Below are 144,179 nucleotides of genomic sequence, written 5' to 3'. Positions count from 1 at the left end.
TTCTGAAGAAAATGTGAGCGGTGCTTGCCGTGGCGAAACTCGGCACTAGGCACTAATACTAAACCCTATTCGTCTTAGCATCATGTTAACCACATGTTAACAACATGCTAATTGTGTTAGCATTATGCTAGCAACATTTTGACACAATTAACATGTTCTTAACATGAAATTAGCATGATTAGCATGTTGCTATCATGATGCTAACATGTCTTTAGCACATCCAGAGTGGCGGGCTGAGCAGAACGAGCCCGCACCCATGTCTCTATGACACTGTGATGCAGAGTTATGTGCAATTCAAAATCCCTATGTTATCTCTATGGGACAACTGTGGGGCCCTGTTGCCCCAGGGGTATGACATGTACCCCACTGCGGGGCATGTTCTCACACAGGCTGCCAGCCTCTTCGAATGTGGCGAGTCTCATGTGTCTATGACTTTGTGATGCAGAGTTTTGTTCACTGCAATGTCCCCATGTTATCTCTATGGGCCAAATCCACATGTTATCTCTATGGGGCAAATTTAGGGCGAATAATAATAACAATAATAATAAAAATATAATAAGTATGCGAGATTATAATAGTGAGCTTGCTTCGCAAGCACCACTAATTAGAAGTATGCAGTGTGGCAAGTCACCGGGGCCGGATGGCTTTCCATCTGAGTTATTTAAAAAAAAATTTCAGATACATTGGTCCCTTTGCTCCTTACTGTATTTAAAGAATCACTGTCTTCAAATTCTCTCCCTCCAACTATGCGTGAAGCGACCATTTCTCTGTCTCTGAAGAAAGATAAGTGTCCCTCTCAGTGCAGCTCGTATCGACCGATCTCCCTTCTAAACGCAGATGTTAAAATCTTTGCAAAACTGCTAGCCCGGCGTCTTGAAGTGCTCGCCCCCTCCATAATTTCTTCAGATCAGCCTGGTTTTATAAAAATAAATATTTTGTATGGTCCCTCTCCACCCGACATACCAGAGATTATAATATCGCTCGATGCTGAAAAAGCCTTTGATCGGGTGGAGTGGGACTGTCTTTTCCACACACTAGAAAAATTTGGATTTGGGCCCAATTTTATATCATGGATTAAAATCCTTTATTCCTCCCCAATGGCAGCGGTTCGCACCAATAATAATCGGTCTGCCTTGTTTGGTTTGCAAAGAGGCATCAGACGGGGCTGCCGGCTGTCTCTGATTCTGTTTGCCATTGCAATCGAGCCACTAGCCATAGCTATACGGCAAGATAGTACTATTAAAGGAATTCGTAGAGGGGATATAGAGTGTAGAATTTCACTTTATGCTGACGATTTGCTGTTGTATTTGTCAGAACCATTGCGGGGTCTCCCTAAATTATTGAACATATTAGAAAGATTTAGTAAGATATCTGGCTACAAAATAAATCTTCAAAAAAGCGAGTTAATGCCAATTAATGAAGCTGCTACACGTATTCCTTTCAATTCTATTCCTTTCAGAGTTACTAGGAAAAAAATTAAATATTTGGCAATCTGGACTACACATAATTATAAGGACCTTTACAAAGCTAACTTCTTGCCCTTAATAGATGCTTTGAAACAAGATATTAAACGCTGGGGTTTGCTGCCTCTCTCTCTGAGCGGAAGAATTAATACCATCAAGATGAATGTATTGCCTAAGTACCTATATTTGTTTCAAAATCTTGCTATTTTTTTGACTAAATATTTCTTCAACTCCATAGATAAAATTATATCATCATTTATTTGGAATAATAAAAACCCTCGGATTCGGAAAAGTATTTTACAACAGCCTCGTACCCTAGGCGGCATGGCACTTCCCAATTTTATATTTTACTACTGGGCAGCAAATATCAGAGGACTGACTTAGTGGATGAGGGACAGTAATAGCCCTGATGAGCCTAAATGGCGTAGTTTGGAGAAATTCTCCTTTAAACCCTATTCCCTATTTTCTTTATTGTGTTCTGAACTTCCAATGCATGAACCTGCTTCTCACTACTCCTCTAATCCTGTGGTGACACAATCTCTAAGAATATGGAATCAATTTAGAAAATCGTTTTCCCTTTGCAGCCTCTCCTTATGCGCTCCATTAAGTACACTGCAAAAAATAACTGTCTAAATATAAGAAACAAATTCATGATTTAAGAAGATAATTACACTTGGTAAGATTTCTTGAAATAAGAAAACATATCTAGGCATTAGAAAAGAACAAAATGTCTTAAAATAAGCATTAAAACACTTATTCCAAGCAGTGTATCTAGTTTAATTAACTTAAAACTAGCTTTTTAATTAATTTTTAAACAGTTTGCTTATCTTAATTTGTGTGAAAATATCTTAAAACTAGAGCTACTAAATAAGATAATTCCTCTTAATTCAAGAATTATTATTATATATTCTGACTTAAAATGAGAAAGCATTTAAACTTAAAACAAGGTTATTAAAATCAAGATCACACATACATATTGTCAACAATTATTTATTCAGTTGAAGACGCTTGTAACACACAGTAGTTGCCGTGCAAAACCAAAGCAAAATCATTACTTGCTGCTTCTCAAAATACCAGGCAACAGAGTTTATAGATGCTGAAAAGCTCCTCGATCCGAAGTCATATTATCCAGTCAGTTTCAAAAACAGTGTGTATGTATTGACAAAATATAATCTGGAAGATGTCATTGCACTTAAAACTGGAAATTAAAAACCCTACTGGATAAATGGAAAGAATGTGGTGACTTAATACTGCAGAGTCTTATAATTTGTTGTTAGGTTGTAAATAAATGTGTTGGCGTTGACATAAAGCAAGCATTTGGAATAAATAATACTAATGAACAAGTCCTAAGTGTGATTATTGAGCATTTTTTACTGGGCAACCTTAAAACCAGTTATTACAGCTAAAACAAAGTCTTAAAAGATACAAGGCCTCAAATGATGCCTGTGATGGTAAATAAGCTTAATTTGCAGGTAAAATAACTAACTTTAAGCTTTGCTAACTAAGTAAGAAAAAAAAGTTAAATAATCTTAAAACAATCATAATAATCTTACATGATCTGCTCTTGCATAGTATTTTATTCTTAAAATAAAATCAATAAGATTTTATGGCTAGAAATAAGATTGTAAGTCTTGACTAGATGAGGAGTTTTTGCAGTGTAAAAACCACATGTTTACTCCTTCAATAATAGATAAAGCCTTTGATATCTGCGTAAAGAATGGGATACATACATTACAAAATCTCTTTATAAGTAACAATTCTGCATCCTTTGAGGAGCTCGTTAATAGATTTAAGATTCCCGGGTCCCATTTTTTTTTTAGATGTCTGCAAGTGCGAAAGTTTTTGGTTTCATTTTTTGGTTGTTTTCCTTTATATCCCCCTACATCTTTATTAGATTCTATTTTTAAGCTAAGAAAGGACCTAAAACAAATTATAGGTCAAATTTATAACCTCCTGAATCAGCATAGCCTGACCAATTTAGATCATTTAAAGAGTGAATGGGAGAAAGATTTGAATGAACAAATTTCTGATGTAACTTGGCAAAAAATTATTAAACGGATTTACTCATCATCTATACATCAGCGCCATGTGGTACAATTTAAGGTTGTACGTCGGCTTCACTGGTCAAAGGTTAGGTTATCTAAATTTAGACCAGAGCTAGATCCCATGTGCCATAGGTGCAGGCAAGCACCTGCAAGCCTTTTACATATGTTCTGGACATGCCCAAGATTGTATAAATTTTGGAAGTGAATTTTTGATGCATTTTCAGAAATAATAGGAATGCCAATAGCTCCATCTCCTTTTATAGCTCTATTTGGTGTCACTGCACAAAACATGCACCTAAGCAGTTAGAACAGTAAATTGCTGGCCTTTTGTACACTACTTGCCAGAAGATTAATACTGTTTAAATGGAAAGACCCCCTTCCTCTGACTTTCTTTCATTGGATTAGAGAGATCATGCAATATCTTAAACTAGAAAAAATAAGATACTCTCTCCAGGGGTCTACCCAGAGACCAATCTAGCAACCCTTCTTGTCATTTGTTGAAAAAATATGAAATAGAGAATACAATCCCAAAAAAAAGTATAGTTCTTTTTTTTTTTTTTTTTTTTTTTTTTTTTTTTTTTTTTTTTGTGCTTAATTATCTGCATTCTTGTTGTACATATTAATGTTGATTATTATTATTGGAATTACTCCTTCTGTTTATTTGTTTTTATTTATTTATTTGTTTGTTTGTTTGTTTATTTCTCTTTGCTTCTTGTCTTTGTTTAATGTAATTCATATGTATGTCTGATGGGTAGAGGGATGGGTCATGTTGGGGTTCTGACTGTGTATATTGTACTGTTCTGGTCTCTTTTGACTTTTTTTTTTTGCTTATTATAAAATTTTAAATAAACAGACCTTTAAAAAAACAAATAAATAAATCAAGCCACTATGAAAAGGGTTGCCAGATCTGCTTTACAGAAGCAGCCCAGTGGACTTGACTGTAAATTTATCAGTCTCATACTTCCTTTTTTCCCTCTGGGGAACAGAGGCCACTGACGACCTTCTGCCATCTTTCACAGTTGTTTTCTAACCACTCCAGTTGTTTTCCTATCGATGCCCAAAGTATTATTTTAATGCCTTTGATTGTGATTTATCGATCTTTTAGTACAGCAGTGTGTAAGTGTTTGTGTGAGCCAAACCGAACTCCAATTTTCTGCTGGATTTCCAAAAGTCCTGAAAGTCTGATTTTCTTTGTACTCACTTGAATGATTAGTTTTATTTGTTTTAATTTATGGGTTTGGATTGGCATGCTTTTTAATATTTTTGTTACACTCAGGAGCAAGAGTAGAATATGAATTAACAGGATTTACGTGAATACAAAATTTCTTGTGTAAACACTCATACAAACAATTTACGCACAGACCTGTTCATATCCAGCTTGATAAAGAGGTGCATTGTTAATTAGAATAAACAGATGATATTAAATCCTCATGACTTTCTAAATAATAAAATCCCACACACATCATCTTTAAAGTAAGTTTTAAACCAAAAGGAAACTGTGTTGATGAAGTGTGTGTCATTGCGTTTCTGTAGGTTGCATAGTTGTGGTGTCTCAGATGAAGGCTGTGCTGCTCTGGCTTCAGCTCTGAAATCAAACCCCTCACACCTGAGAGAACTGTATCTGTGTCAGAATAAACTAGGAGAATCATGTGGGAAGTGTCTCTCTGCTCTACTGGAGAATCCTCACTGTAAACTGGTGAAACTGAGGTAAGATCATCTCTCTGAGAGTCACATGACCTGCTCCTCAGTAAGACACATTCTCTAATAGTGAGAGTGAAGCAGAGGTTTTAGGTTCATCATCAATGTCCTGAGGAGGAAGATTGTTTCTTTTCACTGCACACTGATGATTTGTCCCAGAGTCTTTGGGTCAGATGTACGTATGTGAGAAGCTGCAGCACAAACGTGACTTGATGCGACTTCAATGTCAATTACTGTAAAATTTACTAAAACATTGTAACTAATCACACAAAGTGCACCTGGGACACAAACTACATCCACTGTGTGGCAGCTGCAGGTTTAATAGCAGAAGGGAAATGGTGGAAATGATCTCAAATATAGAATTTGTAAATTAAAATGAGAAGTTAATGTCATAGACGTTAGAAGGTCAAAAATGAAATAAATCAAACATTTGGTTTTTAACTAAAAATCAAGCTGCTATGAAAAGGGTTGCCAGATCTGCTTTACAGAAGCAGCCCAGTGGACTTGACTGTAAATTTATCAGTCTCATACTTCCTTTTTTCCCTCTGGGGAACAGAGGCCACTGACGACTTTCTGTCATCTTTCACACTTGTTTGCTAACCACTCCAGTTGTTTTCACTCCTATCGATGCCCAAAGTATTATTTTAATGACTTTGTGATTTATCGATCTTTTAGTACAGCAGTGTGTAAGTGTTTGTGTGAGCCAAACCGAACTCCAATTTTCTGCTGGATTTACAAAAGTCTCTGACAGTCTGATTTTCTTTGTACTTGAATGAGTAGTTTTATGTTTTAATTCATTGGTTTGGATTGGCATGCTTTTTTATATATTTTTTATAAATGCCAATAATATAAAACCACTGGTTTTGACAAATGTTGTCAATAGTTCTCTTGGTTCCTGACCTAGTGAACCAGCATGAGGATGTGTTTTTGCTAGAAACTCCTAAGCACTTCTATAAGTCACTCTGGATAAAGGGTTCTGCTAAACGCTGTAAACACGTTAAAGATAAGCAATTTAAACTCAGCAGTATATTCCAGATATAAAATTGCAGTAATCCATGTAAATGATCTGATTTGAAGTTGATCAAGTCAAGGTTTTCATTAGTTAGTTTGGGTGAGTGTTGGTGCAACAGTTAAATCTATGGGTTACTGATCAGAAGATTGGGCTCTTTAGCAAGGCCCTTAACCCTCTGTGCTCCAGGGGCGCTGTATCATGGCTGACCCTGCGCTCTGACCCCAACTTCCTAACAAGCTGGGCAATGCAAAGAAAATGTAGATGTGACAAATAAAGGCATCGTCTTATGCACAAATGTACACACACTCAGGAGCAAGAGTAGAATACGAATTAACAGGATTTTCATGAATACAAAATTTCTTATGTAAACACTCATACAAACAATTTACACAGAAACCTGTTCATATCCAGCTTGATAAACGAGGCACATTGTTAATTAAAATAAACAGATGATTTTAAATCTTCATGTCATTCTGAATAATAAAATCCCACACACAACATCTTTAAAGTAAGTTTTAAACTAAAATGAAACTGTGTTGATGAAGTGTGTGTCATTGTGTCTCTCCAGCTTGCGTGGTTGTGGTGTCTCAGATGAAGGCTGTGCTGCTCTGGCTTCAGCTCTGAGATCAAACCCCTCACACCTGAGACATCTGGAGCTGGGTGAAAATAATCTAGGAGACTCAGGAGTGAAGTGTCTCTCTGCTGTACTGGAGAATCCTGACTGTAAACTGGAGATACTGTGGTAAAATCATCTCTCTGAGAGTCACATGACCTGCTCCTCAGTAAGACACATTCTCTAATAGTGAGAGTGAAGCAGAGGTTTTAGGTTCATCATCAATGTCCTGAGGAGGAAGATTGTTTCTTTTCACTGCACACTGATGATTTGTCACTGATGAGTCTTTGGGTCAGATGTACGTATGTGAGAAGCTGCAGCACAAAACGTGACTTGACGCAACTGCAGTGTGTCTAAAATTACTGTAAAATTGACTAAAACATTGTAAGTAATCACACAAAGTGCACCTGGGACACAAACTACATCCACTGTGTGGCAGCTGCAGGTTTAATAGCAGAAGGGAAATGGTGGAAATGATCTCAGATATAGAATTTGTAAATTGAAATGAGAAGTTAATGTCATAGACGTTAAAAGGTCAAAAATTAAATAAATCTCACCAGCTTGAGGATGTGTTTTTGATAGAAACTCCAAAGCACTTCTATAAGTCGCTCTGGATAAAGGATTCTGCTAAACGCTGTAAACACGTTAAAGATAAGCAATTTAATCTCAACAGTATATTCCAGATATAAACTTGCAGTAATCCATGCAAATGATATGATATGAAGTTGATCAAGTCAAGGTTTTCATTAGTTAGTTTGGGTGAGTGTTGGTGCAACAGTTAAATCTATGGGTTACTGATCAGAAGGTTGGGCTCTTTAGCAAGGCCCTTAACCCTCTGTGCTCCAGGGGCGCTGTATCATGACTGACCCTGAGCTCTGACCCCAACTTCCTAACAAGCTGGGCAACGCAAAGAAAATGTAGATGTGACAAATACAGGCATCGTCTTATGCACAAATGTTCACACACTCAGGAGCAAGAGTAGAATACGAATTAACAGGACTTTCGTGAATACAAAAATTCTTGTGTAAACACTCATACAAACAATTTACGCACAAACCTGTTCATATCCAGCTTGATAAACGAGACGCATTGTTAATTAGAATAAACAGATGATATTAAATCCTCATGTCATTCTGAATAATAAAATCCCACACACATCATCTTTAAAGTAAGTTTTAAACCAAAAGGAAACTGTGTTGATGAAGTGTGTGTCATTATGTCTCTGCAGGTTGCGTGGTTGTGGTGTCTCAGATGAAGGCTGTGCTGCTCTGGCTTCAGCTCTGAGATCAAACCCCTCACACCTGAGAGACCTGGAGCTGTCTGAGAATAAACTAGGAGCCTCAGGAGTGAAGTGTCTCTCTGCTGTACTGGAGAATCCTCACTGTAAACTGGAGATACTGAGGTAAGATCATCTCTCTGAGAGTCACGTGACCTGCTGCTCAGTAAGACACATTCTGTAATAGTGAGAGTGAAGCAGAGGTTTTAGGTTCATCATCAATGTCCTGAGGAGGAAGATTGTTTCTTTTCACTGCACACTGATGATTTGTCACAGAGTCTTTGGGTCAGATGTACGTATGTGAGAAGCTGCAGCACAAAACGTGACTTGATGCGACTGCAGTGTGTCTACTTACAATGTTTTAGTCAATTTTACAGTAATTTTAATCACACAAAGTGCACCTGGGACACAAACTACATCCACTGTGTGGCAGCTGCAGGTTTAATAGCAGAAGGGAAATGGTGGAAATGATCTCGAATATAGAATTTGTAAATTAAAATGAGAAGTTAATGTCATAGACGTTAAAAGGTCAAAAATTAAATAAATCAAACATTTGGTTTTTAACTAAAAATCAAGCCGCTATGAAAAGGGTTGCCAGATCTGCTTTACAGAAGCAGCCCAGTGGACTTCACTGTAAATTTATGAGTCTCATACTTCCTTTCTTCCCTCTGGGGAACAGAGGCCACTGACGACCTTCTGCCATCTTTCAGTTGTTCACTAACCACTCCAGTTGTTTTCACTCCTGTCGATGCCCAAAGTATTATCTTAATGACTTTGGGTGTGATTTATCGATCTTTTAGTAAAGCAGTGTGTAAGTGTTTGTGTGAGCCAAACCGAACTCCAATTTTCTGCCGTATTTACAAAAGTCTCTGAAAGTCTGATTTTCTTCGTACTCACTTGAATGATTAGTTTTATTTGTCTTAATTTATGGGTTTATATTGGCTCACTTTTTAATATTTTTTAATAAATTCCAATAATATAAACCACTGGTTTTCACAAATGTTGTCAATAGTGCTCTTGGTTCCTGACCTAGTGAACCAGCATGAGGATGTGTTTTTGATAGAAACTCCAAAGCACTTCTATAAGTCGCTCTGGATAAAGGGTTCTGCTAAACGCTGTAAACACGTTAAAGATAAGCAATTTAAACTCAAGAGTATATTCCAGATATAAACTTGCAGTAATCCATGCAAATGATCTGATTTGAAGTTGATCAAGTCAAGGTTTTCATTAGTTAGTTTGGGTGAGTGTTGGTGCAACAGTTAAATCTATGGGTTACTGATCAGAAGGTTGTGCTCTTTAGCAAGGCCCTTAACCCTCTGTGCTCCAGGGCCGCTGTATCATGACTGACCCTGCGCTCTGACCCCAACTTCCTAACAAGCTGGGCAACGCAAAGAAAATGTAGATGTCACAAATAAAGGCGTCGTATTACGCACAAATGTACACACACTCAGGAGCAAGAGTAGAATACGAATTAACAGGATTTTCGTGAATACAAAATTTCTTGTGTAAACACTCATACAAACAATTTACACATAAACCTGTTCATATCCAGCTTGATAAACGATGCACATTGTTAATTAGAATAAACAGATGATATTAAATCCTCATGTCATTCTGAATAATAAAATCCCACACACATCATCTTTAAAGTAAGTTTTAAACCAAAAGGAAACTGTGTTGATGAAGTGTGTGTCATTGTGTCTCTGCAGGTTGCGTAGTTGTGGTGTCTCAGATGAAGGCTGTGCTGCTCTGGCTTCAGCTCTGAGATCAAACCCCTCACACCTGAGAGACCTGGAGCTGTCTGGGAATAGAATAGGATACACAGGAGTGAAGTGTCTCTCTACTCTGAAGAATGATGAACATTACAAACTACAGACACTGGGGTGAGTGATGATCATTTTTAGATAAACTCTGAAACAAATTAAAAGACTGATTAGCATTATTTTGTGCATTAGCATTAGCTTTTTAGTTGCTTTAAATATCAGATTACCGGTTTATATTTCACTATTTTCTGTGTAATCAAACTTTTTCTGACAGTTAGCTTTAATGTTGTTTGGTGTTGATTCGAAATTCACATGAAAGCAGCAGACGAAGTCTACAGAATGTCACAACTGAGTGTATGAGAGTGACTGTAAATGAACACCTCGTCATCTTGTGACACCCTGCTGTCTCTGAATTCATACTGCTGCTTTTGTAAGCAGCTACTTTACTCACTCTGACACTCCTTCCAGCACTCCACCTCCACACACTGTCTTCTGTCATTCCTGTAAAATTCTCCTCAGCTTTTTCCAAAAGTCTGCACTTAAATACACATGTAGACCGAGAGATCAAACACACAGCAGTGATCATTATTTAAAAAAGCAGTCTATGATTGTATAAGAGCATTGATGTGATGGTAAATATCTGCTCACTTTCCTGTTAGATCTTGTGAAAGTTCTCATTTGTTCTAGCTGAATGTTCTAACAAAGATATTATATAAGAATGAAGAAATGTTGAACGACGAATTATAAACAGGAGATAATAATGTTTTCCTTGCAGCAGTGATGATTACATGCTGTTGATCATGAAGTACCACAGTCTAGTTTTTGGTTATTAATTCAGATATTTGTCTTTTAGATTTTGATTAGACTACACACAATTCTACAATAATTTCCTCAATCCCAGAGAAAACCTGAGGGAATAATTTGGAACAGCAGGTGAAAAACCACACGAATTGGAACTGAACCCAGTCAGTGGAAGATGGAGCTGAAATGGACAGGAGCAGTTTCAAGACATTGGTGGGATTCTCACAGGACTTGGCATCTGAGGAGTTTATGTGAGGAAGCTCCTAGGAGACTCGCTACAAGTCACGTTTATCACTTTGTCCTTTGGTTTAATATAATTGAGATCTTTTGTTACAGGATCAGACCTATGTTCTTTATTTTCTCTGATAGCTGATCCCTGTTTTTTTGATGGTATCAAATACGGTACATTTTGAAGAAATGAATATATAAATACAATATAATTTACATCATACAGTATTATTATTTTTGCTGTATAAAATTAGTTTATGTATTTACCATGAATTTTGTAGCAATAAAACTCATTTCTCAACAGTTATTCAAAATAAATGTGTCTAACAACAAAATATATATTATCTGTTACACACACAGTGAAGGATCTGGAGAAACGAGACAGTTTTTGCAAAACCAGTAACAAAAGCTTTTTTTTAATTAAACTGTCAAAACATTTCATTCATTTAGTTTTATATACAGTGCAGTGAGATAACGTGAGGGCTTTGTGTGAATTAATGAACCTGGAGTGTGTGAGAGTGTGTGTGTGTTTAGGCCTCGACTGTTCCCTCCTTCACGATGGCCATCGCCAGGTTACGCACCAGAGCCAATCGCAGCAGCTCCAGCTTTGTGGACTCGACATCATCATCCTGAAAAACAGAAACACACAAAATTGCATATACAGTATACCATGGAGCTTCTTCACTTCTGGATTGTGATTGGTCAGAAGGTGTGATTAATTTTCTAGAACAGCAGCTCTGACAGTAGTGCAGCTGCAAATCACAGGATTATATTAATGCCTTCGTTCTAATACATTATCGTTTCTATAGTAACGGCTCATTCACAGGAACGTGTACAGCAGACGCTCCACATAAACAGATGAAATAAATGTGTGTAATTGTTGATATGGTGAAGTTTTCTGTAAGGAGATGTTTATTTAACATTTAAGGAAGGAGTCTCCAGTGTCAGCGCTTTGTAACAGTCAGAGGTAAAGCTGTAACTCACTTTTACTTAGCTTGTATTTTTACAATAAACAGATAAAGTATCTATAATGGTTCTTTTTTAATTAATAAAATTTCTAAACCTTGTTAAATTGCTGTGGTGTAAGAGGAATAAAACACTTAGCAACGTGCCTCTTCCTTTGTTAAATTATTTCTTTGTGAAGAGTTTTAAATGCGCTGTTGTTAAATAACCTGACACACATCATCCACCGTGAAAATGACTTCAATCATAAAAGTATATTTTCTTCATATTGCTCCATTATTTACATTTCAGTTTGTGCTGATAATGAAATTAAGAAGGAAATAAATGATTTATGACAGAATCAAAACCTCGAGAGAAAAAAACCAAAAACGAATGTTGTGATTTTAAGTGTGTGTGTGTGTGTTATACCTGTGCTAGACGCTCTGGTTCGAGCTTGCTGTTGTCAGAGGTCAGCTCTTCCAGACAGAACATGAGTTCATGGGTCTGATCCACTGAAAAGATCACCTACGCACACACACACACACACCTGGGATTACTAAAAAACAATTCCATACAAACATCATGCCAACCTCACGCTTTAAATAAAGCGTGAACACAGGAAATATCCCATTTAAGTCTATATTTAACTTCTGTGACTGAAATCTTCACACAGTTTATGTACATGAGGATCTCACACACACAGAAGCATGTTTCACTCAGTCACACTGCACCAGAGCCATCAACTGAACCACATTAGCTAGTTTTTTATTTATTACATTTAAAGTGTACAATTTTTTTATTGGGTAGAAAAAATCCTCAAACACTTGAGCTGCTGTTATTCACCCTCACAATGAGAGCTGCTCGGTGTTCAATTCCTGTCACACGCAATCATGGATACATGATACGCTATTGTGTGTGTGTGTGTGTGTGTGTGTGTGTGTGTGTGTGTGTGTGTATATACCTCTTTTTGCTCCAGTAAGGGCAGGGCGTCTATGAGCAGAGTCATCCAGAAGCTGTGAGGAGCGATCTTTGCTGTCATGAGGGAGAGCAGGAGCTTCGCTGCCTCTGTGAACTTCTTCTCTCCGTACAGCCGGTGGAACTCACGGTACTTCCCTACACACACACACACACACACACACACACACACATATATATATGTATATGAGACTCAAATAATGAGACCCAAAAAAGCGATTTTCAGGTGCAATGCTAAAGTTTTTTAAAACAAGGAGAGAACTGAGGAACGTTACACACACACACACACACACACAGCAGATACCGAGGAATGTGAGTCTGTCGCTGAGGAGCATGGCAGGTCCGAGGTTATCGATCAGATCCAGATCAGAGAACGAGCCGCGTGTGCAGTAATCCTGCAGAAACCTGCACAGCACATGCAGCAGCTCAGAAATATTAAATACTAATAAAAAGAGCATTGAATTATTATACTGTTGAGCAGCATTATATATCAGTGTTCTCTGAGAAAGTGTTTCTGTTGCGATCAGAAATAAAATATACAGCAGTGGAAATGAATTCTAGCACAAAGACGCCTTTGTTTGTGCAGATTTTGGCTCAGCAGGTAAAAATCCCACAGAGTCCTGAGGATATATTTATCTACTCATTGATATATGAATTTTTTTTTTTTTTTTTGGAATAATATATAAAAATGATCTGTAACATTACACTTTTAAGTTCATTCAAGTTCACTGTTTTTGTACTGAAACAATATTGCACAAGATATAAAATAAGTGTATAAGACTTTTATGAAGCAGGGATTCTCAAATATATTGCAGTTCAGGGACTGTTTAACTGTAAATCAAAATAAAATCATTTTTAAAAAGTGTTTTATAAACATACTACAACTATTTAAATATAAGGCTCATTATTTAAAATATATACAGTAATATTTTGGCTAATTATTGGAGCCACAGAGCTTTTCTGCTTGAACTTTCGGGGAAGTGATGACATCAGTTAAAAAAAATAAAAAGACATTTTGAAAACTTAGTAAGTTTCTTCGAAACAAACACACACACACACGCGCGCGCACACGCGCGCACACACAGACCTCTCAGAGATGAGTGTGGCGAAGGCTGCGTCTTTAGCTCTGATACTCCAGGAGAGAGCAGAACCCAGTCTGTTATTACTGAGAGCCCTTTTAGCCATGATCTTACAGATACTGCGCACTGCAACACACACACACACACACACACACACACACACACACACAGTTACAATTCCATAAGCATAACTGATAATTACAGATTACAGCAGTCACACAATCTCTCTCTGTGGTTGTGTGTGTGTGTGTGTGTACCTTGCTCGTTCATCTGTCTCTGTTCACAGATCCTGAGCACCTTCAGCGCTTTGCGCTCCGTCTCCAGCGGCACTCTCTCCATCTGCAGCTCCAGATAAACACGGCCGAACTCGGGGCAGTGATCGAAATAATCCACCGCTAGCTGCCACAGACTGACACACACACACACACACACACACACACACACACACACAGAGCAGAGCCAGGTGTACACATCACGTAGGTGTTTAAGTCATAAATAGGATATATTTTTAATACAATAGTGTGACACACGTATAAATATTATTTTAATACAATAGTAATAAACGTGTATAAATATTAATCAATTGTTTCTAAAAACTGCATACAAAAGTTGAATTCTTCAAACTTTCAGTATTCTCAGAGTCTTTAACACACACAGAGAGTCACAGAGAGTGAAAATGAGAAAAATAAGCACAAATCATCATTTTATTAGATACAGTAATGATTCAGATGCATTATATCCTTCTGAGTCTGGTTCCTCTCCAGGTTTCCACAAAAGAAACTTTTTAACACACACACACTTTGTTCAGTTGTGGAATCAGGTGATGCAGCTGTAAGGACGCTTGTGCTGTATGTTGTAGATGGAGGTAAAGCACAGTGTCGAGTGTGTAATGTGAAGATGGATGTCTCACCTGTGATGAGAGAAGAGTCCAGAGGCGTACTCCAGCACCAGGAACTCCCTCAGGTTAGAGCCAAAACTACACACACACACACACACACACACACACACAAACACTTTGAGCCAAATGTATTATCAACATTTCAGAAATAAATGCTGCAAACAGCACTAATAATTAGATCATCAATATTATTCCTTTTATTTTCATCTTTTTCTATCTGATACTATGATGATGATTATTATTATTATTATTATTATTATTATCTAACAGTTAAACAAATACTAACTAATACTTTCCTACTTTTTTGTATCTGAATTATTTGGCACATTGTTCACAGGTGCTTGGGGTTTACATTATGACACCTGAAGCGTGTGATGGTCGACAGGAGTTTGTTGTTATTTACTGTGACTGCAGGTTTGTGATCTCTGCTGCTGAGCTCATCTACATTCCACCATTTTAGGTAAAATGCTTTCTTTAAAGAGTAGAAATGGACAACTATCAGACCCTGAAGGTGTGTGCCAACTTCTAAATTATACAAGCATTTTTAAATTGTTTAAAGATTGTTATTTTGCAGGATCTATGAATTACTCAGCATGTATGATTCAACTCCTTTAGATCAACTCAAAAATAATTGGGAGACAGATTTAGGTGAACTAATTTCATTGGAAGTCTGGCACAAAATAACACAGGGTATTTTCTCATCATCCATTTGCCTCAGACATGCTATAATACAATTTAAAATTGTACACCGTTCACATTGGTCTAAAGTCAGACTTTTTAAGATTAAAGCTGACATAGATCCCACATGTGATAGATGCAGGCAGGCTCCTGCAACTCTGCTGCATATATTTTGGACATGTCCAAGACTTTACATGTTCTGGACCAATATCTTTGAGACCTTCTCTGAGCTATTTGGAGAGGTAGTAGAGCTATCCCCATTTATTGCATTGCTTGGTGTGGCCCCATTAAACATTAGTTTTACTAAAAGGAAAATTAAAATATTGGCCTTCTGTTCCCTTCTAGCTTGGAGACTGATACTGATTAAATGGAAAGACTCTATTCCACCGACATTCAACCACTCGATAAGGGAAGTCATGTACCATCTTAAGCTGGAGAAAATTAGGTATACATTTAGAGGGTCTACTGGGGCATTTTATAAAATCTGGCAACCTTTCTTAACTTTTGTTGAGGAAATGAAAGCAGGCAATATGGTATTGTAAAATAAAGGGGGAGGGGAATATTATTTATATTTACTTCATATTGTTTATTTATTTATTATTATTATTATTATTATTTTCTTTGTTTCAGGACATCTGATCATGTATAGTATCCTTATGCTATGTCTGGTGTTTGGGGGATGGGGGAGTTCAGTTTTGTATACCTTTGTTCTTTCTGTATAATTTGAAAACAAATAAAAAAACCTTGATCAAATATTGTTATTTTGATGTTATAAATATTTCAGTCATCACTATATATTTCTCCTAATATATGTGTGTGTGTGTGTGTGTGTGTGTGTGTGTGTACAGAGCTCAGCTCTTACTGGAGGTTGTGCGACTGCAGGAGTTTGCAGTGATCCAGCAGGTCAGTCAGGTGAGCCACAAACCACCAGTTATTCAGGGCAATGCTGCAGATCGATAAACACAATAAACACACACACACACACACACACACTTCAAATACAAAGCTTAACATACTGTACAAATATGAATTAGTTTCTACATTTCCCATAAGACTAACAATGAAGATTGAAGAGATAAACATCACAATAAACAAGCACAAAGATGTGTTTTGACAGAATGTGAAATAAATGAGCCCCGCCAACAGTACAAGCAGATACCATGAGCAACTCCTAACCTTCACTGTAAAATACATGAGACAGAGAGAGAGAGAGAGAGAGAGAATGAGAGAGAAATGAAAGAGAGATGAGAGAGTGATGAGAGATTAGAGAGAGAGAGAGAGAGAGAGAGAGAGAGAGGGAGAGATGGGACAGAGATAGGTGAGAGAGAGAATGAGAGAGAAATGAAAGAGAGAGGTGAGAGAGATGAGAGAGGTGAGTGTGTTTAGTTCGGTGTGTATAATATATATATATATAGCTCTCACCTGCAGTCTTTAATAACTTGGTGAAGGTCGAACTCAAACGCAGCCAGTAAGATGCTGTCCAGAGGCTCCGGAGCGCTGTGAGACTCCAGGAACATGTCCATACTCGACTAGAAACACACACACACACACATATGAAAAAACATACAACACAGATTTAAAGAAACAAGTGAAAAAGAAGTGTTTTTGTTGTATCAGTTATTAGAACCTAATGCAGCGTTTTTATTCAGCTAACCTCTAATATTCAAAACATTTTATAACAAAAACTGGGGAAAAAATTATAATAATAAATCGCTGGTGTGTGTTTGGCCCGATTTTTCTACATCACTGTGATCATATAGTTAGATATCCATATTAATCCACATAACAATATTAAATCATGTGTGTGTTTATATATGTGTGTGTGTGTGTGTGTGTGTGTGTGTGTGTGTGTGTGTGTGTGTGTGTGTATACCTGAGCGTAGTAGTGCAGCTCGGCGGGTTTCACAGTAGGATGAGAGAACAGCAGACGGCTGATCAGTAAATGGTACCAGGTTCCCAGCAGCTCTTTCTGCTCCAACAGAGCGTCTTCATCACCAACCAGGACCTGAACACACGCAATGAAATACATCAGGACTTTATTAAAATTACACAAAAATGCACAATCAGTTCTCCAGCCCTATCACTGCTATTAAAGACAAGAAATCCTGTCACTGTAAACATTAAAGATGACAGAACTACGGTATAACATTGAAGTGTCAGGTCTTTGTAACAGTCAGAGGTAAAGCTGTAACTGTAATTTAAAAAAATGCTGTCTTATTAACTTCAAGAGAGAGAACAAAGAGAAGCTGGTGAGGGAACGACTGCTTATAGCTGCTATAACATAAGTGAGAACAGGAACGAACTTGATTAACTGTAGCTATAAATGGATAAAAAGTATGATGTGTCATTCTTTATTTCTTTAAAAAAAATCCTTATTGGCAAGCAACCTGCTGTGGTATAAGAGGAATAAGACACTAAGTGTCATGCTGTTATAGGAAAATAATCAACTTCTGGGTGCGCAGTGCTGTATACATATATATATATATATATATATATATATATATATATATATATATAAATTCTGCATTTTCTCTGAAATGCCAGAGACAGTCTGTAAGACTAGACATGCTGAAACTGAAATTATTATGATTATTATTATTATTATTACTAGGGAAAGACGAGGCCTCACCTTGCAGATGGTCTCCAGGTGACGGTTGCTAGCGAAGGAGTTGTCTTGGAGACAGCGGTCACACTCCTCGTGCCAGTGCCTCCACTTCACATCAAACTCTGTGAGGGTCTGAGTGCCGCCGGGCTACACACACACACACACACACACACACACACACACACACACACACACACACAGAGTATAAGTAAAAGCCTCAATGCTCACATTTCATGTTACACATCTTTTTGAACTAAATACAGATCATTTCCTGTACCTGTTTATCCAGTCTAACCATATAGCCAGGAGTGTAAGTGTGGACGGTACAATTAAAATAGTCAGCATTGCATCAAACTCAGCAGTAAGATCGGCTTTACACTCTACTATTTGATGTACAATCCCTGCATTCATGAAAACCTGATCTATAAAGTGCTGAAGTTACTGAATGTTCAGGTTTGATTTCGGGTTCCACTTTAGAGCCTCTTAAGCTAAAACATCCTGACTGCTAAGATTGGACTGTGGTTCGTTTGGAGGAAAGCGTCTACCAGATATATGAATGTAAACGTAACTTATACGGATCGATATAAATGCAGTCCTCACATTAAACACAGGCATTTTGTGCAGCAGGTTGTCCATGAGCTGATACGCGGTTCTGGACGCTGGCTGTAGAGACGCCTGTTTCTGCAGAACCTGCCGAGCCTCGTCCATACGGCCCTGCAGGACGAAACTCATCACCTACACAGAGAACGAGGGAGAGGGAGAGAGAGAGAGAGAGAGAGAGAGAGGGAGAGAGAAAGTGAGTTAGAGGGTTAATACTGTGTAACAGGTTTTTGTTGAACAGGATGATGGAGGATGAGAGGACACAGTACCACGTCCCAGTAAGCGTGATGACGTGTGGGGCTTTCGCTCTGCAGGACCTCGCGCGCTTTTTCATCCACATCAGCTTTGTGTAAACGCACCCAGTCCAGCAGGTGCAGCAGCAGAGAGCCGGCTAAACACAACACACCACATAACTCATTTACATTTTAAGAAACTTCTCAGTTAACATTCAAACCTACCAAAAAGTATAATCCAAAACAGATAATCTAAGGCACACTTCCTAATTAGATTGTTAAAATAGCCTTTATTTACATGACTATTGCATAGTAGAAGTATTTATTTAAAAAAAAAAAAATAAAAAAAGTGAACCCGACAAACACAAAACTGCCTCAAATGGACTCTGACCTAAAGCAGCTAAATCCGACACACCTGCTGAAATGAAAGGACAGAGAAACAAACAGATGGAGAAACAGAGAGAGACAGACAGAGAGAGAGAAACAGAGAGAGAGAGAGAGAGAGAGAGAGAGAGAGAGAAGCTAAATCAGACGCACCTGGTGAAATGAAAGGACAGAGAGAGGTGGCTAGCGTCAAAATGCCACTAGGTGGAGTAAATCTAGAGCTCGTCTAAAAGGACACCACTAGATGGTGCCACAGTGAGAGACGACAAATAAATATAAACAGAAACATGTACACAAAAGGTCAGAAATATTGCACTTATTCAGTACCACACTTTGGAAAAGTGAATGAATGATTTCAGAGAAAAGAGCAAAAATCTACTTCTTCATTTAAACCAGGAAAGTCCATCGCCTTCCTGTGATAATTAAAACGTTTCCCTTTGTAATAATTTCAAGCGATCTCCACCTCGTACGTTTTTACCTACTGAACCACGCAGCCCATTACTCCATCCTTTTTTTTTTTATTTTTAATATCTCTACTAGGAAATAGCTATTTAAATAAAGGGTTTTTAAACAATCTAATTTGGAAGTATACCTTGGATTACAATTTTTTTCCCCGCCAAAGAGCACCTTCGAACACACTCCATAGAACATCTGAGCATACCTGATTTTTTTTTTTTTTTTTTTAATTGAAAAGTATATTTTACTTGCTGATCTTACAGATCTTCTAGAGCAATAAATGTAAATGATGACTGTGGAAAGTCGGCAGGGAGACGAATACGTTTTCCAGAATAATTATGACATGGATTGTATATACCGTATTTGACTAACTGATTTGCTCGCTCTCTGTTACAAAACTTTAACACTGAGAAACGAGTAAGTTACTGTGATTTAAGCACTATAACACAGATCGCAGCATGACAGACTCCCAAGCACTATTTTACTGAAACATATTAAAGTTAAAACATGTATTCATTTATTTATAACATCATCATTAGGTAAACGTCATCATGTGCACATATCACATGTCTGTTAGATGCAATAGGACGTTGGCGCTGCTGTAAAACCTCAGTGAGGCGAGCTGCTCTTATTAAAGTGTGTGTAAAGCGTGTGTAAAGTGTGTGTAAAGTGTGTGTAAAGTGTGTTATATGAATAATCTGAGGTGACTCTACCTGGTGCTGCGTCGATGAAAAGCACCTCACACAGATTCCAGATGAGCTCAATTGCTAAGAGAATGGACACCTTAAAACCCACACACACACACACACACACACACACACACAATAATTAATTTCAGTTTGTGCCTTTTATTTACTTTTATTTTTAAAAGGAGTACTCTATTTAGTGATATGTAATTTTAATATTTAATTATTATTATTATTAGTAGTAGTAGTATTTTAGTGTTGTGATTTGAGGGAGGATTTAATATTAGTATTATTATATTACAATTATATTACAATACATTAATATTATTATATTATAATTACTGTGTGCGAGTGTGAATCAGTACCTGGTTGCTGTACTGCGTGTCTTTAGTTGATACTGGAGAGAGAGAGGGAGAGAGAGAGGGAGAGAGGGAGAGAGAGAGTGAGGGAGAGGGAGAGAGAGAGAGAGAGGGAGAGAGAGGGAGAGAGAGTGAGGGAGAGGGAGAGAGAGAGAGAGAGAGGGAGAGAGAGAGGGAGAGAGGGAGAGAGAGAGTGAGGGAGAGGGAGAGAGAGAGAGAGAGGGAGAGAGAGGGAGAGAGAGTGAGGGAGAGGGAGAGAGAGAGAGAGAGAGGGAGAGAGAGAGGGAGAGAGGGAGAGAGAGAGTGAGGGAGAGGGAGAGAGAGAGAGAGAGAGGGAGAGAGAGGGAGAGAGAGAGAGGGAGGGAGAGCAACACAACCGTTAACATTGGTCAACATTATCAAAAAAAAATCAAAGTCATGGGCACAATTTTGTTTGCTTTACATGTACCATCAAACTCAAACACTCAAACACACACACACCTGCGACCTGCTGCAGTTCCTCCATACAGGCTCGTATTACAGACCTGTAGTTCTTACTGATGCTCACAAACCTGCGGAGACACAAACACAGTGAGAGTGACCACATGAAGAAACGAACAGCAGCACAGAGACCATTGGGTTGGGTGTGTGTGTGTTTGTGTGTGTGGAGTATATTTATACATGCCGTTATAAATGAAACACTCGTAGTTAAACAGCACCTCACTGATCTCACTGTCAAACAGGACATTTATAGATAAACTCTCAGAACGCTGAGCTTTTACACTGGAGCTGAAGTGACGTATGCTGTGTGTGTTCTGCTTTAAAAGCGCCGCATTCACACAGTTTTTCTGCAGAACATGTACGACTACACATCATGACCTTGTAATCTTTCATCTGGATTAAAACTGAATGAGAGATATAAGTGTATAAAACGCAAAATGTCTGGAGCGTTAATGCCAGCTAAATGATATAACAGTCCTTATTTCATACAGCCTCGTGTCCCAGTCATCAGATAGATAGACAGATAGATAGATAGATAGATAGATAGATAGATAGATAGATAGATCATTTTATTCATCACAGAGAGAAATTCACCCATTACAGCAGCACAGAGAGTTAGAAGTATACTAAATGTAAAAAAAAAAAAGTTTTAATTTTATTGTCATAGCATTTACGCTTTACACATCTGGCCATGTCACTCACACACTAATGTCTGAGGTCACTGTATAACGTGTTTTTAATGTACATAAGTGGTTTTGGAATTAAGGTTAAAAAAAAAAAAAGTCCACACTGATTTTTTTTTGGTCTGGTCATGATTATGATCTAATGAAACTAACATCAGAGTAGCGACTATATCAGGAATAAATCACTCCATGTCACGCTGTTATAGTATAATAATCGATAATAGGGTGTTGTGATGAAGCGGAGTTTCTCTTACCATCCCAAGGTTGATTATTTTCCTATAGCAGCACATCTCCAAGTGTTTTATTCCTCTTATACCGCAGCAAATTTTCAACGACTACAATGACAAATGGCATGCCATTGTTTTTTTTATCCGTTATATGTGGAAAGTCCATGAAACCCGTTAGTTCCTGTTCTCACTTACGTTATAGCAGCTATAAACAGTCGTTCCCTCACCAGCCTCTCTTTTTTCTCGCTCTTGAAGTTAATAAGACTAAAAAAATGCAGCCATAAAAGAAACCACAAAGCGTAAACTCCTCTGTCCTGAGAAGTTAAAGCTACAGTTTTACCTCTGACTGTTACAAAACACTGACACTGGAGACTCCTTCCATACAACTTTACATAAACATCTCCTTACAGAAAAACTTCATCATGGCAACAATTACACACGTTTTTTTTTTAATTCGTTTATTCGGAGCATCCACCTAAACGAGTCCATGTGAACGAGCTGTTACCATAGAAACCATAATGTATTAGAAAGAGTGCATTAATATAAGCCTGTGCTACTGTCAGAGCTGCTGTTCTAGAAAATTAATCAACATCAGTCAGAATCCAGAATTCAACATGGCTGAGGTGAATGAAAAGAAAGAGAAAAAGAACAAAAGGAAAACATCCCACGAGTGTCGTAAAAGCAGCCACGTTATATACAAAGATCTAAATGATTAATAAACTGCAGTTTAAGTGACAACATAAACTGATAAACATTTGAAGTAAGAACCATTCTTTCTGCCAAAAAAATAAATACATTTCACTAAAATACAGATTCTACCTTAATCAAAGACTTTAATCACTCAGAAATTTTAATGAAATAATCAGTTAGACATAAGAGTCAGGCGTGAGACGGTCAGGACTCGGTATTGTGCAGCTGTATCGTATCGTATCGTATCGTATCGTAGCGTGTTGTGTTTCCTGCTGGTCCTACAGGAGGAGTATTTCCTCATGCTGTACACTCGTGTAAGGATGTGTGATGATTAGACTGAACGTAAGTATAAGTATATATCTGTTGTTCTTACTGTGGTTTCTTGTTCTTGCTCGGAACGTCATCTTTAATGTTCTGCAGCCCGACGAAGATGTGATGAGACTCGTTGAAGAGCTTGCGCAGGATGGGCGAGTAGATGTCCTCATCTCTGCGCACCACATGGACAAAGGGACAACCGGAGCCTCCAGACCCAGGACCTGTGTATGTGTGTGTGTGTGTGTGAGGGAGAAAGGGACAGTTATGGGTCAATGACACACAAACATACCATGATTTCCATACACACACTCTTCTCCAGTTTGTTACCTTGTAATTTAAAGTTGGTCTCGTACACCAGCAGGTCTCCTGGACCCCACTCAAAGCCCAGGTGCTTCTGTTTAAGGCCTGCGCCTGGGATCAGCTGTGTGAGTGCACACACACACACACACACACACACACACACACATGACATTAACTGTAAATTACTGTAAGTGTGAGTAGATTTACTGCAAGAGTCTGTTACATGCTATCTTTAACCACAAGTATATATATATATATATATATATATATATATATATATTGTGAAGTGAGTGCTATTTCATTTAATTCTGCTTTAATGCTATATCCATTTTATCACAGAATAAACAATCCAAATAAATAACGCTATATACACTATAAGCCCAAAAGTATGTGCACCCCTGACCATCACAGCCATATGTGGTTCTTACCCAAACTGGTGCCACAAAGTCTGAAGCACACAATTGTATAGAAAGTCTCTGTATGCTGTAGCTTTACAGTTTCCCTTCACTGGAACTAAGAGACCCGAACCTGTTCCAGCATGACAATGCCCCTGTGCACAAAGCGAGCTCCATGAAGACATGGTGTGTGAAGGTTGGAGTGGAAGAACTCGAGTGTCCTGCACAGAGCCCTGACCTCAACCCCACTGAACACCTTTGGGATGAACTGGAACACCGACTGAACCCCAGACCTCCTCACCAACACCAGCGCCTGATCTCATTAATGCTCTTGTAGCTGAATGAACACAAATCCCCACAGCCACGCTCCAAAATCTAGTGGAAAGCTTCCCAGAAGAGTGGAGCTTATTATAACAGCAAACACGGGGGAATAAATCTGGAATGAGATGCTCAACAAGCACATATGGGTGTGATGGTGCACAAACTTTTGGCCTTTTATATATATATATATATATATATATATATATATATATATATATATATATATATATATAGAGAGAGAGAGAGAGAGAGAGATCAAGCAAATGACTGTAACAATACACACAAAACATATAAAATGAAAATAATGGAATTTTTCTTTTATAAATTACTTAATTACTTTATTACACATTATTACTCTGCTCTATGTAATACAATAACGCTATATCAATCTTATTGTAGAAAAAATAAACAATATGTATAGCTATTATTATCGTTATTATTATTATACAGTAAGACTAACACTGTCAGTATCTGATCCAGATCATGGATTTTATCTTTAGCTCTGTTTACCGTGGTTGTCGGCTCCACATCTAATTCCTCCATTTACAAAAAAAGAAAATAAAATCCCAAATAAATCCAAATAATTTATTAATTAATTGTTTTGAACAGCATTAGCTAGCTAACTTCACACCACAAGCTTCAAGATTTTAGCGCGTCGGTCAGGCTGCTCGCTGGTAGGACCCCGGAAGTGACGCAGGTAAGACGGGCTGTCAGAACGCCTGAGTAAAAATAAACAAATAAATAAATAAATAAATAAAATGTCAAACGCATCGTGAGAGAAATGAGAGCTGGGGTTTAGCTTCAGGATTAGTGCTCGTCTGTTTGGCGATTTCAGTATAAAGATCATAAATGTGGAATTGCAGCACTTGGTTATTAGGCTGTATTCATGATTGTTTCATTACAGATGTGTTTGTGCTTATTCTGTGTATTTGTTCACATAAATATCATTTCAAGCTAAAAATGAAACGAGTCTAAACTTCATTCATGATTTCGATGTTAATTGAAAGCTATACAATTATTTATATGAGCTATATTTATGTGTTTATGGAGGAAATCCGTGCTAATGACTGAGATGTGTATTGTGATCCCTGAACAAAGATGGCGCCCGTCCATGACAGTGTGTGACGGAAGGGACCCAGTCTCTGTTGTCATGGTTACCACTCAAAATGTCCCCCTTTTCACTACGTTAACGAATATTTAAATAAGAAAACTAATATTTGCTACGCTTTTACTGTAATTTCTTTGATTTACTGAGTTATTCGATGCGCAATTTGTGAACGAAAAGACGTTAGATTTCAGGCGCGCGCGTGCACGCACGCAGGGCACGGGGCTGCCGACGAGAGCGCCCGCGCGGGTCCGCGCGCGACGTCACTCCGACGTCCTGCGCGCCCGCGTCTCCTCTCGGCCAATCAGCGACGCTCTCTGAGCACGAGCGCCGGGGTCGTGGCCGCGCACGTCGCGGCCGGTTTTTCAAGGCGGGGGCGCGGACGTGCGCGTCCCCGCGGAGTCTTTTGTGTGGCGGCGTAAGGGCAGCGCAAATACAATAACCATGGCAGACGAGAAACCCAAGGTGAGCGTTATTAATAAATAATAAAAAATTATATATATATAATATCGGCGCACGGATTGTTTTTAATGGAAAAAAAATGTAAGAATAAAAAATAATCCAGGAACAAAATGCATACGCTGTTATAGGATAGAGAATATTCCGCTTAGTGGATAAATACTGTAACTGCTGCTGTAGAAACACCGGAAGAGCTGTGCACGCGCTTTGGCTAGGCGGGTAGCCGCCATAATTACACAGCTAGCAAAACTATCTCGGCTAGTTTGCTTATTATCTTTTGAAGCGAATGAGGATGTTAATGAGCGATTAATTTAATCAACATTGGGTTCAAACAACGTTTATTAGTGCTGGCTATTAATGAAACCGTCACAGTGACACATTTAAAACTGTAAAATGGAAAATTATTCGCATAAATTTGGTTAATACTGATCCTTTTTAGCATCATTAGCATAAACTAGATGTTTGTTTGTTAGCTAATATCTTACAGATGATGTATCAACACCATATGTGGTCAGACTGTATAAAAATTATTACGAGATGTTACTTTTTTAAATAAAAAAAAACACTTTTTTTTTTTTCCTTTTTCTGTTTGTATATCAGATAGTTAGTGAGTTAGCTGTAACTGATGATCTCTTCAACAAAGCAGGTCTCTTAATATTCAGTGTGCTGAGGTCCTGACAGGTTTCTTAGTTAAATTAGAGTTATAGACAAGTTCATACATTATTTTGCTGTGCTACATATACACTATATGGCCAAACGTTTGTGCACCCCTGACCATCACATCCATATGTGCTTGTTGAGCATCTCATTCCAGATTTATTCTCCCTGTGTTTGCTGTTATAATAAGCTCCACTCTTCTGGGAAGCTTTCCACTAGATTTTGGAGCATGGCTGTGGGGATTTGTGTTCATTCAGCTACAAGAGCATTAGTGAGATCAGGCGCTGATGTTGGGATGTCGAGGAGGTCTGGGGTTCAGTCGGTGTTCCAGTTCATCCCAAAGGTGTTCAGTGGGGTTGAGGTCAGGGCTCTGTGCAGGACACTCGAGTTCTTCCACTCCAACCTTCACACACCATGTCTTCATGGAGCTCGCTTTGTGCACAGGGGCATTGTCATGGGGAACAGGTTTGTGTCTCTTAGTTCCAGTGAAGGGAAATTGTAACACTACAGCATACAGAGACATTCTATACAATTGTGTTCTTCCAACTTTGTGGCAACAGGTTGTTGAAGAAGCACATATGGGTGTGATGGTCAGGGGTGCACATACTTTTGGGCTTATAGTGTATATCGCACATATTTGTGGTGCACTTTTTTCTTCTTCATTAAATGGCTTTTTTTATTGTGTAAAAAAAGATCAAGCTCATGCTAGTAGCTATAGTTATATTTTTATTCACTGTGCAAATGATAAATATCAGATAACCATAAATCAAGTTGCACTTATATTTATTTGCCATCCAGATAAAAGAATGGTTATTCTTGCTAATAATTCAAGTTGATTTTATTTAAATAGTGATTTTGACGATTGTCACAAAGCAGCTTTACAGAAATCCAGAGGTAGATTTAGATCCGTAATGCACAAGCCAGAGGTGACGGTGGTGAGGAAAAACTCCCTGAGACCCCATGAGGAAGAAACCGTGAGAGGAACCAGACTCAAAATGGAAAACTCGTCGTCTTCTTGGTAACACCGGATAGTGGGATTACAAATTATTACAGTATAAAGTCATATAGGAAGTAAAAGAAGTATTATAAGTTGATTTTAAGTCACAAAACCAAAGTGTTTGATTTACTTAAAATAGGATTGCGCTGGTGTTTACACTGTAAATAGACAGCAGGGATCACAAAAAGTACAAATCAGATTTTGTAACACAGATGTAATCCAGAGTAAACACTAGTTTTGCAATCTGGACTTTTAGCTGTTACTATTTTTGTCACTAAACATGGTCAAGCCCCGCCCACTTTCACAGGAAATGGCAATCCACAGACCTTTCCCATAACCATGTGAGAGTCATAACATGGCACTAAACAATACTTTAGAATTTAATTTAAATGTTCAGTTTTGCTGTGAAAATCGGGATATTCAGAAGTTTGCACACCCGTCTGCAGCTGGTGCATGTATACGAGTACACACAGAAGTGTAGGTTGTACGATTCTGAAGCTCGTGGTCAGAAAAGTGTACAAAACATTTCAGACACGTTGTAGGCAACACGTCTGAAGCTGAGGCGATGAGAGTGAGGACATGTTCGTTCCAGTTTCAGACACGGGATTCAGGATCTTGAAGGCTGCAGTTCGATTAGCTGTTTGGTCAGAGGAGAGTAAAATAAACTTTTGAACATGACGCAGTTAGTAGTTTGTAGTGAGGTAAAGTCAGCGGGTTGAAAAAAATACAGAGCATCACGTCTTTAAAGGTGATTAGAGAGTTGTTTTTGTTGGTCGGAGTGTAGTGTCAATCAAATTAAACAGCATCTTCCTCTGAAAGTAGGCAGGGCTAAAGTCTGAAATCAAAGACTAACTCAGATCAAGAGACATTGATCAGATTCTCACGTGTGTGTGTGTGTGTGTGTGTGTTTGTGTAGGAGGGAGTGAAAACTGAGAACAATGACCACATCAACCTGAAGGTGGCGGGACAGGACGGCTCAGTGGTGCAGTTTAAGATTAAAAGGCACACGCCGCTCAGCAAACTCATGAAGGCTTACTGCGAGAGACAGGTGAGTGACAGCGCACACACTCGTCTCTTTCTATTTACATAAACTGAATAAATGCATTAGCATGCAGGTATCCAGGATGCAGTGTTGTTTGCATGACGCGATGGCGTGATAACAGTTGCACAGTAATTGTATTTTAATCACGATAACGGATCCAAAATGACTGAATCGTATCATATCTGATATTGTGAGATGCGATTACATTAATTAATTATCTAATATTACATATTGGTTTTTATTTAGAGGTGCACAATCATAAACTCATCAGCTAGCAACTGATGATCTTGTGTTTTGTTAACTTATGTAGATCGCTAACATGATTTAACCCCAACTAGTTTAGGGGGAAGGAACAATGAAGTGTTAATTTCATCCTGGTTATGTCTCTGAGCTGGGATTTTCTCACCTCTGTGTCTGAATCCATTTATTCAATTAGTAAAATAGTTGCTGCTGATGGTCAGAATGTGTCTTAGGTTGATGTGTGTAGTTTAGCAAGTAGTGGGACTCATGAAAGTGATACAGTGAAACAATATAATATAATATCGATATCAGGATAAACAATGTCACTATACACTTTTTGGAGGTATTCTGGATATTGTGATATCTTTTCATAACATTTTTTGTGTGTGCTTTTTTAAATAACAATTAAAAACTCAGATCAGAAGCAGTTTACGTTAAAATGTTGTACCAGAATTTTATTTTTCCTCCTTTTTAGTAATAAAAAAACATATTTTGTAGATATTAAAAAAAAGTTTCTTTATTATTATAAGTATTGTGATATGATATTTCTGTCGTGAGTCGCTAGCACCAGTTGGAATGTGTTACTTTTAAACGCACACGTGAAATAAAATTGTAGAGGGAAAAAACCCGCCACTAGCCGCCCTATCAATATGTAGTTGTCATGTTAACCCTTTTTTTTTTTTTTTTTTTTTTTTGGATTGCTTCAACGGTGGCTTAGTTCCTCGCGCTTCCAGGGTTGGGGGTTTAAATCCTGCCTTTTGCATGTTCTCCTCGTTCTTCAGGGGTTTCCTCTGGGTACTCCGGTTTCCTCCCCTAGTCCAAAGACATGCGCTGTTGGCTGATTGGCATTTCCAAATTGTCCATAGTGTGTGTGAGTGTGTGTGAGAGTGTGTGTGATTGTGCCCTGCGATGGCTTGACACCTCGTCCAGGGTGTCCACTGCCTTGTGTCCCGAGTCCCCTGGGATAGACTCCAGGCTCCCTGTGACCCTGTGTAGGATAAGCGGTACAGAAGATGGATGGATGGATGGAATGCTTTGCGTGAAGCATAAAGTGTAACTAGTGTATTGTATGATGCTCCAACTCCTATAGACACAAATAAAAGTAACACTGCACTGTCAAATCTCAGAGTGGCCAAACAATGTTTTTGAAGTCTTTCCAACCTGCGACTTTATTGATTTCAAGAACATCCAATAAATCTCCGGTAGCTGAGGAGAACCAGGCGCTCGTCCCAAAGCTGGAGCTCTCTGAATAAATGAAACCATAAACTATGTTCAAACTTGTGTCACTGTTCTCACACCGAGTGCCCGATTGATGGTGGTGGTGATTAAATCGAGGGAAAGTTGACAAGAGCATACTTGTGTAAGATGGCACTTGAGGTTTTTTTTTTTTTTTGGCCAGGCTACAGCTCTTAATCTTATAAATGAATTGTGCCATTGTGAGGATGGACATGGCGATAGAAAGATGACTCTGCACGTTTGTTGTCTAGCCAGAGAGAAATTGACCCAGGCTGTAGCCCTGCTGTGGATCTGGAACAAAAACAAAAGTGTGTGTGTGTAATTTAATATGAACGCACGTATTGGGATCCATTCCGCCTTTATACCAACCATGAATAATAATAATAAGAAGAAGAAGAAGGTGGAATGTCTGTTTTTTTTTTTTTTACATTATGGTGCGTTTGAATGACAGTAGAAAATCTGTGATTTGGACAAAAGAAGTTGAATACGCAAAACACCACTGAAGTGATTAAAGTCGAGAACTAAAGTCAGTGAGAACGCTGTTGCTAGGCAACCAGGAAATTATGGACCCTGAGGCTTACAGTTTAGCTACTGTAGCTAATGTGTATCAAAATGGATGCTTGATTGATTTAAAGCAGAACAAACTAAATGATCTGACGCTCTTTCATAAATGATCTGATTGATCAGCACTTAATTGGTTGACACCTGTAACTTGCATAAATTAAAATTAAATTAAAAAAAAAGTTTTTCTGTAAGTACCTTTTTCTGTAAGAAATGATTTAAATTTCATTCACACCAGGAGAGATTATCAATTCATTTGGAAAGAAACATGCAAAAAAACATCATGATTGTTCAGTGGTAGGATTTTTTTTTAAGCATACAAAAATAAATGATTGAACAGTTAACAATTTAAATCTTTAAAATTGTAAAATGGAAAAAAAAAACCTATTCCCTCCTTCTTTTCAGAGGTTGTATTTGTTATTTTAAAAACAAATCCAGAAAATTAAATTAAAAAAGAAATCTCAATAACATTATCATGTCAGGAAATTGTACTGTGGTGTATATCGTGGTATCTCGCAGCACTACCATGACCTCGTGATCTTTATCTTGCCAAACCGTAACCCCCGTAATCGTGAAGATATCTTTGAGTGTCGTGGTGATACCTCTAACAGGACTGGGGTAAAGACGGAGAGACGAGGGTCAGAATGATGTGTTTGGATTGAGAAGGTAAATAGCGCATCTGTGGATCATCTGGAAATGTGCAGAATAAATGTAATATTGATTCTTCCTCAGCTTTAGCTAATCAGCAGTGGGGGAGTGCTGACCTCCCTTGGGACTGTGTGTGTGTGTGTGTGTGTGTGTGTGTGTGTGTGTGTGTGTGTGTGTGTGTGGGAGTGTGTGTGTGAGAAAGAGAGAAGTGCTGAACTGATCTTTTTTTTTTCCCCTATCTCGTTTTGTTTTTAGGGACTGACGATGAGGCAAATCCGATTCCGGTTCGATGGGCAGCCCATTAATGAGACAGACACACCTGCACAGGTATCTATGTATCTACATCACATGACCTGCTTTATAAACATTTTTTAAATTAATTAATTAATTTATTTATTTATACCCATGTTTATCCTCAAATGTTAAAGTGCTGATCTACAATCAGTTTTTAAAACTGCAGGAATACAGTTACAGTCCGATCTGAAGGTCTGATTTCACTCCACAATTTAAAATGTTGTATTTCCTAAAATGGATAACCTGAAAGTGTTTACTTCAGATGTGCACGAATAATCTGATTATTATCTGATTTAGTCAGCTACTGGGATTAGGCCTTAATGTAACGTCATGTAAACAGCACACTGTATTATCTTACACTGAATTAAAACTGCTAACAGATTTGAACCCAGTAATCAGATTATTAGGCACATGTACTGTATACTGTTACATCTTTAATTTTTTTTTTTTTACATTATGCATAAACATCATCAGAAAGAGGAGATCTGCAGTGGATATGGGAAATACCAATAATTCAACACAACACAAGAAACTACATTTAAGAAATAAATATTGACCAGTACAGTGACTCATTATTAGGAAAAAAAAAAAAACAGGAAGTTTGGATTTTACACCACATACAACTTCTCCACTAGAGTTCATTTAGAGGGAAATCTGATTATTGATGAACCCATGTGTATTCAAAACGTCCCGTTATCACATTTCTGAAGTGAGTATTGATTGTTTCATTGCCAAAACCTGATTATTTTCAAGTTATATATGTGTAAATGTGCTGATTATTCCTCATAATTAAATTTCCTTCCTGGTCGAATCACCATGTATATATTTGAAAATATGATTACTGATATTGACCTTTTGATATTGACGTAGTCTAAGTGCATCTTTTGGTGGATGTGTTTTAGATCGGACCATCGACGACCGTCAGTCAGGGCTTAGAAGTCTTAAGTACGCTACTTAGGACTGTTAAGAAAAAAATTAACACAGATCAATAATAACGGGGAAAAAAAAGAGAGAGTCAAATAATATTTAAATAATAATAATAATATCTTAACTGTTAGTCATTAAGATACAACAATACTGTGTTAGGAGATGTATTTAAAAATAGTAATAAAGAAAAAGTCACTTTTCTGAGATAACTATAATAAATTAATAGTTAATATTGTTTTGGAAACACAAGAATTGTCATTAATGTTTTCTTCTTTTTAATTCATTGGTTTGATGCATTTATTTTTCCACCTTTTAACTGTTAATTTAATTGTTTAGTCATAATAACATAAAAGTTTCATCTAACTTTATTTTTATTTTAAAATTATTTTGGGACACCCTGGTGGATAGGAGGGATTTGCAACTTTTCAGCAAATTAACAAAGAATTATTAAAACTTTAAGAACTCCTGGAAGCTACACACACACACACACACACACACACACACACAGAGAGAGAGAGAGAGAGAGAGCTCAGCAGGATGTTGTCTGGCTGTCTCGCTCTGCTCTGCAACACCACGTCTCTCTTCTTGGGCATTTAAAAGCTCATTGTGAGAAACACAGAATAAATAAAGCTCTGTTAATCATGAACAACTGGCAGCACTCTTTCATTCCTCACCACTCGTTCTCCCGGACTCCGCCTTCCATTCACAAACCGGTGATCCACCACGCCTCCTTCAACACTGATTTATATGTAGAACTTAATCGCTATATTTCATTTTTACAATCACGTCACTCCTGTTTGGATGACAGTTAGCAAACTCTACATAATGTGTATATTGTAGAAATGTCCTGTATCGTGATGTGATATGTTTGTCATATCATTTAACCCTTTCTCGGCCCTGTCGAAAGACTGACCCATCAAGTTCAGTATCAAAATGAGGTACAAGTGTTTGATAACTGGGTTTTAAATAACAAACGTCTTGGTGACACACTCTGACATTTGGACCCTGCATATGGCAGCTTTGTTCAAACCCTCAATCGGTCCCTCGGGACTCCTGCCGAACGTGTGTGTGCTTAACAAAAAGCATGGGTCAGCTGCACACGCACAGATGTAAATGCATATTTCATGCTGAGGGGGAGGTATTTAGTAGAGGCCTCTCATTTCCTTTCATTTTAACAACACAAAGGAGACTTTGCCATTGTGTCGTGATCGATAAACGTGATCAATAGATCATTAAAGCTGGAACGCTCGCCACAGCCATTACGGCCGTTACAGCCGGCCATCACGCTGGATCTTTATTGAGTTGGAACGTTAAAGGAAAATTATGAGGGATGGGGAAAATGAGCTGAATGTAAATTTTAGAGTAGTTCAGGAATGATATAATATTCACCAGACGCAATATGATGGTTTTACTGCATCATAACGCCTGATTAGAGGACCTCATTAAACGGCATAAATGGCTTCTGTTAGTCATCTAGGATAGCAGTGTAGAAACACCAGGTTTAGATTTGTTTTTCTTATTAAAAAAACAGCCCTGTTATAAACACCTTATACCCCAGTGCTGGTGAATTCTCCACTCTGATTGGTCAGAAGGCGTTGACTAATCTTCTATAACAGCAGTCATGCAGCTGCGTCCTGAAATCTTTTATTCCTCTTATACCACAGCAATTTGCCATGATTACATTTTTTTTATTAACTAAAGAATGGCGCATCATACTTTTTATCCATTTATAGTTACATTTATTGCTGTGGAACTTCCACAAAACAAGTTCTCACTTACATTACAGCAGCTATGAACAGTCATTCTTTCTTGAAGAAATGCAGTTTGTCATGTTACTGAGAAACCACGAAGCGTAAACTCCTCTGTCCTGAAGATGTCGTACAACATAAAGTTACAGCTTTACTTCTGATTGTTACAAAGCGCTGACACTGGAGACTCCTTCCACAAATGTTAAACGAACATCTCCTTACAGAAAACTTCACCATCTCAACAGTTACACACGGTTTACATCAGTTTATGTGGAGCATCTGTTGTAAAAGTCCGAGTGAATGAGCTGTTGCTATAGAAATGATAAAGCATAAGAACAAGTGCAGTAATATAAACCTGCGCTACTATCAGAGCTGCTGTTCTAAGAAAATGAATCAACACCTTCTGACCAATCAGAATCCAGAATGCAACAGTGCTGTGGTATGATAAAATATATTCTCTTCCCCCTTCCTCCCACCCTAAAAGATTTACACTGATGGCTCTCGCACACACTCCCGTCCCCCCGATAATGTTTCAGTCATGAGGTTTTTTCTTCACCTTAATCCCAGCAGTATATTGTCAAAGCGCCGTTTTGGATAACGACATTCAGTTTGCGTCATTAAGCCCGAGGAAGCCTGTGTGAAGCTTTCAGGTGTGACAGGCCAGATTTCACAGACCTAGTGGAAATATTTCACACACAGAGCATTCAGAAAGTCGCCCACAGCCGCATACGATGCTCACTCATGTTTCTCTTGCTCTCTCTCTCTCTCTCTCTCTCTTTCCTTCTCACAGTTGGAAATGGAGGACGAAGACACAATTGACGTTTTCCAGCAACAGACAGGAGGCTTCGTCTAAACGCAGAACCTTCACTGCCTTCTTCCTCTCTCTCTCTCTCTCTCTCTCTCTCTCTTTCTTTCTCTCTCTTCCCTCTTTTCCCTCACAGTTACTCCTGACTGCTGTTGTATAGCGTGTTGATGCTCTTCCACCTTTGCAGTTCCTGCTTTTTGTATATAAGTGATTTTTTCATTCACACGTTAAAGTGGCAGTGTGAACGCCGTGAGATCAGAAGCCCAGATTTTTTTTTTTTTCTTTGGCAAGAAGTGACCACAAAAGCTCCCACAAACAGCAGCCCGTGGTCCAGACCTTTCTGCTAAACCGTCATTTGAGTAGAGCGATTTTACTTTAAAGACATTTTGACACCGAAATTAAGGCGAGACGGTTTTCGTCTCATGTCCTCAAAAGACATAAAAAAAAAATCACTTTGTATGAAATGAACACTTGATGAAGTTATACTCTGTAATACAGGACAAGTCTGTAATTTTTATTATTTTAGCTGCTTTTATTTCTGTTATCTTCTTTCAGACAAATTGTTTTTTTTTTATTGTTATTAATTGGCAGTAGACGTGTAAAGTGAAACAAGCCCCGGATTCAGTAGGTGAATTGTGAATAATAATAATAATAAGTCCTGATATTTCTGTCAAGTTAAGCATCTGTATTGTCTAATAAATCATTTGTTAAAATAAAGAAAAACTCTTTTTACCTCATATTTGCCTCATTTGATCCTGCAGAAAATCCTTAACAGGTAGTTGCTTTAAAAGAATACAAATTGGACAAATAATTTAATTTTTAAATTAAACCTTCTGTACAAAATAGCTGAAATAACTCATATTTTTTTTTAATTAATTAATTTAATTAATTTTTAAATTATTAAAACATGCTTTACTTCAAAAAGTGCAGATGGGAAGGATCATTAAATAATTTCTCAGTGTTAATGTCTGTACAAAATAGGAAATAACTTCTAATTTTTTTTTTTTTATTAATATGCCAGTTTTTTTTTTATTAAAGCAGTTGCTTTCATTCAAAAAGTGCAAATTTAACAGAACTTTAAATGTATTTTTTTTAAAGAGTTAACGTCTGTACAAAAGCTGAAATAACTCTCTTGTAATTTTTTTTTATTAATATGTCAAATTTACTTTTTTTTATGAAGTGCAGATGGGACAGAACTTTTTTAGTGTTAACTTCTGTACAAAATAGCTGAAATAATACTCATAAATTTTTTTTATTAATATGCCAGATTTATTTATTTATTTTTATTAAAGCAGTTGCTTTATTTCAAAAAGTGCATATTGGACAGAAATGTAAGTTTAAACAATTTTTTTTTTAGAGTTAACTTCTGTACAAAAAGCTGAAATTATTATTATTATTATTATTATTATTATTATTATTATTATTATTATTAAAGCAGTTGCTTTGTTTCAAAAAAGTGCAGACTGGACAGAGCTTTAAATTTAAATTATTTTTTTAAGAGAGAACTTCTGTACAAAAAGCTGAAATAACACATAATTTTTTTTATTATTAATATGCCAGATTTTTATTTTTTTTTTATTAGTAAGACATGCTTTAATTCAAAAAGTGCAGAAGGGAAAGATCATTAAATAATTTCTCAGTGTTAATGTCTGTACAGAATAGCTGAAATAACACTTCTGTCATTTTTTAAAAGTCAGGTTTAAATCTTTTTTTTTTTTTCTTTTCCTTTTTTTTCCCTCCTCCCAGACAGCACCATAATGGACGCTGCATCACCGCCTGTCATTTCGGTGGAATGAGGGCAAAAAAAAAAAAAAAACCCAGAGTGACTTTAAGCGACGTGAAAATCCTCCAATCAAATCCCGAATTCTCTGTCTCGTGACCAATCAGAAGGCGCGTTTCTGCAGTGGGCGGGTCTATGTGGGCTGGCGTTAGAACTCGAGCAAAACGGCTGCCCAGATTCCCTATTCATCCCGAGTCGGGCGGAGTCCATGCGGAGGGGAGCTACAGCACATTTTAGACGTTTTAGTGGCTAGATTTAGCTTTAAACGCTTTGAAGAGCAGGTTTATTCACTCCGTTTAATCCTGCCCGAGATGACAACGACGACCACTTTTCAAGGGATGGACCCTAGCGCGAAAAATAGCTCCAGGTAAATAAAAAAAACGAAGCAAACAAAAGAAAAATGAAGGATTGTGGTCAGATTGGAGACTGGACTCATGCAGATGATTTATTAGAGAAAGATGTTTTTAATCCATCATCTGATTAGATTTGATGCAAATACAGGATGTGTTTCAGTTTATCGAAATGACAAACGGAAAAACGGCTCTTTTAAGAAGGTAACTGTGACCAAAACGCGGATATTTTTTTTATTTTAATCCTACTAGATTCAGGATTCAACCTTTCTTTCTTTCTATCCTTCTTTCTTTCTTTATTTCTTTATTTACACACACGGTAATACAGATGCACGCAAAATGTTGGACTATTAGACATTTATCTCATCAGTGACTGGAGATCTGCTCAGTATCCACCCTGTTAGCACACGGAGACGGATTTTTTTTGCAAATATAATTAAAATATTGAGTTTAAATTCAATAAACAAATAGTTTTTTTGGTTTTTTACGCCGTGCGCGAGCTCAGTTCAGCTGGCTAACGTTAGCTAAAGAAATCTCCCTGGCAACCGGCCACTTCTCGTTTCATCTCGCCTCACTCAGGCTAGCTAATGTTGGTTTCTTTTAATCATTTTGTCCAAAAAAAACGACGAAAAATGCCCTAATTGTGATCTAATCTACATTATTTTCACATTTCAGACGAAGAAAATATCACACGCCACATTTTCTGATGTTTTTACTTCTAAATAACTCCATCTTTGAGGCCTTCGTGTTCTCCTTTTATGGGTTTCTCTAACGTTCATGCTAATTTTTTTTCTTTTTTTACATTTTTTTTCCACTTATGACAAATTATTCGACTTATTCAAGAAATAAGGTCGTTTTACAAACTGAATTTGATATCTAATATCTAGCATAACTTTCTTCATATAACTCAGGAGCTTTTCTATTAGAAATAATGCCTTGGAAATGTCTAATCTTTATCTCTAGCTTATATAATTATCTATTTAGTTATTTATTTTGTGTTTTATACATTTATATTCATATAGGATCTGAGTTTAAAGCTTTAAACTTTCATTTTGGTCTTCTTCGAGCTAGCAGACTTGAAGAATCACCTCAGCATCTTTGATGCAACATGTTGATTTACAGATCTGACTTGTGTCATCAAAAAAATATACATTTGTGATCCATTTAATCTTTAAATTAATCTTTTGTAACTTAAAACTAATACAGTGCGATGGTCGTACACAGGAATGTGGTGAGGTTGTAACCCAAAAACAAAGTTAGATGTATTTTTTTTGTCTATGGATTAAATATTCCACCCTCAATCCGAGTTAAATCCGGGTTCAATCCGGTTTCGATCCGGTTTATGACTGGAGTATAACACAGTAAAACATGTTTTATTAGTGTCTCCACTTCTGTCGCTGGAAAATATTCTCTGCTCGCAGTTGGGTGGGGTCTCATGGGGAAAAAATTAACCTCTTCTGCTGAAAGTTAAAGCTTCATCTGAGCAGGAAGGTGAAGCCGAGCGAGTTCACGTGACGGTTAAGACGCTGTACGACACGTTAAACAGTTCAAACTGTAAATCTGCGCACGTGAATGGACTTTGTTGTATTTCCCAAATAAGGGAGGCTGTGAAATGCTTTAGATCAGAACAGCTGTGTGTGTGTGTGTGTGTGTGTGTGTGTGTCAGCTGGCGAGGACTTTATAAAGCAGTCCACTAAAGCGTCAGCTATTTCTATTATTGCTGGACTAGTTAGCTGGTTATACTCGATACACGAATACACTGCAGTACAATGATGCATACCATCATTGGTATGTCGGAATGCTGGATTCCGATTGGTCGGATTGATTAATTTTCTATAACAGCATCTCTTAGAGTAGTGCAGCTGCAAATCACAGGTTTATATTAATGCGCTCGTTTGAATATACATTATCGTTTCTATACTAGCATTAACTGATTTTTAATAAATGTGTAATTGTTGATAGGGTGACGTTTTCTGTAAGGAGATGTTTATTTAACGTTTACGGAAAGAGTCTCCAGTGTCAGCACTTTGTAACAGTCAGAAGTAAAGCTGTAACGTTACGTTTTCCGACATCTTCAGGACAGAGGAGTTTACGCTTTGTGGTTTCTCGGTAACGTTACGAGCTTCGTTTTTTTGTTTTTGTTTTTTTATCTTAACTTCAAGAGAGAGAAAAAAGACACACTGTTGAGAGAACGACTGTTTATAGCTGCTATAACGTAAGTGAGGATCTGACTTGTTTCACAGATATTCCACAGCGTTAAATGTAACTATAAAGAGATTAAAAAAAAAAGTACAATGTGTAATTCTTTAATAAATTAATAGTGTTTGCTGTAGTATAAGAAGGAATAAAACACTTCAGGATCTGGTGATGTAGGAAAGTAATAACTCAGAGGTGGTATCAGTAACTTCACTTCATCACACCACACCATCGTGTTTTATTCTTTGCATAAAACCGGACATTTTATTGTTTTCTTGAAAAACCAGCGTTATGATACACTTTTCTGAGCATCGTATTGTTGTAAGTATTGCTTTTTATACCTGCTTTGTTATTCAGCTGTAACACGCAACTTGTATGTTTTTATAATAACACTGTGCGCAAAATTTAAATAGCTATCAGTAGCTATCTGTTAGCTATGTATGTGTGTTTACAGTTGTTTAAATAAGAACATTTTGTTATCCAACACTCTGTGCTCGTAAATATAGATGGATTGTAATCATAAATTTTTTATTGCGTAATTTCTAAGTAGCGGATCATCGCCTTTTTGTTTGCTGTGTTCAAATGAGGTTGCTTTTACGGAAAAAAAACTATATGAACGAAAGTCTAAATTTTAAAGTGTTGTAATGTTGAAGTCCCTTTAATATAACGTAACTCATGGAATTACAGTTAGCGGACGATGCTTAATGGTTAATATTCGCCAACACGTCTGAGGGAAATGCTGATATTTCGGTCAGTTTTATTAGATACGAAACAATGTTGAAATGATCAAAATGAGCTAGCTAGCTGTCTAAGCTATGTAAGTCATTTAGTAGTTTTTCTACTTACAGTAACATCTCTCAGTGCAACTCTAACTTATTTTATTTGATGTTTAATTTTATAAAGTGATGTCAGCTAACCACCAAGCTAGCTATTTAGCTACGTATGTTTACCAGTGACAACCCCGTGGTGTCACGCTAACCAGCTAGCTACATTTAAGACCACGTTTTATGAAGCTTTCTCTTTTGGTTCTGCAAATGAACTCCTATGACGACATTGTTACTTATTAGCTAGCTGTTGTTTTATCGAATAAATAATTTAGATGTAGTACATACTGGAAAAAATAAACATTGGATCAAAGTTTTTAACAGTTAGGTCTAATTCCTTGAGTTTACTCTTTTAGTTCAGTTCAGAAAAAAAATTTTCTTCTGAATAAGATGACGCAATTTTTTTTTTTTTACTTTGTTCCAAGGTTTCAAGAAATTTTTTAACGCAATCATCATGTGAGTTTTTCGAAGAATGGATTAAAGCATTTTGAGATTCGTGTTTAAAATTGAACAGATTTCTAATTATAATGTAAATATTTTTAAAGTTTGTGATTTGAGACACACGGGTCTCCAACGGGTACTCCGTTCCACTCCCACAGAGAACGCAAATCAATCGAGGCGTCATGCACTTGATTCGGATTTCGACATATAATCGATTAGAGGTTCTGCGCAAACTAAACACTTCAATCAGAAGCCGAGTGTGTGGATTGAGACACGGCCCCGACTTCCTCCTTCTCTCATCGCTGAGGTGAATCGAACGTTCGATTGGTCGTCAAGGCTGCAGCGATCCCCGAGGGTGCTGTTCGGATAGATGAAAATCATCTGACACAGGAATCTCCATTTGGTGTGGCTCGGGTCAGCTGTAGGGTGTGTGTGTGTGTGTGTGTGTGTGTGTGTGTGTGTGTGAGAGAGAGAGAGAGAGAAAGACAGACAGACAGAAGGGCTCGGGTAGTAGAGGCCCTCCCAGCTTATGTTAACTGTCCCCTGCAGTGGTCAGTCTGGTAACTGTTGGGTGTGTGTGTATGTGTGTGTGTGCGTGTGTGTGTATGTGTGTGTGTGTGTGTGTGTGTGTGTGTAGACACCCTCCCTTGAGTCCAGTATTAACTCCGTTAAATCTTTTTTGATGATGCTCGCCGGCGTCCCCTGCAGCTGTTTCATTCCCGTAATGTCAGCACGACCACAAATGTGAGACGGCGCCCCGTTTTCTCCATTTGCGTGTGTGTGTGTGTGTGTGTGTGTGTGTGTGTGTGTGTGTGTGTACGCGTGCACTGATTTTAAAGGAACAGGCCAAGAAATGAAACGATTTTTCCCTTTACAAATGTAGCTCCTCAGCCAATACACTGACTATCTGAAGTTTCCTTTTAAGGGACGGACTTTAACTCTCGTGAGCACGTAAATGTATAGACACATAGATGGAGGTACAAACACTTGGCTACCACATACACACAGATTTCTTTCACACAGGTGCGACTGTAACTGCACAGAATCAATTTATGACAATATCATCACTCTTCAGCCCTTTGTAATAATTACTGTAATAAGGTAAAAATTCACAGTTAGAGGATATTTACAGTTACGTTTATGGCATTTGGCAGACGCCTTTAACCAGAGCGACTTACAATTATCATGTTAATACAGCAGTTTAGGGTTCAGGGTCTTGCTTAAAGGCCCAGCAATGGCGGCTTGGCGGATTTGAACTTATGACCTATAGATATAAGATAGTTGTGAGTGGTGTGTACAGTCCCATTATAAATCCATGCGTTATTTGCCAGAGATAGATAGAGATGTGTTGATAATTAGCAGAATATTACAGCTCAGTATCCTGGTTTGGTTGCCCGGATACTTAATTGTCGAGGCTGAAAAGCTAGGTAAGGATGTAATAATGGATGTCCAGCTTGTTACCTAGTTTCAAAGGAATTGAACGAGTTATGATCATTGCCTTGTCCACAGGAAGCTCAGCTACAAGCTGTAGTGTTTTCTGTTCACATCACACATAACAGATATTATTCGTGTTTAACTAGCATCGTTAATTTTCTCTCAATATGTGACCATGTGCAGTAAGCAGGAGAGTTATATAACGGTTTTGTGTTGCACTTTATTTTGATTGCTGTCATGAATTTCCTTCATATATTTTGTTCCTGGTTCACCTGTCTCTGCCCCCGTCATGTCATTGGTCTGTTACCTTATTGTGTTCACCTGTGTATATTAGCCCCTGGTTAGTTTGTCTATTTATAACCTCTTGTGTCTTTGTTCAGGTTCAATTCATTTCAATTTTGTTTGTATAGTGCTTTTAACAATGGACACTGTCACAAAGCAGCTTTACAGAAATATATAAATATATAAATTTATCTCCAATGAGCAAGACAGAGGCGACGGTGGCAAGGAAAAACTCCCTGAGACTTCATGAGGAAGAAACCTCAAGAGGAACCAGACTCAGAAGGGAGCCCATCTTCATCTGTGCGATTATAAATAATTCCCTTCTGTAACTGTGTACTACATGGACAAATAGTGCAGTTGTGTTCATTGCTTTCGTTGTGTTTCTGCACCTTGTGTTTTCATGTTTCTCTTTGTTTTTGAACCCTGCATGTTTATTTAACTTACGATTTTTGGATTTGGCGTAAGAAATATTACACCCAGCGTCCTCACTTGCGTCCTGACTCCCATGTCCACACATCCCCCTCAGTTTCATTAGCGTTTCCACGTACCTGCGAGTTCCTGATTCTGAAAAGATCGTCATCCATTCACGCTATTTAGTCTACCGAGTAAAAATTGTTCTGCCATCAACCCGATCGCCTCAGCCGATGTGTGTAGTGCAGCGGGCTGTGAGATTCAAGCATCGATGTGCACCACACCAGCATGAAGCATGTTTAAACATATCTACATACCAAATGAAAACATCTGCTTTGCAAAAGTCAGTAAGGAGTAGAGTTTATTTTCTTTTTCTGGTTGTTGAACCTACAAACTACGAATAAAGAATAATTGAATAATAATAATAGCCCAGACCCAAAATCGGTCCGTCCAGAGTTCCTGGGCAATTTGGAATGCAAGATAAGACTGCTGCAGTGAAGAGTAACTGCATTAGTAACATATAAACGTATAATTCTGACTCAAACTCATCGTGTTTATTTTCCCTCCGCAGGGTTCTGCGGCCTCCCGGCGGAAACTCCAACATTTGCTTCGGCACAGATGAGGAAAGGCCGGCGCGCAAGAACAGAATGGCCTCCAACATCTTCGCTGAGCCCGAGGACCCCCATGCCCATCGGAGGAACAACCCACCTGGTATACACACACACACACTCACACACACTCAGCCACTCTGTCTCCTAGACATGTTATCAACCCATCTTTGTTTGTTTTCTCCTCTTTTACCAGAGATCATGTGATACTGTGACGTAGACCCCCGCTTATTAGAAACCTCTTTCTCTTTTTAATCAGTCGTAGTGTGTAAAGTTCATTTCTACGCCGTCAAATCCACTCAGTCCATTCAGAGCAGGAAACTACTTAGAAAGAGCTTTCTCTTTTCAACCGTTTCCTTGTTTTCTCTGTGAAACACTTCGCTCAGGAATGTGAAGGTCATGTGACGGTGGTGTCACATGGCTTCGTGTGTGTGTGTGTGTGTGTGTGTGTGTGTGTGTGTGTCATGGAGCTTGTAAACAGCTTCCTTGAAATTGAGTTGCAGCTGCTGTTATTTAACAAAGTAAAACACGTGTAATCGTTGATGGCGTGAAATTTTTCTGTAAGAGAAGACGTTTATTAACATTAACATTTGTGGAAGGAGTCTCCAGTGTCAGCGCTTTGTAACAGTCAGAGGTAAAGCTTTGACTTTAAGTTTTCCGACATCTGTAGGATTGTGATAACTGGTTTCACGGATATTCCACAACAATAAACCGATAAAACGTACAATGTGTTGTGATTTAATAAATAGAGAAATGTATTTGTTGCCAAATTGCTGTGGTATAAGAGGAATAAAACACTGCAGAACGTGTTTTGCTTTTCCGACTACTACACTCTGTTTATAAACGATTTTTTTTCCTCATCAGAATGGGATTTGAACTTCAACCCCTGAGCTAGTTCCCAGGGTAATAAATGTGGTAATAAATGGGACATCTGATGAAGTGCAAACACCAGTGAAATGAAACCCTTCTCAGGTGTTAAGACAGGAAAACAACACCACGCTAAACCACAGCTTCCTGTTGCCCTGCACTGTAAAACACACAGGGATTAAGGGATTCATCTGCACTTCCTGTCTGCGTCGTCAACCGATTCAGCCACTAGGGTGTGTGTGTGTGTGTGTGTGTGTTGGGGGGACGGGTCGTCATTTCCAGTAGAGATGACCTCATGGTCTGGTCACTCAGCTCCACTTCCTGGTGTGTAAGAGCGCAGAGGTGGATGATGGGAAACACAACACCGTGTGACATCACCTGCAAATTATTCCACACACCATGACTGGGTGCTAACATCAGGTCTGGCACAGATCTGTGTGTGTAATAGATGTTTAATAAGCACTCAGCTGTTTACGTGTGTGTGTGTGTGTGTGTTAGAACTGATGGTGTGATTTTCCAGAGATGTACTTGTCCCTCCTCTCTCTCTCTCTCTCTCTCTCTCTCTCTTTCTCTCTCTCTCTCCTTTGTGTTTAGGTTAAATGTGTTTACGCTGAGTGATCTGTGTGTGTGTGTGTGTGTGTGTGTTTGTGTGGTTAGACAGAGCTGGCACTAATCTGCGGTTCCTCATGAGCCTCGGTTTGGCAGGTGGAGGCAGAGCAGGAAACCTCAGCAGCTTCCAGACACACAGCACACACAGCGGGGGGAAATGAGCAGAGGAAATGATCTGTGTGTGTGTGTGTGTGTGTGTGTGTGTGTGTGTGTGTGTGGACAGAGGACAAAGGCAAACACAGGGTCAGACAGAAAGACAGCAAAAACGATTAGCGTACAAAGAAAGGTATAAATGAAAGCAAGACTGAGAGACAGAAAGAGAGGGAGAGAGACTAGTAGGGATAAAGAGAGAGAAGGATGGAAACAGAAGAAGAAGAAGAGGGCAAGATGGACAGACAATCGGAAAGAGAGAAGTAAGGAAGGAAAAGAGAGAGAGAGAGAAAAAATAAACAGAAAGACAAAAAGAAATATCGAAGCAGGCAGACACAAAGAGAGAGAGAGAGGCAGACAGATATCTATAAAAGTATGAGAGACAGAAAAGCAGATGTAATAACGGAGGGAGGGACATGCAGAAAAAGAGAAAGACATGCAGGCAAAGCTATAAACAGAAACAGTGAGAAAGCAGACAGAAAGAGAGAGAGAGAGAGGGAGACAGAAACACTAACAGGAAGAAGAGGAAAAGAAAAAAGGAGGAAGACAGACAGTAAGAAAGATAGAGACAGACAGGGAATCAAACAAACAGACAGAAAGAATGGAGCAAGATGATAGACAGACCAACAGAAAGAGAGAGAGAAGGTTGAGGCTGAAAGAAAGACAGAATGAAGAAGAAGGAGAAAGAGTGGAGAGAGTGACAGACAGGCAACAGGCAGAAAGAGAGACAGAAAAAAGAGACAGACTAAAAAGGAGAGAAAAGGTTGAGGCTGAAAGACAGACAGGTAGAAAGAAAGACAGAAAGAAGAGAGACAGACTTTACAGTAAATAGAGTAATTTACTTTTTTTATTTTATTTTATTCCATTTTATAGTGTATGTGTAACCCTTATACTTTTGTCCTACACTGTGCATTTTGTCACTTTATTTATTTTTATTTTTATTTTTATTTATTTATTTATTTAAATTCTCCTTTCTTTTCTAGATTGAATACTGTATGTAAACAATCATGCCAATAAAGTACTTTAAATTGAATTTGAATTGAAAACTGACAGACAGGTAGAAAGAGAGACAGAAAGAAAGGAGAGACAGACAGACAGACAGACGTTCAGACAGATAAATAGAAAAAGAGACAGACTAGAAAAGAGAGACGAGGGAGAGAGACAGACTGAAAAAGGGAGAGAAAGGAAGAGAGAGCGACAGAATGGAGAGGCTGCCAGACAGACAGACTGATAAACAGACAGACAGACAGACAGAGAGTGAGACAGATGTGTGACTGATGACACTGGAGCTGATGAAGCTCATGATAATCCTCATGTATGTTTTCACATGCTAATGCAAAACAGGCATAGGCCCTGTGTGTGTGTGTGTGTGTGTGTGTGTGTGTGTTAGCATTATCAGCACACACTCATCTGTGAAGAGTGAGACACAATGGCGTCTCTCAGTGGAACTCCAGTTGAAGTTCATTATCCAGCGGCGCTGCTGTCGTGTGTCAGAGAGCTCTTTGTGGCTTAATCACTGCTTTTCGTGGAAGACGTTCAGCGTGTGTGTGTGTGTGTGTGTGTGTGTGTGTTTGTGTGTGTGTGTGTGTGTGTGTGTGTGTGTGTGTAAAACGCTACGGCTCAGAGCTCAAACACAGATGTCAGGGTGTGTTTTTGGGGGAGGTGTGCACTTGTAGTGCAGCGTTGTCCTCATAAGTGTGGTAGTGTTAGCTGGGTTTAAATAAATACATGCACTTTTATTTATCTCAGAGAGAACAAAAAACAGCTCATCCTTTCATTACATCACATTATTTAACGTATCTGCAACAGTTTGAGCAGCAGTTACTCCCAGAAGTCATCGGTTCATAATTACACACACTATTATCACTGTATTATTCAATAACTCGTCGTTACTATGGTAACGGACAATGGACTTTAAGATCAATCTGAGAGTTTAAGGAGTTAAAGTGTATTTTTGTAAAGAATAAAACACACTGTGTCATGCTGTTATAGGAAAATAATCAATAATGAAGTGGAGTTACTGTTACCACCCTGAAGTTGATTAGTTTCTTATAACAGCATGTGTTACGTTTCTCTTATAACCATAGTGATTTGGCAACATTTACAATTTTTACATTTATTCACAAACAACACATCATACTTTGTATCCGTTTATAGTTACATTTAACATCTGCGAAACAAGTTAGTTCCTGTTATCACTTACACTATAGCAGCTATAAACCAGCCTCTGCCTCCATACAGAAAACGTCACCATCTCAAAGATTATATGCGTTTTTAATCCGTTTATGTGGAGCGTCTGCTGCGAGTGATCTGTTACTATAGAAACCATATCGTATTAGACCGAGCGCATTAATATAAAGCTGTGATTTGCAGCTGCGTTATTGTCAAAGCTGCTGTTAGAAAATGAATCAACACCTTCTGACCAATCACAGTCCAGAATTCAACAGAGCCGTGGTGTAATTGTAAGGTAAAGTTTATAACAAACCCGTGAGCAGGTCCACGGCATTCCACGGTGCAGAGCGATCTCACATAGCGAGTATCGTTTAGTCAGGACAGATTCTGATGACTTAAACACGACTCGCAGCGTCATGAAACCGCACTAAATCTTACCGAGTTAAAACAGTGGAAAATGTGTCTCATTCTTTCCTCACAGAGAGACAGAGAGGAGGGACTGCTAAAGCTCTCTTCATAATGACAGTGCAGAGACAGTGCACTCTCAACGCTCTGGACTCGCTCGGTTGTGTGTAATGCCGTTAAAATCCTCCTTATTAGCCGTCTGAGCTTCCCTCATGCTTTTACAGTCATTATGTACTTTTTAATGATTTGTAGGTTTGACCTGCAATAAAATGCTCATATCTAAGAATAAGAAACCTTTTGGTGTGGGTCACGATGCTGTGATGTGAATTTGTCCAGAATCCTGCTGGGCTGGAACACAGGGCAAGGAGTGATAGTTTAAAATGACCATCATAACACTACTGTACATGTCGTAAAATACAATATCACAGTATATCACATAACTCGGGGACATGTTCAGTTGATTCAACATCAATTTTGCGATACTTTTGGGAATATTCAAGCAGTTAATAATGAAAAGGTTCCAATTTTAATGCCATTTTTAGGCAAAAAGTTTTAAAAAGTACAGTGATAAATGTTTAAAATGTATAATGTTGTTGTTTATACTTCGTCTATCTTTTTGATTGTAGACTTTGAACTGTCTTTGAACCAGTTTGTCATTTGAACCAATTTAATTGTTTTATAAACTGTACAGTTGGTTCATCAAACAGTTGATTAGTTCATAACCCGTATAACAGGTTCATAACTTCTACATCTGGTTAATAACGCAGATGATTGTTTCGTAACCTGTGCAATTAGTTAATAACCTATATGATTAGTTTATAACCCATACATTTGGTTATAACCTCTATGGTTATTTTATAGCTCATGCAGTTATTTCATAATCCAATCAATTAGATCATAATCCAGTCATTTAGTTCATAACCTGTACAGTTTGTTCATTACATCTGTACTTGGTTAATAAACCAGATGATTGCTTCATAATCCATTCGACTGGTTCATAACGTGTACGTTTATTTCAGAAACCCATATGATTGAATCATAAACCATATAATTGTTTCATAATTAGTACAGTTGGTTCATAACCTTTACGACTGGTTCATAACCCCTAAAATTAATACATGAGTTACTGGATTGGTTCATAACTCATCCAGCTGGTCTAGTTACCTGCCCAGTTGGTTCATAACCTCTACATAAAACTGATTAATTTATAATACGACTAATAATTTAATAACCCACCCATTTGGACTGCAACCCACCTGACCCGTTCATCTCTTCACATACCTTAGGTCATAGCTTGCTGAACTTCACTGAAGTTCTTAAGTTCATGTACAATCCAAAAATTAACCATATCTTGCGACTAGTGTATACTCGACTACCTGCACGTCAATTAATGTCACTTTTTAAAAAACTACTAAAATGACTAAATAATGTTACAGTACTGCAGCAATACTGATGTCCTCCAAAACCTCCTGTCCACCTCATCATGACCTCAAAGACAGAAATGTGCCTGTGTGAATATTAATGATGCTAATGCAGTCCTCTCCTGTGCTTTTAAGATTTAATTATTAATGTCAGCTTTCATCATGCCCGCCTTGACTCATGCCGCAGTTAGGAGTCTATCATTTGTAAGTCTGCTTTGGGTCCAAACTGTGTTTAGGTTGTATTTCTATGACAAAACGGATTTTTGATGAGTGTGTCATTGTGTTATTGTGGAAAATATATATATATATATATATATATATATATATATATGTAAGAACTTTCATACACTGATGTTTTGTAAAATAGCCATATGAGAAGTTTGTCCAGTAGAGTCAGGTTTACTTCTAACCAGAGATCTTGGTCAAAGGTAAAAGGAGTAGTCGTACACCAGCACTCGTGACTCGTGACTCCACTCCTGACCCACATGGGAGCCCTTCAGCCTGGAAGTGGAAATGAGCTGCAGGAATATTAACCCTGCTAATGCAGTCCTCTTAGACATTTCATTTATTTATTTCCGTTTGAAGGACAGGCGTTAACGCAGCTCTTCTAAACTTTGCATACTGATGATGTCATCGATGTTATTGTTGCAGGTGGTGAAGCGAGCGGAGTGCTGTGTGGCGAACACTCCGCCCCACTGAGGCGGTGCCACCAGCCGCCAATCTACCTAAACAACTCTGAACACCCGGGCAAACCCACGGTGAGTACAGAATGGACAGAGAGAGAGAGAGAGAGAGAGAGAGAGAGGGAGAGACATGCAGACAGAGAAAGGCATAAATAGATAGTCCTACGATTGGTTCATAATCTGTACGATTGATTCATAACCCCTATGATTGACTCATAAGTTGTATAATAACCCAAACTTTTGGTTCATAACCTGTGTGTGGTTGGTTGATAATTTGTACAACTGGTTCATAAGTCGTACTATTGATTCATAACCTGTACGACTGGTTTATAACTTGTGATTTCAGTACCCCTACAGTTGGTTCATAATCCGACTGGTTGTCTTATAATCCTAAAGGTCATTGCTGTGGTGTTTTAGAGAGCAGTTATGATACCTGCTGTAGCTGCTCCTCTCTGGAGTTCCTCTCCAAGCTTTCGTCACAGACAGTAACAGTGCATAACTCATGAAGACATGTTTTAACGTGTGCGTACGCAGCTCTTCTCATGTTTAGTCTGTGTGGTGAACTGTAAAACACAAAGTAAGCTTCTATAAGACGAGGGCTAAGAAAGAGCCGGCTTTAATGTTCTGAAGTAGTTTGGCCAGGCCAGTGTTTCTGCCAGGTGGAGGGTTAACAGTGAAAAATTTAGCCTGCAAATTGTGTCGCTTGTCATACAGGACTTAACCAGCTGAGTGAAAACACCCCAGTGATGAGTTGTGCTTATTTCTAAATCCTCTCTTGTTTTTCTCCAGGAGGAAAACCACGAGCAAGTAAATCATGGTGAGTGTTTTTGCCTCATCAAGTTTGTAATCAGTCTTAAATAGCGTTCCCCTCCCTTCCTCTCTCTCACTCTCTCCCTCTCTCTTATTCGCTCCCTTTCTCTCTCTTCCTCTCTCTCTCTTCCTTTCTCTCCCTTCCTCTCTCTCTCTCTCTCCCCCCTTGCTTCCTCTCTCTCTGTCTCTCTCTTCCTCCCTTCCTCTCTCTCTCTCCCTTCCTCCCTCCCTTCCTCTCTCTCTCTCCCTCCCCCTCCCTCTCTCTCTCTCTCTCCCTCCCCCTCCCTCTCTCTCTCTCTTTCACTCCTATTCTCTCTCTCTCTCTCTCTCTTTCTCTGTGTTACGCAGCACATGACGCACATTAAGGGAAATAGTGGCTCTGTTACATGCCCTGTGGAAAACACTGGCTCTTATTCATCAAATCTTTGTATAGTCAAATGTGATTGAGTATAATCTAACCTAGCGAGAATAATCTTACCTAGCGTGAATAATCTAACCTATTGAGTATAATCTAACCTAGCGAGAATAATCTAACCTAGCGTGAATAATCTAACCTAGCGAGAATAATCTAACCTAGCGTGAATAATCTAACCTAGCGTGAATAATCTAACCTATTGAGTATAATCTAACCTAGCGAGAATAATCTAACGTAGCGAGTATAATCTAACCTAGCCAGTATAATCTAAACTAGCGAGTATAATCTATCCTAGTGTGAATAATCTAACCTATCGAGAATAATCTAACCTAGCGTGAATAATCTAACCTAGTGAGTAATTTAAACTAGAGTGAAAAAGCTAAACTAGGGAGAGACAGTTAACATATCGAGAGAAAGCTAACTTAGGGAGCGTGGCCTACTGTAGTAACTCTATAATCAAGTGGTTGGTCATTTACAATCACAGCTATTCATCATGGTGTGAATATTGGTAATGAGAACAAAGGAACATTAATAGGAATAATAAAGGGATGTACTTATTGTGTCCATTTTGCAGAATAAATTGCACACAACTAGCAAGCCTCATTTCTGTGTGAAAAAATAAACTTTTATGATGACACCCTCCAAAAAGAGCCCAGAATCCATCCTGGGTGCAGACCACATGTGAAATTGAAAAGATCACATGTGAAATTGAAAAAAAATGAAAAGAAATGTGTGAATATTTCGAGATGGAGGTGGAGGTGGTGTGTATGTGCAAATTGAGGGCCGTGCTATCATTCAGGCTTCAGTGTACTCACAGGTGCATGTCTGGGGTTCAGAGTTTATCATAGTAGTGGGATTAGAGCCACTAAATTACAGTGTGTGTGTGTGTGTGTGTGTGTGTGTGTGTGTGTGTGTATGTAGATCAGTCAGAGGAAATGGAAGCCCCTGAGGAAGAGCCTCAGCAGCAGCAACAGCAGAAGGAGGAGGAGCAGAAACAGCCCTCTGGTGCCTCCTCTGGCCGAAGAAACCCTCCTGGTGGAAAATCCAGCCTCATTCTGGGCTGAGCGCGCTCACTGAACACTCTCTCTCTCTCTCTCTCTCTCTCTCTCTTTCTTTCTTTTTTTAAAGATTCACTCTCTCTTCACTCTCTCACTCTCATCATGTGAGCCATGGGATGATTTTTTTTTTCTTTTTGTCCACTACCACATGTCTGTATTATTGTTTTTCTATCGCAAAAAAAAGAAAAGAAAATGAAAGAAAAGCTGGTTGGCAGAAGCACTTTATGTAAAAGCTCCATTTCAGCCCATCATGAAGAGCGCAGGCCGTGCAGGGGGGAAGCATGGAAGGCAAAGCAAGGAAAAGATTCGTCGCGCTAAATTTCTAAATACAAATAAAGATTGATATGAATTTCACTGCCTCTGCTGGTGTTTGTGTACTAAAAGAAACCATATCAACATTAAAAAACCTCAACGTTAGTGTATTACATAATCGCCTAATTGCAGTTACACTATATGGCCAAAAGTATGTGCACCCCTGACCAGCACACCCATATGTGCTTGTTGAACATCTCGTTCCAGATATATTCCCCCTGTGTTTGCTGTTATAATAAGCTCCACTCTTCTGGGAAGCTTTCCATCAGATGTTGGAGCGTGGCTGTGGGGATTTGTGTTCATTCAGATACAAGAGCATTAGTGAGATCAGGCGCTGATGTTGGGATGTCGAGGAGGTCTGGGGTTCAGTCGGTGTTCCAGTTCATCCCAAAGGTGTTCAGTGGGGTTGAGGTCAGGGCTCTGTGCAGGACACTCGAGTTCTTCCACTCCAACCTTCACACACCATGTCTTCATGGAGCTCACTTTGTGCACAGGGGCATTGTCATGCTGGAACAGGTTTGGGCCTCTTAGTTCCAGTGAAGGGGAAATTGTAACACTACAGCACACAGAGACATTGTGGCAAGAGTTTGGGGAAGAACCACACATGGGTGTGATGGTCAGGTGTCCACAAACTTTTGGCCATATAGTGTATGTGAGCTGATCATGAATATTTAAATCTGCATCCGCTATAAACAGCCGCTTCCTCAAAAGTCTCCCTTTTTTCTTTCTTGAAAACAAAAAAAAACAAACAAACAAACAAAAAAAAACCACACAGCTTGTCATGTTACCAAGAAACCACAAAGCGTAAATTCCTCTCCTGAAGATTTGCCAGTGTCAGAAACTTAAAGCTTTAAGTCTGAGTGTTACAAACTGCTGACACTAGAGACTCCTTCCATAAATGCTCCAGAAATTATGTTCCTCAGCACACAGTTTGGTGTCACTTCACATCAGGGATGCAGCGATTAACCGATTTCAAGTTTAACCGCGCTTTAAAACGTCACGGTTAATTAATCGTAAAGGCTCCACTACACCGAGTGTTGCATGGAACGGAACTGTTGCAACTTGCACAAAACGAAAAGAAAGTTACACCAGCGGTGCACCAGCTTAAAGTGACGTGCTTATCAGAGACATGGAGGCTACTACATACACTAGAACTTTGGCAGAGGGACCAAACAGCGAAGCTTTATTTCCACCAAAGAAACGCCTGAAGTCGGCAGTTTGGGAGCATTTTGGGTACACCAAGAATGACCAGGGCGTCACTGAAGATGACAGATCACCTGTTTGCAAAACTTGCCATAAAACAGTTGCTGCTAAAGGAGCAAATACATCAAATTTGATGCAGCACCTGCGGGATCACCACCCAGCTTTGCACGCCCAAGTAAAGGTAATACATAATAACTGAGTTAAATTACGTGCCAAGTTACTTAATGAAACATTGAGTTGCTAGGGAATTAAATATAGACGTGTCACTTACAGTCAGTGTCGTAGCGGTGAGAGTTGGGCTTTCAGTGCAACGTAAACAAAGCGGCATGTAACGTTAGTCTATGGAAGACAATGTAGTCCTCTCAAGACCTTCAGCCAGTGAACATTCACCGTCACATACTGTTGCTTCCTACCATCTGTGCTGAGTAAATGTTAGGCTTTATAAGTTAATATGCCAGGTGTAAAACACTAACATAACATCAGGAGCTTGTAGACTTCCAGGACTATACTAATTAAATGCATTTCAGTTATTAATAACACTGCATGAGAGATCTTCTGACTTTCTTTCTATTTTTTTTTACTAAAACTTTAAACAAACAAACCAAAATAATAGAAATGTTTTTTTCAGGCCACATGTAAAATTAGATGAATTATCAAAAAGATTATTAAAATGAATAGGTATGAATGACAGTTGATGACAAACAGTTTAGTTTATTCCCTCATTAGTAACAATTTCCCCTGGGGGATAAATAAAGTTAATATTAGTCTTATATTAATAATAATAATACTTAAATGTTATAGAAACATAATTGTTAATGTAATTAAATATTGACAATCAACTTAAGTCATTACTGCAAGTCCAGTCAAAGTTCATCTTGGTATGAATGATTTATTTTAATTTTTCTTATTCACTTTTAGCTTAAGACTGGTGGTGCTGTAGCTGCAGTTCAACAACCAACTGTTGCAGCATCCTTTGCAAAGTATGTGACCTATGCTCCCGCTTCAAAACAAGCCCAGGATTTGAATAAAGCAGTGGCCTATTTCATCTCCAAATTAATGAATGCATAATAATCGTGAAACCGTGATTTTTCCTCAGACAATATTCGTACCAACAGAATCTATAATTGTTGCATCCCTACTTCACACCAGCATCAGTCAGACATTCATGGTCTAAAGTGTGAAGGTGGAATTGTATATTAGAAGTAATTAAAATGGCCCAATGGCTCGAATTCCACCTCCGTTTGCATGTTCTCCCTGTGCTTTGGGGGTTTCCTCTGGGTACTCTGGTTTCCTCCCTGAGTCCAAAGGCATGTGTTATAGGCTGAATGGCATTTCCAAATTGTCTGTTGTGTGTGTGTGTGTGTGTCTGTGTGTGTGTGCAGTTATGCCCTGTGATGAGTTGGCACCCCATCCAAGGTGTCCCCTGTCGTGTGCCCCGAGTCTCCTGGGATATTCTCCAGGCTGCCCTGCGACCCTTTGTAGGATAAGCGGTATGGAAAATGGATGGATGGAAGTAGTTAGAGAAATTCCAGCTCTTTTCAGTGAGTCACTATATTTGACTCGAGTCGACTCCCAAAAGTCTCATTTCCATTTTTTTCAGCAAACCTGATAAACTCTGTGATCTTCTGACCAGTGTTTATTTTGATTTACCTAAATATGACCATATATAGCTTCTAATTAATGAAATAAAGTTTGTTGCATTGTATTAATGAAATCTATTTAAATATTGGATTATTGATTGGAAAATCAACACACTACAAATATGTATTAGGAAAAGAAAGTATCCCTGCGTTAATGTTACTGTGCCTGCTGTGGTTAAAAAAAAAACTCTCAAAATGGTTCCCATATATGAGCTGATTCACTTTCACCTAAAAGAGCCGATTCAAAGATCCGACTCCTTTGCAAACGACTCATCACCAGTAGAAGTGCTTTAGGCAATGATACAGTTTCACTTCAGTGTGTATATTTTAAATGAATGCAGGCTTTTTACTGCTATTTTATGAAGCTCTTTATGTATAAGTGGCATTATTGAGCCAAATGATTGACTGTGACTATGAGTGACTATGTGAGGAATTAAACATGAAGTTTTCACAGTAAACTGCAATCAGTTAAGCCTTAGCTACATTACATGTACATTTTTTACCTTGTAGCAACACTAAAGAAACATGATGAAAAAAAAGGTGTACCTTTCATGTGGAGTCCTTCCCACTGACATTTCTGCTTGTTTTATCTGTAAGTGAACCTGATTTATTCGTAATTCCACCTCATTTCTGTGATTCAGATCACTCAACTCAGCTCACTAATGAGAACTGACTCTTTAGGCTCCTAACCACCTAAATGCATTTTTTTTTTTTTTTTTTTTTTGGAAACAGCTGGAACTCCATGTCCATCGCTCATTTAAAAATACACTTAATGTCCACTTTATTAGAAACACCTGTACACCTGCACATTTATGCAGTTATCTAATCAGCTAATCATGTGGCAGCAACACAATGAATAAAATCATACAGATACAGGTCAAGAGCTTCGGTTAATCTTCCCATCAAACATCAGAATGAAGAAAAAGTGTGATCTCTGTGACTTTAACCGTGGCATGGTTGTTGGTGCCAGATGGGCTGGTTTGAGTATTTCAGAAACTGCTGATCTCCTGGGATTTTCACACACAACAGTCTCTAGTGTTTACGCAGAATGGTGTGAAAAACAGAAACATCCTATTTGTGGAGGGTCTGCAGGCTGAAACACGTTGCTGATGAGAGAGATCAGAGGAGAATGACCAGACTGGTTTGAGCTGAACAGGAAGTCTACAGTAATAAAATAATAAATAAGCACTCTTTACAAGCGTGGTGAGCAGAAAAGCATCTCAGAACGCACAACACATCAAACTTGAGGTGGATGTTGTTTTTGAAACAGGTTTAATCTTAATGATATATAATTCAACTTGTGTTAATTAGATAACTTTATCTAGTCCTCAGGTTAATTAAACTGAAGCATAAATACATAATGAACATTTTATACATAAATGAAATGTATCAATAGAAATAATGTTTGAATAGTGTTCAAGAAGAGAGTTACTTATATAGGTTTTGCAGTGTGCCCAGTTTTTCTCAGATATCAACTCATCATCTGATCATTAAGGGTTTTATCCATAGAAACAGATGTGTGTGAACTGTAAACCAGAAGAAATGCAGTTAGATAAATTCTCCACCAGGTGGCGCACCATCCCTGAGATACAGTAATGTACAGTAATGTAGACATGAATGTTCCACTCAGTGCAAAGTGGCTTTATTGCCTCGAGTATAAACAGGTTCAGTATCAAACCTTCACCAAAGCTGTGTATTATGTATATTCTCTCTCTCGCTCTCTCTCTCTTTATATTTATATATATATATATATATAAAAAAAAAAAATATATATATATATATATATATATATATATATATATATATATATATATATATATATATATATATATGTATGTATGTATGTATGTATTTATATTTTATATTCATTACATTATCATCCCAAACCCTAGACTGGGGCGTAACACTTTCCTCCATTTCAAGAGACTTTTCAAAATAGCAGCAAAGCCAAAAAAAATAAAGAAAGAAAGAAAGAAAGAAAGAAAGAAACTGTCCAATTAAACAATTATACTTTAAGTCAGATGAGGGCCTGTGTTTACAGAAGGAAGGGAATTGGTTGAGTGTGAATAATCATAACCCTATAGTGTAACGTAATGTCTTCTTTCTGCCCCCAAAATAGCAAACTTTAACTTTAACTCATGAGCAGAAGGAGTGAAAAGTAAAAGTGCACGTGTCTCAGTGCTTCTGATCTTTTTTTTTTCTGTTCACTTGATTCAGTTCTCCACTCTCACTAATATATTTGTGTGTGTGTGTGTGAGATTCACCTAAGATCTGAGACACAAGTCAGCGTGAAAATCACGTTGTGCCTTCTGTCCCATATTTCTCATACCCTCTTAAAGGTTTCCACTAAACACTCTTTCAGCTCCCAGAATAAAAGCAGTCCTTCGAGCCGGATTCGAACCAGCGACCTAAGGATGACCATCTTACACACCTACAGTCCTCCGCTCTACCAACTGAGCTATCGAAGGAGTTTATGTTTATATTCGGGATGATTGAGTCTGCAGGTTCATACAGAATATTACACAATTACATTACTTCAGTTAATGAAGTTAATGTAGCCTACTGAAGAATCCTGAAGTACGTGTATATGAAGTTTTACGTAACTATCAGGCACCTGGTGTAAAAAAAGCTTCACTCTTAATTAATTAATTAACTATTAATTAATTTCTCATAACGTATTTCATCTAGTTATTGTAAGTTAAATAATTATTATTAAAAAAATAATAATAATTATTGTAATTTTTGTATCAGCATTTTGAAAATTATTTACATAAAAATTGATTGTTCTAGTTGAACAAGTTGTGCAAACCGAAAACTATATTCTAGTAAAAAGATGTTGAGTACAGTAATTAATGATGAAGTGGGTATTTTTTGGTGTCTATGATGTAATTAAATAGTCAGGCGTTAGTTTGTTTACCGTAAAATTACATATAGATGCGCGCACCGCTTTCTACTGTGGTAAACTTATTTCTCAGTGTTCCAGACATTAAAGCTATTTCTACATACTCACCTTTTTCGATTATGTAAACTTCTAGAAAAAATTGAGAAAAAGAAGTGCGGATCTGGTTTTATAAGATAAAATATTGCATCATTATTAGCATTTAGCGTTTGAATGGTTTTCAGAGGAATTGCCATAGAAGCAGGCTATACAGTGTGGCTTTAACTGGACTGCTGCATCTTAAGAGTTGAAACTTTTTAACAAGAAAACATAAGTAAACTTTTTATACACTTTCATCAGACAGTAATTAACAACTGTACTGTAGCTGATTATCACTTAGGTTCAGCTTAAACAACTTAAATAAATACAACCTCCTGTCACCATCATCAGTTCATTTATTCACTGAGTTCTTTATCTTCAGGAACTGCTTTATTCTGTCCAGAGGCGCATATAGATATATTCAGAAATAAGAAATAAGATTTTTCTGGTGTAACTGGAAGTCTTCCTGTGGAAAATGATCCGACAGGGGTGTGACTGAGTCCTGAGTCTTGAGTCTGATCTGTGATTGGACAGGATTAGACAGCATGATGTCTCGCGTTATATGAGGGGACTCGAGAAGAAACCAATCCCCAGCTGGAGCCACCCTTTTCATCTGATTGCAGGTGAGAACTTTTGGTAAAATCAAAAACAAACAAACAATCAGCAACAACAAAAACGTGAGTACAGCCTTTTATATACATACGGAAAATAGTAGTAATTAGGAATTTTAGTGGATTTTTTTTTATTATAATCACATCAGTTTTATGAACATATTAGGTTTTAACACTGGTAGCCTAAACATGTGAGTCACTTTAAACATTTTACGTGAATGTCTAATTTTTTTGTGTAAAAATGTAAAAATGTAATCCACATTATGTGTCAGGTGTGTGTAGTTTTCCTCTGTGTTTCTGTCAGTTCTTCACTTTACATTCCCTATCTGTACAGCTCACACATGCACATCATTTATATTTATTATTATTATTTATTTAGGTCTAATTATTTCCATCCGCATTTCTACAGAATCGACCTCCGCAAAAATGCGTTTTTCTGAACATTCCTGATGAACAGTGCTTGCTAGGATAAACTGTAGGAAGCCTCATGCAGAAACACTCTGGAGGTTTATACTGTATATAGGTTCTTTGAGCTCCTCTATGCTCACAATAAAGATCAATTAATTCTACTGTATAGAGAATAAGAGTTTGAAGAAGAATTACTTGAAAATTCTACAGTAGAATTAATTCATCGTTATTCTGAGCATAGAGGAGCTCACCCTGAACTGATATCAGTTGGTTTTGTCATCTACCAATTTGAAATGTCCATTTTATAATGAATCAAAATAGTCTCCTGGTTCAATTACATTGATAGATTAACTGATTTTGGAGAGTAAACTAAACTTTGATTCAGGAAGACACAGGAGGATAATCTGTCCTCAAGGTAATGAACTATTTTATGTTAAAAATGTCAGACTTACTCTTCCTGAAACATCTAGAAAGTAATATATTGCGTTTTGAGATGTGTAAGAAAGGTTGGTGCTAGTAAACTCTGGTCCTCCTAAACTTACTTACTTACTTACTTTCTTTCTTTCTTTCTTTCTTTCTTTCTTTCTGAGCTGTTGGTTGGTGTGAATTGTGGGGTGTGTCTGTGAGACAGTATAATGACGTAGGAGCCGAAAGAGTCGACTCCCGTGAGGCAAAGAACTTTGAAAACTCACTTTGTCTGAGTGCATATTACCACAGGAAGTGGCTTCATGTCATTGGAGACACGGTTCTTTTAATAGTATTTCTGAGAATGTGCTTTACTTTAATTTTGAGTACAAATTTAAAACTGTGGAGTACAGAGGCAAATAAAAAAAAATAATGCAAACAATGTACATAAATTAAGGACAACATAAAGGCACTATATACAGAATAATTGAGAAAGAAGGAAAAAATGATTAAAATTACAGAATAAAAGGGAATTTACTACTACTACTAATAATAATAAAGCAGAGCAATCAGATGAGTTAGAAGAGACCCGAGCCCGAGGCAGGTCACTGTGGCAGGCCGAGACATTTGTGCTGCTAATATACAGCAGTCTTTATCTTCTCCTCGTAGGAGGGGAAGCTTTTCACTGTCTGACTGATGGTCAAATGTTTGGTTTTGGGCTAGAATTTCTCTCAGATGTCTGTGTATTTTGTGCGTTCTGTTAGGAAGTTGTGTTTTGGGTGCAGTGTAGGCACAACCTTTCTTCCTGTCAGAGCCATGTTTTCCTGCATCTGCTTGTTTCTAGCGCTCGCTCGTGTCCACTGAGTCTGTACCTTATCAAAGTGCTTCTGAGTGTTTTATCTGTCACTGTGTATAGATAGTCTGCATGGTGTTCTGGCTTTTTAGGGCCAAACAGCATTGCATTTTACTCTGTTGTTGTGTTTGGGTTTCCAAATAAGTGATTGTAGTGTTTGTTTCATTGATACTGTAATTTGGTCTGATCTGATTAGTGTGACGTTGTTGTTCTGGTGTAAAGTGTCAGTGTGATGGGGGTTAGTAGGTGTTGGTGATCCTTCAGGGCTAAAGCCTCGGACCAGCTGAGAGAGGGGACTGTTTTCCCTGATGGACTCTTGCTATTGCAGGGCTTTGTAATGGTGTGATTGGGGGTCACTGAGTTTGAGATGTTTCCAGAATTCAATTGCCCGTTTCTGTATTTTTATAATTAGTGGATATTTGCCTAATTCTGTCCTGCATGCGTTGTTTGTTGTGTGCCGATGTACTTGTAGGATATTTTTTACAGAATTCTCTCTCTAACGCATTCTCTCTCTCCCCTCACTCTCTCTGTCTGTCTCTCTCTCAAAGTGCTCTGTACTTTAAAGCGTGGGGGTCACAGTGGTTGAGCTGGAGCCAGAATTTTACTGCTCATTTTTTTATTTTTAAATGGAGGGGGAAAATCCTGAGCAGGTTTTGTTGGGTGAGTTGCGGTGAGTTTTCAGCAGAATTATACAGAAGGAGGAATTTTTCAGCAGGATTGTTGTCCCAGTTTTTGTCTTTGATTATTGAGCCCCATATTTCACTTCCATATAGAAGTATTGGTGTGATTACTGAATGGTACAGCTTTAGCCAGATTTGAATGGGTGTTGGTGTTTGGTTGAATTTGGATTTTATTGCGTAGGAGGCTCTGTATGCTTTAGCTACGAGCATCTGTACGGCTGGATGCTGGATTAGTAAAGTGTCCTGTTTTTAATAATAAATTGAATAAATTGACAATGGCATCTCTCAGTTTGGGACTGCTATGTTTCAGCATCTCATTGTTTATTCCATATGAGCCACAAGACGTTTGAGTGATTGGATCTTTACAATCAATTCATTTAAAAATCGTGGGGAGTCCAAATGGTGTAATCCTTTATAGTATATAACGGGTTTTGTAGTTTGGAGGTCAAATGTATTCGGCTCTGGTTTGGCTCATTCCAGATGTTTGGGTCATGAATGGGAATATGGTTTTCTTTTTGGAGTTAATTAAAATGTCCCCTAATTCCCAGATTGAATTCTGACTGACTGTTTCTTCGATCTTATTGAGCTTTCCTGTCATGTGCTCAGCTCTGTTCCTTCTTAGTAAGGACTTGTATTTTTTTAAGAGTCTACTGGTAAATGGATTTGTTTGTTGATTTGAGGAACTCCATGTTTTTTTATTTGATAGTAATCATAGTTCTTGAACTTTGGCATTCTTTGTCAAACCAGTCAGTTTTAGTGAGCTGCAGGATTAGTTTTCCTTTTTTGTTTACTGTATTGTCATAGTCCTGACATGGTTTAGGGAATTTTTTTTTATGTACGTGTACTGTTAATATATTTATCTCCAGCTGAACTCCAGTTCCTTCCCCAATCTTGCATTCAGATTGTCCATTAACAGTACTGAGCCTAGAGACTGAAACTGAATGATCTCTGACTGTAGTGTTGGGGATATGTTCTCATTATAGTAGGGTGACTCGTCTGGAGGGGTATAGATGGCACACGGGTAAGTATCGTCATCAAAACAAATGAACAAATCCTTAAGTTCTATCCAAATATGTGTCCTGCCCTTTTTTTTTTTTTACTGGCAGAATGTAATGCCAAAGGTCATAATTTAAACCAAACAATAATTCCTCCTGAATCCCTGCCACTTTTGACATGAGGGTTTTTTATGGATGGTATATATATAATTCTCTGTAGTTTGATTCCAGTCATATGATCATATCTAAACTATATACAATATTTGCAAAGTCGGGGTTAGTGCTTTTTTCTCCAGAAGAAGAAGAGAACATTTCCCGGATGTTGTAGCATGTGATTTTTAATGATGATATTGTGAATTTTCAACCCAACTGTGTTACGAGAAATACCATTTACGTTAAATGGGAGGGGAAAAAACATTGATGAAAAATACATTAGAATATTAATTGCAGAACAGAACGAGGGAAGATATGTACAGATGCTCATGGGTGATCCACTGATGGTTTGCACATTTGACATTGGTGCACAGATTCGTATTGTCTCTGAATTAATTATATTAAGTGTTTTGAGGTATTACTGTGAGCCGAAAGAGCAGAAAAGATATCTAGCCAAAAAAAAAAAAAAAAATCCAGGGAATGTTCTCTTCATTTTTAATAAGTTAATCAGTATCTCGGCAGGTTCACAGGAGAGCGTGAGGTGGGACACCAGAGCTTCTTCACCACCCTCCCTGTAAACAACCTTCTCTGGTCGAGGTGTTTTCCTTTTGCGTCACAAAGAATGACTGTGCTGTTCTTTCTCCTCTGCTCTCAGTTGCTTCTTGTTGGTGGTGTTATGGTAGGTGGATAAGGTGTATTTAATAGGTATCTCTCTCTCTCTCTCTCTCTCTCTCTCTCTCTGCCATGGAATTAATATAAGTGCACACTCGTACATATGGACACTTCTTAAAGCCATTATTGGATAAATCAGAGTAAATTCTTTTATAATTTATGGTTCTTCTATAAATTTTATTTTCAGACTATTGTCATGGAGAAGAACATCACCTTGTCCTGCAAAAACATTTCTGCAGGAGATGGTTACACCTACCGAGTGTCACCTGATATATTGTCTGCCTTACTCCATGACGAGGACTGTGAGCAGGCATGGTACAATGAGGTGAGGCCAAATTAAAAGCTTCTTCAAATTCCTGATCAATTGTTATGTTTTAAAATATAACAGTTCCAAATACTATAAAAAATCTGGAAGCAGATTTAATAAAAATCTCCAGTGAATGATTTAAATAGAAAAATGATACATTCTATCTGCAAAAATTCAATTTCTTTTAGTAGACATTAAATAAAAACATCACTGAACTATTTTTAAAAGCAGCACTACTGTATTGTACTGTATTGGGGTTTGAGATCAAAAGATGAATATGAGATGATGGATGACAATTTCAGCTTTCATTTCCTGATATTTACATCTAGATATGTTCAGCAACTTAGGCAGCATTTGTTTGAAACCACCCATTTTCAAGTTAATAAAAAATATTGGAACATGTGACTGACCGGTGTTTATTGCTGCCCAGGTGTGTTGTGTTAGAATGATAGTTTAAAGAATTAATAGCTCTGAATATCTGCTCTTGGTTTGAGCCCTGAGTTTTGTCTGTGAAGACTGCATTTGTTGTTAAAAAAGATAAACCAACATGAAGACCAGATTTTATTGGCTATGCCGACTATCATTTCATACTCATCTTCTGAATTCAAACCCAATATTTCTTCATTGTGTAGCAAAAACAAAAGAAAAAGCCTTGCCATTGCCTTTCGGAGGGGACTGTATATTGTGATACGGTTCTGTGCCGAAAACCATCAAATTGGGTTATATGGTTATCTCTTCTTTTTTAGACTGGGGAATTTGTATCAGATGGACAACTTCATGCAAATCAGTCTAAGCACCATCTGGTTGTTGATGCAAACAGAGAAAATATTACAGTCTCTGAGTGCATCAAGCTTCAGCATCATGTGACCTGTCATGGATCGAGTAAAGAGGTTCTTATTTTTATTTATGTCTTTATATGCATTAAAATTCTATTTCTTTTGACACTGATTTAATCATGACAATCTTTCTTTTGCAGTGGAAACACTTTTACCAAGGTAGGTACTATCTGTGTGTGTGTGTGTGTGTGTGTGTGTGTGTTTTGTCAGTCTGTTAGCATCTCTGTGCTGCTCAGTTTAATCTCTAAAGCTCCATGTTCTCTAAAGGAGCCAAATAAAGTTACACATCAGCCGTATATTTCTAATTACATTTAATGTTGTTGAAAGTGAAGTTAGTTCCTGTTCTCACTTGCGTTATAGCAGCTATAAACAGACGTTCCCTCACCAGCCTCTCTTTTTTCTTTCTCTTGAAGTTAATAAGAAAAAAAAAATGCTACTGACAAACCGCAAAGCGTAAACTCCTCTGTCCTGACGATGTTGGGAAACTTAGTTACAGCTTTACCTCTGACTGTTACAAAGCGCTGACACTGGAGACTCCTTCCATGAATATGAATAAACAAACATAAATCAGTCCTTACAGAAAACTTCCATGTCAGCGATTACACATGTTTTTAAAGTATTTTATGTAGAGTGACCATCTTACAAGTCCTTGTCAACTAGCTGTTTCTATAGTAACGATAACATTTTAGAAAGCGTGCATTAATATAAACCTGTGATTTACACTGTTGTTAGCTTCCTCCATGTGCTGCTAATCGAGTGCAGGTCTATGGAGAGATGAAGGTCTTAAACTCCATTTACGTTCAACAGATTTTCACAAGGTTTGCTTTGTTACAGATGTCACACATTTCTGCATAATGTCAAGAGACATTGTGTTTAAATTTTAAGTGGATTTATGCACTCGAAGTATATTAAAAACAAAAATGCTTGAAAAACATATTTTCCATAACCGTATAAAGGCTTCATGCTTTGTGAGCAGAACTCTTTGACATGCTCACAGATACAAGCTCAGAGAAGTATAAATCAGAGCTTTGACGTTATCAGAAAACAGCTGGCTGATGATATTCTCATAGTGATGCTTGTGCAGAGAAAAGTCTTTGCTCCATTAATTAGCTCCATTAATTATGGAGAAACTTGCATGTTTATGTGTGATTGGCACCAAAGACCAAACATTAACAGTGTTTTGCTTCCTTCCTGAAGTGAATAATGACACCAGCTCACCAGCTCCCATTACTGCACAGCAATGTGAGTACTTTCTGTAATGTTTCTTTTTGGTATTTGAGATGAAATATTAACTAGGATTTACTGGAGATTTATTTCATTTTTTTCTTTTGGTTTTAAAAGCTCATCATCTTCTCCGTCGTCATTCCCGTCATTCTGCTTGGACTCCTGGTCTGGTGCTGCAAACAGCCAAGGTAAATCTGCATCACCCTCGAAGACGCAGCTAAATGAGGGAAGCTGAAATGCTTTAATCTGCTGTCTGATGATGTTAACATTAGACGGATGGGTTTAGTTGGTGATGAATAAATAATTCTGCTCTTCATTGTGATAATGGGTGGATAGGCGGAGAGATGGAGTCAGAGATTGGTGCGTGGAGACCGGAGGAGATCTGAGCATGGCCGCAGGCAACGAGCAGATGAGGAGAGCCGGTGAGTGAAACTCTAACTGCAGAATATTTACACACTACAGCTGCTTTCACACGTGCTGCTTTATTTCTTTATTTAAAAAAAAAAACTTTAACTCCTCAACCCCATTGCAATGCTGTAGCAGGATCTTGAGAGCTGTGCATAAACAAATCCCTCAAACATCAGTGAACAGCTAAAAACACAATTTATTTACAGTAACACTGTAACTACAATAATGTATAAATATAATAGAAATGAGTGTATATTAATTATATAATGAATGAATATTTCATGAAGAATTAATCATAATTGCATATCATGATGAAGATGGTTATAATTTATTTCACCTTGTAACAAGTACATCAGTTTATTATGCTAAATGCTAAGATAAATTGGAGCTAACTGGAAAATGTTTGTTTATTAGCATGAACCCTGGTGATGTGAGAGCTAACGGCTGTGTGAACGGTGAAGAAGCTCAAGCACTCAAAGACAACGTCACTACAGAGTATGAGTTACCCTTAACTTCTGCACGTAGATAAACAGGATTGAGGGAAATGAACAGTGCTAGATGGATGGGTAGATGTTGTTTTGGATAAATAAATAATTCTATAATCAGAAGGATAAATGTATAGATTGTAGATATTCTTTAATTAATTCTTATTTCTTTACTGTGTTTTGTCCATCAGTGATGAGTGAGGAGTCTCCGAGAGCGAGTGAGGATTACAGTGTCTACTTCTGCCGTTTCAAATCTGCACTTTATCTGTTTCTGCACTTCAGCATTTCTAAATCCTAAGACCTTGCAATTATAGAGCTGTAATTTTTCTGTAGGCCAAATTTTTTAATCATGTCAAATCAGAGAAAATCATTTTTTACGTCACTTACATTTTTGCTACAAAAGTATAAATATATTTTCCTATGTATTACTTGTTATTGATATGCCATCAATGTATTTTTGCCAAAGAAAGTTAAAGATAAAACATCACAAGCCAAAGAACCCCAAGCCAAAGATTTTTTTAAAAACACTTTTTAGTTTCTTTTCTGAATTTTAAAGCACTATATATTCTTCTGCACTTTTGTAATGCTTTGCCCTTTGTGTGTGTCTGTGTCTGTATGTGTGTATTCCATTATAGTCCCCTAAGCTAGACTGTGAAATCACCTTGTGCGGCATATTTCCCTTAAAGGTTTCCACTAAACACTCTTTCAGCTCCCAGAATAAAAGCAGTCCTTCGAGCCGGATTCGAACCAGCGACCTAAGGATGACCATCTTACACACCTACAGTCCTCCGCTCTACCAACTGAGCTATCGAAGGAGTTCATGTTTAAAGGTCAGGATGATTGAGTCTGCAGGTTCATACAGAATATTACACAAGGCTCATGAACACCATCTTCAGTTAGTGTAGCCTACTGAAGAATCCTGACGTACGTGTATATGAGGTTTTACGGTAACCATCAGGCACCTGGTGGGGAAAAAAGCTTCACTCTTAATTAATTAACCAACTATTAATTACTTTCTTATTAAATTACAATAACTAGATGAAACAGACTTAGCATTAATATATAATGTATTTCATCTAGTTATTGTAAATTAAATAATCATTATCAAAAAATAAATAATTATTGTAATTTTTGTAACAGCATTTTGAAAATAATTTACATAAAAATTGATTGTTTTAGTTGAACAAATTGTGCAAACCGAAAACTACAGTCTAGTAAAAAGATGTTGAGTACAGTAATTAATGATGAAGTGGGCATTTTTTGGTGTCCATGATGTAATTAAATGGACAGGCGTTAGTTTGTTTACCGTAAAATCTCATATAGATGCGCACACCACTTTCTACTGTGGTAAATTTAATTCTCAGTGTTCCAGACATTAAAGCTATTTCTACCTATTCTTCGTTTTTCGATTATGTAACCTTCTAGAAATAAAATGAGAAAAAGAAGTGCAAATCTGGTTTTATAAGATAAAATATCGCATCATTATTAGCATTTAGCATCTGAATGATTTTCAGTGGAATTGCCATAGAGGTAGGATATACTGTATCATGGAAACGATAGGTTGATGGTACACTTTAAATCATTAAAATAACAAATGTGGGTCATCACCGCTTCTGCTGTCGCATTTATCAGTTTAACTGTACAGATGAAACTAATTTTATTTATTCTTTCCCTGAAATTAATTCCTGGCTACACTACTGGCTATTGGTACTGGTGTATTTTTCCATTCCTCATTAAAAACTGAAATCTTATGATGTTTTACTGACATCTTGTGGTGAAACACTGCATCTATAGTTCATCTCACAGGAGTGAATATTGATTTATTCTCATTCTTCTGCTAAAGTTACCTGAAGTTAAAGTGCTGACCTTTTTACACCACCAAGTTTTGGAGTTTGTTGTTAGGCTTTGCTCACAATTCTGACTTTTTAATCTATTAAATAATGCTATTAATTTAAATGCATTCACATGATCTCCTTCGATTATGTTCACATCAGTCTTATTTCTACATCAATGTATAAATTTACTTTTATAGTATAATGCCTTAAATTTACATTTAAATCGCTTCAAAGTGACCTAAAGGCTGTGAGAGTGTTGTACAGGATATCAGCTACAGGTTGTTAGTGTTACAGAGCACTTGGTCCTCGCTGCACTTCTTCTCATTTGCATAGAGGGCGTGGTCACCACTAAGGGGGTTGGTCACCCGTGTGGAGATGTAGTTCTTTCCCTTAAACTTGTAAAACAGCCTGGGCTGTGACTTGTGTCTGTTTAGCTCCACCTTTCTCGGATCTGAGTCAGTCCCCTGAAACCGGAATAACTTTCCTCCAACTGGAGTAAAGCGCGCATCAGCTCTCAGTCACCTCCATAAACTCCTGCTCAGCTGTCTGCTTTGCTTTGGAGTACTTTCGAAGGAAAAAAATCCGGTGAGTACTTTTTATATACACACATATGGAAGACAGGGATTAGTGATTATTAGATTAGATGAGTTTTAGTTTACATTCTACCACATTTATTCGGGTGATGCTTTTCTCTAAAGCAAGTCACATTTGAGACAATATACAACTGAGTATGGGGTTAAGGGTCTTGGGTGAGGACCAAATGTTTTTGTGGTGCTGGGATTCAAACTCACAACCTTCCATATCATTAGTACACTACCTTAACCACTGCAACACCACTGACCTGGGCCAGAGTTACAGCATGTAGTATATTTGTTTAATGAAATTTGTAGCTTTTTCAACTTGCAGCATGTGTTTTTTTAATACCTTTAACCTATTCATGAAGAAAACTATTATTAATTTTATATACGTATTCACGCGGTCTACTTTGATCATATTCACACCAGGCTTATTTCTACGTCAATCTGAACTTAACCACAGGGAGGCGATTTCCGCTTTATGAAGGGGCGGAAAACTGCAAAGGGGCGTGGTTGCTCAATGAGTGGGCGTGGTTGCTCAGTAAGGAGGCGTGGCTATCAGTGTCAAGCGAACCCGTGAATGTTGAATCTGACCTGTAGTTGGACATGAACTCGTTCTTGTAGGCGGGGCTTTCCAGCTTGTTAAGAGAGAGGAAAGTGTCCGTTTCTGACGCCATTATTTTGTTGTTGAAAATCTGTCGCTGTAAAACTCCGACAAAATGGCAGCAGTGTGTGGTGTTACATTGTGGATTATGAAGCTGAAGAGGAAAACTGTATCAGATGTAGGAATGAAGAGCAAAAACAAACTGCGCAGTTTGATTCAGGAAGACACAGGAGGATAATCTGTCCTCAAGGTAATGAACTATTTAATGTTAAAAATGTCTGAGTTAGTCTTTCTGAAACATCTAGAAAGTAATATATAGCGGTTTGAGATGAGTAAGAAAGGAGCTTGGCTTTCTTTTGATTATATTGTAGATCCAGTTGAAACAGGAGCTTACAGGCCTGAATACTGGAGCTGTGTAACATTTCATTTCCTGATCTCGGGGAGGGTTTTGGTGCTAGTAAACTCTGTCTGCTGTTTAAATTATGTCCCAGACATTATGAAGGGCTCTGTAAAACAGAAAGGGAGAAATTAAAATGTAGTCTGAGAGAAACAGGAATCGAGCAGCTTAACCTAAAGAGACTGTTACAGAGACAATCACACAGGATTAGCACAACAGTATTCACAGTTTAAGGGATACTGGATTAGTAAAGAGAATATAAATAAGAAAAATTGAAGATAAAATAACAGTATGATGTAAATCCTGATGAGCGAAGTTATACTCCAGTCCAGTAGGTGGCGGTAAAACCGACCAGCCGCCTCAAGTCACGAAGTAGGAGAAGGGGACAAAAACAGGAAGACACGCCGGCACACAATATCTATGAAATACATTTTTTTGTGCACGTAAGAAAAGCTTCAGCTGTAAGTTTATTTCGCTTAAATGTTACTCCTTTTGTCTGTAGTAGTGTTTAAGTCTTGCGGTGTGTGAAATGGTTTTAGTGTCATGTTTGATAAACGCTAGCATAACTTGATATATAGCTTGCTAGCGTTAATGTATTAAAGTTTAAAGTATAATGTATGTTTACAGAGCGCATGTAGTGCTTTCTGTATTCTGAAGTTTATATTTTCATATTGTCTCAACAATAGAGCTAGAAGTCATGACTTTATTGATTTCGGCGGAATTTCTAACTGTGTACAGCTTCAGTGCCATTTAACATGCAGCGCATTAAATATCCTCTCTCTCTCTCTCTCTCTCTCTCTCATTCTGTCTCTCTCTCTCATTCTGTCTCTCTCTCTCTCACTCATTATGTCTGTCTATCTATCTATCTATCTATTAGATTAAATAAAATTTTTAAAAAAATTATGCAACCAATGTACATAAATTAAGGACAACATAAAGGCACTATACACAGAATAATTGAGATAGAAAGGAAAAAATGATTAATATTACAGAATAAAAGGGAATTTACTACTATTACTACTACTACTAATAATAAAGAAGAGCGATCAGATGAGTTAGAAGAGACCCGAGCCCGAGGCAGGTCACTGTGGCAGGCCGAGACGTTTGTGCTGCTGATATACAGTAGGAGTTTCACTGTCTGACTGATGGTCAGATGTTTGGTTTTGGGGTAGAATTTCTCTCGGATGTCTGTGTATTTTGTGCATTCTGTTAGGAAGTTGTGTTTTGGGACTGTTTTCCCTGATGGACTCTTGCTATTGCAGGGCTTTGTAATGGTGTGATTGGGGGTCACTGAGTTTGAGATGTTTCCAGAATTCGATTGCCCGTTTCTGTATTTTTATAATTAGTGGATTTTTTCCTAATTCTGTCCTGCATGCGTTGTTTGTTGTGTGCCGATGTACTTGTAGGATATTTTTTTACAGAATTCTCTCTCTAACGCATTCTCTCTCTCCCCTCACTCTCTCTGTCTGTCTCTCTCTCTCTCAAAGTGCTCTGTACTTTAGAGCGTGGGGGTCACAGTGGTTGAGCTGGAGCCAGAATTTTGCTGCTTATTTTTTTATTTTTAAATGGAGGGGGAAAATCCTGAGCAGGTTTTGTTGGGTGAGTTGCGGTGAGTTTTCAGCAGAATTATACAGAAGTAGGAATTTTTCAGCAGGATTGTTGTCCCAGTTTTTGTCTTTGATTAATGGGGCCATATTTCACTTCCATATAGAAGTATTGGTGTGATTACTGAATGGTACAGCTTTAGCCAGATTTGAATGGGTGTTGGTGTTTGGTTGAATTTGGATTTTATTGCGTAGGAGGCTCTGTGTGCTTTAGCTATGAGCATCTGTACGGCTGGATGCTGGATTAGTAAAGTGTCCTGTTTTTAATAATAAATTGAATAAATTGACAATGGCATCTCTCAGTTTGGGACTGCTATGTTTCAGCATCTCATTGTTTATTCCATATGAGCCACAAGACGTTTGAGTGATTGGATCTTTTCAATCAATTCATTTAAAAATCGTGGGGAGTCCAAATGGTGTAATCCTTTATAGTATATAACGGGTTTTGTAGTTTGGAGGTCAAATGTATTCGGCTCTGGTTTGGCTCATTCCAGATGTTTGGGTCATGAATGGGAATATGGTTTTCTTTTTGGAGTTAATTAAAATGTCCCCTAATTCCCAGATTGAATTCTGACTGACTGTTTCTTCGATCTTATTGAGCTTTCCTGTCATGAGCTCTGTTCCTTCTTTGTAAGGACTTGTATTTCATAAGGCTCTGTTGGTAAGTGGTTTGTGTCTGTTGATTTGAGAAACTCTGTTTTTTTTTTGTTTGATAGTAATCATAGTTCTTTTCTTGAAATTTGGCATTCTTTGTCAATCCAGCCATTTCTCTTTTGAATCTGTAAGGTTTTTTTTTTTTCTCTTTTCTCTTCTCCATATTTAGTGCATAGAAATGTGTCTAACATGTTCTGGCCACGAGTGCAGTGGAGCTCAGCTTCATATTGGGCAGGACTGTCTTTTCTCCAAAAAAAAAAAAAAAATTTGGTATGGAGGGAATACAGTTTGGACTTCAGATCTGAACATGGTAGCAGACTGGCTGATTTATTTAAATTAATAACTATGTGACTGTGGTCTGAAAGAGGCAGTTGTGGCATCACCATGAAATAGTTGATCTTATTTTGCTCTATATTTGTTAGTAAAAATGAAGATAACATTCCCATAAGTTAATCAGAACTTTAGCAACAGGTTGTTTGTTCCTGTGTGCAGGGTGATGTTTGAGGGCGGGCTCAACACAACCTCTCTTGGCAGGTTCACAGGAGAGCGTGAGGTGGGACACCAGAGCTTCTTCACCACCATCACTGGAAACAGCCTTCTCTGGTCGAGGTGTTTTCCTTTCACCTCACAGAGAATGACAATGTTGTTCTTTCTCCTCTGCTCTCAGTTGCTTCTTGTGGGTGGTGTTGTGGTAGGTGGATAAGGTGTATTTAATAGGGGTCTCTCTCTCTCTCTCTCTCTGACATGGAATTAATATAAGCGCACACTCTTACATATGGACACTTCTTAATGTTAAAGCCATTATTGGATAAATCTGAGTAAATTCTTATATAATTTATAGTGTTTCTATAAATTTTATTTTCGGACTCCTGCCATGGAGAAGAACATCACCTTGTCCTGCAAAAACATTTCTACTGGAGATGGTTACACCTACCAAGTGTCAGCTGATATACCATCTGCCTTACTCCATGACGAGGACTGTGAGCAGGCATGGTACAATGAGGTGAGGCCAAATTAAAAGCTTCTTCAAATTCCTGATCAATCGTCATGTTTTAAAATATAACAGTTCCAAACGCTGCAAAAAATCTGGAAGCAGATTTAACAAACGTCTTCAAAATCATCAAGTTTTTTAATGATTTAAATAGAAAAATGATAGATTTTTTTTTTAATTAATTCTTAAAATTTTTATTTCTTTTAGTAGACATTAAAGGAAAACATTGAACTATTTTTAAAAGCAGCACTACTGTATTGTACTGTATTGGGGTTTGAGATCAAAAGATGAATATGAGATGATGGATCACAATTTCAGCTTTCATTTCCTGATATTTACATCTAGATATGTTCAGCAACTTAGGCAGCATTTGTTTGAAACCACCCATTTTCAAGTTAATAAAAAATATTGGAACATGTGACTGACAGGTGTGTCGTGTTAGATTGATAGTTTAAAGAATTAATAGCTCTGAATATCTGCTCTTGGTTTGAGCCCTGGGTTTTGCCTGTGAAAACTGCATTTGTTGTTAAAAAAGATAAACCAACATGAAGACCAGAGAGCTGTCTATGGGAGAAAAGCAAGCTATTTTGAAGCTGGCTGTAGCAGAGCCATTGCACAAGCAGTGGGCATAGCCAATAAAATCTATCATTTCATATTCATCTTTTGAATTCAAGCCCAAAATTTCTTCATTGTGTAGCAAAAACAAAAGAAAAAGCTTTGCCATTGCCTTTCGGAGGGGACTGTATATTGTGATGCATATTGTTGTATCGCAGAACTGTCCTGACGTCATCAGAAGTACATTAGATACTGTTGTGTACCGAAAACCATCAAATTGGGTTATATGGTTATCTCTTCTTTTTTAGACTGGGGAATTTGTATCAGATGGACAACTTCATGCAAATCAGTCTAAGCACCGTCTGGTTGTTGATGCAAACAGAGAAAATATTACAGTCTCTGAGTGCATCAAGCTTCAGCATCATGTGACCTGTCATGGATCGAGTAAAGAGGTTCTTATTTTTATTTATGTCTCTATATGCATTAAAATTCTGCTTCTTTTGAGATTGATTTAATCATGACAATCTTTCCTTTGCAGTGGAAACACTTTTATCAAGGTAGGTACTATCTGTGTGTGTGTGTGTATGTTTTGTCAGTCTGTTAGCATCTCTGTGCTGCTCAGTTTAATACTAAAGCTCCATGTTCTCTAAAGGAGCCAAATAAAGTTACACATCAGCCGTATATTTCTAATTACATTTAATGTTGTTGAAAGTGAAGTTAGTTCCTGTTCTCACTTACGTTATAGCAGCTATAAACAGTCATTCCCTCACCAGCCTCTCTTTTTTCTTTCTCTTGAAGTTAATAAGACAAAAAAAAAAACAAAAAAAGAACTCAGCTTGTCATGCTACTGACACTGATGCGTGCATTAATATAAACCTGTGATTTACACTGTTGTTAGCTTCCTCCATGTGCTGCTAATCGAGTGCAGGTCTATGGAGAGATGAAGGTCTTAAACTCCATTTACGTTCAACAGATTTTCACAAGGTTTGCTTTATTACAGATGTCACACATTTCTGCATAATGTCAAGAGACATTGTGTTTAAATTTTAAGTGGATTTATGCACTCGAAGTATATTAAAAACAAAAATGTTTGAAAAACATATTTTCCGTAACCGTATAAAGGCTTCATGCTTTGTGAGCAGAACTCTTTAACATGCTCACAGATACAAGCTCAGAGAAGTATAAATCAAAGCTGTGACGTTATCAGAAAACAGCTGGCTGATGATATTCTCACAGTGATGCTTGTGCAGAGAAAAGTCTGTGTTCCATTAATTAGCTCCATTAATTATGGAGAAACTTGCATGTTTGTGTGATTGGCACCAAAGACCACACATGAACAGTGTTTTGCTTCCTTCCTGAAGTGAATAATGACACCAGCTCACCAGCTCCCATTACTGCACAGCAATGTGAGTACTTTCTGTAATGTTTCTTTTTGGTATTTGAGATGAAATAATAACTAGGATTTACTGGAGATTTATTTCATTTTTTTCTTTTGGTTTTAAAAGCTCATAGCATCATCATCATCATCATCATCTCCATCATTCTGATTGGAGTCCTGCTTGGACTCCTGGTCTGGTGCTGCAAACAGCCAAGGTAAATCTGCATCACCCCCGAAGACGCAGCTAAATGAGGGAAGCTGAAATGCTTTAATCTGCTGTCTGATGATGTTAACATTAGACGGATGGGTTTAGTTGGTGATGAATAAATAATTCTGCTCTTCATTCTGATAATGGGTGGATAGGTGGAGAGATTGGTGGCAGAGATTGGTGCGTGGAGACTGGAGGAGATCTGAGCATGGCCGCAGGCAATGAGCAGATGAGGAGAACCGGTGAGTGAAACTCTAACTGCAGGATATTTACACACTACAGCTGCTTTCACATGTGCTGCTTTATTTCTTTATTTATTTCTCCCAGAAAAAGCAGCAGCTAGAGAACCTTTTGTGCCAATAAGAAAAAAGTTTTTTTGTTTGTTTTTGTGTCGCCATTTTAAAATCTTTCAGTTTGTAGGTTGTACTTTATAATAATAATAATAATAATAATAATGTATTTCTTGTTCCAATTTGGGCGACATAAAATTCTGATGTTTTTGTTTAATATATTTTGATCAAATAATTTTTTTAAATGTTATCTAATGTTTAATGTAACATTATTTAAAGCTAATTGTTTGTTAGCGTTGTTGTTGGCAGCTCTGCACACTTCCCACCTTGTGACTGCTTTCCAGAGGATTACATATAAAACATGCTGACTGTTAAGGAAAAAATACTGAATGTGAAATCAGCCTTATGAGGCTTCATTAGAGTAAATTATTATTCTTTTTTGACATACCAACTTTCCATATAAGTGTTTAAAGTAAATTTCAATTTAAATTGTGTTGAAATTGAATTTCATTTAAAGTAAAAAAAATTTTAAAAAAAAGTTTGCTGTTTTTCTCGATCAGCTGCTGTTTTGAATATTCTAGACATAATTAAATACATAACTCCTTATTTATTTCAAAAAATGTTTTCATCAATATTTAATTTTTTACATTTCAAACAGGAAAAAAAAATAACTTGTGTGTTTCTTAATGACTGAAGTTTTCAGGTGTGTGTGTGTGTGTGTGTGTGTGTGTTAGGTCAAACAGCATCCCACTGAGGAAGCAGGAAGCAGCGCTGACACTTAAGTAAGAGCTTCACCATCTTCTTTTTATCCACATGCCGACTTAAACACCTCAGACTGGAGCAGACTCTGTCTCATCATTTATATTTTATTTATATTTCTCTTTTCTGTTCAAAACCACAATTTCAACAAGACCGTTGAACAGAATCTACACTAACTGACTTTTGCCTGTTTCCTTGCATACTTGGTTGCATATGTGCCTCTACATCTAATCGTTCATTTGGTTGTTTTTTTGTTTGCTTGTTTGACCTTTAAATCTACTCATATCGCTTCAAAATGATTTTTTTAAGACTGAAACCCACATTGTAAAACACGTAAAAAAAAAATTTACACAAAACCTTAGATCTTACAATGCAACTATAATAAAGTAGAATTATAATAGAACATAATATATATTAATTATTATATAATACGTATACAATTAATGTTATAATTGATTATAATTTAACATTTTATGATTTATTATTTACTTATTATATTATTTGTTGTTTACAATTCATTTCTATTTATAATAAATACATCAATTTATTATGCTAAATCAGGGGTATTGTTGTTTGCTTAGTGTACATTTCCATAGCATTTCAATGTGTATTTTACGTTTAAACAACATAAAAATGACTGACTATTTTAAAGATGAATAAAAGATAACGAGCAATGACAGAATCTTCTGAACAGAGTAACTACCCGGGGAACAGGGAAAACAGTCTCATGCACAATTTGTAGCCAGAAAGTAGCAGGTTCATTTACTCCAAAATGCTCCTTTAGTGCAACATTTGCTTGCAGATCAATCAGTGCTATCTGCAGAGATCCAGCATCAGCCCGCTTGAAGATCTGTGTCCCCTCTTTTGAAAATTCTCTGGTAAGAAATGGATTCTTGATGAACATGAGGAGCTGCAGTCCAATACTGAAGCTGTCAAACCATTTACTGATGTTCCCAGTCAGCAAGTCTATGAAGATAACACAAGAAGTAACATCTCTGAATCTGTTCCTGCACTTTTGGGAAAAGCTCACACTCTCTTTGAATATTTTCCTTTTCAGTTTCCTCTGGAAGGAGTGGACAGCTGGTGTCAAATCACTGACTGAATTGTTCTTGCCTTTTAGCTTGAACTTGAGTTCATTAAGCTGTGACATGATGTCTACCAAAAAGCATCATCATCCATTTTGCTCTCATCTTGCAGTAAAATTGAAAACTGTGTTGCTTTCTGACTCTTAAACTGCACTAAGAAAGCTGCTTTGTACTTCTGAACGGACCAACGGTGATCCAACACTCCTTTACTCAGCCATTTTTCATTGTTGTGCAGTAGCAAGTCATTTGCGTGTGACTCAACTTCTCTGAGGAATTCTCTGAACAGGAGATACTGATGAAGGGATGAAGTACCCTGAGAAAGTCGATGAGTTCCATCATTGTGCTACTTTTGTACATTGCGCACAGCGGTCAGATAAATGATGCAGTAATAAGCTATAAGATTCAGGTTGTCCTCTTTCATCATTGCCACAGCTCCTCTCTCTCTCTCACTCTCTCTCTCTCCCATGGCAGGGGAGCCATCTGCGGTAACTGACACCACATGTTTCAACTCTATCCTCTGCTTTCTGAGCATCTCGTTTATGGCCTCATATATGTCCCCTCCTCTTGTACACACACCAAACACTTTATTAGGAACACTATACTAATACTGGGTTTGGCCCCCCATTGCTCTCAAAACAGCCTCAATCCTTCATGGCGTGGCTTCCACAAGATTTTGGAAACATTCCTTTGAGATTCTGGTCCATGTTGATATGATTGCATCGCGCAATTCCTGCAGATTTTTCAGGTGCACTTTCATGCTGTGACTCTCCAGTTCCACCACACCCCAAAGGTGTTCTGTTGGATTCAGATCTGGTGACTGGGAAGGCCACTGAAGAACACTGAACTCACTGTCCTGTTCATGAAACCAGTTTGAGACGACTTTTCTCTCTGGAAAAGTAGCCATTAGAAGATTGTGGCCATGAAGGGATGCACGCGGTCAGCAACAATACTCAAATAGCCTGTGGCATTCAAGCGATGATTGATTGGTATTAACGGCCCAAAGTGTGCCAAGAAAACATTCCCCACACCATTACACCATCTCCACCAGCCTGAACGCCAGGCAGTGACATGCCTATAGCATGTAGCGTTATCATAGAGCAGGGTGTCGCATTCCAGCTTCAGCCATTTAAAAGTAATATAACGCTGGTTAACTGAAAGTAATTATATATTTGTACACCTCTTGCATGTTGTTTTCTGCCCTGAAGCTGAATGGTCTTCCTTGCGGTTTGTTGTAAAGCCAATTTTGCTGCACTTTATCACCACCTTGATCGCCAACGTCACTTGGCGAATATTTGATTAAATGACATTTGCATTGTGGATTTTTTTATAATTGAGTAGGTAATTATAATTGTGTATTTGTGACAGCCCTATGAAGAGTTATATAATTAGTAGAATGTTAATTATATTATGTTAATTAATTATTTCTTTACTGTGTTTTGTCCCTCAGTGATGAGCATCCATAGCACTCCAAGAGCAAGTGAAGATGACGCTTTGGCTTCAGAACCTCCGTCCTGTCTGCTTCTGCCTTTTCTACAATTGCACCTTTATATGTCCTTTTGCACTTTTGCATAAAATTTTTTAAAATCCACACTAAAATGTTAAATAGACAAATGGAGACCTTGGAATTACACAGTTCTAGCCAAAAGTGCCACATTTTTAACAGCAGATTAACAATTTTAGCAATAACAATTTTATACTTCACATATTTTTTATACTTGGTAGCAATATTCTGGTGTAAAATATATGGTATACATGTATTTTGCCAAAGAAAGGGAAGATAAAACCTAAGTATTTTTAAACAACCCAGGTACTGTATTTTATTTAAACTCAGTCTGCCACTTCATTTTATTAAAAAAAAAATTCAGGTACTGTAGATTAAAATGTTGCACAAAACATTGTCAGGACCAAATAACTGTTAATTATGATTCCTGTTAAATCCTAATGTAATAATTTGTTTTTTTTATTGTCTGTTATTTTGAAATCTCTGAATGTAGTATTAAAGCAGGGGTGTCAAACATACGAACTGTGGGACAAGACGGGCCTGACAGAGGTTGCAATTCAACCCTGCAAATGAATGTAGAAACCATAATCTGGAAATTTTTATTTCTTTGTAATGAATTGCAGTAGGTACACACCAGAGTTTTCAGCTAAATTATGATAAATACTTTTAAGATAACTTCTTGCTGTGTTATCGGTCAATAAACAACTTTTTCGGTTTCGTGTTAGATTTTAAAATTCTTATGCTGACATACAAGGCGTTGCATGCTTTGGCTCCTCAGTATTTGACCGAGCTTTTAACTTGTTACTCCCCAAAACGTGATCTCTGCTCCTCCAACTCTGGTCTTTTAACTGTCCCTCAGACTCGATTGCGTACTCTGGGTGATGAGGCCTTTTCTTCTTACACTCCTAAACTGTGGAACTCACTACCATCTGATCTTAGAGAAGCCCAGTCTCTTAGTACATTTAAATCTTCTCTTAAATCTCATTTCTTTAGGATTGCTTTTAACTGATCACTTTTTGTTTGTTTGCTTGTTATTGTTATTACTATTATTGTTATTAATAATTGAATTGTATTTTATTAACTTTTTTTTATGCATGTTTATATACTCTTATGTAAAGTGCCCTGAGGCCTTTTTTAAAGATTATTATTATTATTATTATTTTCTGGCCGACTGGACTAACTGTAATGTGGCCCGTTATGTAAAATGGCTTTGACACCCCTGATTTAAGGCATTAATTTGTACACATGCAGTACTGTTTTATCATCTCAGAACTCTTCTTGAACACCGTCGCCTCATTAGGGATCTAAATGTCTATAAAGCTATAATTTTTGACCTTGCTGAGTGCCTTTCTTTTTATATAAAACCTGATAGGGAGAACTTTATTTTCTGGGTGAACGTGCAGTATTCTTTTAGTGATATAGATGCAGCTGATATTGTAGAATTAGACAATCTGAATAAGAAACATTTCTTTCTTTTTATACCACAGCGCTGTTGAGTTCTGGATTGTGATTGGTCAGAAGGTGTTGATTAATTTTCTGTAACAGCAGCTCTGACAGTAATGTAGCTGCAAATCACAGGTTTATTCTTTTACTGTCCAGGACGGCTTGCCGTTATTGATGGACCTGTGAATTCTGGATTGTAGCAGCAGATTCTACAGGAGAATGTCGGGGTATCAGGAGGTGAACTGAAGCTTAACTGTAACTAACTGTAAGCAGAAGAAGAAGAAATATAACATTTTGGAATGGCCAAGTCAAAGTCCAGAACTTAACCCAATAGCAATGTTTCAGAAGGATCTAAAAAGAGCAGTTCATGTCAGGAAGCCGTCCAACATCTCAATAAATAAATGTAAAATCTATAATGTTTTTGTGTAATTTGTTTAATTGGGTTCTCTATCGAGTTTATATGTGTGTGTGTGTATGTATATATATATATATATATATATAATGTGTGTGTGACTGTGTTTGTGATGGTGGAATGATGAACACTGTGAGTAGGGTGGATGGTCACTCAAGGCTTGTTTTTATTGTCCTGGGATAAACAGGACCATATGTTGATTAGATTGCTGATCATTGATGATGCAGGACAGTCAGCAGCGAGTCATCGTCAAACTGCTGCAGATTATGTTTTCCTGAAGTGACCGTGAACATATAGTGGACAAAAATATAAAACAGTATCTTTTTTTCACAATTCTCATTAAATCAGATTAATGTAGTGAATCTATAAACGCAAGTGACCGATATTTTACATATTTTTGCATAGAAGAAAGACAGAAAGGAAAACGCAACACACAGTTGAGCACGTGCGAGTGTGCAGCACGTGTGCTCATGCTAGCGGCTAGCGATTTACACACACAACACGACAAAAACCGAATAAAACACATACCTGGCATAAACACGACCATATGCTGATTAGATTGCTGATCATTGATGATGCATGACAGTCTTAAATGAAATAAACAGAGTTTCAGTGTTTACAAGCAGGCCAATACACACACACCTCGTTTTATCATCACAAATAACACATTTGATTCTACTAACAGGACTAGGAGCTGACAGACAGAACTAGTAAACTTGTGTGTCATATAAAAGTTCAGCTTTGCCCTTGAAAACAATTCAAACTTAGTTAATAAGACAGAGCGATCATCATTGCAGCTTACCAGCAGCGAGTCATCGGGAACCTGCTGCTGATTACGTGGCACCGCCCACTAATATAGTGACCGTGAATAGAAGCAGCGCAACCAATGGCGAGTTTTCCCAATTTATGCATGAATTTAACTAACATTATTTAAACTCCGACACACACACACACACACACACACACACATATATATATATATATATATATATATATATATATATATATATAAAAGCTGGACTGGATGGAAAAAAAAGGGAAATTTTTTATCCCAGTAAAACTTATTCCATTATCATCCCAACCCTAGACTGGGGCGTAACACTTTCCTCCATTTGAAGAGACTTTTCCAAACAGCAGCAGCACCAAAGAAAAAAAAATAGAAAGCAACAGTCCAGTTAAACTATTTTTTAAATTGTTTGTATTACACTTCAAGTCAGATCAGAGTCTGTGTTTACAGAAGGAAGGGAATTGGTTGAGTGTGAATAATCATAACCCTATAGTGTAACATAATGTCTTCTTTCTGCCCCCAAAATAGCAAACTTTAACTCATGAGCAGAAGGAGTGAAAAGTAAAAGTGCACGTGTCTCAGTGCTTCTGATCTTTTTTTCTTTCTGTTCACTTGATTCAGTTCTCCACTCTCACTAATATATTTATTTGTGTGTGTGTGTGTGTGATCCACCTCACTGCTCAGATCTGAGACGCAAGTCATGTGAACATCACCTTGTGCCTTGTGTGGCATATTTCTCTTAAAGGTTTCCACTAAACACTCTTTCAGCTCCCAGAATAAAAGCAGTCCTTCGAGCCGGAGTCGAACCAGCGACCTAAGGATGACCATCTTACACACCTACAGTCCTCCGCTCTACCAACTGAGCTATCGAAGGAGTATATGTTCGTATTCGGGATGATTGAGTCTGCAGGTTCATACAGAATATTACACAAGACACATGAACACCATCTTCAGTTAATGGAGCCTACTGAAGAATCCTGAAGTACGTGTATATGAGGTTTTACGGTAACCATCAGGCACCTGGTGGGGAAAAAAAAAAGCTTCACTCTTAATTATTTAATCAACTATGAATTACTTTCTTATTAAATTACAATAACTAGATAAAATAGACTTAGCATTAATACATAACGTATTTCATCTAGTTATTGTAAATTAAATAATTATCATTAAAAAAATAAATAATTATTGTAAATTTTTTATCAGCATTTTGAAAATTATTTACATACAAATTGATTGTTCTAGTTGAACAAATTGTGCAAAACGAAAACTACATTCTAGTAAAAAGATGTTGAGTACAGTAATTAATGATGAAGTGGGCATTTTTTGGTGTCTATGATGTAATTAAATAGACAGGCGTTAGTTTGTTTACCGTAAAATCTCATATAGATGCGCGCACCGCTTTGTACTGCGGTAAATTTATTTCTCAGTGTTCCAGACATTAAAGCTATTTCTACATAATTCTTCTTTTTTCGATTATGTGAGAAAGTGAGAAAAAGAAGTGCAGATCTGGTTTTATAAGACAAAATATCGCATCATTATTAGCATTTAGCATCTGACTGATTTTCAGTGGAATTGCCATAGAGGTAGGATATACTGTATCATGGAAACGATAGGTTGATGGTACACTTTAAATCATTAAAATAACTAATTTGTGTCATCACCGCTTCTGCTGTCGCATTTATCAGTTTAACTGTACAGATGAAGCTGTAATTTTATTTATTATTTTCCTGAAATTAATTCCTGGCTACTGGGTATTGGTACTGGTGTATTTTTCCATTCCGCATTAAAAACTGAAATCTTATGATGTTTTACTGACATCTTGTGGTGAAACAGTGTAACTGCATCTATAGTTCATCTCATAGGAGTGAATATTGATTTATTCTCATTCTTCTACTAAAGTTGAAGTGCTGACCTTTTTACACCACTAAGTTTTGGAGTTTGTTGTTAGGCTTTGCTCACAATTCTGACTTTTTTATCTATTCATGTAGAAAAAATAATGTTATTAGTTTAAATGATGATCTCCTTCGATTATGTTCACATAAGTATTATTTCTACATCAATGTATAAATTTACTTTTATAGTATAATCCCTTAAATGTACATTTAAAACGCTTCAAAGTGAACTAAAGGTTGTGAGAGTGTTGTACAGGATATCAGCTACCAGGTTGTTGCTCAGTTGTACTGCAGACTTCTGAGGAGGACTCTCTCATCTGCATATGACCCAAAAGGGGAGTGGCATAGAGGCATAGTGGGGGGGAGCCATAGTTCTCTATGATTGGTTACTTGTATTAGCTCCACCTTCCCTGTGAAAATGTGGTACAGGGAAGAGCAGGGGACAGAGGAGGGATCTGGGTGAAATCAGTGAGACTGAGGAGGGAGGAATCTGGAAGTCTATTCAGGGAAACATTTTCACACTCACACTCAGTGTGGCATTAACTGGACTGCTGCATCTTAAGAGTTGAAACTTTTTAACAAGGAAACGTGAGTAAACTTTTTATACACTTTCATCAGATAGTAATTAACAACTGTACTGTAGCTGATTATCACTTAGGTTCAGCTTAAACAACTTAAATAAATACAACCTCCTGTCACCATCATCAGTTCATTTATTCACTGAGTTCTTTATCTTCAGGAACTGCTTTATTCTGTCCAGAGGCGCATATAGATATATTCAGAAATAAGAAATAAAGATTTTTCTGATGTAACTGAAAGTCTGCAGACTGCATATATTTGGATCTTTGTGCAGGCTGTTTATAAAATGTATAGTATCCTATAATGGATGTGAAATTATAATCATAGTGAACTTGAGTGTGAGATGTGAGGTATAATACAGATTATTATACAGCTCATACATGCACATTATTTATATTATTTATTTAGGTCTATTTATTTCCATTCGCATTTCTACAGAATCGACTTTATGATGCGGTATTTAGGGTATTTACAGGATTCCCCAAAAATGCGTTTTTCTGAATATCCCTGATGAACAGTGCTTGCTAGGGTAAGCTGTAGGAATCCTCATCCAGGAGGACGGTTCAGGTTTCAGTGAGACTCATGCACCACGTGACTGTGCAGCGTTTCCTGCTGTAACACTCTTGTGGTTGCTTTCTGCTTTGGTGACGCCATCTTTACTGAAAGTGTTTCAGTGTCGCTGTAACACTCGGATAAAACGAGGAAATTGTGCGAAATGGTAGCAGTGTGTGGTGTTACATTGTGGATTATGAAGCTGAAGAGGAAAACTGTATCAGATGTAGGAATGAAGAGCAAAAACAAACTGCGCAGTTTGATTCAGGAAGACACAGGAGGATAATCTGTCCTCAAGGTAATGAACTATTTAATGTTAAAAATGTCTGAGTTAGTCTTCCTGAAACATCTAGAAAGTAATATATAGCGGTTTGAGATGTGTATGAAAGGGGCTTGGCTTTCTTTTGATTATATTGTAGATCCAGTTGAAACAGGACGCTTACAGGCCTGAATACTGGAGAGAGTTTCAGTGTAACTGAGGACACACACACACACACACACACACACACACACACACACACACACACACACACTCTCTCTCTCTCTTTCTCTTTAAATCAGTCGCACTCACACACACCTACACCTCAGTAGTTAGTGAACCTTGGAGAAGAACAGTGTGTCTGCTGAGTTTTAAGGTGGGTTTAAGCGCCTGGTTTTGAATTATAGGAGGTTGATCTCTAAACACCTGCTTACTGCTTTATTATAATTTAATTTCATAATTTTCTCTGCTGCAGTTCTGTTTACATTTTACAGCCCTTATCCAGAGCCGCTTACACAGCTGCTGTGTAGTACTGATGTACATGATGTTTTACTATATTATCATAAGTGTCATTTATGTTAACTTTGTTTATTTTGAAGTACATTTGATTAAAAAGAATATAGATAAGAGTTTACACAATCCTCCTCTTGCCTGCTAGCTGGTTAACTAGTACAGCTAACCTGCGCTGCTAATCTGCTAATAGCCTGGCGTAAATCAGTGTAAATCAATTAACAATCATTTAATTAGTGCTTAATTAGTTAAAAAAAAGATATTGGATAGCACAGTTAGCTTGCGGCCTACCCAAGATGTCCACTTAGTTATCACAAATATGGTGCATATTGGGAAACTTTTTAAAGCACTGGTGAACATGTTTATCATCGCCAACTTTTGCTGAACATTGGAAAACAAAGCTCAGGAGGAATAAACGATGGACTGTGGGAGGATATACGCGACTTCAGGCTGCTACGCGAAGCAGGCCCTGGGACCGCGGTGTTGCCTGAAGCCGCTGGCCGGGATAGAGATCGCCGGAGTCGGTGTGCGAGGCAGTGGAAGCGCGGTAAACAAACCGGCATCCGTGCTAGGCTAAAGGCTAACCCTGCCATTCATTCTTCTCTCCACTGTTCGCTCCCTCGACAATAAACTGTACTTACTCCGACTACAGCTAAATACCCAGCCTGAAGTTAGGGACTGCTGTGTTTTTGTTTTTTAATGGAAACAAGGCTCAAAGACAGCACTCCGGACGCAGCCATTCGGCTAGCCGGGTGCTAACTGCACATCTCGCCGCCAGTCTGTAAGGTGTTGTATCGAACTCTGTTTCCCCATAGTATGTTACATGGAAGACTTTCATAATATGAAAAACACTCCAGTTTTTTTTAAACAAAACATTGTCCTGAAACAGATTTTACATTAGTCCTGTACCTTTTTTTTCTTTTTTAAATTATCTTTGAGATGACAGGATGGTGTTTGTTTGGAGCCTTTTAACTGATTATAATTTATTTCATAAATCATTTATATCTTATATATAGAAAGAAATCATTTTTGGTCATGGCACTACAAACTAAACTTTTACACATCTACAAAATACTTTACTTTCTATATAGAACACAGACAAAAAGAAACAGTGACAGTGAGTTTTGTTGGAAGTAAAATGACTCAAGCAAGTTACTGCTGCTTGTAGAGTGACTTTATTTAATTACAGACAGAAAAAAACATTTCACGAGCTAAAATGTATAATATTAATTTATTAATTATACTAATATTTATTCCTCCTCTATCTTTGTTTTTCCTCGTTTTTATTTTGGTAATTTAAACTCCTGTTTTAAGGTTCAGTGTTTGTTAATGTTGGCTGAATACTTTCCCCAGAGTAGCGCCTTCTTTCCAGCTCAGTACTTATACATTTATACACTGCAGAGGACAGGGCAAGATTATTTATTCTTATAATCTTAAGTATTATAGTAAGGCATATCCTCTTATATGATGGGTCTTGATCTTGTTTTTCAGATGACTGTGATTGAGATCGACAAGTCTTGTGATGAACTTCACAAGGGTGGTGTATACAACTACACCGCATCACCGGATTTCCTACAGAGGGGGGACTGTGAGCACAGCTGGAAATCACATGTGAGAAGATTGAAGGTTTTTTTAGGCAGTAGGCATTTCACACTGCCGCTGTAAGCAGATACTGTGATGCACTGAATGTAGGGATGAACTGTGAACTTTTTTTTTCTTGTTCTTCTCCACGTTATGGCTGTTTGTACATTATAGGATGGGACTGTGCTGGACTATGGAAACTTTCTGGTTCGTGATTACTGTGAGAGCGGGATTCGCTACACTGTAAGGTGTCTTAATCCAAGTAATGAGGTAGGTAAAGTTAAAATAAATTTAAGTTCTGTATGTTCTTTTGTATTTTTTATTTAATGAGAGTGTTTAATTTATGTTTTTTTTTTTCTTTTGCAGACGCAATACTTCTTTAACGGTATGTCCTTCCATTCTGGGTTTCACTTCTGTACAAGTGAGCTAAAACAGATCTGTATATTTGTTATGCAGGAAAAGAAAAAGTAATTCAGTAAGATACATGATGCAAAAGATGTTTTTTAAATTAGTTATTATTTTATTATGAACCACAGTCATTGTCTTTAATGCAGTCAGGTGTGAAATCAGTGCAGTTCAGGACAAAACGTATCACAATAGAGAGAGAAAACAAGATCACAGCAGTAAGCTAGTAAGAAAGAGTGAGCTGTGAATTTATGGAGCAGTAAATGAATTATGGTTGCATTGTAACTTCGTGTGTGTGTGTTTAGTTTCCAACAGCACTACGGAAACCCATGTGTATGGAAGTGAGTACTTTAAGATATTTATTTTAAAATTAAATATATTATATTGGGTATGGTTGTGTGGTACTGATTTTTTTTTTTTTTTTTTTTTTTTTTTTATGCTCATGATTTACCAATTTTAAAATAACTCCAGAATGGATAGCTTAAAAAGGGGTGAGGAAAAACACTGAAATTAAGCAGAGTAGTGGAGGCTGTGCAGTTGGGAACTGCAGCACTCGAGAGGTCCGAGCAGATTAAAACATGACACTAATGTTTACCTGATGATGAAGGTCTCTGAGAAACAGGAAGTGTAAAATACAGCATTCAGTCAGATTACAGCTTACAGTGAAAGTGTGCTGTTCATAATTTTCAAAATTCATTGGAAATAAAATTGATATTTAAAAAAAAATTGTCATTTAGATGAATGTTGCTCATGATTTCTTCCCCCTTTTTAGACATGAGCACTACAGTGACTCCTGAATACATATTCTCTTTCAGATTAAATACTGAATTATAATCTCATATAATGTTATATGTAATGACCTATTAATCACTGAGGGGATCAAATGCATGGCAGTTTATGCCGAGTTCACACTGCACGATTTTAGCCCGATTTTTTTTTTTTTACTCCCCGACAGGTTTTGCTAAATCGCTGACAAAATGCCTGAAATCGGAGGCAAATCGGTGCTCGTTCACGCGAGTGACAATCACGCAGTGTAAATTATCAAAGACGCGATCTGAGACAATCGCCGATACGTCACCGACGCTCGTGAAAGATTTGGCATGCTAAATATCTGGACCTGTCGGCGATTCAAAATCCTGCTGTGTGAAATGAGTTCTGACTGAAACAAACATCGGCGATGACCCCCAGCCAACGAGAGAGCAAGATACAGGGCAGCGGGAAGCTCGGGGAGGAGTTATAGAACATCAGAAAACATGGCCTTCAACATGGTTGTCCTTCTCGGTCTATTTGGGCCCATGAAATGGAGGAAAGCTTGGTCGAACTTTGGCAGGAGCACCCATGTCTTTTTGATGTTTCGTCATTGCAAAATTATTCATTTACCTCCAACTCTCTTTGCAGAACGCACAATCCTTGTTCCCCGCGTCTCCCCAACCATTTCCTCCTCCATAATCTTGTTTTCTTTTTTGCCCTTTCGCTGCAAATCAGCGCACAGACCATTTGGATCGCAAACTTCTTGTGGGGAACCATTTCCAGTCTCGCGCGAGAACTCTGATCTCACGTGTCATCTTGCGTTATTTCCTTATCACTTCTCGCGTGCGTTTGGTTGTGAAACATAGTTTGCGAGCCAGACAGAGTTGTCGGTGATTCGTTCTACTGTAAAGTCATGCAGTGTGTAACCTCCTGTCGTCGATCCATAGAGCAATGTGAACACTGCAGCGACTGAATGCTACCCCAGATAGTCATGCAGTGTGAAAACCACGATGATCCGACAACTTTGAAAATCGTGCAGTGTGAACTCGGCATTAGTGAAAGTTGTAAATTTTGATTTCAGGCCTTCTCAGTGCTCAAGTTGGCATTGGATATGAAATATGAAGTAGGCTTTACTGGAGATCGTATTTCTGTCTTTTTTTAAAAGATGATAACACCACCTCCATCGCAGTTCTCGTCGTGGTTGTCCTGATTGCAGTCCTGATTGGAGTCTTGTTCTTCAAAAACCCAAGGTAAGTCTGCATCACCCTCAAAGACGCAGCTAAAGGAGGGAAGCTGAAATGCTTTAATCTGCTGTCTGATAACATCATCATTAGACAGATAGGTTTAGTTGGTGATTAATAAATAATTCTGTTCTTCATTGTGGTGATGGGTGGGTAGGTGGAGAGATGGAGTCAGAGATTGGTGGCAGAGATTGGTGCGTAGCTGCAGGCCACGAGCAGATGAGGACCAACCGGTGAGTGAAACTCTAACTGCAGGATATTTACACACTACAGCTGCTTTCACACGTGCTGCTTTATTTCTTTATTTAAAAAAAAAACTTTAACTCCTCAACCCCATTGCAATGCTGTAGCAGGATCTTGAGAGCTGTGCATAAACAAATCCCTCAAACATCAATGAACAGCTAAAAACACAATTTATTTACAGTAACACTGTAACTATAATAATGTATAAATATAATAGAAATGAGTGTATATTAATTATATAATGTCTAATTATTTCATGAAGAATTAATCATAATTGCATATCATGATGAAGATGGTTATAATTCATTTCACCTTGTAACAAGTACATCAGTTTATTATGCTAAATAGTTGGAGCTGATTGGAAAATGTTTGTTTATTAGCATGAACCCTGGTGATGTGAGAGCTAACGGCTGTGTGAACGGTGAAGAAGCTCAAGCACTCAAAGACAACGTCACTACAGTGTAAGAGTTACCCTTAACTTCTGCACATAGATAAACAGGATTGAGGGAAATGAACAGTGCTAGATGGATGGGTAGATGTCGTGTTGGATAAATAAATAATTCTATAATTAGAAGAATAAATGTATAGATTTTAGATATTCTTTAATTAATTATTTTATTTCTTTACTGTTTTGTCCATTAGTGATGAGAGCAGAGTCTCCGAGAGCGAGTGAGGATTACAGTTCAGAACCTCCGTCCTGTCTACTTCTGCCGTTTCAAATCTGCACTTTCTGTTTCTGCACTTTCGCTACACTTAAGCATTTCTAAATCCTAAGACCTTGCAATTATAGAGTGTGTAATTTTTCTGTAGGCCAAATTTTTAATCATGTCAAGTCAGAGAAAATATTTTTTAACATCACATTTTTATACTTGTGTAGCAAACGTTGGTGTAAAAGGGTATAGAGCTGCAAATTTTTAATCATGTCAAAGAGAAAATCATTTTTTATGTCAAATATTTTTATACTTTATAGCAATATTTTGGTGTACAAATATATTTTTATATTTATTACTTGGCATATAAATAACATCTTTGTAACATCAACTCATTTTTGCCAAAGAAAGGGAAGATAAAAATCCCACAAACCAGCCAAAAAAGCCAAAGATTTTTTTACACACTTAGTTTCTTTTCTGCATTTAAAAACACTATGTCCTGCACACTTGTTATGCTCTGCCCTTTTCCTGTGTGGGTGTGTGTGTGTGTGGGTGCGCATGCATGTATACATAAATGTCATAAACCAAAGTATTCTTGGCTGTGTCTTTTTTTTTTTTTTCCCCCATCCACCTTTTATCCCAGTAAAACTTATTCTATTATCGCCCCCTACCCTAGACTGGGGAGAAACACTCTCCTCCATTCAAAGAAATTTGAGCCTTTTCAAAATAGCAGCACCAAAGAGAAAAAAAAAATAGAAAGAAACAGTACATTTTCTGTTTGTATTATACTTCGTCAGATGAGGGTCTGTGTTTACAGAAGGAAGGGAATTGGTTGAGTGTGAATAATCATAACCCTATAGTGTAACATAATGTCTTCTTTCTGCCCCCAAAATAGCAAACTTTAACTCATGAGCAGAAGGAGTGAAAAGTAAAAGTGCACGTGTCTCAGTGCTTCTGATCTTTTTTTCTGTTCACTTGATTCAGTACTCCACTCTCACTAATCTATATATATATATATATATATATATATATATAATTTCTCAAACCCTCTTAAAGGTTTCCACTAAACACTCTTTCAGCTCCCAGAATAAAAGCAGTCCTTCGAGCCGGATTCGAACCAGCGACCTAAGGATGACCATCTTACACACCTACAGTCCTCCGCTCTACCAACTGCGCCATCGAAGGAGTTCATGTTTATATTCAGGATGATTGAGTCTGCAGGTTCATACAGAATATTACACAAAGCACATGAACTCCATCTTCAGTTAATGTAGCCTAAGACACTGATAATGGGGTGTTGCTCTGTTGCCCACTGCAGACTTCTGAGGAGAGCTCATCTGCATATGACCTAGTTCTCACTAAGGGGGTTTGGTCACCATCGAGCGACAGTTCTTCCCTTAAACTTGATTGGTAGACAAATCAGCCAATGCTCGGTGTATGTATGTTTAGCTCCACCTTTCCCTGTAGGCCACACCTGAAAGTCTCTCATGAAACAAGAGGTTTCTGCTGGCCCGTGTAAACCGGGCTTCAGGTCTCAATCACCTCCACAAACTCCTGCTCAGCTGTCTGCTTTGCTTTTATGCACTTTCGAAGGAAAAAAATCCAGTGAGTACACTTTTTATATACATGTACAGTATATGGAAGAGAGTGATTAATGATTAGAAGATTGGACGAGTTTTAGACTGGACATAAAACTGTAATGTTTTAACACTAGTAAATATGTGAGTCAGTTTACATTTAAATTTTTACATATAAGTAAGTGTGTAATGAAATAAAGTGTAAAATGAAATACATGATCTGTTCTATAGGCTAAATCAGATTTGCAGAATCTTCCTCTCTCTATCAGTGTAATGTGCTCATTTAGCCTGTAAAGAGCTCATACACTCATTTACCTGATCTATTATTATTATTATTATTATTGTTATTTTGTTTACATTCTACCACATTTATTTGGGTGATGCTTTTCTCCACATTTGAGACAAACTATAACTGAGTGTGGGGTTAAGGGTCTTGGGTGAGGACCCAAGTGGTGATGGGATTCAAACTCACAACCTTCCTAATCATTAGTGCAATGCCATAACCACTGCAACACCACTGACCTGGGACGTATTTATTTCTCCAGTTATTATGAAATGGTCATTTCTAAAGGCTCTGCATTATGATGCAGTGTTTATGTACACCACGCCGCTTGTCTCGATCAGTACTATGAGTGTCATACTAACTTCCTTCAGTAAGGCATGCAGGCAGTCAGGGAGTCACGTGATCATCAGTGCGTCATCGTTCTCTCTCTGCACAAGTACACAGGCTCCAGAGCTGGTAGAGGTGTAAACAAAAACGGACAAAAATGAGAGAATTATGGGAAATGGTAATGGGACGGTGCTGTACGCTGGGGATTATTACCGTGATAAGGAAATCTTTAGGAGATGAAGGTGTAATAATGAAGAAGAATAACAGACTGTGCGGTTTGATTGAGGAAGACACTGGAGGATAATCTGTCCCAGAGGTAATTACATTTCAGATGTTAATGTGTATGAGAATGTGTGCTGAGTAACAAAACATATAGAAAAGTAATCCAGGTTACACTGTGTTTACTTCCCTAGTCTTTAAAGGTAAATCACTGAATCATTGACTCACTGAATCACTGAATCATTTCAGTATATTAGTCTGCTAAAAGATTCATTTCTGAGATTAAGATGCGGTTAGTGCTAGTGCGCACAGGTTGACTTGAAGTGTTTCAGGTGTTACAGGTATGTCTGTTTTATTAACTTATTCACTTATTAAATGTAAAAGAAAGGGAATTAGTCCACTCATTGTTCAGCCATGTGAAGCTAACGGAGTTCTGGCATATCATGTACTTTGTTTTTTTTTTTTGCCAGTAAGACTGTACGCCTGTATAATATTAATATGTATATGTTTTTTCCCCAGTAGCGCGGGATAAAATTGAGCGATATGACATTATTGTTATGAATGTATCTGAGTACTATTGCAAATATATTGCATACACACACACACACACACACACACACACACACACATATATATATATATATATATATATATATATATATATATATATATATATATATATATATATATACGTTTATCCATATTTACTTACAATATATTTTACAATATATATACTTTTGTCCACATATGTATGTGTGTGTGATTTTGGAGCGTGGCTGTGGGGATTTGTGTTCATTCAGCTACAAGAGCATTAGTGAGGTCAGGTGCTGATGTTGTGTGAGGAGGTCTGGGGTTCAGTCGGTGTTCCAGTTCATCCCAAAGGTGTTCAGTGGGGTTGAGGTCAGGGCTCTGTGCAGGACACTCGAGTCCTTCCACTCCAACCTTCACACACCATGTCTTCATGGAGCTCACTTTGTGCACAGTGGTACAGTCATGCTGGAACTGGTTTGGGCCTCTTAGTTCCAGTGAAGGGAAATCGTAATGTTACAGCATATAGAGACATTCTATACAACTGTGTGCTTCCAAATTTGTGGCACCAGTTTGGGGAAGAACCACATATGGCTGTGATGGTCAGGGATCAACAAACTTTTGGATATATAGAGAAAGTGCACTTTGCCTACACAGTCATCTCATGGCAGATTTGGAGAGGTATTAAAAATATCTTGCAGTAAAATTGTACTCATATTGGGTGTTTTGATGGTTATGTTACACTTTGTCTCATATGTCATTGGTAAATTTGTGACGCTTTGTGGATAAGGAAATAATGATGTAAGAAACAAGCAGATTTTCCCTTTTTCATATTCTGAGCATTTACAGCCTTTTATAAGTGATACTTTAATGCGAGAACATAACTACTGAACATCCCAATCTCAAGAAGAAGCCAATTCAGCCTAGTTATAACATAAGCATCTACTTAGTAGTGACAGAGAGCCAGTCCTTGTAGTGGATGTGTGTGAAGTCCTAAGACATTGCTAACATTTTAGTTACACATCTGCATCTGCATAATCATTTGCTAATGACGATATCCTGAGTTTTAGGTCATTTATGGAAAACTTATAGTTTCTGTACCCATATCCTTTTATTTGATGGTTCTTGATTTTCAGATTCCAGCCATGACACAAATCATCAGCACGTTTTGTGATGAAGTTTATGCCAATGGTACATTCAAATACATCCCACCACCAGGTTTCCCACAGAGCAGCGATTGTGAGCCCACCTGGTACGGAAAGGTGAGACCAAGCTTGAAGTTTCTTTAGACAGCATGCGTTTAACATCAGTTTGAACACTGAAGCTGCAAGAAGGTGCTGTGATGCAGTGAATGTTGGGATGAACTGTGAAGTGATCAGATTGTTAATTTTGTTTGTTGTTCTCTATGTGACTGATGTTTAGAATGGGACTGTTCTGGGCTATGAAACGTCATGGGTTCAGGATTTCTGTGAGACGGGGATTCAGCTTGTTATAAGGTGTCTTGCGTCAGAAGAAACAGTAAGTACATTTAAAGTACACTACATGGCCAAAAGTATGTGGGCACCTGACCATCACAGCCATGTGTGGTTCTTCCCCACACTGGTGCCACAAATTTGGAAGCACACAGTTGTATAGAATGTCTCTATATGCTGTAACATTACGATTTCCCTTCACTGGAACTAAGAGGCCCAAACCTGTTCCAGCATGACAATGCCCCTGTGCACAAAGTGAGCTCCATGAAGACATGGTGTGTGAAGGTTGGAGTGGAAGAACTCGAGTGTCCTGCACAGAGCCCTGATCTCAACCCCACTGAACACCTTTGGGATGAACTGGAACACCGACTGGACCCCAGACCTCCTCGACATCCCAACATCAGTGCCTGACCTCACTAATGCTCTTGTAGCTGAATGAACACAAATTCCCACAGCCATGCTCCAATATCTAGTGGAAAGCCTTCCTGGAAGAGTGGAGGATAACAGCAAATTGGGACTAAATCTGGAATGGGATTTTCAACAAGCACATGCTGTATGACTGTTATTGTCAGGTGTCCACAAACTTTTGGCCATATTATGTACATTATAATTCTAGATATTTCTCTGTATGGTTTCTCATTAGAATGATTTAATCAGTGTTAATAATTTTAGATTTTTCTTTTTTCTTTGCAGTACAAGTACATCTTCCAAGGTATATTCCTCTTCTGTCTGTGTATGTGTGTGTGTGTGTGTGTGTGTGTATATGTGTGTTATTAGGCTGTCTGTCAGTAGTCATTACTCACTGTTCCACAGGTTAGCTCTAAAGCTCTGTGTGCAACTAATGAATCAAAACAGATCAGTATGTTTCACCTGAAGAAAAACTAAACCAACTAACGTGCCTTTGGCAAATAAGCGAGTACTTGAGTCTGACTTCATGTAGCTGTGGTCTCTATCCTCTCTGTGTCTGAAAATAGAGGGGTGAATTCTCTAGATGTCTTTAGGTAGTTTATTTAAAATCGTAATCACCATGACTGTCTGATCAGAGCCAGGGATAGTTGCACAGAATGTCCTAAACATGATTTATTGTACTGTACACACACACACACACACACACACACACACACACACATACACACACCCACGCACACCTTTCAAACATTGTGATTCTATAGTAAATACAAGAACAATTAATTACAGACAGTGAAGTACATACAGGAGTGTCACAAGGGCAGCAGCATATACATTAAAGACAACAGCTAGCTATTAGCAGTAGCAGTATCATAAGACACTGGATGCTAAAATTGCTAACAGGTAGCATAGCTAATGTTGTTAGCATTGCCTAGCTTAGCATTAGCTGCTAATTCTCAGCTAAAGCAAAAAATTCCCCAGGAAATGCTTCCAAGACCAAGACTAACTAGCTATTAATGTGGAACTGAAGGCATGTAAAATTGTTTAGAAAATCTGAATGATTGTTTGTTTGTTTACAGTTAGCAATCGCACAAGACCTCATGACCTAGTAGGATGTGAGTACTACCTGGGATTTCTTTTATTTTCATTTTGCTTAATATATGCAAATATGTGTAATAATGCCATTGTGTGCAAGAGTATGGAGTTTGGAAGCTGATAAAAGGCTTTAGATATGAATTTCATGTAAATGAATTATATACAATATACATTAAAACAAATGCTTTTTTGTGGTGTATTTTAATAAATTTAGATTTGTGCCAATGTTTTTACTTAGTTTTGAACTTGTAAGGGATAAGATTAGCCTTTAAAAACCTAAAATCCGAAACTATGGGCTACGGTACAAATGTCAAAAGAGTGAAGCATCCTGGAGTTCTCAGGGGGAAGTCGACTCTTGCAGAGCGGGCAAACAAAGTTTTTATGTTCTACTTAAATAGCGAGTTTTCTGCAGCAATGTTAAACACTCGATGCCCAGGGTAACTATTTACGTAACATTCTAGCTAGTTAGGCTTCACTAACATTAGCTTGCTGGTAGTTAGCTGCTTAATCTGCTGAATTTAGCTATTTCCATAACACAAAAACTTTAGATGCACTTGCTTCATTATGGTTCACATCTTCGCTTTTCACTCCACTTCAGTCTACTCCATGTCTCTTCACTTCAGTTAATTGGCTGAGGTCGGCCATGTTGAAAGCGTCTGCTTTTCTTTGGGATATCGGGTGCTTTCCTTTGGCGTAGGTTACATAAAATCCATATTTTTGAGATTTGTATTTAATATTATATTTGTATCATGTATATAATTCAAATATGTTTTATGATGTGTTTTGCTTTTTTTAAGTGAAAGATATGATGCATAATACCACGCACACCTACCGATTTACTGAAACAGATCTCATCCTTCACCCAAATGCCCCTGTACCTCTGCTGGCTATGGCCATGATGTGTGTATTAGTGTTTAATATTTTTACACTTGTACAAGCTGTTAATGTATTAAATATTTTTTTAAAGCTACCAATGGGACCATAAGAGGCAATGATGTTAACAGGCGTGAACGTGAGTACTTTGTGTGATACTTCTTTTAAGATAAGACACTAAATTAGGATATCTTGTGAGTATATCAGGATTTTAAAATTGATTTCATTATGTTTGTAGATCGGTGCTGGCTGGTCGTTGTCCTTCTCGTTCTGGTTCTGGTTCTCGTTCTGTGCTGTGTGTGCAGGAAACTAATCTGCAGGTAAACCTGCACAACTCACAAAAAAATTCAACAAACTGAACAAAAAACTGGCTTGTAAATGGCTTGTGTGTGCGTGGATGTGCTTATAGTGATTGAGTGACTGACTCCTTAGACATGTCGCTCATCCCAGCCAAACTGGGCAATCTTGACAGGTAGTCAGTGACCACATTATGACCATAACCTGGCATTAGGGTTCGAATCCATGTTAAGGCATGACTGTCTTTCGAACTCTCGGCCAAGCAAGCAAGTAGTAACACAAGCTATCAAGAGCCCACTTTATAGCCAGTCAGTCTTTGCTATGGTGGAGTATCGAGTCTTGGTAGGAGCTTCCTACTCAGGTACAATGCTGTTGACACTTCTCCCTTTTTGCCCTGAGCAAGGACAGCCCTAATTCCCACAGCAGAAGCATCCGCCTGGACACAGAACCTGTATTTGCTTTAAAATGAACATCTGTCTGTTTTGCTTGTTTGTTTGTTAGCTCAGACAGTGATGGTGATAATGCTGACTGTCCGAATGTTGTTGCTGTGATGAGCCCATTGAAGAACATTACACCAAAGAATGAAGGGGAAGCTCAGGCACTGAACGGCCACGCCTGTACTATGTAAGATGGATGGACAGATTTATGGTTAGAAATATGGCTAGATGGTTGGCTAAGTTGTTAAACACATGGATGTTGTAATACACATGGATAGATATTGAAAGGATGGGTAGATGGATAATGAATTTTTTTCTTGAACTTGGTGCTTGGATTGTTTTTTTTTTCCCTACAAAATCAATAACCTGTCTTTCTTGTTTTTGTCTCCTCATAATAATAATAATTTTTTAAAATTTCCATCAGAACTGAATGTGCAACCTCTTTGAGTGAGTGAGGATCAAGGACCCCAGAGTCTTCCTTCTACATGTGTCTTACATCTGTGTTATAAATTCTATCTGTATTTAATTTTTATATTTTTATTTTTAAATTTTTGTATTTATTTTTATTTTTTTAAAGAAACACTCAATTTACAATACCCTTTTGGTTAAGTACTCTTAAAAACCCAAGCCAAAACCCCAAAGTGGTTTTATGTGCCACTGGGAAAAAAGTAACAAATGCACAAATATTTTATTTTATTTATCTTAAGCTTTTGCACACAAAAAAGATTTATTAAAAAAGCATTATAAAGCAGTAGTCAAAAAAATCTATATATATCTAAAATCTATATATTGTGTGTATGTAAATACACTATATGGTCAAAAGTTTGTGGACACCTGACCATCACACCCATATGTGGTTCTTCCCCAAACTGCTGCCACAAAGTTTGAAGTACATAATTGTATGCAATGTCTTTGTACGCTGTAGCATTACAATTTCCTGTCACTGGAACTAAGGGGTCTAGTCCAAATCCGTTTCAGTGTGACGGCCCCCCTGTGAACAAAGTGATATAAAAACAAAGTCTGTTACAGAGATGACTGTAGTATTTAAATATTTAAAAGTACTTATGAATTTTAGAAAATTTTGCCATGCACATTTTTATTTTGGGGAATAACCGAGCTCACTGTGTTCTTCTATGGAGTATCTGTTGGCAAAAACATAATCCTGAATTGGATGGAAAAACATGAGCAAATATAATGTTATTGAAAAACATTTTGTACGATATTTGAATATATTAGTTCTAAATTCAGTTCTGAATTGCTTCTGAATTTGACATTTTGAATCATGTCTATGATTTTAGCATATGCCCAAGGTCAAAGCTATGCATTTTTTAAGTACAACTGTTGCAAAATGCTGCCACTAGAGTGCTTATAAGATCCAGACAAAGAGATCACATTACACCTGTTTTAGTTAATTTGCATTGGTTACTCGTTAAGTACAGGATTGCTTTTAAGGTTGTTTTACTGGTTTTTAAAGTACCGAATGATTTATCGCCTTCATATCAAAATATGTTCCAATTTGTAGTTTGAGGCCTGCCAGTGCTGAATTTCTGACATATTGTAATGCAAACCTTAAGAGAATTTTGCACTTTTACTTTCTTTCTTTGTTAATTTTTTATTGTTCTTGATTTCTTGTTTTTTCTTTTTATGTTTTGACATGTGAAGCACATTGAGCTGTATGAAAGATGCGATACAAATAAAATGTATTGATGATGATGATGATTGTTATTATTATAAAAACAGCTTTCAAACTTTATGAAGTGTGGTTGCTGTTTAAAAAAAATGTGCACAAAAGCTAAAGCAAATCTAAGTGTCATGTGAGATCCTATCTTGTTATATCGTTTTCAAAGCAACTATGCAATATTGCCTGTAATGATTATTCAGTCTCTGAGGTTTGCTGCTCATTGAAATAACCAATAATCATAAATAACAACAGCACATAACCAATTTACCATTCACTAGAACTTGACTTGCTGCCTAGCCAATTTTTTTTACCTACTGGAATCAATATTATTCTAACCTGACATTACCAAAGGAAGGAGGCTAACTTAGTTGAATACAACCAGTTAATTTTAGCAAATTAGTAAAAGTGTACCTTAATATGATTTTTTCAAATTAAATGGAGTTCATGCCTCCCATGTTATATGTTTACTTAGACCAGGATGTTACAACTTTTTCCTGATGTAGGCCTGGGGGTGCCACACTGCAGTCTTCACACACAAACACACACACACACACACACACACACACACAGCCAGCTATAGCGATAACTATATTGTGTAGCATGAGAAGGTCACCTCAGCTGACGGATTGTCACGATTCTTCATCATTTTTTCTACATTAATGAACTTGATTGGATGCTAAACTAATGCTAAACTGACACCATATCAATCCAATGTGGCGTAAATATATGACGCCACACTGGATTGATATGGCGTCATATATTTTCACTAAATGAATCTTAACGAGCCGACTCAAAGAGTCGATTCGTTCGAGAACGACACATAACCGGAAGTGAGTCAGTTTTTCGAAAGTGAAAGTGTTTGTGTCTCAGCCGCGACTCCATTTTGTTGCTGCTGGAAAAGTAAATAAACTTCAACACCAGGCAGAAACGGTGATATTAATGTCACACAACGTGGACTTCTGACTAAGTGAGTGGTTTCTTTAATATTTAAAAGGGTTTTATAATGTATTGAAGTCTAAAAGTCTAGAATGTAGTGAAGTGTAAAAGCAGTAAGAAAAGTGCGTCATGGCGGACTGAAGGCAGTGAGAAGCTGTTGTTTATCAGCTGTGGAGCTACTACAGATATATACACCAGCTCTTTTCTTTTCTCAATAATGAAACGTTCAAAAGCTTTTGTAACCTGAAATTTTAAACAGTTGAATTATTTTAACCCGAATTTTTGACAGCTTGAAATGTTTTAATCTGGATTTAAAAAAAAACAACAACTAGTGGTAGAAAAGTGTAATAGCGTGTGAAGCGATCACGAGGCATGAGAGAGAGAGAGAGAGAGAGAGAGAGAGAGATTACTACAAGGTGTAAATCATTAATAAATCATTAATAAATAACTAAGAAGTGAAGCCTCCCTCTATGAGCTCCCAGGTGTGTTGTGATTAGAGTCTGACTTGTTTGCTGTTTCTGAGTATCCCGGATGTTTTCACTGAATTGCTTTACTTGAATTTTTCACTTCCTGAAACGGTGACATGATATAATATAATGTAATATAATATAATATAATATAATATAATATAATATAATGTCCCATAACAAGGACTGTTGACTAAAAGTGAGTTATTTCTTTAACAAGAACAACTTTATTTTACTGACCTCGTGTAGAAACAGCAGTAAAACTTCACTTCAGTGGAACCGAAATCATCTTCCCTGTAAAGCTGTTGTTTATCAGGTGTGTGTTTTTTTATTCGAGTTTCTCTCTTCCTTTTCTCATTAATTAAACATTCAAAATATTTGGGGAATTTAGCTTTATTGGTGATCTGGCTGTATTTTGTTTCCATTTTTATTTCCAAACTATTATGAATAGTATGATATAGTGGTCTAAACTACCTCCATTTTGTTTCCTAGAAAAAGACATTTAGATTTACTGATTAAGAGAATTTTCCTCTAGCCTGTACTTAACACCACTTTGCATGGCAAGTCACAATTTAGAGAGATCTGCAGTTCACTCCTGATGCGCTCCATGCTGCATCTGTCCCTTGAATCTGACTATTTAATAATCATTAGTGAAAGAATCCTTTCCATTTGAGCCTGGCACACTGAGAACAAATGACATGATCTGGAACATGTAGGTCAAGTTCTCGATTTTTGGAAAAATGGCCACTCATTTCTCACTGGTGGATTTTGAGTCATCCTCTCTTTCTCAGTTTCTTCCATAGTGGCACAGAATTCTTCATAGAGTTGGTCCATATTGACAGTGTCATTTTCACAGCAATGACTACTTGCTGTAGATCAGGGAAGCAGAGCTAATCACACAGGCCAAGGTTTTCTATACATTTTCAAAAATCTTCTCAGTGCACCAGGGCAGATCTCCACTAATGATCTAACGTATGCAGTAAGGGCTGGCCAGCTTTGGAGAAGACCGCTGGTTGAAGAGAGAGCCATTGCTTGTAGAATTACTGTGACGCCTCCTGCTTTCTAAGTTTGGAGCTACTCACACGTGCAATTTAGTGATCTGCTGATGAATAACATCAGAATGCTGTAGAAATTTCATTTACCATGAACTACTGCCATGGTTTACAAGTTGTTGCAAAATAAACCATCTCTAGGTTCTTACAACCAATCTCCATCTCTAGGGTCTTAAAGTGCTTTTATTACTAACATCTTATATCACACAAGTCATATGGAAATGTCAATTATCATGAGCTTAATATCGGAATCCTGTTATCTGGAGTCTCTGGGTGTGTGTATGTTTGTATAATTTGTATTTATGAGTAGTGTATTTTTGACATATCAGTAATGTTACTTAATTACTGACTTAATTACAAAAGAAAACCCTTGTCCTTGTTGTTGATGCATGAATGTTTGATTCAAAACAAAACTGTTCCTTTAATGAGAGTGTTTGATGTGCAGTGAGGAGACAGAAATACTTCTGCAGCTGAATGTAAAAGGACATGGCCTCTTTTATAGTAAGATATTGGGTGTTTTCCTGCCTGCCATCCAGTGTTGCTGGGATGGGCTCAGGGCCATGACCCTAATCAGGATAAAGTGCTTACTGAAAATGAATGATTTGGTGATCAGAATGTAAGGGGTTAGTCTCAGTATGCTGAATCATCACTGAATACTGTAAAAACATGATTTTGTATTAACAAAAGAGCAAAAATATTTTTCCGAAGGTCAAGGTTAAGGGCTTTTTTTTTTTTGCAATTTTTATTACATGTTTATTTTTGTGTTTTCTAGGAGTGTAATTCATTCCAGAGATCAGTGACTTGGCTGTGTGTCCATGAGCTGTCTGTGCATACACTAATATTCAAAAATGGAGAGCCCTGATCTGGATACAGATAATGTGACCCTGCCCTCAAAAAAGCGGTAACCTACCATGTCCTAACATTTTAGTGATTAGCTGTTCATATCTGAAATATGTAGTGAGTATATATGAAAGAAATATCCCATTAGGTAATAGATTATGTCCTCATTAATCTAACAAGGCAGTTGAAAACTGTATAGGATGTATATAACACACTACAAGCCTGTTTATAATGTTGTGCAGTAAACTCCAGAGAAAGAGATCAGACTCACCAGAATCCAGCTATGTCTCCATGAAGAGTGATGTGTCTATAGATTTTCCTTGGAACTTTAAAAATGGAAACTCCTCATCGCCACACAGGTAACATCCCATAGTTCTTAAAAACTAAAGTCACTGCAGAGAGATGGCTGTGAAAAAAAGAAATATTAATGATGAAAAAATTATAGAAAGTTTGCCATAGTGCTAAGCATATACAAATGTCAGAAGAATACAAAGAGCTTGAACAAACATATAGTCAGTGTTTTGGATTTATCAAGTGAATATCTCTGTATGTTGATTGATCTAAAGCAAATGCTTGTATATACAGCATACTCTTTTAAAGACAAGAAGTGCTACATTGTTTATTTCTGATGCTGTGAGCAACCATGTTGATTCTGTTGATTACATCAAGTTGAATGAGTAGGAATTTCAAGTTGAGGGGGCGTTTTCTTTGGATTGAAACATTTTATAGTGTTGTTTCATAGGATAAGATGAAGGGTTCATTAAATTATATAGTAATAGCACCATTTATAGTAGATAGTGCAAACTGTAGAGGATATTTAAAAGAGCCACTGTTTGCACTATTTGCTGTAGATGGTGCTGTTTCTATTTTTGCACATAGGAATTTTCCAAAGTCCATTCTATTAAAAAAAACTGTTTGAAATAAATTGCATCATTTATCAATTGCATTGTGTAATAACTAAAAAAAATCTAAATTGTAATCAAGAATAAAATTTTGGTCATAAATTTGAAGGAAAAAAAAATGAAGATTTTATTTTGCGATATCACCCAGTCCTGTGTGGGCCTAATGTTCTCTGTTGGATGGAAAATTGAGGATTAACAAGCTCTAAGGCTGTAACAAATGAACGGGTTAAAATAAACAATCAAAAATCACTTGATGTGACAATAAAAGCAATAGTAACGGCTAGTGAAATAATTAAATCCAGTAATCCAGACTGTACAAATTACTGCTTAATGTCTGTGTTATTGTGCAGTAAACTCCAGATGAGATTACACCCCAGCTGTGTCTCCATGAAGAGTGATGTGTCTATGGATCCTCCTTGGAACTTTAAAAATGGAAACTCCTCATCCGTACACAGGTAACATCCCATAGTTCTCATATCTAAAATCACTGAAGAGACGAAGGCCGTGTTACACATCTCTTAATCCAGTCCAACTAAATGCTCTAGTGGAAAAAGTGTAAATATTTATTCAGGTCAAAATGTCTTACAATTGCTGAAAATGTGCAGTGTAAAAACATTGTTGATTTGTATTAAAATCCATGCTAATAGATCACTGTCACTTGGCTGCATCTCCGTCAAGAGTGATGAGTCTGAGTATTTCTCTAAAATACCTAACATGTTGTAATAATTTAATCATTAACTCTTGGGATCTGAAATATGTAGTGAGTATATATATATATATATATATGAAAAAATATCCAGTTAGGTAAAATTAAGTCCACATTAAGTTAAAACAATCAGTCAAAACTGTATAGGATGCGTATAAGTTACTAAAGGATTGTTTATAATGTTGTGCAGTAAACTCCAGAGAAAGAGATCAGACTCACCAGAACCCAGCTGTGTCTCCATGAAGAGTGACGTGTCTATGGATCCTCCTTGGAACTTTAAAAATGGAAACTCCTCATCTGTACACAGGTAACATCCCATAGTTCTCATAGCTAAAGTCACTGCAGGGAGAAAGGCCATGTTACACATCTCTTAATCCAGTCCAACTAAATGCTCTAGTGGAAAAAGTGTAAATATTTATTCAGGTCAAAATGTCTTACAATTGCTGAAAATGTGCAGTGTAAAAACATTGTTGATTTGTATCAAAATCCATGCTAATAGATCACTGTCACTTGGCTGCGTCTCCGTGAAGAGTGATGTGTCTGAGTGTTTCTCTAAAATACCTAACATGTTGTAATAATTTAATCATTAACTCTTGGCATCTGAAATATGTAGTGAGTGTATATATATATATATATATATATATATATATATATATATATATATATATATATATATATATATATGAAAAAATATCCAGTTAGGTAAAATTAAGTCCACATTAAGTTAAAACAATCAGTCAAAACTGTATAGGATGTGTATAAGTTACTAAAGGATTGTTTATAATGTTGTGCAGTAAACTCCAGAGAAAGAGATCAGACTCACCAGAACCCAGCTGTGTCTCCATGAAGAGTGACGTGTCTATGGATCCTCCTTGGAACTTTAAAAATGGAAACTCCTCATCTGTACACAGGTAACATCCCATAGTTCTCATATCTAAAATCACTGCAGGGAGAAAGGCCATGTTACACATCTCTTAATCCAGTCCAACTAAATGCTCTAGTGGAAAAAGTGTAAATATTTATTCAGGTCAAAATGTCTTACAATTGCTGAAAATGTGCAGTGTAAAAACATTGTTGATTTGTATTAAAATCCATGCTAATAGATCACTGTCACTTGGCTGCGTCTCCGTGAAGAGTGATGTGTCTGAGTGTTTCTCTAAAATACCTAACATGTTGTAATAATTTAATCATTAACTCTTGGGATCTGAAATATGTAGTGAGTATATATATATATATATGAAAAAATATCCAGTTAGGTAAAATTAAGTCCACATTAAGTTAAAACAATCAGTCAAAACTGTATAGGATGCGTATAAGTTACTAAAGGATTGTTTATAATGTTGTGCAGTAAACTCCAGAGAAAGAGATCAGACTCACCAGAATGCAGCTGTGTCTCCATGAAGAGTGACGTGTCTATGGATCCTCCTTGGAACTTTAAAAATGGAAACTCCTCATCTGTACACAGGTAACATCCCATAGTTCTCATAGCTAAAGTCACTGCAGGGAGAAAGGCCATGTTACACATCTCTTAATCCAGTCCAACTAAATGCTCTAGTGGAAAAAGTGTAAATATTTATTCAGGTCAAAATGTCTTACAATTGCTGAAAATGTGCAGTGTAAAAACATTGTTGATTTGTATTAAAATCCATGCTAATAGATCACTGTCACTTGGCTGCGTCTCCGTGAAGAGTGATGTGTCTGAGTGTTTCTCTAAAATACCTAACATGTTGTAATAATTTAATCATTAACTCTTGGCATCTGAAATATGTAGTGAGTATATATATATATATATATATATATATATATATATATATATATATATATATATATATATATATATATGAAAAAATATCCAGTTAGGTAAAATTAAGTCCACATTAAGTTAAAACAATCAGTCAAAACTGTATAGGATGCGTATAAGTTACTAAAGGATTGTTTATAATGTTGTGCAGTAAACTCCAGAGAAAGAGATCAGACTCACCAGAATGCAGCTGTGTCTCCATGAAGAGTGACGTGTCTATGGATCCTCCTTGGAACTTTAAAAATGGAAACTCCTCATTTGTACACAGGTAACATCCCATAGTTCTCATAGCTAAAGTCACTGCAGGGAGAAAGGCCATGTTACACATCTCTTAATCCAGTCCAACTAAATGCTCTAGTGGAAAAAGTGTAAATATTTATTCAGGTCAAAATGTCTTACAATTGCTGAAAATGTGCAGTGTAAAAACATTGTTGATTTGTATCAAAATCCATGCTAATAGATCACTGTCACTTGGCTGCGTCTCCGTGAAGAGTGATGTGTCTGAGTGTTTCTCTAAAATACCTAACATGTTGTAATAATTTAATCATTAACTCTTGGCATCTGAAATATGTAGTGAGTATATATATATATATATATATATATATATATATATATATATATATATATATATATATGAAAAAATATCCAGTTAGGTAAAATTAAGTCCACATTAAGTTAAAACAATCAGTCAAAACTGTATAGGATGCGTATAAGTTACTAAAGGATTGTTTATAATGTTGTGCAGTAAACTCCAGAGAAAGAGATCAGACTCACCAGAACCCAGCTGTGTCTCCATGAAGAGTGACGTGTCTATGGATCCTCCTTGGAACTTTAAAAATGGAAACTCCTCATCTGTACACAGGTAACATCCCATAGTTCTCATAGCTAAAGTCACTGCAGGGAGAAAGGCCATGTTACACATCTCTTAATCCAGTCCAACTAAATGCTCTAGTGGAAAAAGTGTAAATATTTATTCAGGTCAAAATGTCTTACAATTGCTGAAAATGTGCAGTGTAAAAACATTGTTGATTTGTATTAAAATCCATGCTAATAGATCACTGTCACTTGGCTGCGTCTCCGTGAAGAGTGATGTGTCTGAGTGTTTCTCTAAAATACCTAACATGTTGTAATAATTTAATCATTAACTCTTGGGATCTGAAATATGTAGTGAGTATATATATATATATATATATATATATATGAAAAAATATCCAGTTAGGTAAAATTAAGTCCACATTAAGTTAAAACAATCAGTCAAAACTGTATAGGATGCGTATAAGTTACTAAAGGATTGTTTATAATGTTGTGCAGTAAACTCCAGAGAAAGAGATCAGACTCACCAGAACCCAGCTGTGTCTCCATGAAGAGTGACGTGTCTATGGATCCTCCTTGGAACTTTAAAAATGGAAACTCCTCATCTGTACACAGGTAACATCCCATAGTTCTCATAGCTAAAGTCACTGCAGGGAGAAAGGCCATGTTACACATCTCTTAATCCAGTCCAACTAAATGCTCTAGTGGAAAAAGTGTAAATTGAAAAAGTGTATTTATTCAGATCAAAATGTCTTACATTTGCTAAAAATGTGCAATGTAATTAAAATCCAGGCACATAGATCATTGTTTCTTGGCTGTGTCTCTATGAAGAGACAGAGAAAAACATGCCGGTAGGTGGACTGATTACTAAATTGCCCGTATGTGTGATGGACTGACCTCCCATCCATGGTGTGGTATAATACTGGGTAGAGATAGGAAATTCTGTACCTGTCTGGCAGGCTTTCTTTAAAATATGCCTCTATATTTGAATCCATTTCAAACACACAATCTGTTCATTCTGAGTAATGTAGTAATGTTCTGTTACATCCCTCATGACCTTATAGGGAAAAAATAGAAAACTTCAGATTAACACAGGAGCAGAATTTTCCCCCTACAGTTCCACAATGTTCCTTATTGTTCCTTATACTCACTGTGTATTTAGTACTGTGTTGTTTGAAAGTAAATGCATTCAGATTATTGAATTATTGTAGTAAAATTAGGAATAAAGTTTAGACTTTAGTATTAAAATGATGCGAGTTATGTTTTTTAACAGCTATAATATTTGTTCCCAGAGTTCTACAGAAGGCAATATACAGAAGAAGAATGAATATCATCACAGATACAGGGTAAGATCAAAACCAACAACATGACTGTGACACTGACACGCTGGTATTATAAACCTCTTTGTAGTTATTTCCTATAGAATGATTAGTTTATAGAAAATGTACAATCAAATAAGGCAAATACATAGTGAGAACATCATAAAAACATCATATCTGTGATAACCGCTCAGGAAAAATGTAATCTTAAACTCCAGTAATTAGACCCCATGTCTCACCATGTCTTTCTACTTCACCCTGTCACAGACACGAATCTGCTGCTGTAAATGAATTCCAGAAAAAGTTCAAATTAAATCTGATGAAGAAATTTCAGTGTTTAAATGGAGTGATAATGAACCAGGAAAACCGAACACTCCTGAATGAGATCTACACAGAGCTCTACATCACAGAGGGAGACAGTGGAGACATCAATAAAGAACATGAGGTGAGACAGATCGAGGCAGCATCCAGGAGAACAACAACAGAGGAAACACCAATCAAATGCAATGACATCTTTAAGCCCTTATCTGAACAAGACAAACCCATCAGAACTGTGCTGACGAAGGGAGTTGCTGGCATCGGAAAAACAGTCTCCGTGCAGAAGTTCATTCTGGACTGGGCTGAAGGGAAAGCAAATCAGGACCTCCACCTCATATTTCCACTTCCTTTCAGAGAGCTGAATTTGATGAAGGACCAAAAACTGAGTCTGATGGATCTCCTGCATGTCTGTTTTAAAGAAACAAAAGAAACAGAAATGTCCGGTCCGGAAAAGGTTCTGTTCATTTTTGATGGATTGGACGAGTGTCGTTTTCCTTTGGATTTCCAGAACACAGTGAGTGTGTGTGATGTAAATGAATCAGCATCAGTCCATGTGCTGCTGATAAACCTGATCAAAGGGAATCTGCTTCCCTCTGCTCTCGTCTGGATCACTTCCCGACCAGCAGCAGCTGATCAAATCTCCTCTGAGTATGTCCATCGAGTCACAGAGGTACGAGGGTTCAATGACCCACAGAAGGAGGAGTACTTCAGGAAGAGAATCAGTGATCAGAGCCTGGCCAATAACACCATCACACACCTGAAGTCATTAAGAAGCCTCTACATCATGTGCCACATCCCAGTCTTCTGCTGGATTTCAGCCACTGTTCTAGAGAGAGTGTTGGGTGAAGCAGAAAGTGGAGAGATCCCCAAGACTCTGACTCAAATGTACACACACTTCCTCATCATTCAGACAAACATCATAAGAGAAAAGTACTCAAAGAAGCAGGAGAGTGATGAAGAAATGCTTCTCAAACTGGGACAACTGGCTTTTCAGCAGCTGATGAAAGGGAACCTGATCTTCTATGAGGAAGACCTGAGAGAGTGTGGCATTGATGTGACAGAAGCAGCAGTGTACTCAGGTGTGTGTACGCAGATCTTCAGAGAGGAGTTTGGGCTTCACCAGAGTAAAGTGTATTGCTTTGTTCATCTGAGCCTCCAGGAGCATCTTGCAGCTCTGTATGTGCACCTGACATTCATGAAGGAAAAGAGGAATGTACTGGAAATGTTATCTGACCCAGAGATGTTCTCTGAATGGTGGATTGAACAAAATACAATCTCAGATGTCCACACAAGTGCTGTAGGTCAGGCCTTAAAAACTACATCTGGACATCTGGATCTTTTCCTCCGCTTTCTTCTGGGTCTCTCGCTGGAGTCCAATCAGAAACTCTTACATGCTTTAGTAACACAGACAGGAAGTAGCTCCCAGACAGAAAATAGAAAAACAGTACAGTACATCAAGAGGAAGATCAGTAGAGATGTTTCTACAGAGAAATCCATCAATCTGTTCCACTGTCTGAATGAACTGGGTGACAATTCTCTAGTGGAGGAAATCCAACGCTACCTGAAATCTGGAAAACAAAGAAAACTCTCTTCTTCACAGTGGTCTGCTCTGGTGTTTGTCTTACTGACTTCAGCACAGGAGCTGGAGGAATTTGACCTGAGTAAATATACCAGTACAGAGCACACAACAGCTTTGGTTCTTCTGAAGGTGATGCCTGTGATTGCAGCATCCAGAAAGGCAGTGTAAGTAAAGCTGAATATCTGTTGTACCCTTAGACTGTTAGAAAGAGAGAAACTGAAAGCACTGTGACAAAATATGAGAGAGTGCAGTATGACATATTTTTTACCTAAGCATGCAAGATACAAGGAGGCATCAATGCAAATAGATACATCAAGCCAGCTAATTTTTGTCACATGAAAAAAAAAAAATTAAGCCTTAATAATGGAAATGTTCTCAGTCTTTTGACTGGGGAGATTTTTCAAAGTTATGTCTAACATTACAGTGTAATACAGTATTGCCTCCAATGCTGGCAGCGTTTCATTGACATAAACATATCATTACATTTAATTTGTCTAATACTTTATATGTAATTACTAGGGCAGTAATGGTATGACAAGTAGTATTATTTCATTTAATATGAGCCTTTAGTCTGCAAATCAGAAAATATGTTCATTGGACTGCATAATAAAGTGGTCTAGTCATCATAAAATACTGCTTATATGAGATGTAATAAACAGTTAAACTTCATGAAGCCCACAATCCCTTCTGAAAAAGTAACCTCCTTTTTATCTCAAAACAGGAGAGGCTACAGAGGTTTATTATTATTAATAATAATAATAATAATAATAATGATACTGCATTTTATTTATAACATGCTTTTCAATGACCCAAAGACGCTTACAAAGTTTAACACATAGAGTTAAACACAGATAAAGAACACAAACAAAGTAGAAGAGACAAGTAATCATATGCAATAAAAGACTAGGAAAACAGAAGAAAACAACATGAAGAGAGGGAAAAAGGAAAACAGTAAACATAAACCAGTATGAACTAAGTTGCAGAGATTTGAAAGCTTGGGAGAACAGGTGGGTTTTGAGATGGGATTTAAATAAGGAGAACAAGCGGGATTGTCTGATAGTTTGAGGCAGGGAGTTCCAGAGACGGGGTTTCAATTTTAGGGAAGGCCCAATCACAGAAGCTGTGAAGTTTGGAAGGAGGCATTGTAAGCAGACCAGATGCGGATGACCTAAGGGTATGGGGTGGTTTGTGTGGAAGGAGGTTAGATAACTAGACAAGGGGGCAAGGTTATTGAGGGTTTTATAAGTGAGCAAAATGATTTTGAAGGTGATAGTATACTTTACAGGGAGCCAATAAAGGTAGTAGTAACAACAGTGTTTTACAAATATTGTATGCTGAGAACATATCTCCCATGTTCTCTATCTCTAGTTTTCATGCTGCATTTCTTTTTCCAACATATTTGTAGTTACACTGTGTGATACATTTCAGGATTTGGAGTCAAATGTAAATTACACTAAATGCCAGCACTCTAAGCCAGGTTTTCATTCCAACCAAGCAGGAGCCACACCTGAGTCTACTGAAAGCCGAGCTCAGCTGATTAAACAAGTGGAATCATGTGTGGCTCCTGCTTGATTGGAATGAAAACCTGCACCCACACTGGCCCTTAGCAGATAAGATTGGACACCCTTGCTCTAAGCATTTGTGAATAGTTTTTGATGTGGGTCTTGAATGCAGGGGTAAATTTTAACCAGCGTTGCAGTACTCTTAAGATTTGAGCCCACTTACTCGGTGCATTATGCTACAGATCTGCCGCGAATTCTAGATTTAAAACGTGTAGTAGGTACTTCCTATTAGCCATTCTACTGTGGACCCCTTTAACTTTATTTCTTGCATATTTGCTTGGGCTGAATGAAACAGGTTATTGGGCATTATTTGGCCTATAGGCCTTTTGACACATACTAAGATGTTGGCACCAGTTTTACAAGTAATTAGGTGGCATTCAGCATGAAAAACCCTGCATGTTGTATCCAAAACTGGTGTGCAAAAATTAAGTTTTCAAAACTGGAATGTTGAAGATTAAAAAAAAACCTCACCTGGCTTTTTCACAGTCTTCAGCTGTCCAATTTCAGTGAGTCTGTGCCAATGATAGCCTTAGATTCTTGTTCTTGGCTGACAGGAGTGGAACCTTATGTGGTCTTCTGCTGTTGTAGCCCATCCACCTCAAGGTTTGATGTGTTGTGCATACTGAGATGCTTTTCTGCTCACCATGGTTGTAAAGAGTTACTGTAGACTTATTTGAGTTACTGTAGACTTCTTGTCAGCTCAAACCAGTCTGGTCATTCTGCTCTGATCTCTCGCATCAACAAGGTGTTTCAGTCTGCAGACCCTCTGCACACAGGACTTTTTTTCCCGCACCATTCTGTGTAAACACTAGAGACTGTTGTGTGTGAAAATCCCAGGAGATCAGCAGTTTCTGAAATACTCAAGCCAGCCTGTCTGTTACCAACATCATGACAATGGAAATATTTGGCAGCAACAAAAAAGACAATAAATGAGTGTATGTAAACCATAAATAATGTAGTTTCGTTCCCTTTAAAAATATTTTTAGAATTATATTTATGCTATTTATTCATTTTTGTTCTAGGCATTCCTGGATAAGAAAAAAACTTGGAATTCTAAATTTAGCAGTGGGACTAATCTTGAGGCAGTATTTGGGCTGGGTCAAAAATGATATAACTAATGTTTGCATTTTTGGCATTTAAGAAAATGAGAAGGTACAGGGAAAGCTTTGAGGACTAAATAATTTGCACTAGTGTTAATTCATTATGTATTTTTTTTCAGCATTCAGCATGTAACACTTGAAAAGAAAATCTCTGAAGCTTTGGCCTCTGTACTCGGCTCTGAATCTGCCAATCTGAGAGAACTGGATCTGTCTGAGAGTAAACTAGGAGATTCAGGATTGAAGTGTCTCTCTGTGGGACTGGAAAATCCTCACTGTAAACTGGAGACCCTGAGGTAAGATCATCTCTCTGAAAGTCACAACAACTCAAACACAAGTCAAAATACAAGATACAAATATCAGTTGCAAAAAAATACAAAAAAAATGCAAAAAAAAAAAAGATGTCTTCCTCAGGATAGCTTATGTAATAAATTAATATAATTAAGTTACATTTATACAGTTATAATACAATATACAATTAGATACATATTCACTAAAACTACAAGGAAAGTTACACAAAACCTGACTTATACTCATACCTTACTCTTGATATCAAAAAATCTCAATAACAGTAATGTTTTGGCCAATGTTAATAATATTAACATTGGAGAGACAGTCACAATAAAACATGTCAGGGGTCAACTATACTCTATTTAGAATAATCCAGAGATTATTCTTAGATTATTTTAGCATAACTTTGTGCATATTATTTATGTTTTTTTTTTATTAAGGATAAAATGTTTTATTCAGTTGTATTTAGTTAGTGTTTGACTAACGTAGCCTATTTATGTTGAAGTGGGATGACAGACAGTAAATAGTGTAAACATTTATATGTAACTGTGTAGTGTATTTTACAACTCCTCTTTGAAGACATTTGGAAGGGATATACAGTTAAAGTTGGGAGTGACCTCATGAAGTTCCAGCTGAAGAGAGCCGTGTACCCTGCACTGAGAATATGTAGAGTGTGTCAGTGTGTCCTGAACTGAGAGTGTGTGTCAGTGTGTCTATAAGTCTAGTACAGACCTATCTGAGATTCATGCTCTCTCTGATTAAAGTTCATGGTCATTCTGCTGTTCCCTGTTCAGCTTCAGCCACTGATAGTTTAATATTACACACAACAAATCAGAGAAACTAAATATAACACTCGGTATTATCATTATTATTTACACTGTTAATTAGAATAAACAGGTAATATTAAGTTCTCATGATGTTCTGAATAATAAAATCATTTTACATACACATCATCATTAAAGCAAGTATTAACCAGGATGAAAATGTGTTGATGAAGTGTGTGTCATTGTCTCTGCAGGTTGTGTAGTTGTGGTGTCTCAGATGAAGGCTGTGCTGCTCTGACTTCAGCTCTGAGATCAAACCCCTCACACCTGAGAGTACTGGATCTGTCTTGGAATAATCTAGGAGACTCAGGAGTGAAGAGTCTCTCTGCTGTACTGGGGAATCCTCAATGCAAACTGGAGATACTGAGGTAAGATCATCTCTCTAAGTCACATGACCTGCTCCTCAGTAAGACACATTCTCTAATAGTGAGAGTGAAGCAGAGGTTTTAGGTTCATCATCAATGTCCTGAGGTGGAAGATTGTTTCTTTTCACTGCACACTGATGATTTGTCACAGAGTCTTTGGGAAAGATGTATGTTTACAGATGTATGTTTACAGTTTACAATATAAAAAGTCTACACACCCCTGTTAAAATTACAGGTTTTTGTGATGCACATTTACAGCATTTAGCAGGTGCCCTTATCCAAAGTGACTTACATTTATCTCATGTATACAACTGAACAGTTGCGGGTTAAGGGCTTTGCTCAAGGGCCCAGGAATGGCAGCTTGGCAGTGCTGGGATTTGAACTCACAGACTTCTGATCAGTAGTCCAATGTGTTAACCAGTGAGATAAGACATTGGACTTTTTTTCTAACATGATTTATCTTGGTTTCATTTTTTATGTTACAAAAACCTGCAGTTTTAACAGAGGTGTGTATAATTTTTATATCCACTGCATAAGAAGTTCCTACCTCTGGCATGGCAGAACCAACAGAGCCGAGTGGTCAACAGCAGGGAAACTGTATTGTAGCTGCACTAAAAACTGATAAAATAATGAGTAGCTACTGAATTGTTTGTAAATGCATTCACACACATTTCTTTATCATACAAGTGACTTCATTCCATTAGCTACGTGATGAGGATGAAGTTGGCTTCTTATAAACCAACTGATTATTCTGATTTTTTTTGTTTCCACTTTCTGTGTAATTCCTGCACAATGCACCTCATTATGGAAATGTATCAAAAAATCTGAGAATTCCATATAAAACTTAATATAATATACTTTCAAAATACTCAATATGAAGAAATTTACTGTAGATTTTTTTTTTTTTAATTTAAATAACGGCCCTGTGAGCTTGGCATTTGATATTGTTTCATATGAAAATAAGTGTAATATATTATTATAATAATGAGAAAACAGCATAGAAAATTGTATGGAAAATTAGTGCGCTTCATGGCACCATCTACAGGTGTGAGCTCATAAGACCTGGACTTTAAAGTGGAAACAGGAAATCCGAATAAGAAGCCAACTTCAGCCTTGTCACCTAGCTAATGTTATCTTTTTAAACTGCTGCTCAACTGGATCGAATGAAGGCAACTGTATGATAAAGAAATATGTGCAAATGAAACTACAAACACTTCAGCAGCTACTCATTATATTTGTCAGCTACAAAACAGTTTTCTTCCTGCGGAGCACTCGGGTACAATCATTCTGCCTTGTCAGAGTACGCGCCACCATTAATGACGTGGGCGTAGCTGACTCCCACTCGAAAGTCCCAGAGCACCTCCCACTCCAAAATCAGTTTTCCAACAGAGATTTAAGGTAACCGCCTTTTTAAAGTGATCCACCTCTCCTCCATTTTGCACTTGGTTTACTGCACTGCTGCTAATTTATTATAAAATTGCACTGTACAACTTATTGTGTACACCCTACTGATCTTACATACTTTGCTGCATATCTGTTGTTACCACTGCACTGTCACTTCCACATTTACTCAGAGGACTTGTGGTAATACGGTTATCTTTACATTTACACACATCTTTAAAGATTAAATGTTAAAGATGAAACTGTGCTGATGAAGTGTGTAATAGTGAGACTGGGTTAATATTGAGTCTTTGGGCCAGATGAGTGAAACAGAGCTGTGTGTCCGTTACAAGGGTTTCTGATGATGGAGTTAAGCCTATAGTTTTAAGTTCATCTTAATCAGCGTACCTTTCAAACCATGGGCATGTTTTCTTTACAGGAGAGTGCATTATTTTAATAATTCAACAATCCAAAATAACAAATTAAAAGTGTGATTAAATAGCCTGCATCCCCCACAAATTACAATTTCATGGCCTCGAGTTAGTATCTCATGGCTTCATTAAATTGTGTGCACAATTGCAAGTCTATTTAGAAATGGCTAGAGGTGTGCGTGCATGTGCTTGCGTGTGTGCATGCGTTCGTGTTGGGAATGCATTGTCTTTGAGTCTGTAGAAAAATATATGATTAGTGTAAGATGGAAATGTTGACGTTGATTTTGTCTTTCGTAAATTTGAGACACTCAGCAATGTTGTCCTTTTTTTGAGGAAGGAGAACAGCAGAACACCTGCAGAAATCTCTGTAACTCACTGAAATCTCTGTTCATGTGGCTACTATAAAAAAATCCCACTGAACAGTGAATGTTATAAATGGAAGGACACCACAGATGAAACTGCTGCTCTCGAAAAAATAAAATAAAATAACATAACTACTGCTGCATGTCCCAAGTATACAAAAAACAAAATCAAAGAAAAACATCATTACACTTCACTGAGAAAGTAAAGAGTGTGTCATTGTGTCTCCACAGGTTGCAGTATTGTGGTCTTTCACATGAAGGCTGTGCTGCTCTGGCTTCAGCTCTGAGATCAAACCCCTCACACCTGAGAGAACTGAATCTGGACTTCAATGAAATAGGAGACTCAGGAGTGAAGCTGCTCTCTGCTCTTAAGGACGATGTTCATTACAAACTACAGGAACTGATGTAAGTAATGACCTTGTTAGATAAATGCTGAAAAAATATGAGACTAACCATTTCTCTTTAGTTTCAGTAAATATCAAAGTACCTGTTTGAGAAATAAAAGCAGTTCTTAAAATTTCTGCTATATTCTATTTAATCAGAATTTTTTATCACAATTGACTTAAAATATTTTTGATTTCACAAAAGTGTGTTATTTAAAATGTATGTGAAAGCAGAAGGCAGGGAGTCAAACGGAGTCTAGAAAATGTCACAACTGAGTGTGTGAGAGTGACTGTAAACGAACATCTCGTCTCCTTGTGACACCCTGCTGTCTCTGACTTCATACTGCTGCTTTTGTCTGAATAAGATAATCTCAGCTTTTCCCTGTTTCTGATAAGCAGCAAACTTTCTTCTCAACTCTCATAAATGCAAGTTAAATGATAATCTTTTATGCCACATTGCCACAAATATTCTATTTACTGTAAGCAGCTACTTTACTCACTCTGACACTCCTTCCAGCACTCCACCTCCACACCGGGTCTTCTGTCATTCCTGTAAAATTCTCCTAAGCTTTTTCTTAAAGTCAGCATTTAAATAAAATAACATTGCCATGTGGTTTAGTGCTTGTTCAACATATACACACACACACATTTACTTTTTAAAAGCTTTTGATTGTATAAGAGCAGTGAAGTGATGGTAAATATGTGGTCATTTTGCTATTAGAATTTGTGGAAGTTCTCATTTGTTTTGGCTAAACGTTATAAGAGACATCACTCAGAATGATGAAATAACAGGAAATAACAGTGTTACCATTGGAGCAGAGACAATTACATGCTGTTTCCATACAACTTGATTGTAAAATATTAAAGTCCAGTTTGTAGTTATTAATTCAAATGTTTTTCTTTTAGCTTTAGGGTGTGATGAACATCTGTGTGTGTGATGATGACTCCAGTGTTCCTGCATTTCCAAGCTGGGGAATAGACAACACATTTATAAACACATCACTCTTTTAGTTATAACACATTAAACAGACTCACAGAAGTGGGAAGTGTGTATTCATCAGACTGCACACAATTCTACAGTGAGGCTGTACAGGATCCAGACATTAGAACTGAACAGCTGGAATGGAGACTCTGTATTGACCATTACACTTCAGTGTGTGTGATTCTGAAGTTATTGAGTGCCACAATCAGACCCTGGAGACACAGCGACCCTCCTGCACATTCAACACCTTAGTCATGCTGAAGGTTTTTTTTTTCCCCAAGTCCGGTCCTGTCTTACTTTATAGAAGTTGAATATATAAATATCTAGATGGTTTGAATTATTATACTTGGTGGTTTTTTCTTGCTCCTACTGTAACACAATTGATCTGATGTTATGAATAGGTTATAGCTTTATAGCTTATATATTTTATATTAACTGTTACGGCAGCACATCCACATCCTCGATTGTACTTCTGTCTGTACTGAGTGCCATTCTTGTGTCTATGTTGGTGGTGGGATGGGTTTCTTTTGTCTCCTCCTCTTTCAGGCTCAGCCCACTGCAACATCACGTTCCTGCTTCTAGCTTGCCATTGGAAGATCTTACGCTCTTACACGCCTTGCTCCTGACTCATGTTTTAGGATTGGTTTGACGTACTTTTCCAGATGCGTATTTAAACCTTGTCAGTCTACATCCCTGGACAGATCATTGCCTTTGCTTTGTCACATGTAAATTTTTCTAGGTATGCGGATTTATGACCCTCTGCCTGTTGTTGACCTTGTTTGTGCTTTGCCTCTTTGGGTCTACTTTGAAAAAAAGAAAAGAGTGAGAATAAAAATTCAAAGCAAACACAGTCTTGCCACACATTTATTCCTTTGTATGTTGCGGCCCGACCTAGACCAGGTCATAACACCCTGTGCAATATCACTTAAATGTCAAATGATTCAAAATTGTATCACCTCTCAATGTTTGCATTATTTCTAAGTTGACAAGTAGAGTATTTCCTCTTATGAACAATCAAAAACACTTTAAAAACACTTTAGAAAGACTATATTGAAAATACAGGCCCCAAAGTAGAAACTCCTTGAAACAAAATTGAGTACACCTGTGATTTCCAATTTGCCTAACTGCATGAATGTGGTTAATAAATGACCTGTGAACACCACAAACAATGGGCTGTGTCTATTTGCATGTCTGCATTATGGCTCCGTACGGGAAAAAATTGCCAGAGAAATTGAAAAATCTGCTGCTGGCAGAGGAGCATGGTGCGGAAGACATAGTCGACCTAGTGGTGCTGGAGCAGTCTGTTGCCCAACTACCTGAGGGGACGGTGGAATGGGTCCAGTGCCACTGTCACTAGTTGAGGTGGTTCAACTGGTACGGCAGCACATGTTATCTAAAAACACACTGTCTCCCCACCCTCCCCCTGTCCCCGCACCACAGAAATGGGGGCCCGGGTTTTCCCCACCCCTCCCTTTCCCCCTATGTCTCTTTTTTCTCCCCCTCAGGTTGGTGACTCCGGGACCATAGGCATTGGAGCAAGGCCTGGGCCAGTGTGCAAGCATTGGAGGGAACCCAGACACCAATGCCATGTGATGGAGGTAGAGGCTTTGGTCTGGGTCCTCGATGCGCCAAAGGCTGCCCCAGATTGAGCTGGGACCTACCGTATACCAGTGAGTATTCAAGGTGGTACATACCACACATTGGTGGATTCAGGCTGTAACCAAACCCAATTCACCAATGCCTGGTTCAAGGTGAGGCATTGCGTACAGCACGCCAGGTGAAGGTGAGGTGTGTGCATGGGGATGTGCACAAATATCCCCTAGTGGCCGTCATAATCCAGTTCCCGGGACAAAAACAGAATGGAGGCGGCGGTTAGTCTCTGCCTCACACGTCTACTGATTTTGGGGACAAATTGGCCGGCATTTCAGAGATTGTTGAGGGGAATGTGTGTGGATGGCCTCTGCAATAGTGTAGCACAGTGTGGGATGTGTGCAGTGTTGGGTGGGCTATTGATGTCAGCTCCACTTCAGGAAGATATGGAGGGTGGGGAGGGTCGCCCCCCCTGTCCTTCCAGGAATTCCCCTCAGGGATTTCCCTTTGTAGTAGACATGAGACAAAACCATCAAGTATGCCTTCGACCAAGTGAGAGCAGTTGATGGTCAGCTGGTTCAGGTAATGTTGCACTCTCCGTCCCCATTTTGCGATTATTAAAGATCGGTTATACCGAGTTACGCAGTACACTCAAACAAAAGAAGCAGTGACTCAGTTATTGGTCCCAAAGAACCATCAGTAAATGTTATTTCAGGTAGCTCATCATAGTCCGATGGCAGGGCACTTAAGTCAGGACAAAACACTGAACCATCTCATGGCCCACTTCTTTTCGCTGGGTATTCGTGGTGATGTTCGCAGGTGGTGTGCAGCATGTCACGAGTGTCAGCTGGTGAATCTGCTGTCCATCCCAAAAATGCCATTGCGCCCCTTCCATTGATTGAGGTCCCCTTCGAAAGAATTGGTATAGACTTTTTGGGCCATTGGAATGGTCTGCACAAGGGCATCGGGTTGTGTTGGGCCTGGTGGATTACACAATGCGATAACCCGAAGCCATGCCTCTTCACAGCATCTCAGCACACAGTGTTGCGGAGGCACTCTTCAAAATTATCTCCCGGGTTGGGATCCTGAAAGAGTTCCTGACTGACCAATGCATCCCGTTTATGTTATGCACACTTCATGAGCTATACTAACTCTTAGGGATTAAATTGATTTGTACCTGGTTGAGTGGTTTAATAAAATCTTTAAAAATTTGATTCAGAAGTTCATACACAAGGACGGTCGGCATTGGGTTAAGTGGCTCAAACCCGTATTATTTGCAGTATGAGAGGTCCCGTTCTCCCCATTTGAATTACTATTAAATGGATGCAAGCCACGCATCTTAGAAGTTGTCACAGAAAATTTGGAGGATGGACCTTCGGAGCAAAACTCCACACATTAGGGCAATTAACACAGGAGAATTTGCTACAGGCGCAAGAACGTCAACCCCAGCTGTATAGTAGGGGTGCTAGGCTATGTGAGTTTTCACAGGGAGATGAAGTGCTCGTATTACTACCCACATTGAGCTCCAAATTACTTGCCAAGTGGCAAGGAACCTTCGAGGTCACATGGAGGTCACCCACATTGACGAGTCAGGGACTTTGAATATGAGGTAATGAGAACGGATTGACGCAGAGCGTGGCAGATATACCACCTCAACCTCCTTAAACCATGGAGAGAGGTGGTCTCCGTGGCTTTGGCGACAGTTATTCTGGAGAGAGAGCAGCTAGGACCTGAGGTGAAACTAAAAGCAGTGGTTCAATCCACCCTGGTCCCTTGTGGGGACCTCTCACCGTCCCAAATCCCAAAGGTTGCCAAGTTGCAGGTGGAATTTTCTGACGTGTTTTCGCCTCTACCCGGTCGCACCTATTGAGATGCCCCCAGGGGTGGTGGTATGCAGCCGCCCCTATCTTTTGCCCAAACACAAAAAACAAGTGGTGTGAGAGGAGCTCAAGGCCATGCTTGATATGGGAGTAATCAAGGAGTACCACAGTGACTGGTCCAATCTGGTGGTCTGGTTCCTAAGGCAGACAATTCAGTCCGATTCTATGTGGACTTTAGAAAAGTCAATGTGGTGTCTAAATTTGATGCGTATCCAATGCCCCGCCTTGACAAACTGCTTGATCAGTTATTTGAAACTGGATTTGACAAAGGGATGTTGGCAGATCACCTTGACTTCCATATCTTGGAAGAAAACAACCTTTTCCTCTCCATGTGGCTTACACCAACTCGTGACGCTTCCTTTTGTGTTGTTTGGAGCCCCAGCGATGTTCCAACGACTCATGGATAGAATCCTCCATACGCATGCTGACTACACCGCTGCCTGCGCTGCTGCTTATCTGGATGACTGGATTATTATGTATAGTAATGATTGGCAGCAAAACATTCAGCATCTGAGGTCTGTTCTGGGATCATTGAGAGGGACAGGACTCACAGCATCACCCAAAGAAGTGTGCAGTTGGAAGGGTGGAAGTACGGTCTGGGCTTCCACTTGGGCCATGGGCAGGTGGAAATTGACAACAGTGATTGCGGCCTGCCCAAGACCCAAGACCAAAAAGGAGGTGAGACAGTTCCTGGGGCTGGCTGGCTATTATCATAGGTTTGTGTCTAATTATTTGGAGGTCACCAGCCCGCTGACTGATCTCACTAAAAATGGAGAACCAAATCCGGTCCAGTGGACGGAGTCATGCCAACAGGCTTTTATTCAGGTAAAAGCTGCACTCTGGGCGCAGGACTGGGAGCAGGAGGGCAGCACAGGGAACAGGGGCACCAGTGGTGGGTGGGAGGTTGTGTATGTGTGAGGGTGGGAGGGATAAATGCTGATAAATACTTCTAAAACCATGCAACTAGGTTAATGAAATTTAATACAAAAACAATTAGTCCTTTACCAAGACTAATAACAAATGCCTTAATAGCCAATAATTTTTGAGGGGAATGTGTGTGGATGGGCCCAGTAATGACCAAATAATCTCTTTTAATTTCAACTCCTGTCCCTTACAAATAAAATTAATAAAAAGCAAAAAAATATATATATCAAACAAAAAAACTGTTAACTTTTAGCACCTTTTATATATATTTTTTTCTTTAAAGGCAATAGAATAAAATAAAATAAAAATAAATTGCCTTAAAAATCCACTATTTGACTAGACACCTTTCAGTCCTCCTGATGTCACCAGGTAGGCTATATTTCCCTTGCAGCATGAATGTCTTAACAAGATATGTTTAAAATTGTATTGTACAGAACCTTCAATGATTCGTTTTCTTTGTCCACTGGCTTTACTTTACTTCACAGACTCTACATTTGCACTGTCTGAAGGAATCATAAAATTTGTGCAATCTTCAGCAGTCCTGAATTAAACTCAATGCTTTTGGAATTTTCAGAATACTTTTCAGTCCACTTGGGATGCCTTTTGCGGCAGCAGTCTGCCCTAAAATGCATCCCTCCATTAGCTCTTTTTCTAGTGGCCCAAACATGAAATAATTTTTATAGCTTACATTTGAGATTAAAATATATCATGAGTTTCATGGATGTATGAACAATTTAGTCAAATTTATGAGAGATGCAATTTGCGGCAGCAGCCTGCCAGAAAATCCATCCCCCATTAACTATTTTTCTTGTGGCCCAAACATGCGTTTTATAACTTACATTTGGGACTGAAATAAGTGTGAATGAGTTTCATGGCCATCCCAACAATCTAGCCAAATTTAAGAGAATTTAAGAGAAGCATGCCTCAGCCACATTCCAAAATCTTGTGGAAAGCCTTCCCAGAAGAGTGGAGGTTGTTATAGCAGCAAAGAGGATTATTTGCTTTAAAACAAGATCTTGGTGTATAACTGGCAACCATAGTGGCCACACTCCATGAGGATGGGGTCAGTTAGCATATGAATGAAAGATTTAACTTTAATTCATATGTTAAGCATTAGTTAAGATTTTTTTTTCAATACAGTTAGGTGGATTCAAATTTTCAAAGATTTTATTCCCCTTGAGCTCACTCCCCCATTCCCATCCATGTTCATGACTTTCCCTCCCAGGGTCTTAGGTTATCTGTAGAGTGTCTGTAAAAATGACTGAGAGCAGGCTCATCCAAACACAACCAAGCTGTCTGGACTTGACATCAGTTTTCCAAACAGGTTTTATAAAACAGTTTTCCAAACAGTGACTTTATAAACTTTTGCTAAGGCCACTGCTGTACCCATAGATTTATTTTTAATTTATTATTAATTTATTTATTTTTTAAAATCATGTTCTACATATCTTTCATGTTATTTGTACAAGCAAGGAATAAAAAAAAAAAATAGACTATTGCACCTTAGACTTAAAATTTTGAGTTATATTTAAGATTTGCATTTAGGAATTAGAGTTAACATTTAGATTTATATATAACATTTACATTTAACTTTGACATTTAATATTTTTTTTTGTCAAATAAGTTTTTTATTCAGTCATCGAATAACCTTACAATAATCACAAGTTCCAGTAGTAATTTTCTTATATGCACAGAAACTTACAAATAAAATAAATAAATAAGTAAATAAATAAGTTAAAAAAATAAATAAATAATAATAAAAAAACATGTAACACCCCTTCCCCAGCCTGTTATTATAAGATACAGTGACATTCAAAACAGCTTTTAAGTTACAATACATTGCATTAAGGAATAGAATTCCTCTTGAGGTAACAGAAGAAAGGGTCCCAAATCTTGTGAAACTGTCCAATGTTGCCTTTTAAAAGATATCTAATTCGCTCCAAGTGCAGAGTAGATATCAGCTCCTTAAGCCATAGGTTAGCAGCAGGAGGATTAACCTTTTTCCAGAACAGTAATAACAGTTTCTTGGCTCTTATCAAACAATATGTAAGGAATTTCTGTTGAGCACTGTTCAATGAATATGTATAATTAGAATGTCCTAATATAATGAGCACTGGGTCTGGATCCAAGTTTACACTAAGGACATCTGAAAGCACTTTAAAAACTTCACACCAGAATCCCTGTATTTTATGACAATATAAAACTATGAGCTAAATCAGCATCCTCTGATTTGCACTTATCACAAATAGGAGAGACATTGGGGAAAATCCTATGTAATTTCTTTTTAGAAAAGTGTAATCTGTGTAGGACCTTAAATTGAATGAGGCATAATCTAGTGTTGACCGATTGCTTATCAATATCCTCCAAGCCACTCTGCCAAATCTCCTCAGAGATTCCAATTCCAATCTCTCGCTCCCATTCCTCTCTGATCAACTTTGTAGAGGGGGAAATAGCTGCTAGTAACCTTTCATAAATTAAAGATAGCTGACATTTGTTTCCCCTGAACTGTATGAGACATTCATCAATAACTGAGGGTGGGACCTCGTCTAGGGAAACATTATGTGTACGCAAGTAATTCCTTATTTGTAAAAATCTGAAAAAATGTTTTTTTGGGAGGTTATATTTCTGTTGTAGTTGCACAAAGGAAGCTAAAGCCCCATCAAGATAAAGGTCCTTGACTGTGCATATACCCAATTCCTTCCAGTGATTAAAGGTTGTATCCAATCTTGAAGGGGGGAATGATGGGTTATTTGCAATTGGAATTAAGAGAGAGAGTGATTTTATCTTAATGTATTCTCTTATCTGTCTCCAAATACGTAACTGACTCTTTATGACAATACTATTAACTGCTGTTTGGTCTAATATCACGGGGGAGAGTAACACTGCTCCAAGATCATAAGGATGGCAGTAATCCCGCTCTATCTGAAGCTAATCTGGGGCAACAGCCGATCGTTCCAACCATAGTGCAAAAACTTGTAAATGAGTAGCCCAGTAATAAAGGCAAAAACCCGGAAGGGCCAAACCCCCCTCGTGTTTAGGTTTACAAAGATGAAAAAATGTTTTTTGATTCTGTGACTCTTATAGTTCCATAGAAAGGGAAGAATAATCGAGTCTAAGTGTTTAAAGAAGGACTTGGGCAATAGTATTGGAATATTACGAAAAAAATATTTTAAAAAAAATGTGTGGAAGAAATATCATTTTTATCGCATTTATTTTGCCAATTAGGGAGATCGGGAGAGTCCTCCAATAGTGTATACAATTTTGTAACTTAGATAATAAGGGGTTGAAATTAGCTTTGAAGAGAAGAGAATATTTATAAGTAACCACAATTCCCAAGTATAGAATTTTTTCCGTGGAAACTTTAAACGGGGAAGAATGTATTACAGACAAATCCTTCAAACCAATGGGCATGAGTTCACTTTTTTCAAAATTAACTTTAAAGCCAGAAAATTTCCCAAAGGTAGTAATAGTCTTGAGTATAACAGGAAGGCTCACCTGTGGTTGAGTAATATAAAGCAAAATATCGTCTGCATACAGCGATATTTTATTAATATTATTTGAAGTATTGAAGCCATGTATGCAAGAGTTAGAGCGAATGGTTTCTGCAAGGGGCTCTACAGTTAACGCAAACAAAAAGGGTGAAAGGGGACAGCCCTGCCTGGTACCTCTTTGAAGATAGAAAGAGTCTGAAATTGTTTTATTTGTTAAAACCCGTGCTGATGGACTACTGTATAAAATTTTAATCCAAGTTATAAACTCATCCCCCATATCAAATTTCTCAAGGACAGCAAACAAGTAACACCACTCCACTCGGTTGAACGCCTTTTCGGCATCCAATGAAATCACAATCAAATTGTCTCGAGTTGCCTTAGGGTGATAAATTATATTAAATAGTCGTCTAATATTATGCATAGTGCTTCTTCCTGGAATGAATCCATTCTGATCTGTGTTAACCAATTTATTAATTAATTTGCCGAGTCTATTAGCAAGTGTCTTGGATAATACTTTTTGATCAACATTAAGAAGGGAGATAGGCCTGTATGCCTCGACTTCTTCAGGATTTTTACCTTTTTTAGGAATTACCGTGGTAATAGCCTCAGAAAAAGTCGGTGATAGTCCAGTTGTTAACGCTTGCTGAAAAGTTTTAAGTAAATATGGAGTAAGGATATCACTGAATTTTTTATATAGTTCGACTGGCAGCCCATCAGGACCGGGAGCTTTTCCGCTCTTCAAAGTATTTATTGTGTTCTTTAATTCCTCTAAAGAAATATCTTTATTAAGGGATGCCCGATCTTCTGGAGATAGCGTGGGGAGATTACATTTACGTAAAAATGTATCCATTACTTGTGGGTCCAAATCAGTGTCTGAAGAGTATAACTTTGAGTAAAATTCCTTAAAACATTGGTTTATCTCTTTAGTTGTGATACAATGCGTCCCATCTTTGGTCTTTATTTTATGAATTGTCCTTTCACTATCTATTTTACGCAATTGTCTGGCTAGTAATTTATGAGGCTTCTCTCCAAATTCAAAGTATTTCTGTTTAATGAAATGAAAAGTTCTATTAATTTTAGTAGAGACTATATTATTGTATTCGTACCTTAACTGTAAAATTTTCTTATAAGTATCTAACGAGGGGTTTAGTGCATTTTCAATGTCTAGCTGATGAATTTGTTTCCCTAAATCAGTTAATTTGAATTTGTATAATTTATTCCGGGACCCTTGATATGATATAACACAACCTCTGATAAATGCTTTTAACGTTTCCCAGAGGAGTCCTGATGATATCTCTGGCTTATCATTGCTATTGAAAAAAATTTCCAATTGCAAACTCATGAAATCAATGAACTTAGGGTCATCAATTAGTTGAGGGTCCATCCTCCATAAGGGGCGGATAAACGATGTTTGATCGAAAACAACTTCAAATGAAACTGGGGCATGGTCTGAAATCAGTATATCGTGAATTTTAGAGTTTAGGATATTGGAAATAAGATTGCTGTCCACTAAAAAAAAAAATCAATACAGGTGTATACATTATGTACATGTGAGTGAAATGTATAATCTCTTTCGGTTGGATGCATAAGTCTCCATATGTCTACCAAACTAGAATTATTAACAAAAGCATTCAAAAAATTTCTTGAATTAGATTGTGGAGAGATTTTGAGAGATGATCTATCGAGATATGTGTCAAGGACACAATTAAAGTCCCCACCTATAACAAGATTTGTTTGGGACAATTTAGGAATAAGAGAAAAGACATTCCTAAAAAAGTCTAGTTCGTCATTATTTGGACCGTACACATTTATTAACGTAATTGGGAAACCATAAATCTCACCAGACAGAATAATATAATGACCTTCCTTATCTGTTCTCAGAGCGTTTTGTTTAAATGGAACCCCTTTTCGAAATAAAATAGCAACCCCCCTAGGTTTAACTGAAAAATTAGATTGATAGATCTGTCCTATCCAACTACCTTTTAGTTTGTCCTTGGAGCAGAAAGATTATATCTGAGGAGAGAGATTTTAGATGTGATAATGTCTTGCTTCTTTTAACGGGATGATTTAATCCTTTAACATTCCATGAGATAAATTTGAGATCCTTTCTGTTACTTTGAGATGTTATTTTTTTTGCTTGATTAAAAATCAAGCCAATCATCTTCACTGCTTGTTTACTACCTTGGAGTATTTTAAACAGGCCTCTATCCCACATTCCCCAAAACTTAAACCTTAATCCCGTCATCTAACCGACTAACTAGAACTCGCGGCGCGATACGGAATTACACAACAAGTTAAGTAAAATATAATAACAAATTATATAAAAGATACAGTGAAATAAAACCTAACAAATACCTTCAAAAAGTATCAAACCTTAAACTTCCAAAAACTCGTATAAGCACAGCTCCGTAATAAGGAGTTCAAGGGGAGCATCTCAGTATAACATAACACGACAAGAGTCATGTAAACAGCCATGTAAAGAGTCAATGCTTATGATTAAAGTTCGTCGGTCACATTATTCTGATCTTACTTGACTCAGTCCAACGACATCCTTTAAACTGGTCCTGGAATTTCAACGTTGCTTTCAGCAAACCTGACCGCTTTATCTGGATCGGTGAAGTAGAACTCTTTGCCGTTGTGCGAGACCCTCAGTTTAGCAGGGTATTGCAGACCGTATTTGACTCCGGGTTTATCCTTCAGCAACTCCCTCGCGCGTCTGAAAAGTGCGCGTCGCTTTACCACAGCAGGCGGATAGTCCGGAAAGATGTGGAGTCTTTGGCCCCTGAAGAGAATCTGCTGCATCCTGGCCGCCTTTTGCATGATTTCTTCCCTCTCGTGGACATAATGCAAGCGCAGAATGAAGGCTCGAGGTGGTTCATCATTTCCAGGACGGGCGCGTAGAGCTCGGTGGGCTCGGTCCACGTGCGGGGGTTTCTCTAACAGCAGGGACTCTGCGAGGAGTTCGGCAACGAAATCCCTAGGCTTTACACCGGATTCAGCGCCCTCTTTAATGTTCAGTATGCGGATCATTTGTCTTCTGCTGCGACTTTCGAGATCAGTACATTTTTCTGTAAGTTGCTCCACGGTACGCTTTAGCATTCCCACATCTTGTTCCATCTTAACCATTGTATCAGAAGAAGTGGAAGCATAACTTTCCAGGCTTGTTAGTTTCGCAGCGTGATCGTCCATCGTAGCTTTAATCTCCGAGATTGCCGCGCTGGCCTCGTTTTTAAATGCCGACAGTTCTCCTCTGATAGCGACAGCGAGCTGTTCGATCTTTGAATCTGTGATTTCCCCAATGTCCGCTTTGATTGAAAGAAGTTCCGCGCGAAGGGAAGAGATCGCGTTGCGGATGACTGAACTACCCGCCTCACGAATACAGAAGTCAGACAGAACAGTGTTCACGTTTTTACATATGGCACGCAATACAAACGTCCTAAATTATACAACAAAACAGAGAAGTTGTGCAACTTTGACCCCTTTGACCCATTTCAAAGCTCAACCGATAAGATTAGCCAAAAAAGCAGACACGAGGAAGGCTACTGTATTCCATGCAAAAGCAAGTGGAAGCTAGAATGACTGTGAATAACAGGAAAGAGGTTATTGGTAACGTGACTAACAGAAAAACAGTAGAAAAGGAAACTGACTTAACATTACAAAAGCTTCTACAGTGTACAATATCTAATATACACAGGGCTGTTTAGCAGGTTATTTATTTATTTATTAGTTTCCTTTCCCTGACATACAAAACTCATACATTAACCATCCACTTTATTAGGAACACCTGTACATTCATGCAGTTGTCTAATCAGCCAATCATGTGGCAGCAGCACAATGTATAAGATCATACAGATACAGATCAAGAGCTTCTTAATGTTCACATCAAACATCAGAATGAAGGAAAAGTGTGATCTCTGTGACTTGAACCGTGGCATGTTTATTGGTACCAGATGAGCTGGTTTGAGTATTTCAGAAACTGCTGATCTCCTGGGATTTTCACACACAGCAGTCTCGTCACACACACAAACACACACACACACACACACACACACACACAGTAGTCTATAGCCTACCAGTGTATAGAGGCAAGACCAAATACATATAACTCTACATCTGCAGCCACATCGCGATAAGTTCCAGTTCCAGTCCAGGTCGTGGCGGTAATGCACCACATACTGTTTGAATCGCAGAAGAAGAAGACAGAGAAGAAGCAGAAGAAAGAGAAGAAGAGGAGGCGGGGTCTTGATGAAGCAGCGCCACTTCAGCCTGGCGGTGAGAGCGCGTGTCCGTCACGCGATCCTCCCAGGTGCGCAGTTTGGAAGCGCAAAAAGCTGCTTATTTGTAAACAAGTTCAGAAAATCCTTTTTGTTCAAGCTTCAAAGCCTCGTTTCACTGTAACTGCTGGGAGCTCAGACAGGTGTGTAGCCTCCATTAAACACTCCCATGAAGTGTCGAGTGAGCTTCACCGTTTATATTTCCGCCTTTATTTCCGGATATCTACAAGATCTTCCTTAAACATGTTAATGTGCAGATTTCTCTGTACAAGCTTGAAGTAGCAGGAAAAAACCCAGCTTTACTCTGTAAACTTTACTCGCTGTGTGAACAGACACTGGTAAGTGTGACTTTCGATTTCGGGACATTTTACTGAAAGCAGTGCACTTTGTCTTTTTCAGTCCAGACATTGAATGTTTGAAAAATAGCTTTAAAGATCATGTTCTCTCACACACAAACACACTCACACTCTAACCCAGTATTTCTGGACATGAATAGTAGATTTATTTCCTCTTATTAACTTGTGGTGTTTTAGACCCGTGAAATGTTCGGTTGATATTTTTACTTTCGTTTTCTAACAGCGGCCGGAAATGCACATTTTTGATAAACACCCAGCGAGTTGCCTCTTATTTTAAAGCATTTCCTTATATTCACACACTACACCAAATCTTCCTAAATTTTTGGGCAAACGACCTCAAATGGACATTATGAATTGAACCACACTGCACCTTTTTAAATTCCAGATGTGTGATTTAAGACTCCTGTAACATGTGATGTCAGTAACAATGTGTAATGTCAGGGACTAAAAATCAGAGGAATATTATCTGCACAGACTATATTCCTGTATTTTTCAATTATGTCATTATTTCGAATTATTAACTTGTTTTTTCAACTTAATAAAAATACCTCACAGTCCATCAGTAAGACTAATATATTGAATATTCGCTCATACTTTGTATTATTTATGCTCTTTCTCAGGTAGTCAGTAAGCCAGATGTTACTTAACTGCAATTCAGTTGATATAAATATGTTTACTGGTTTGTAATTCGCTTAATTAAGGTGATGTTACCAAATAGTAATTTGGTGTATTTATACAATAACAGAATAAATGCGAAGATTAAGAAAATATATATCACGATAGGATAGACCATAAAAATGTCAGACTGACGAATCTCAACATATAAGTTTTGATTATTTAATTTAAAAATCTAAATGATAAGCTTTGATTTTGATTCATACACAATATGAATGGATGAATGTAGGAAATGCAACATTCAGCCCGAGCAAGCGCCAGATACATCCGCATGTTAATGAACCTGACCTACAGTTTAAGAAGGGATGCAATTTGACCTGCCTCCATAGATTCATACAGTCATGGGGAAAACAAAGGTACACCCTCTTTCAGTTCTATGTTTTTATTTATCATGACTAAATAACAATTGGCATTTCCAAATTGTCTGTAGTGTGTGAATGTGTGTGTGATTGTGCCCTGTGATGGGTTGGCACCCTGTCCAGGGTGTCCCCCGCTTTGTGTCCCAAGTTCCTGCGACCCTGTGTAGGTTAAGCGGTATGGAAAATGGATGGATGGATATTTAAGTCATATTAAACATTAACTCATCTCCACTGCTGTTGAACCTTATTGCTTAGTCTGAGTTAAATTTCAGTGGGTGAGCTGATTCCATTGGTGCACGTCTAGAATGTTTGTATGCTGTAGCATTGCAGTTTCCCTTCACTGGATCTAAGAGGCTCAAGCCTGTTCCAGCTTGGCAATGCCCCTGTGTACAAAGCGAGCTCCATGAAGACATGGCTTGCCAAGGTTGGAGTGGAAGAACTTGAGTGGCCTGTATATAAAGCATACACTCTTAAAAGAAATGGTTCTATTTAGAACCAGAAATGGTACTATCACCCGCTTCATATATGGAACCCCAAAATTCTATATAGAACCATTTTAATGGGTTCATTAAAAAGAACCCCAAATTGTTCTTTGAATCCAAGTTAGATGGTGCTTTTTAGAACCATTTAAGGGTTCTTTATTATTAAAAGAGTTATTTATCATTGAATAAGAAAATATAACCAATCCAGAAAATTCAAAAAGTTTAAATTTATTCAATTTATTATACAAAAATATTAGTGTCATGTTTAAAATTGCACCTCTGTTTATTCTGTATTAGACAATTTATGAATTTAAAACTTTAAATTATTTTACATTTAAAATGTATTAATTTTTTATTAATATTATGTATTATTTTACATTTAAAATGTGAAATTAAGTTTCACTTAAGCATTTTCACTTTTTAATAAACATACATAAGCGTGTATAAACATACATAAGAAATGAGGAAAAACAAATCACAATGCAGATAAAAACAATACATGAACAATTAAAACATCTGTTAAATATCACTACAATTTACACAAGCTGACTGTACATTTTTAGTACAGGTATTGGTGTTCTTGTGTCATGGCGACATCTAAGTTTAAGCATATATTTTTGAATAAAAGTCATTGTGTGCTTAATGGCAACCGGGTATTGCACATTGAAAAGAAAATAGACTGCAAACAGGCATTCCACAGCCTGTGTCATGTCAATGTCTACCTCTCTTATAATGTTCATGTTGTCCATTATAATGCTGACACTTTCAGCCTTGAGAGAATCAGAAGAGCCGTTGAACACTATGGTTGGTGTAGGACCTTTGGGTTCCTGTAAAAAAAACATTTCACCTTTTGAGTGCATTTCACCAATTAACAGAAGTCATCAAATAGACTTAAAATTACCCCATAATTTACTCACCAACAAGCCAACCTAGATGTGTATGACTTCCTTTCTTCAGTTGAACATAATCTGAGTTATATTTAATAATATCCTGGCTCTCTTTGTAATGTGTTTGAATGTCATCATTACTGATGACTCGAGAACATTCAAAATGCTACCACGTCAGCTCCACTTTGATTACTTTGACTCTCATTGGTTCTTTCGTTCTTGTGACTGAATTGTGACACAACAGATATGACAACTAGGCACGCGACATGCAAGAACCAACAAGACTCATAATTATTGATGTGGAGCTGATATGCCGCCCCATTGTATGTTATTCTCTTATCTCATAGTCTAGTTATAGCAACCTATCTTGGTAAATATTAATCTTTTTTCTCTGACTAATGTACGATTTTGCTTTAGAAGACAAGTATTAACCCCTGGAGTTGTATAGATTTCTTTTATGATCGGTGCACTTTTTGGAGTTTTTGGAGTCACTCCATGTCTTTATGGACCTTGCTTTGTGCACTGGTGCGCAGTCATGTTGGAACAGGAAGGGGTCATCCCCAAACTGTTCCCACAAAGTTGGGAGCATGAAATTGTCCAAAATGTCTTGGTATGCTGAAGCATTAAGAGTTCCTTTCACACAGAGATTTTAATTATTAATTATTTTATAGATTAAAAATTTATTATTTAATTGCATTTGTTAATATTTTTTTTTTGTCACAGATGGGTAGGCTTATGAAGCTGAAGAACTGACAGCATCAATATGGCTTCTTCAAATCAGCCTGCAAGAGATTATGTCAGAAATGCTCATGAAAACCTGGTTGGACATCTACAAAACCTGCCTCTTATTGTTGAAAAACTTCTCCAACAGAATGTTTTCAATGGCAGAGAAGTTAGTGAAATTGAGGCAGAACCAGAAAAGTACAACAGAACCAAGAAGATACTGGACTTGGTCTTAAACAAGGGTGAAGAGGCCTGCTATCAGTTTCTCAGAATACTGGATCGTGAGAGGAAATCAGTCTTCCCAAAGCTGGATTTGTCTAGCCAGACTCCTGATCTACATACATGGATTTCCTTGTTCTCATTTAGTGATGAGCCTGAAGATGATTATATTCAGGGTAAGCATGCTTGATATAAACACATTAATAACTAATTGCAAAAACTATGGCATGAACTATGGGTACACAATGCATATATCATAAATAGGATGAATTCACTTATAGTGGGAAAGTTTTTGACTTGCCGTATTGTCTAAGCTTTCTTGCCATAACTAAAACAAATCTCCAGCACAACATACATTTCTGGAATCTGCAAGGTGACTATCTACATGTGAAGGAAAAATGTTTATATTATATTCCAAAGAAGCACGGCTTACCATGGCTCCAGACTAATGGTGTCCCTTTTTGGGAAGCTTTCAGGATGATAATGTTGTGTGTGTCTACAGTTAAAGGTACAATAGTCAATTTAAAAAAATTTTTTTTTTAAATGTACAGATAACCCGGAAAATATGCAAAATGTGATGAAAATAATGGTGCAAGGCATGACCTCAGCGCAAGTGTATTATGTGGCTGAAAAAAAACATTTGCAAAACTGCAAATGTGATTTACTTGGATTGTTTGGATGGGCCTCGTGTCAGTTATTTTATAGACACTCCCCAATGCCCCTTCACTCTGGCCCCCGCAACAGCTTGCTGGGAGAGAAAAGAAACATGGGAGAAAAAGAAGCCTGTAGGCTCCCAGTGCAGCCAGATAATCCTTGTGTTAGAAAAAAATCATGCTGTTCTTTGAAAAAAACAAACCCTTCCTTAGATATGAAATGGAATAAAACTAGGATAAACACTGGCAGTGCTTTTCCAAGATGGAGTATTTTCTTACTGATGAAGGAATGAAGCTGGATATGGAACTAGTGATGTTGCTCTTGGACCAGTCTTTAAATGCAAGCTGTAGATTCCAGTAGATTTTTCCAATAGATTTTTTTAGTAGAGTTTTTATCACTTAGAGGGCCAGGTAAGGAGATGCTTTGGATTAAACGTATGTAATGTTAAATAACTATGTAGCTATGCTAACAATGCTAATATTAATAGTTTTCGCTGAAAACACTGAGAACACTGTCTTTATAAATAAATGATAGATCCTCATAAATCAGTATGAGTCAGATTTCACACACTGGAGACACAGAGCTCTGACGCTTGCTGCTGTAACAAGCAGAGTACCTGTGTAACATAAGTCACTCAGGATATTGAAATCTAATAGTCCTTAATCATGAGCTGAATTTAGTGTGATTTAGTCAGTGAGTGTATATTGGTGGACGTTATGACGGACTGAAAAATGAAGTTGAAATGTCTCTGAGGCCCTCTAGTGGCTGGCTGCAATACAATTTGTAACTCTGTCCATGCCCATGTTACTGAATGGAGACTAAGCAAAACTATATTTTAAGTCACAGCTTCACAAATTATTTTCAGGAATAGTGGTTTGTCATTTTTACCAATTCAATAGACCTTAGTATCTCCCCCAATAGTTTTCTTTATGATAAAGGCATTTTATAGGAGTTGTTTGGTGATAAATGAAAGAGGTAATTGAGGTAATTGACATGTTCGGACATGACAGTGGAGTCTCATGACATGCACATTTCCAACACACCTGAAACTCTTGACAATTCTGTAGCAAAGCCAAGTCTGCAACACTAAACACCTGCAGCCACATTTGTTGTCAGGACCAGAAACTTTCTGTGGGTTAACTCTGGACAGAGTTTTCCTGACAGAGTACTTGGTCGGTGGGAGTTGGGTTGGTTGTCCCTGCTGGTCTGTTGCTCTGTGCTTCGAACTGTGCATGGAAATCGTTAAGTGTGTCTTGGAGCGAGGCATCACCGTCGAGGACAAGTCATGTAGCTTTGTAGTCTGTGATGGCCTGAATGCATTGCCAAATACTCAATGTGTCTTTGGTGTTTAGAAAGTGGCCATGGATTCTTTCTGCATTTCAACTCTCTGATAGGTTTGCTTTGTCGTCTGACCTGAAAGCAGTGTCTCGGGTTTTCAGTAGCATGCACACCTCTGCACTCATCCACAGTTTCTGGTTTGCACATTTGGTTATGGTCTTGAAGGAAATCACATCAGTCACTGATGCTGTGTATTCCTCCAAGTCTGTGGTGTGGGTGAATACGGCAGCCTCTGTGAACATGTCCCAGTCTGTGTGATCGAAATTGTCCTGAAGTGCTGAGATGGCTCCCTCAGATCGGGTTCTCACTTGTTTCAACCGGTTTGGCACATTTCTGTGGTCTGTATGCTGGGATTAACTTAGCAGAGCTGTGGTCCGAACAGCTGAGGTGGGGACAGGGTACACTTGCCAGCACAGTGAATGTTGGTGTAAACAAGGTCTAAAGTTTTTGTTCCACGGGTCGCGAAATCAACGTGCTGGTAAAATTTCGGCAGCACTAATTTCAGGTTTGTGTGCTTAAAATCCGCAGCAACAATGAAAAATCCATCGGGGTGTGATGTCTGTAGGTTGCTGATAGCCCTGTAGAGTTCACTTAGTGCTTCCCTTGTGTTAGAGCCTTGCGTATTGATCCTGAAGGGGAAATTTGGGAAAAGTGTATTCAAAATCCACAAAGACACTCAAGGTCAGACTCAAACCCAGGATCTTAGAGCTGTGAGGCTGTAGCACTGTACCAGCTATTCTCTATTTTTTTTTTTTTTTGAGGCCTTTTCCTAATGAGGAGATAATGGTATAGGAATTTGACAGAAAGTGGAAACAAAAAATCCAAATAAGAATGCATCTACAAACAATTCAGTAGCTGCTCATATTATTAGCTTTTTTTAATGTAACTACTACAGTTTACCTGCTGCTTGATTCCGTTCAGAGTTAACTTTCAGAGCACCTCCCACTCCAAAATCAGTTGACCAATAGAGATTTAATGTGAACACCTTCTTGCTTGATTTTATTATTTTAGTTTAAACTTTCAGCACAAAATTAACTTGATAGTAAACAGTCAGAAGAAGAAAAGGACTCAGATTGCTGAGTCTTATTTGCTCTCAAGCTCTCTTTATTATTACGCCTGTTTTGTCTGTAGCATTATGCCAGTTGTGATTACAAAGCTGTTAATAAAGTTAAATAAAGTTTGTCAGTAAAGTAAATAAATAAAGTGCACAGTGTATAGAAAATGTGCTTTTGTGATTTAAATGAATTTCTATGCAGCCCACTAGTGTGAGTGAAAATATTTATTTAAATACATTGGAATTGAATAAGGTCTTTATGCATTGCATCCAGATGTGAACTAGCCTTTAGTATTAAAGGAATCTGCTGTTCGACATTGTGTCAATTGGTACAATGTCTTTAGCTAAGTACTTCTAGTGTATGTTATCTCACAGAGATCCTGTCATATGGTGTGGTATTTTTATGCTGATTTAGGTTCAGATTAGGTTTAGATTTAGATTTTACTTTAGCTTTTCAGCTAACTTATTCATAGACACACACGCACACAAATGGCTCTGTCCTGGTCGGCTCTCTGTCTTTCGAGGCTCTCGTCTCTCTCCTCCTTTCCTTTCCGCTGAAACACAGAACCGGTGTGTGATCCTTACCACTCACTTTCTCCAGCTCCACCCTCCATTCACAAACCAGCGCTCGACCGCGCCTTCACTTCCACACACTCCAACACACTCAAGGTGTTGTTTCTTTGGGGTACTAACATGCCCTCAAAAGTGAGTGGCTGTCACTCACTTGGTCAGATGAAGTTCTTATCTTTTTGATAATATTACTGCTTGTTCACCTAATAGCTCTGCTTTGTTTTCATGCATAGCACATGTGGTGATTGCCAACTTCTGACTGGTCATCTGCAATCAGTTCACGTACAGTTTTCCCTTGTAAAACACTCATTCTTCAATCTTCCTTCTTCCACAGTTGGATATATTGTAAAAAAAAAAGTTGAAAGATGAAAACAGACAAAGTACAGCCATAATTGTGAATAAAATCAAGAAAAACTGGTGAGAAACAGCAGTAAGGATAGCTTCTCACATCAGTGACATTTATTAGATACAACTTGGTGTGCAAACTATTTGAAACAGGATCAATGAGCATGGGTACAGTGGGACAGTAATGTGGTGGAAACCATTCATCTGCCTGAAGAATAAGAATGTAAGGATGGAATTTGCAGAGACTAAATGTAACTTGGATGGACCTGATGGTAAAGTATTTGTGTGGAGAAAGCCAGGAGAAGAATTCTGACCAATTCTTCATGTTTGAAGTACATTTTAAGGGTATTTCTGGCATACAAATTAGCAACAAGAAGGAGTTGACTTGTTGGTGGCAGAGGCATCCCTACAGATGCTGTTGGTATCGATTTCGGCTTGTTTGGGAAATATTTTGCTTGAAAAGTGTGCTTGTGGTATCTATAAAATAAATGCCACTTGGTTTGACATGTTTTCTAATACAGTGAATACATTTGTAAGTGTGTTGTATTTGTAAGTGTGGCTTAAATGTCCAAATACTCTTTGGGGCCTGTATGTGTGTGTGTGTGTGTGTCTGTGTGTGTGTGTGTGTGTGTGTGTATGCCACAAGTTCTAATAGCCTGATCATTTAATTCACTCCTGACAAGCAGGTCCTTTGATGCTTTTGTCCAGTCTATAGGAGATGAGTGGAGGTTCCTTAAAAATGGAAGCTGTCTCAGGAGGATTATGAAGTTTATAAGTATAATATCCATCACTGTTTTATTAGTGGGATGATGTGTGTGTTCATAAAGGAATGATAAAGGAATCTCAATCTGTTCTCTCAATGGTGCTAACACAGGCCATGTCATGGTCTACAGCATTCTTAGGGAATCCACAGTTATAAATATAATTGCACATTTCCTTACTTTTCTGGAGAAAGGCATTCTCACTACAGATGTGTTTATGTCTCATTAGCTGTGAATAAAGGATAACATTTTTTGCAGTGCTTGGGATGTGAAGAGTTGTACTCCAAGTAGAAATGCGAATCTGTTTGTAGTGGATGGTGATTTTTAAAGTGGAATCTATTGACTTCAAAGATATGTTTTTAAAATGTTATGCATGAGCAAGGATGAACAATACTCCATGCATATTCCAGGCCTGGGTGAAATGTGGGCAGGGGATCAGAAGGCTCAGCACTGCCAAGCTGCCACTGTTGTCCCTTGAGCAAGGCCCTGTCTGCTCCAGGGGCGCTGTATTATGGCTGACCCTGCGCTCTGACCCCAACTTCCTAAAAGCTGGGATATGCAAAGAAAATAATTTCACTGTACTGTAATGTATATGTGACAAATAAAGGCTTCTTATTATTATTAAAATGTGGAGAATAAGGAAATAAAGATCTGGAGCTCCTCAACTGTGCAGTTAGCAGTCATAGATGTCATCGATGTAAGTAAGAAATATTGTGGGTACATATCCAGTAACTTGTTCGAAGAACTTTTGCTTGATGAATTTAATAAAGAAGTTTGCATAAAGGGTCTGATTTTAGTGTCCATACTAAAGCCTCTTTCTTTGGAGTAAAACTTGGAATTGAGGCTGAAGCAGAAGTCAGCACAAAATCTGATAATCTTAAGCTTACTGCTGCTAAGTTAAAGTGTCCTAATTTATCTGATGTCTCAATAAACCTGAATTCACTCTAAGTTAAATATTGTGGTAAATGCTCTGTGATCTGTGATCTCAGTCTAAAAGTCATTAAACACTACATAACTGTGGGTTATTCCCACCAATAATGTTTTCACTCTTCCTGTGGTTATTGTAGGACCTGTCTCATGTCATCAGTTGCAGAAGGATTTGAAGACAAGAACAAAACAAATTCTTGGTCAACAGTGGAAGCAAAGCCTGCAGTTCTATGGAGGAAAAGCACAAGAAAACTTCACCTTTATTCCTCTGGTGTTGGATACAGAGACAGAAAAGAATAAAGCCCATACCAAAATCATACTCAAGAGCAAGAAATCTAAAAAGTCCCGTTCCAAAAAGATGAAGGCCTACATACCAAGAGACACACGGGGAAAATCCCCTGAAGATTTGCTTAATAGCAGGGAGAAGAGTATCCTCATAGTAGGAAAACCTGGAATTGGGAAGACAGCAGTTGTTCAACAGATGTTGCATCACTGGGCAGAGAGACATGACAGAAACCTTGATTTTGTGTTTTATTTTGATGAAAACACACTGTCAAATACCTCAACTATAGTTAGCTTAGAAAATCTTCTGCTTAGCACATTTTTAATGTCAAATCCACAGCTTAAAGAAAATGCTGAAGAAATTTTGCAACATCTTCAAGAATATTCTGAAAGAGTCACCATTGCTTTTGATGGAATCAGAGATTTTCAGGACAACACGATTTTGCTGGGGATCATGCAACATGAACTTCTGCCTGAAGCAAAGATTGTGGCAACATGCAGGCCTGAAGTAGAGGATGAGCTCTCTGACTGGCCAACATGCAAAGTTTATGTTAAAGGTTTCAGTGAAGAGTCAATTTATGATTTTTTTAGGAAAATGTCAGATAATGATCCAGACTTGGTAGACAGTGTAATAAACAATCCTGCACTCTTCAGTCTCTGCCACGTCCCTATGTTTGCTTTTATGACGGCAACCTGGATTGCATACTACACTTCTGAAGAAGCACAGAAGCCATGCACAACTAGTGAGCTGTATGTGCGAATTTTTCGTCACTGTCTACAGAGACACGGAAATAAGAAACTGCGGCACTTAGATGGACACATTAAAAACTGCAGAGACACGGTCTTATCTTTAGCAGAGAGTGCTTTCAGTGCAACCAAGTTAAAAACGAATAACCTGGAGTTTGATTATGATGAGAAAGGCATTGCTGGTGTTTTCCTGAGGTCAGTCTCAGTTGGGTCACCAGCACATGCCAGGACATTTTGTGCATTTCTTCACAACACAATGCAGGAATTTTTTTCTGCTCTCTGGCTTTTAGAAAAAACAGAAATACTTGATGAGGTACTCCATCTGTGCCAGAATGAAGACAGTAAGCACATGAAACATGTAATTCCTTTCCTCTGTGGACTTCAATCACAAACCAACATTGATCATCTGAAGTGTCTCTTTCCATTGAACAAGGTCAAGGAAAATATTGATGGTTTCTTTGAGAAGGTCTTAAACACTTTTCTCCATGATGAACCAGATGAAGAAACTGTTGACATTGCCTTCATATGTCAGTGTCTGTATGAATTTCAGTCACCTGAAACCTGTTGCTCATTTCTAGAGAGAATAAACTATCATCTAGATTTGAGTGAGGAACGTCTCGACCCTTACACCTGCTATGCTGTGTCCTACGTAATCAGCCAATCCAGTAACCAACAGGTTCATCTTGATTTGGAGAACAGTACTGTGTCTCTCTCAGGGCTGAAGACAATTTTCAAACATTCACAATGTCTAAGGTATTAATAATTCAATATATATAATGTATGTAACTGTATATTAAATAAAAATGATATAATTTACTTACAGATTGTGTGTTTTCGTCCACTAGGGATTTATCAACAACACTCTGTCAGGTGTGGACAGTTTCCTTGAAACATGAGCAGTTGGATTATTTGATACAGCTCCTGCAATTACTGGGGAATGAGCTCCACCTTCTGATGAGCAGTGATACAGGTGTGCTTAAGCAAGCTGGAAAAATCATAACCCGAAGTGCAGAACAAATAAATCTCTATCTACACTGTGATAAAGACCCACACCAGCTCACAAATGTTCCTTACGACACAGTGTTCTCATGGCTGCCACACATCGGCTCTGTCCAGTAAGTAACTCAAGCAACAGATATGTACTATACTAAACCTAATTCCCAAAATGTATCTATGTATGTCCAGGAGCTGCAGGAACATCTAGCAAGTACTGGTCACTGTCTGCATATGGTGACAATATCTCATTCTTCACACGTCTGGGCTGAGGGCTAGGGTGGCTAGACGGACCTTTCTCAAAAAAAAAAAAAATAAAAATAAATACCCCAGACCATGTGGCCAAATGTTTTATTGTCTGATGAAATCAAGGTTATACTTTTTGGCCGTAATTCCTAAAGGTATGTTTTGGACAGCATATCACTGAAAGAACAGAGGTGGAGTGAAATATGAATAGCTCCAAAAACCAGTTGATTTTGGCACAAACCCTTCAGGCTTCTGCTAGAAATCGGAAGATGAAGAGAAATATCACGTTTCAGCACAACAATGACCCAAAGCATGAGAGAAATTTTTTCAGTATTTGCTAGACCATTGCCTTTAAACCCAAAATGCAGAGGTAGAAAATGCAGACTGTAGAAGGAAGCAGCTTTTTTTCTTTGCAGTCTAATGTAATATGATCAGGATAGTTGTTGCTGAAGATGAATGATAATTAAAAAAAGACCATTTAAAATGAAAAATTTAATAGGGATCTAGTTCAGGGGTGTTGAACATACAGCCAATGGGCTGGAACCGGACTGATAAAGGTTTTAATCCAGCCCACCCAATGAATTTAGAATCTGTGTTCCATATTATAATCACCTTGTGAACCATAATTAAATCGAAAAAACTCTATTAGTCTTTTTTGTAGTCCATTTTATTCCACTATGACTGGCAGTCTTCAACTGGCAAATTGCAATCCAGATGAAAACCTGGAAATATTTCAGCAGACTGAACAGGGTACTTGAAAAAGTACCGTAGCACCAAACGCATAAAACAACAGCCCGTACTTTCATTCTGTGGCTACTCAATCTGCGTCCGCTGCCTGATTTGTGCCACGCAAAATTTTCCTTCATCACATCCAGAACTTTCCGTCTTCTGTAGACGAGCTTGTGGTCTGAAACTGCTTTCTGAAAGTGTAGTCTGTTATAAACCTTAAAACAGCTCGCCACAGAATCGGATGAAAAACGCTGTGTATAAATCTCAGTGTAAACTGATTCACTGTGTTAGTTTCTCAGACCGGTGTCTTCAGTAAACATTTCTCCTCTATGATAAAACTCTCACACTGAATAGTGAGTTTCCCCTGTGCTTCTTGTTTGCATCACACACTGCGATATGATCATGATACTGTATAATGGATTTATTTACAGAAATCTAGAGTCATGGTATTGTGTTAATATAAATATATTATATAAAGTGTGAAGCTTCATAACGGCTGTAATTCATTATAATATCCAGTTTAATCCTGCAGGATCACACACTTTACTTTCTCTTTCTTCTAACAGACTCCCAATAAACACACAGTGTAGTGATGTAAACCACAGCAACTCAATAACAATAAACACTAAAGCGTCGTCTTCAGTGACTGATAGACTTGTGAATTTAAACACATTACATTGGAGTGCTTCAATATAAGACCCACTCATGCTGCTGAATACAGACGAGTGAAACACTTCAGAAACACTTTCAGTGAGAATTCACTCAGTTTATAATTAACTGCACAAGGTTTATTTTTCCCCAGCACTTTTCAAGACAAAGTTATGTAAATGTTATCTTTTATAATACTTTTATTCGTACAGTGAAACACAGAACTCACATTGTTTTTGGCCCTTCTTTGCGGTCTAATTCAGCAGATTCTGGTGTTGTTCATGTGACAGCGCCTGCTAGAGGACACGGTCATGTTACATGCAAGTATAAATACTTCACCCTGTGCAAGGACGTACATGTAGAGACGTGCACGCAGAAGTATAAATCAGTCCAGAGGATGTCACACACAGCAGAATACAAAACCAATGCAACATTACAAACCTAAATCAGCATAAAGACATCATAGACAACGTCTCACACCATATGACAAAAGGTCTGTGAGATAACATGGTAGAAGGACTTAGCTAAAGTCTCAGCAGTGTGATTGTTTTTTCTTCTTTTGGCTGTTAGCTCCCTCTTCTTTTTGGCGAAAAAGACATTCCAGTAATAAAAAAAGGGAGAGGCAGTTTATTTTTTTTATTTTTATTTTTTATTCTGTGTCACTTGTGTAAAGAGAAAGTGGCCACAGTGTGAAGGATAAGCTGACTGAGCACTCATCTGCTATGTTTACAGCTCACTTTATATTCATTCATAACTTTATCCATAAAAAATCTTGCCCATGAGATAAACAGTGCTGTCTGCTCTGATGCCTTCTGTGTGAAGAACTTTTTTTGTGGACTTTAAAGAGATAATACTATTCATTATTTGATCATATCATACTTATTTATTTATTTATTTAATATTTGCCTGAAATGACATTCCATCATTTATTTGAGTGTATTTCGAGCCCAAAACATAAATCTCAGCATGACATATTGTGGTTCCATAACACTGTCAGACAGAGGCACTGGACTTAATACTGCTCCTCACTCAAGCCGATATCACACAGGAAACATGTGCTTAAGTTCATAAACCTTCATAATCATAATGTGCTTAAAGTGAACAAAGGTGGAAAAATGTGGGAGTAAAAAGTTCATAATCATATGTAACTGATACACACCTCTCTTTTATTCAAACTGCACCCAGCAGGTGTAACTGAACCGTAAATTGAGGTTTAATGTGTAAGTTTCTGGAATTTCCTCAGACCTGCTTTAGTGCTCTGTGCACCACAGCTGGTAAAAGCCCTGTTTTATGATTTAGTTTATTTTGTTTGGTTGTTTATTTGCCAATAAATATGCCTGGTTTTGACACTGAATAAAATAATGTTGAAGTTGATATTTTATCCTGAAATTTAAACACAGTGTTTCTTCCATAAATGTCCTTGATTTAATTCCATTTACTGTTAAATTGTTTATTTTAATTTTTATGAACTCAGTACACGGTGAACTTTACTTCCTAAAATAAGCAAAGTAGATTTTTGTTTTACCCTAAAGGCGAGTGCTTGTGTTTAAAGGCAGTGGTCTGGACCTTTTTATTGTTAAATCCTGTCACAGACGCTTCTATTCAATAAAACTCTGAATCCACTTCACTTTCAGACTTCTGTCAGTGACTCTGTTTACAGCCCAGTATGA

General features: G+C 37.8%; 7 protein-coding genes, 2 long non-coding RNA genes and 3 other non-coding genes across 73 annotated transcripts in view; 7 read left to right on the top strand and 5 right to left on the bottom strand.

Moving 5' to 3' along the window:
• Positions 1–12,010, top strand: part of LOC113534414 (uncharacterized) — a 272,572-nt gene extending 260,562 nt beyond the window's left edge. For 42 of the 50 annotated variants that reach the window (XM_053231328.1, XM_053231329.1, XM_053231326.1 and 39 more), the window contains 5 exons: positions 5,042–5,215; positions 6,787–6,960; positions 8,060–8,233; positions 9,817–9,990; positions 10,724–12,010. In XM_053231328.1, the coding sequence (XP_053087303.1) occupies positions 5,042–5,215; positions 6,787–6,960; positions 8,060–8,233; positions 9,817–9,990; positions 10,724–10,730 (703 nt within the window). In that variant the 3' untranslated portion in view covers positions 10,731–12,010. The remainder of the gene's footprint in view (positions 1–5,041; positions 5,216–6,786; positions 6,961–8,059; positions 8,234–9,816; positions 9,991–10,723) is intronic. The other 8 variants (XM_053231338.1, XM_053231319.1, XM_053231340.1 and 5 more) reach the window with 5 other exon arrangements.
• nup85 (nucleoporin 85) lies at positions 11,391–25,498 on the bottom strand. The gene is made up of 19 exons (XM_053231362.1): positions 24,715–25,498; positions 23,516–23,609; positions 23,247–23,409; positions 21,274–21,344; positions 20,800–20,831; positions 20,462–20,531; positions 18,945–19,066; positions 18,676–18,810; positions 18,100–18,222; positions 17,344–17,475; positions 16,894–17,000; positions 16,334–16,417; positions 14,806–14,871; positions 14,153–14,304; positions 13,904–14,021; positions 13,121–13,221; positions 12,803–12,954; positions 12,271–12,366; positions 11,391–11,528 (listed from the first exon to the last, which is right to left on the bottom strand). Exons 1-19 carry the CDS (start codon positions 24,745–24,747, stop codon positions 11,430–11,432), a joined length of 1,950 nt encoding a protein of 649 aa, XP_053087337.1. The 5' UTR covers positions 24,748–25,498; the 3' UTR covers positions 11,391–11,429.
• LOC128317695 (uncharacterized) lies at positions 12,836–17,020 on the top strand. The gene is made up of 5 exons (XR_008301251.1): positions 12,836–12,946; positions 14,755–14,858; positions 15,131–15,207; positions 15,817–15,916; positions 16,320–17,020. It is a non-coding gene; the product is annotated as an uncharacterized LOC128317695 (long non-coding RNA).
• Positions 25,499–25,616: 118 nt separating the features above from the next.
• Positions 25,617–35,660, top strand: LOC113525126 (small ubiquitin-related modifier 2). Its single transcript, XM_026911585.3, has 4 exons — positions 25,617–25,774; positions 28,339–28,470; positions 31,405–31,476; positions 34,909–35,660. Exons 1-4 carry the CDS (start codon positions 25,754–25,756, stop codon positions 34,969–34,971), a joined length of 288 nt encoding a protein of 95 aa, XP_026767386.1. The 5' UTR covers positions 25,617–25,753; the 3' UTR covers positions 34,972–35,660.
• Positions 35,661–36,860: 1,200 nt separating this feature from the next.
• On the top strand, positions 36,861–52,193 carry jpt1b (Jupiter microtubule associated homolog 1b). Its single transcript, XM_026911562.3, has 5 exons — positions 36,861–37,070; positions 43,213–43,352; positions 49,525–49,631; positions 50,346–50,373; positions 51,703–52,193. The coding sequence occupies exons 1-5, from the start codon at positions 37,015–37,017 to the stop codon at positions 51,843–51,845; spliced, it is 474 nt and encodes a 157-aa protein (XP_026767363.1). The 5' UTR covers positions 36,861–37,014; the 3' UTR covers positions 51,846–52,193.
• A 5,181-nt stretch (positions 52,194–57,374) lies between these two features.
• On the bottom strand, positions 57,375–57,462 carry trnay-gua (transfer RNA tyrosine (anticodon GUA)). Its single transcript is given in 2 exon segments — positions 57,375–57,410; positions 57,426–57,462. It is a non-coding gene; the product is annotated as a tRNA-Tyr (tRNA).
• Positions 57,463–61,685: 4,223 nt separating this feature from the next.
• On the top strand, positions 61,686–80,303 carry LOC113525117 (uncharacterized). Of its 8 annotated transcripts, none has more exons than XR_008301231.1 (11): positions 62,949–63,073; positions 68,278–68,428; positions 72,170–72,368; positions 72,561–72,680; positions 73,532–73,675; positions 73,762–73,780; positions 74,585–74,629; positions 74,729–74,816; positions 74,965–75,051; positions 75,834–75,881; positions 78,391–80,303. XR_008301231.1 is itself a non-coding variant. In XM_053231252.1 (9 exons), exons 1-8 carry the CDS (start codon positions 62,699–62,701, stop codon positions 66,050–66,052), a joined length of 675 nt encoding a protein of 224 aa, XP_053087227.1. In that variant the 5' UTR covers positions 61,686–62,698; the 3' UTR covers positions 66,053–66,089; positions 66,200–68,269. The 8 variants fall into 8 exon arrangements, 1 of the variants encoding a protein (XP_053087227.1); XR_008301230.1 differs by lacking the exon at positions 62,949–63,073 and adding an exon at positions 66,200–66,838; XR_008301234.1 differs by lacking the exon at positions 62,949–63,073 and adding an exon at positions 66,206–66,838 and having other exon boundaries at positions 72,212–72,368.
• Positions 66,736–66,823, bottom strand: trnay-gua (transfer RNA tyrosine (anticodon GUA)). Its single transcript is given in 2 exon segments — positions 66,736–66,771; positions 66,787–66,823. It is a non-coding gene; the product is annotated as a tRNA-Tyr (tRNA).
• Positions 80,304–80,445: 142 nt separating the features above from the next.
• Positions 80,446–81,140, bottom strand: LOC128317685 (uncharacterized). Its single transcript, XR_008301236.1, has 3 exons — positions 81,102–81,140; positions 80,828–80,886; positions 80,446–80,573 (listed from the first exon to the last, which is right to left on the bottom strand). It is a non-coding gene; the product is annotated as an uncharacterized LOC128317685 (long non-coding RNA).
• Positions 81,141–81,872: 732 nt separating this feature from the next.
• Positions 81,873–81,960, bottom strand: trnay-gua (transfer RNA tyrosine (anticodon GUA)). The gene is given in 2 exon segments: positions 81,873–81,908; positions 81,924–81,960. It is a non-coding gene; the product is annotated as a tRNA-Tyr (tRNA).
• A 17,798-nt stretch (positions 81,961–99,758) lies between these two features.
• Positions 99,759–118,201, top strand: LOC113525116 (NACHT, LRR and PYD domains-containing protein 3). Of its 4 annotated transcripts, XM_053231249.1 has the most exons (17): positions 99,759–99,912; positions 100,598–100,664; positions 102,173–102,301; positions 102,483–102,599; positions 103,493–103,597; positions 104,039–104,155; positions 104,643–104,759; positions 105,197–105,313; positions 105,801–105,917; positions 106,395–106,511; positions 106,961–107,077; positions 107,755–107,808; positions 108,049–109,842; positions 112,460–112,633; positions 113,647–113,820; positions 116,222–116,395; positions 117,280–118,201. In XM_053231249.1, exons 3-17 carry the CDS (start codon positions 102,249–102,251, stop codon positions 117,290–117,292), a joined length of 3,360 nt encoding a protein of 1,119 aa, XP_053087224.1. In that variant the 5' UTR covers positions 99,759–99,912; positions 100,598–100,664; positions 102,173–102,248; the 3' UTR covers positions 117,293–118,201. The 4 variants fall into 4 exon arrangements, with proteins under 4 accessions (XP_053087224.1, XP_053087225.1, XP_053087223.1 ...); XM_053231250.1 differs by lacking the exon at positions 100,598–100,664 and having other exon boundaries at positions 99,761–99,912; positions 117,286–118,201; XM_053231248.1 differs by lacking the exon at positions 100,598–100,664 and having other exon boundaries at positions 99,761–99,912.
• Positions 118,202–129,471: 11,270 nt separating this feature from the next.
• LOC113523961 (uncharacterized) overlaps positions 129,472–144,179 on the top strand; it is a 54,206-nt gene continuing 39,498 nt past the window's right edge. For 2 of the 3 annotated variants that reach the window (XM_053231445.1, XM_053231443.1), the window contains exons 1-4: positions 129,472–129,852; positions 132,997–133,391; positions 139,005–140,646; positions 140,739–141,008. In XM_053231445.1, coding sequence (XP_053087420.1) covers positions 133,037–133,391; positions 139,005–140,646; positions 140,739–141,008 — 2,267 coding nt within the window. In that variant the 5' untranslated portion in view covers positions 129,472–129,852; positions 132,997–133,036. The remainder of the gene's footprint in view (positions 129,853–132,996; positions 133,392–139,004; positions 140,647–140,738; positions 141,009–144,179) is intronic. The other variant, XM_053231444.1, reaches the window with a different exon arrangement.

The sequence above is a fragment of the Pangasianodon hypophthalmus genome, chromosome 29 (assembly GCF_027358585.1).
Source record: "Pangasianodon hypophthalmus isolate fPanHyp1 chromosome 29, fPanHyp1.pri, whole genome shotgun sequence".
In the NCBI taxonomy this organism is placed as follows: Eukaryota; Metazoa; Chordata; class Actinopteri; order Siluriformes; family Pangasiidae; genus Pangasianodon; species Pangasianodon hypophthalmus.
This window is presented reverse-complemented; position numbering and strand designations above follow the sequence as displayed.

Excerpts from the sequence above, each read along its gene's own strand:
- LOC113525116 (XM_053231249.1), top strand. The coding sequence starts at position 102,249 with ATGGAGAGCCCTGATCTGGATACAGATAATGTGACCCTGCCCTCAAAA. Across the intron at positions 104,760-105,196 it reads AACTCCTCATCTGTACACAG|TAAACTCCAGAGAAAGAGAT; the intron begins GTAACATCCCAT and ends AATGTTGTGCAG. Across the intron at positions 105,918-106,394 it reads AACTCCTCATTTGTACACAG|TAAACTCCAGAGAAAGAGAT; the intron begins GTAACATCCCAT and ends AATGTTGTGCAG.
- LOC113525117 (XM_053231252.1), top strand. The coding sequence starts at position 62,699 with ATGACTGTGCTGTTCTTTCTCCTCTGCTCTCAGTTGCTTCTTGTTGGT. Across the intron at positions 63,074-63,801 it reads AGCAGGCATGGTACAATGAG|ACTGGGGAATTTGTATCAGA; the intron begins GTGAGGCCAAAT and ends CTTCTTTTTTAG. Across the intron at positions 65,538-65,937 it reads CGAGCAGATGAGGAGAGCCG|CATGAACCCTGGTGATGTGA; the intron begins GTGAGTGAAACT and ends TTTGTTTATTAG.
- jpt1b (XM_026911562.3), top strand. The coding sequence starts at position 37,015 with ATGACAACGACGACCACTTTTCAAGGGATGGACCCTAGCGCGAAAAAT. Across the intron at positions 43,353-49,524 it reads TCGGAGGAACAACCCACCTG|GTGGTGAAGCGAGCGGAGTG; the intron begins GTATACACACAC and ends TTATTGTTGCAG. Across the intron at positions 49,632-50,345 it reads AACACCCGGGCAAACCCACG|GAGGAAAACCACGAGCAAGT; the intron begins GTGAGTACAGAA and ends GTTTTTCTCCAG.
- nup85 (XM_053231362.1), bottom strand. The coding sequence starts at position 24,747 with ATGGAGGAATTAGATGTGGAGCCGACAACCACG. Across the intron at positions 20,532-20,799 it reads ACACGCAGTACAGCAACCAG|GTGTCCATTCTCTTAGCAAT; the intron begins GTACTGATTCAC and ends GTGGGTTTTAAG. Across the intron at positions 19,067-20,461 it reads TTTCATCGACGCAGCACCAG|CCGGCTCTCTGCTGCTGCAC; the intron begins GTAGAGTCACCT and ends TGTTGTGTTTAG.
- LOC113525126 (XM_026911585.3), top strand. The coding sequence starts at position 25,754 with ATGGCAGACGAGAAACCCAAG. Across the intron at positions 25,775-28,338 it reads TGGCAGACGAGAAACCCAAG|GAGGGAGTGAAAACTGAGAA; the intron begins GTGAGCGTTATT and ends GTGTTTGTGTAG. Across the intron at positions 28,471-31,404 it reads AGGCTTACTGCGAGAGACAG|GGACTGACGATGAGGCAAAT; the intron begins GTGAGTGACAGC and ends TTTTGTTTTTAG.